Source organism: Mobula hypostoma, chromosome 15 (assembly GCF_963921235.1).
Source record: "Mobula hypostoma chromosome 15, sMobHyp1.1, whole genome shotgun sequence".
In the NCBI taxonomy this organism is placed as follows: Eukaryota; Metazoa; Chordata; class Chondrichthyes; order Myliobatiformes; family Myliobatidae; genus Mobula; species Mobula hypostoma.
In genome coordinates, this window is record NC_086111.1 from 52,684,529 (window position 1) to 52,824,681 (window position 140,153).

Here is a 140,153-nt window from a genome sequence, read left to right on the forward strand (position 1 = left end):
TCTAGCGGAATGTCCTCACTCTAAATAATCTCTCCTTTGGCTCCATATACTTCCTTAAACAAAAGGTTTGAAGAAGTAGCCATGAGCACTCACATGGGTCCCAGCTATGCCTGCCTTTTTGTCAGCTTGGTGGAACAGTCTATGTTCCAAGCCTAAACTGGTGTCCATACCCCACTTTTCCTCCATCACATCGACGACTGCATTGATGCTGCTTCATGCACCCATGTGGTGCTCATCAACTTTTCCTCCAACCTCCACCCTGCCCTCAACTTTATCTGGTCCATTTCCGACACCTCCCTCCCCTTTCTTGATCTGTCTATCTCTGGAGTCAGCTTATCTACTTATGTCAATTATAAACCGATGGACTCTCACAGCTATCTGGACTATAACTCTTCCCACCCTGTTAAAAACTCCATCCCTTTTTCTCAATTCCTCTGTCTCAGCAGTGTCTGCTCTCAGGATGAGGCTTTTCATTTGAGAACAAAGGAGATCCACCATCAATGCTGCCCTCAACTGCAATTCTTCTATTTCACACACATCTACTCTTAGCTCATCATCCCGCCACCCTACCAGGAATAGGGTTCCTTTTGTCCTCACCTACCACTCCACCAGCCTCTGCATCCAGCACATAATTCTCTGGGACCTCCATTATCTCTAATGGGATCCCACCACCAAGCACATCTTTTCCTCCCCTACCACCCCCACTTTCTGCAGGGATCGCTCCTTACACAACTCCCTTGTCCAGTTGTCCCTCCCCACTGATCTCCCTCCTGGCACTTATCCTTACAAGCGGAACAAGCGCTACACCTGCCCCACACCTCCTCCCTCACTATCATCCAGGGCCCCAAACAGTTCTTCCAGGTGAGTCTGTTGGGTCATATACTATGTCCGGTGCTCCCGGTGCAGCCTCCTGTATACTGGTGAGACCTGAAGTAGATTTGCAGACAGTTTCACTGAGCACCTACACTCCATTCCTCCAGAAGAAGTGGGTTCTCCCAGTGACCATCCACTTTAATTTCACTTCCCATTCCGATATGCCAATCCATGGCCTCCTCTACTGTCACAAGGAGAGCACACTCAGGTTGGAGGAACACCACCTTGTATTCTATCTGGGTAGCCTCCAAACTGATGGCATGCAGATTTCACAAAACTCTGGTAAGGTCCCCCCCTCCCCTTCACTATTCCCATCTCCCTTTCCTTCTCCTACCTTCTCCTTGCCTGCTCATTGCCTCCCTCTGGTGCTCTGCCCCCCTTTTTTCTTTCTTCCACAGCCTTCTATTCTTTCCTTTCAGACTCCCCCTTTTCCATCCCTTTCACCAATCAACTTCCCAGCTCTTTACTTCATCCCTCCCCCTCCCAGTTTTACTTATCGCCTTGTGTTTCTCTCTCCATCCTTCCCCCACATTTTATATCTACTCATCTTTTTTTCTCCAATCCTGCTGAAGGTCTGGTCTGGAAATGTTGACTGTACTCTTTTCAATTGACGCTGTCGGCCCACCGAGTTCCTCCAGCATTTTGTGAGAGTTGCTTGGATTTCCAGAATCTGCAGATTTTCTCTTGTTTGTAGTTTGAGCTGTTGATCAGATTTCTGAATGGTCCATGAACACTGAGCTCGATTTCCCTTTTTTGCACTACATTTTTAACTTTGTAATTTAAAGCAACTTTATGCATTTACACTGTACTGCTGCCACAAATGATAACAAATCTGATTCTGATGTTGTCCAAGGTGCCATGTAAATCTGTAGACTTGTACAATTTTTGGGCACTTTGTTAACCACTAAAATGTAATTAAAGAGGAAGTCAGGGAAGGGTCACGTGAAAGTTTGGGGCTGCAGTACAGGCAATGAAATTTCCAAGTTGTGCAAGATCATTTTAGTCTTGTTTAATATCTTAACCCCCTCCCCCACAAGATCTTCTAACCGTAGACTTGCCTCATCCTCATAGCAATCAACCCGTCAAGTCCATTCAAAATCTTATTTTATCGAGATCGCTTTTCACTCATTGTAGCTCCAGGGTGGATTCGCTGTATTAACTTAATCTTTCCCCATTCTGCCTCCGGCAGAAATTAGGCCTCGTCCACTCCTTGGTGTGGACACAAAATATCCCGTTCAGTATTATCGGCCTGTCAGGGATTGCATTTTTTTCCCCGATTCCTCTTTGTGGAAGCTTGCAACGGTGTATATATATTTTTTTTCTTTTTGTTATGCACTGAAATAGCTGCCGTTTTTCCTCCTCCGTTACAATAGCGGCCACCTTTTAACACCCGCTTTATCGAGTGTGAACGTCTACTGCGGCAAGGCAATACGTACAAAGTAGCAAGCACATCAAAGCAACCGTGGCTGTTCAATAATGAGTAGCCTGCGCCCCCGGCGTCTTTTATATGAATGGAGAGGGGTGCGCGCTGATTGGTCGCTGCGCCGCAAGATCCCGCCTCCCCCCCGCGCTGATTGGCCGCTGCGCCGCTCGGCCCCGCCTCCCGCGCGCGGGCGCCGCTCGAGTGGAGGAGGAGAGACATCGGGAGCATGGCGCAGGGACTTTGAGGAACTGGGCCGCGCTCCTCACAGACTCCCAGCTACGTCCTTACGCTCGTTTTGTTTTTTTTTAAAAAAAGAGAATGGCTTTTTACAGCGAAACCGAGGAGAAACGAGTCCCGTTTCTGAAAGAAGGCGTTCGGGAGAGGCGCCCGAGCAATGAGAACGCGGCTGGAGCTGCGGCTGCGGCTGCCGGCAGGGCGAAGTCATCATTTCCCTTCCGAAACGCGTCGAAATCCAAACAACAAAATGGCGAACAAGTCAACGGGCCGCTCGCAGGAAGCGCCCTCGGGCTGCTCCGAGCGGACACGGGTGCGGCTCCTAACCAAGTCGCTGCAGAAAGCGAGGAACGCGGAGCCAGTACCTTTCAGAAAACCACCGAAGATCTTGCTCGGAAGAGTTTTCAGATTCCTAAGAAGAACAAAGAAAAGAAAGGTGCTTTATCACATAGCGCTATTTCTTGCTGCTAGTCATGAATTCCAGTTCTCTTGCCTCTTACTGGAGAGAGGTTGGGAACTGCCTTTTTAATAGGGATCGTTAGCAAATCAGAAAATTAAAAAAACCTCAAATCTTTGTATTAAACACCACAAATTGATGCAGGTAAGTGGACCACAAGGAAAGCATGTGGTCTGTGGTCAGAAATGTGGAATTTCAGTACTTAATATGGTGCCTGACCGGACCTCCTTTATATCTCCAGTCCTGTGGGCACTGTGCTTGCAATCTTGCAAGGTCTTGTGGAGAGACTCCTTCTATTTACTCACCCTTTGGCTTTCTTCTTCATCCACATTGATGCAATGGAAAATGCTAACCCAGTTTCATTCGGTTTTGTTTTGGAGGACATCGGTTTCTTGTTAATCCGATCATAGGAGTTGGGATAGACCATCCCAGCCTTATGTAGGGTTTTGGCCTTGGTGAAAGGCCATTGAAGCATGTGGTTAATAGTTTGAATATTACCAAATGACTAATCGTCAAATTAGATCGTTTTGCATTCCTCAAATACCATCAGAATGACCTGCGTTTGGATGCAACACTTTTGGTGTTATTCAGTAAGTTGTGGCACAGAAAGAGCAAGGTACTACCCTCTAACTTGCTTTTTGAGCTCTATTGTTCTGTAGCATGTGGTGTATAACCTTGAGCTTGGAATTATAATAAAATTTCATGTACTGTTGACACAAGCCGTACTAGTCTTGAAATACAGCTAAGGAGGTCATTCAACCAAATAAGTCTGTATCAGCTGCTTGAAGGGGCCATTCATTTAACTCTGATCCCATTATTCAAATTTTCTACTTGAGAATTATTTTGTTCTCCTTTGTAAGCTGACTTCCTTTCACCTTAATGGACGCAACATTCTAAATCTTCACTTGGAAGTTAGTTTTTAATGCACCCTCTGGTTCCTTTGCTATACCATTGGTCACTAGTTGTAGACTATGACATGTACTGTCAAATTATGGTTTGAGATATTAGCATGGATAAGGTTCATTCCTTAGAAGTAAATAACAAAGTTCCAATGAAGGGATTTGGCCTGGTTTCTCCCCCCTCCATAGATGCTTCCTGACCTGATGAGTTCCACCAGTATTTGTGTGTGTTGGAAAAGTTCAGCTGAAATTTTGACAATTTGTTTCGTGTTGTTACTTTATGTGGAGAACAGTCAGCTCTCTTGGTTTCTTAGTTTTTTGCCATGATAAAATGTATTGAAGGTTTAGCATTTTTATTTTGCACTGTATCGATTACTGCAATTTCCATCACTGTGGAAAGATATCTTGGACTCTTGAATAGGTTGGATTTGAACTAAGAAGTTACCATATTTCCTATTTTCCCAATTACCTGATTAAACTCCTCGGGAGCCATGGATATTTGAAATCCTGGAAAGTCTGGAAATATTCAGTAACCTTTAATGGGAAAGTCTGCAAATATTCAGAATATGCACAGAGGAAAGGAACAGAGGTCATTATTCCAGAGGCCACGGACTTGACTTTATTGCTGGTCAACTACGCATTAGTAAGCTCATGTTCTAATAAAGATAAATTTGCACTAGTATAGGTCCCTTCTTGAACTCGGTGTACAAAAACCTTTCAACAAATTGCATCATTTTTGAGGCAAACTTGGCAGGTGTAAATACATTATTGATGGCCTGAAGGTTGAATAAGCTTGCAGTTTATTTGTATTCCTTTCTTGGGGAAAAGTAATGCCTGATACTGAAGCGATACAAATCATGAAATTGTGAATTACCATGTTCTACATTTCACCATCGGCCTTGCAAAAAAAACGAGCTTGCTGTCAGTCTCCCAGCATAGATAAAAAAGTGATCGATGCATCGATCCTATTGCAAACGTATTAGCTGGCATTCCACTTTTTAAGAACCCAGTTGTAAATGGATTTTGACTCTACCCTGGAAGCTCAAAATGTGCAATTAAAACTTATTATTTCCAGAAGAATTATTCCATTGTTTCTGCTGCATCAGAATTTTTACTTTATTCCATCTAAATGTTACGTCTTTTTTGTCTTTCTATTTCTGTCAAATTGCTTTAGCAGTAAGTAATTGGGCTTGATGAGGAGGAGGACACAAATGTTCCTTTTGAAGGGGCCATGCTATTAGCAATTTGGATCTACAGCAGTTTGTGTAACAAATGTGATGTTAAGTGGATGGGGAGGGGTCATTTAGAATCTATTTCATGATTTTGTAAGGCATGCCATCCCAGATTCTAGCTTATTGAGATGAATGACCATTTAAATTATTTGTGATGCTTTTGTTACTAAGTCAGTAGATACAGTTCTTGCTTGAATCACCAATTATGCTCAATGGGACCTGTCATAGTGATCGCCAGAAGAAGTATGAACGTGTAAAATTGTTCTTTTTAAAGATTAGCCTTTTTGTCATGTGTACATTGGAATATACAGTGTAATGCATTATTCTGCATCAACACAATCCGAGGATTGTGCAAGGGGCAGCCAGCAAGTGTCACCACATTTCCGGCATCAGTGTACCACAGTTACAGGATGGCATCTATGATGTTGTGGGCATCACTGAATCGTGGCTGCAAGAAGATCGTGGCTGGGAGTTTAATGCCCAAGGATGCACATTGTATTGAAAGGACAGGCGGATAGGCTGAAGGGGTGGGATAGCAAAAAACAACTCAAATCATTAGAAAGAGGTGACATAGGATCAGAAAGTGTAGAATCATTGTAGATAGAGCTAAGAAACTGCAAGTGTTTAATGACCCTGATGGGTGTTATATATAGACCTCCGAACAGTAGCAAAGACGTAGTCTACACATTACAGTGGGAGATAGAAAATGCATATCAAAAGAGTAATGTCATGGAAAATTTCAGTATGCAGGGACTCTGGGAAAATCAGGTTTGTGCTGGGTCTAAAGAGGAGGAATGCTTATGAGATGGCTTTTTAGAGCAGCTTGTGCTTGAGTGCACGAGGGGAAAGGCAATCTGGATTGGGTGTCGTGCAATGAACCGGAATTGATTCAAGAGCTTAAGGTAAAAGAACCTCTGGGGTGTAATGATCATAATATTGCATTCACCCTGCGATTTAAGGAGAAGCTAAAGTTGGATGTATTTGTATTACAGTGGAATAAAGGGAATTACAGAGGCATAAGTGAAGAGCAGGTCAAAATTGATTGGAATGGAACATTAACAGCAATGGCTAGAGTTTCTGGGAGCAATTTGGAAGGCGCAGGATAGATACATAGTAAAGAGTAGTTTTCAAAAGGCAGGATGACACAACTAGCTGACGAGAGAAGTCATAGCCAACGTAAAAACCAATGAGAGGGCATATAATAGAACAAAAATTAGTGGGACTTTTGAAGATTTGGTATCTTTTTAAAATAAACAATAGAAGGAAATTTAAATGAGTCATTAAGAAGTAAAAGATGGACTATGAAGGTAAGATAGCTAATATTAAAGAGGATACTAAAAGTTTCTTCAAATACATGAAATGTAAAACAGGTGAGAGAAGATATCGGGCTGCTGGAAAATGATGATGGAGAGGTAGTAATGGGGCCTAGGGAAATGGTGGATGAGCTGAATGAACATTTTGCATCAGACTTCATTGTAGAAGACACTATCAGTATGCCAGAAGTTCAAGAGTGTCAGGGGACAGAAGTGAGTAAAGCTGCCGTTACCAGGGAGGTGGTGCTTGAGAAACTGAAAGGTTTGAAGGTAGATGGGTCACCTGGACCAGGTAGTGTACACACCAGCATTTTGAAAGAGGTGGCTGAAGAGACTGGAGGCATTAGTAATGATCTTTCAAGAATCAATGGATTCTGGAGGACTGGAAAATTGTGTATGTCACCCCACACTTCAAGAAGGGAGAGAGGCAGAAGAAAAGAACTTGTAGGCCAGTTAGTCTGACCTCTGGTTGGGAAGATGTTGGAGTCGATTATTAAGGATGAGATCTCAGAGTACTTGGAGGCACACGATAAAATAGGCCATAGTCAGCATGGTTTCCTCAGGGGTAAATTTTACCTGACAGATCTGCTGGAATTGTTTGAAGAAGTAACAAGCAGGATAGACAAAAGAGAATTGGTGAATGTTGTATACTTGGATTTTCAGAAGGCCTTGACAAGGTGCCGCATATAACGTTGTTTAACAAGTTAAGAGCCCATGGTATTACAGGAAAGATTGCACAGATAGAGCAGTGGCTGATTGGCAGGAGACAGAGTGGGAGTAAAGGAAGCCTTTTGTGGTTTGCTGGCAGTGACTAGTGGTGTTCCACAGGGGTCTGTGTTGGGACTGTTTCTTTTTACATTAATATGTTAATAATTTGGATGATGGAATAGATGGCTTTGTGGCCTAATATGCGGATTATACAAAGATAGGTGGAGGGGCAGGTAGTGTGAGGAAGCAGAGAGGTGACAGAAAGGCTGAGACAGATTAGTAGAATGGGCAGAGAAGTAGCAGATGAAATACAGTGTTGGGAAGTGTATGGTCACACACTTTGGTAGAACGACTTGGATGAGAAGAAAGGGCAAAGAAATGGCAGATGGATACAGTGTCAGGAAGTGTAGGGTCAAGCACTTTGGTTGAAGAAATGAAAGTGTTGACTATTTTCTAGATGGAGAGAAAATACAAAAATCTGAGGTGCAAAGGGATTTGGGAGTCCTTGTGCAGTATTCCCCAAGGGTTAATTTGCAGTTTGAGTCAGCGGTGAGGAAGACAAACATAATGTTAGTATTCTTTTCAAGAGGACTAGAATATAAAAGCAAGGATATAATGTTGAGACTTTTAGAAGGCACTCACTTGGAGTATTTGTGAGCAGTTTTGGGCCATTATCTAAGAAAGGATGTGTTGGCAGAGAGGGCTCAAAGGAGGTTCATGAAAATGTTTTCAGGAATGAGGAGCTTTTGATGGCTTTGGGCCTGTGCTCATTGGAATTCAGAAGGGGGGAGGATGTCATTGAAACCTATTGAACGTTGAAAGGTTTCTAAGAGTGGATGTGGGAAGAATGTTTCCTCTGGTTGGAAAGCCCAAGACCAAAGTACACAGCCTCATAATAGAAGGATGACCATTTGGAATGGAAATGAGGAATTTCTTTAGCCTGAGAGTGGTAAATCTGTGGAATTCATTGCCACAGGCTGCTGTGAAGGCCAAATCATTGAGTATATTTAAGGCAGAGGTTGATAGTTTCTTGATTAGTTAAGGCATGAAGGGATTTTGGGAGAAAGCAGAAGATTGGGCCTGAGAGGGAAATGAGTCAACCAGGATGGACGGAATGGCCAAATTCTGCTCCTATATCTTATGGCACCATGCTCACAACTCGTCTTAAACCATACATCTTGGGAATGTAGGAGGAAAACAGGAGGAATGTAGTTGACAATTACCAGCTTGCTTTATAAGGCCACTGGTTTAATTTATATTGGCTTTGTACATTAATCCTGAGAGACCACAGGTGTGCCTTCAATATTGAGACTAGTCTGAAAAGCAACAGAATTGTCTTAAATGTGGACTTTATCCATGGATAGTCCCAAATGTAAATGACATAGAGACCAAAAGCATTTTTTTTTTCTAGGTCACTTTCACACCAAATTCTAGTTTCATGGTTGTAAAATTAAAGGGAAAAGTATCTCTAACCATGACACACAAACCTGAAAATTTTCAGCAGGATTTAGTGAATCGATTTTGAATACTAAAATGAAGATCTAGACTTCAGTTTTTTCCTTGAAGTTAACACATAGAATTACTGGTGTCAGATGGTATGTTCATGTAACGGTCAGAGGAATATTCATTTTTTTTTCATTTAAAGAAAATCTGAGCAAAGTGGAAGTAACATTTCACTTTGAAAGTAGAAATGGTGAGATTAACATTTTGCTTCCATAGGAATTGATTGAGTTCACTAATCTTTTTGCTTGTCATTTAAAATCTATTATTCACCTATTAAATTTGATATATTTTGACAGCGTAAGGTTCTGATTCAGAGATGTTCAGAAAAGATGGGCTCATAACATGTAGTGAATTCTTGTGGAGTAGATCATTATTTAATAATGCTTTGTCTGTAAATGAGACATTATGTGAGATAGGCACCCAGAATGTAATTTTAGCCAAACTAACATTAGGCCACTAATATAATTTCTTTCCCACCCACCCATACTTGCCTTTGCTAGATTTATGAGCTGATCAACTTTGCTAACAGGAATGCAAAGCATTCCATGTGGGAACAGAGGAATTGAGTACTGATTTTCCTCACCTGGACTCGGTGGCAGAGACTTAATAAGTTTTTTGAAGTTTTCTCAGCTTTAAACAAAGAAAACATAACAATACATGACATGACTGAGTGTTAGTCCATGACAGAATGTAGAAATAAATGTAGAATGTAATAAATTCACAGTCCAGGCATCATATGTGGGGGTGGAAAAATGGCTATTCGCCACGCTTTCTCTTGCATATGTAACTGAACGCATACTCCCGTAGCTCCATTAATGGCACAAGCTTCAATTCTGTTCATGTCTGTTGCACACTACTTTGCTACATTACTAGGAAATTCACCACTGTTTGCAATACCATTAGCAGATCAGTGCTATTGTTAAATTATACGTATTTTTCTCTTGCCACTAAAATGGTGTTTGTTATTTTCAGTTTCTAAAAGCTTTTGTACCTCCATTTTGGCTTGAAACATCTAGCAAGCAATTTATTTGCTTCACACTATGTATTGCATAAGACCATAAGACAGGAGCAGAATTAGACCATGTGGCCCATCGAGTCTGCTCCACTATTCCATCATAGCTGATTTATTATCCCTTTCAGCTCTGTTCTCCTACCTTTTACCTGTAACCTTTGACACCTTGACTAACCAAGAACCTATCAACCTCTGTTTAAATATACTCAGTGACTTGGCCTCTACAGCTGTCCGTGGCAGTGAATGCAACGGATTCACCATCGTCTGGCTCAGGAAGTTCTTTCTTGTCTCTGGTCTAAATGACGTCCCTCTGAGGTTATATCCTCTGGTCCTACACTCGCCCTCCATAGGAAACATCCTCTCCACTCTATCTAGACATCTCAATATTTGATAGGTTTCAATGAGATCCCACTTTGTTCTCCTAAACTCCAGTAAATTGATAGACATACTTTATTGATCCCGAGGGAAATTAGATTTCGTTAGAGTTGCATCAATCAAGAATAGAGTATAAATATAGCAATATAAACCATAATAATAATATATACATTATGCCAGATGGACGTAAGTCCAGGACCAGCCTATTGGCTCAGGGTGTCTGACCCTCCAAGGGAGGAGTTGTAAAGTTTGATGGCCACAGGCAGGAATGACTTCCTATGACACTCAGTGTTGCATCTCAGTGGAATGAGTCTGGCTGAATGTACTCCTGTGCCCAACCAGTACATTATGTAGTGGATAGGAGACATTGGCCAAGATGGCATGCAACTTGGACAGCATCCTCTTTTCAGACACCGTCGTGAGAGAGGGTTCCATCCCCACAACACCACTGGCCTTATGAATGAGTTTGTTGATTCTGTTGGTGTCTGCTACCCTCAGCCTGCTGCCCCAGCACACAACAGCAAACATGATAGCACTGGCCACCACAGACTCGTAGAACATCCTCAGCATCGTCCGACAGATGTTAAAGGACCTCAGTCTCCTCAGGAAATAGAGACGGCTCAGTGCCGTCAAATGCACCTTGTACGTTAACCCTTTCATTCCCGAAACAATTGTCGAGAACCTCCTTTGGACCCTCTTTGATGCCAGCATGTTCTTTCTTGGATAAGAGCCCAAAGCTGCTCACGATATTCCAACTGTAGTTTGACCAAAGTCTTATAAAAGTCACATCCTTGCTTTTATATTCTAGTCCTCTCAAAATGAATACTAACATTGCATTTGCCTTCCTTACTGAACCTGCAAATTAACTTCTAGGGGATCCTGCACAAGAATTCATAAATCCCTTTGAACCTCTAATTTTTAAAATAAAAATTTCTTCCTGTTTAGAAATTAGTCTATGCCTTTATTCCTTTTACCAAAACGCATGATCATACACTTCCCTACACTCTGTGCCATCTGACACTTCTTTGCCCATTCTCCCACACTGTCCAAGTTCTTTTGCGGAATCTCCGCTTCCTCAACTCTACCTGCCCCCTGCCTATCTTTGTATCATCTGCAAACCTGGCCACAATGCCAGCAATTCTGTTATCCAGATCTTTGACATATAACTTGAAAAGAAGCGGTCCCGATACCAACCCCTGCGGAGCAACACTAGTCACTGGCAGCCAAACAGAATATGACCCCCTTTATTCTGAACCTTTGCCTCCTGCCAGTCAGTCAATCTTGTATCCATATTAGTACCTTTCCTGTAATACCATAGTCTCTTATCTTGTTAAGCAGCCTCATGTGTAGCTCCTTGTCAAGGGCCTCCTGAAAATCAAAGTAGACAATATTAACTAAATGAGTGTTACCAGAGCAAAAAGCATACATAGCTACTTTCCTCAAAAATGTTATGTGGTAACTTGTAAATCATTTTCTTTTGTGTATTCCATGGTTGTGAATCATTTATTCTGTAGTGGCACTTAAGTCTGAGAAATGTTATGCAGTTGTATACAAAAAGTGCACAGAATTTAAAGTAGTGGTTTCAGAGCAAAAAAAACCATGCATTTACAGTGTCCTCAAAAACAGAAAGTGGCAACTTGTTTTTAAGTATTCTGTTTTATGTATATTATGCTGTAGAGTGTTTTGGAATCAGTTATTTGAATGTGCAACTTGAGTGTTAGAAGTTAATGCAGTTATACAGTACTGTGCAAAAGTCTTGGGCACATTAATAGCTAGGGTGTCTAAGACTTTTGCACAGCACTGTACTAAATTTATGTATTGTACTGTAATGCTGCCGCCAAATGAAAAAACAAATTTCATGCTGTGCGTGGTGATAAAGCTGGTTCTGATATGGGTTTCTATTGTGGACTGAGGAAAATCATAGTTGGGAAAAGGGGGAGGGAGCAGGAAGCACCAGAGACATTCTGTAATGATCAGTAAACCAATTGTTTGGAATCAAAAGATCTTGCCTGGTGTCTTCACCCATGCCACCCACTGCCCCGGCACTCCTTTGCCACCTGTCCCATACCTCTGCTTTGGCACTCCATCTTTGCCGTTCCCAACATCTTTCTGGTTTAAAAGAGAGTCCTTCCCTCTTTTATTCCCAACTGGCCTCTTAACTCTTCTCACTTCTTTATCATCTCCCCCTGGTGCCCCTCCCTCTTTCTCCCATGGTCCACTCTCCTCTCCTGTCAAACATCTTCAGTCCTTTGTTTCCCTCCCATCTGGCTTTATCTATCATATAGCTTGTCTTCTCTCCCCCCCCCCCCCCCAAACACCACACCGTTTTATTCTGGCATCTTTCCCTTTCTTTCTTTCTGGTCCTGAAGGAGGGTTTCTACCCAAAACATTGGCTGTTTACGTATTTGCAGAGATACTGTCTGTTAAGTGGGAGCTAGTTTAAACAATTCTATTGTATGTATCTCTTGCTGCAGTACTAATACCATGCATTTATTGGTAGTGGTATGCTTGAACCCTGATAGCATCACTCAAAATGATTCATTTTACCAAGGCTTTTGGCAAAAGGTTCAATGTTTTGCTACAGTCACCTGAACTTGGTTGTTTAAATAAAATTAGAATCATGCAAGTCACAGGTAAATGGGAAAAGGAAAAACAGTGAACAAGTACCACAAGCTTACACTTTGAGATGAAATTTCAGGCAGTAAGCATATTGAACCTTTATTCTTGTTGATTAAATTTAAAAAGATCAAATTACACCTGAAAAGGTACTGTTGTATTAATTAAATAAATTTACTTTCAGAACGCTGTCATCTAGTACCAGTGGGCTCCAGAGAATTTAAACAAGACATTTTGAAAGTTCTCAATTCTTCTTGCCTGGAGTCATCATCAAGTGCTAACTTTACCTACATGAAACCTAGATTGGTTCATAATGAAAGACTAGAGAGGGAGGTTGGTGTACTTTATCATTTAGACTTAATTTATCGTAAGTATTCTTTCCAGGATGCATACATTTAATTTTTTTTAATATTTCTAGTATGCAGAGAAAAGGAAAGAAATGAGAAATGAGGGCCGAACTGAAAAGGAGTTGGCAGAGTCTTATGCATTCTTGTTGACTGAACCATCAAAAGTGAGTTTGTTATTATTTGAAAATGTTGAAACAAGCCTGATAAAAGCTGCTTTTATGTTGTGACACATGGTGCGACCAAACACATTTTGAAATTTCTGTTTTCAAGATTACTGGGCTTTAATCAACACATGTAATTGACTGTTGCGTGAGTTGCACAGGAGAGCTGTAACTTAGATTTTCTTTGTTTTAGTTCACTACTTTGACAACTGTATTCAAAACTTGGTCTAGAAATTCATGTCAGACTACTGCTTCCACAAAAGGAAATGTCTACTTTTAAACTTACTGCAGCATCATATTGCTGAAGTGCTTGCTAAATGAATTTGCTTATAAAAATTTGAAAATGCTTATCAATTAATACTCATCTCAGCAACTTTGCATTTATAACAAAGACTGGTTTGATTGCTTCTGCTGAAATCTTTGCATACAAACCCTCAGATATTTTGGTAGGAGCTGTTGTGCAGGTTTACTTACATTGTAATTCTGATCAAGGACAATGATGCCTGCTTCCGTCTCCAGTCAAATTTACTTTCTTCTCTTGGTTGCTACTAACCTCCCTTATACTTTCTAAGAGCAATCTTATTAAAATTATTTTTTTAATGTAAACCCTCTTTTTAAATGAAAAATTCTAGTACTCTGTCCTTTTTCTGAAAGCCTGGAATATGTTTTGCTTTAAATTCATTGCCCCATAATTTGAGACTTTACAAATCAAACTTCTATTTTATCAGATCTATTAACGTATTGCCTTTGTAAACTAGAGTGCTCCTTGTTGCCTTTACTTCATTGTAGTAGATGTTTTTATTCTCCACTCTTTCACAGCTGTTTTTGGTTTCATTTCTACTTTATTATTTTCAACACCTTCTGTAATACCCTCAAACTCATTGTTCCACTAATATTGAAAAATAGCTATGTCGTGTGTCTCAGAAGTATGAAAAACCTGACTGAACATAGTATCATTCCTCTTGCCTTTCTGCTTACTTGTTGACCCTCCGTGGTGAAAACACCAGTAATTTTCTGTTGATCTCCTTAGCCATCACCTTGAAATAAGTATTCTACCTGTGGGTTTCTTTCCCATTTCATTCCCTCAAATGTCTGCCCCTTGGTGGGTTTTATCCTAAGAACTGGTTGCAAGATTTGCTTTTTTTTAAGTTCCTTATAGTCCATTATTATCTCCAATATGTTTGTATCTTTGCACAGCATCTACTGATTCCTGCAGTTTTCCTTTGTTCAGGCTGCTTATTCAAGCACTATCTATTTGTTATCAGAAGTCCACTAAAGAGTTACTGATTTGTCCATTATTATTTAATCCCCTCCTGTCCCTCCTTTTTCTGCATTGCCTTTTCAGCTACCTTGAGGCATCTTTGACAAACACTGCAGAAATGTAGTGGAACTAACATCTAGTGAAGCAAAATACCATCAGCCCCTCAGACTGACAAAGGTAACTGGGCAAAATAATCCCAACAGTACAATCAGTTTTAAGGTACCAGAATCCCTCAGAACAAATAATGAATCTGCATACAAGCATTGCTATGCTTTTTTGAATTTTACTTGAAGCATAATATTCATTTTTTCTGTGCTGAACTATTGTGTCAATAAATACCAATTCACAAATAATTAATATGAAGAATAATAAATTTTGAGTCATCTCTGCCCTTTTTCAGATGGTTCGTAGATTCTAACAAAATCAAAAGAAATTAAGTGCCTCTTAAAATTTGTGAAATGCTTCTTAAGAAAGCATGGTATTTGTTTTCAGCTATGAAGCAAAAGTTAGATCTGGATTAATTGCAGAATGTAATATAGGGCAAATGATAACAAATCACATTGCCCGCCTAGGTTCACCATTCTCTGGTAGTATGTGTTATAGCTGGTAAAGCCACAAATTTTCATGATTTGGGGAAGCCAGCAGATACAAGTATTAGACTGAAGACTTCCAATAAAAGGGTCCCTAAACTGGGATATGTGTTTCTTTTACCTGATTGATTGCATTCTTTTGTGTACTTTTTATTAGTTTGTGTAATTCAATGCAGATGAAGTATGATTTCCTTATTTATTACAGTGTATAAAGTGACTTGTTTTTCATCTTCACCTTAGGCTAAAATCAATTGACGCAGGTTGTAGAGAATTGTGTAGCATTGGAGACCACATGTAATACTGCTGGTTTTTAATGTTATGGTGGTGTTTGTATATGCATACCACTGTGACATTAAAGCAGGTAGTATGACCATAGAATCAGGCTGATAAGCTTTATTTCTACAACCTAATGTAGAATCCAAACCTTAAGTGTTGACGTGCTAATCTGGTTTTACCAATATCATCACTTTTGTGATGTAGGAAATGTGGCAGGCAGCTAGCTTTCACAAACGGCATTGAGATATCATTTTAATAATCTGTTTGAGGGGTAACTTTTTAGTGGGAGGGGTATGGAAATTCCAGAGAACCTGTTGCATTCACCTGAAAGGATATAAAGGGCATTGATTTAAATTGTATCTGTTAGGTTGTTCTTCCAACAATGCAACACTTTTTGTGCTGCTCTGAAAATTTTGTTTTCAAGTTTCTGGAGTTCAAGATTGCTAAATCTTAAGATTGAATCAATGGCTTTTAAATAACTCCTGTTGTTTTCCCCTTGCTAGGTTGCCACTATTTGTGAGAAAGGATTGTCTGTGGGAAGTTCCAAAGTAACTGTTCTAGGAAATCCTGCAATGGGTAAGAAATTTCTTTGTTTAAATTAAAATTGATATTTTTAAATGTGTAAAGATGTACAGCAAGTTTGCTTAAATTCTTACTGGAAGGATTTTGAGCATTTGTACTTTTCAGCTTTTACCTAGTGCAACCTTTCAAAACAGAGCCTATTGATTATCATTTTATCTCCTTCAGGTATCTATCTTTCAAAATACTGTGATGTACTTCAGCCCAATCCAATGGATAATGGAAGAAAGGCAGAGATAATAATTTTCAAAATCATAAAGGTATTTTGTTTTGTTTTTGAGACTTGTATTTTCAGTCTTTGGATTTGTTTTCACATATATCCTGCGATCTCAGTTTCAACTTAATTCCTATGTAGCATAATATACCTTTAAAAATATTTTACTGTTGGCCTGCAGTAGATTAAGAGAGAAGAAAGGATTTCAGTGAATGTGTAGGAGATGATTGTTGTGTAGCAGGATTTTAATTCCTGATGTGTTTGTTGAATCTTTGGTCGTCTAAATATAAGCGGAGAATGCAGAGGTCCCAGTTGGGAAATAAGCATTCATCCTGCTGTAATTATTTCACTGAAAGTATTAACAGGCTGGAAATGGATCCCAATCCAATGGCTCGATTATAAATGGTGTTATTTTGATGTTTTTTAACACAAATATTTAATTTTGACTTCATTAATTTTAATTTTTCAGGGAAGGGTAAAAGCCGTCTTGGATAACACCACCAAGAATTTCACCCCTCCCACACCGAAACATGATTGTCATGTTTTTAGAAACCTTGACCGGGTCCTTTCCCTGTTTACTTACAAAGCATTTGATCTTACTCAGGTACCTTTTGAAAACTATTTTTTATTACAATGCATTGCAATTTCTATTTCGCGAAATAGTAAGCATGCTTGTTCATTTGTATTTTCTGAAAAATGAGAATTAAGTTTACTTATTCATGCCTTGTACAAATTTTTTTTCTTCATTATCATTTTATAATGTTTCAGTTTTATCTTTATGAATTTGGAAATGAAGGCATAAGGCAATACCCAAGACATGTTTGCCCCTATGCTGTCGTATCTTTCATTTACAAGGAAAATAAAGTCCCCAGCATCGCCAAGCCAGTCACACTGAGGTAAGGAAAATATGTGTTCTGATTATAGGTCATTGATCTGAAAAGTTATCTACTTTCTTCCTTCCTAGAAGACTGCCTGAATTACGAAATACTTCCAGAGCATTTTGTTTTAAGGAACAATTGCTCTTAACAGACTGGGAAAAAATTGTTTTGGATAACATGAGCTCATTGAGAACTAATGTGGATTTGAATCTTTAGAACATAGAACAGTACAGCACAGTACGGGCCCTTCAGCCCACAATGTGCGGACCCTCAAATCCTGCCTCCCATATAAGCCTCCACCGTAACTTCCTCCATATACCTGTCCAGTAGTCTCTTAAACTTCACTAGTGTATCTGCCTCCACCACTGACTCAGGCAGTGCATTCCATGCACCAACCACTCTCTTGAGTAAAAAATCTTCCTCTAATATCCCCCTTGAACTTCCCACCCCTTACCTTAAAGCCATGTCCTCTTGTATTGAGCAGTGGTGCCCTGGGGAAGAGGCGCTGGCTATCCACTCTATGTATTCCTCTTATTATCTTGTACACCTCCATCGTGTCTCCTCTCATCCTCCTTCTCTCCAAAGGGTAAAGCCCTAGCTCCCTTAATCTCTGATCATAATGCATACTCTCTAAACCAGGCAGCATCTTGGTAAGTCTCCTCTGTACCCTTTCCAGTGCTTCTACATCCTTCCTTTAGTGAGGCGACCAGAACTGGACACAGTACTCCAAGTGTGGCCTAACCAGAGTTTTATGGAGCTGCATCATTACATCACGACTCTTAAACTCTGTCCCTTGACTTATGAAAGCTAACACCCCATAAGCTTTCTTAACTACCCTATCCACCTGTGAGGCAACTTTCAGGGATCTGTGGACATGTACCCCCAGATCCCTCTGCTCCTCCACACTACCAAGTATCCTGCCATTTACTTTGTACTCTGCCTTGGAGTTTGTCCTTGCAAAGTGTACCACCTCACACCTCTCCGGGTTGAACTCCATCTGCCACTTCTCAGCCCACTTCTGCATCCTATCAATGTCTCTCTGCAATCTTTGACAATCCTCTACACTATCTACAACACCACCAACCTTTGTGTCGTCTGCAAACTTGCCAACCCACCCTTCTACCCCCACATCCAGGTTGTTAATAAAAATCATGAAAAGTAGAGGTACCAGAACAGATCCTTGTGGGACACCACTAGTCACAATCCTCCAATCTGAATGTATTCCCTCCACCACCACCCTCTGCCTTCTGCAGGCAAGCCAATTCTGAATCCATCTGGCCAAGCTTCCCTGGATCCCATGCCTTCTGACTTTCTGAATAAGCCTACAGTGTGGAACCTTGCCAATTGCTTTCTAAAATCCAAATAGATCACATCCACTGCACTACCCTCATCTATATGCCTGGTCACCACCTCAAAGAACTCTATCAGGCTTGTTAGACACGATCTGCCCTTCACAAAGCCATACTGACTGTCCCTGATCAGACCATGATTCTGTAAATGCCCAGAGATCCTACCTCTTAAGAATCTTTTCCAACATCTTTCCCACCACAGACATAAGGCTCACTAGTTTATAATTACCCGACTATCCCTACTACCTTTTTTGAACAGGAGGACAACATTCGCCTCCCTCCAATCCTCCAGTACCATTCCCATGGACAACGAGGACATAAAGATCCTAGCCAGAGGCTCAGCGATCTCTTCCCTCGCCTCGTGGAGCAGCCTGGGGAATATTCCGTCAGGCCCCGGGGACTTATCCATCCTAATGTATTTTAACAACTCCAACACCTCCTCTCCCTTAATATCGACATGCTCCAGAACATCAACCTCACTCATATTGTCCTCACCATCATCAAGTTCCCTCTTATTGCTGAATACCAAAGAGAAGTATTCACTGAGGACCTCGCTCACTTCCACAGCCTCCAGGCACATCTTCCCACCTTTATCGCTAATCGGTCCTACCTTCACTCCTGTCATCCTTTTTTTCTTCACATAATTGAAGAATGCCTTGGGGTTTTCCTTTACCCTACTCGCCAAATCCTTCTCATGCCCCCTTCTTGTTCTTCTCAGCCCCTTCTTAAGCTCCTTTCTTGCTTCTCTGTATTCCTCAATAGACCCATTGATCCTTGCTTCCTAAACCTCATGTATGCTGCCTTCTTCCACGTGACTAGATTTTCCACCTCACTTGTCATCTATGGTTCCTTCACCCTACCATTCTGTATCTTCCTCACCGGGACAAATTTATCCCTAACATCCTTCAAGAGATCTCTAAACATCGACCACATGTCCAAAGTACATTTCCCTGCAAAAACGTCATCCCAATTCACACCCGCAAGTCCTAGCCTTATAGCCTCATAATTTGCCCTTCCCCTATTCAAAATTTTCCTGTCCTCTCTGATTCTATCCTTTTCTATGATGATGCTAAAGGCCAGGGAGTGGTGGTCACTGTCCCCCAGATGCTCACCCACTGAAGATCTGTGACCTGACCTGGTTCATTATCTAGTACTAGATCTAGTATGGCATTCCCCGTAGTCGGCCTGACCACATACTTTCTTCTTGGTATGGCTTAATATTTGTTAACATGCTGACATGGTTTGTGCTTAATGGGTTTTCCCATTCTAAAACTTGCTGTTCTCTCTACTGTGAATGAAATTAATGTCTTTTATCAAAATCTGCCAATGCTGGAAAATTGGAAATACTTCAGAAGCCTGAATTCCTGGGTTAAATGGTTAAGAGATCAATGCAACCCTCTCACTGGGCTTGTATACAAACTTGGATTGTTAGCTAACTCTGCTAACAGCCAAGTGACTCGTACCTTCCGGTAACTCAGTTCCCCAAGTTCAACAGCCTTCAGTTTAAGCAGGTGCTGCTGAACATCTTCAAACTCCACTGGAAGACCTTTCGGATTTGGGGGTGGGGGGGTGGTTAGTTTCCTCAGTAACTCTAGCTACTCTTCCAGGATGTAACATGACAGGTTTTGACTGGGTGCACCACACAGTTCCTTATTTATGCTCATCGTTCTTCTTAGGAGAAACTTGTACCTTCTCAAATGTAGCTCTGAACACCAGGGGAATGGACAAGGTCTTCAAGAAATTCTCTTCATTTCTCTCCTTGCATGCTCCCACGAGCCTTCTCACAATGGCAGCATTTATTCCCGCAAGAATAGAAGCTTCACCTTTTTCATCTGGATCAGGGCAGACCAACACTGGGGTATCAATAGTCTCAGTTACTCCAACATCTGGTTCCGAAAACTTAAGTTTCAACGACAAGTAACCATTGTACGAATACTAAGCCCCCAAATTTCAAAAGCACTGAATGGCATCAATGTTAAATGTGTCAAAACCAGTTGCAATAGGATCTCTAAAGTAAAGTAAAATAACTTGAGAACTTGTGTCAAGTATGGCTCTGGCATAAATACCTTCGTATTGTGGACTAACCAATCAAGAGGGATGGACGACGGGATATAAATACCAACAGTCTAGACATGACTAGTCATTAACCCTGATGACAATGGCAGAGTTTGTCATTGAAATGTTGGTTAAATTCGAAACCTGTACCTGGCTGGAAGCCCGCAAAGAGTCAATTCGTCATATATACCAGGAAAGCACTAGATCCTTTTATTAACTAATATTTGTAATATCTTTTTATCTTGCTTCATAAGTCCCAGAGTAATCTACAGAAATGTTAGTAAATAAATATTGTTCACTTGGTTGTAAAAAGGAGATAGAGGTTTGTTTAAGAAGCCTCTCATACGAGGAAAGAGAAACACATCAGGGGAGGTGCATATGGCACTTTTTCCAGAGCTTTAGACTAAGTCATTTGACGAGGGTCAACCATGGATATTGCTTCCTAGCTGTCTAGGTACACAAGCCAGGGCAGAACAGTAGAGAGAGCTAGTTGTTGCCCGTGTAACAAGCTCCCGCTCCACACATTTGATGAACCCAAAGGAAACAGAAAAGACTGATGCTAGTGCCAAACTGTAATGTCCCAGGAGTTGCTTGTCTGCGTTGAACACAACATAAGACTGCCTTAGGGACTCCAGCTACGGATTTTGCCCTCTGATTTACTCCCATAGCTTTCCTTGTGAGTGGGTATAGCCACAAGGCAGTGGAGATTTGAGATCAGAGTTTTCCTTCTAGAAAAACTGCCAATCATGGCTGACAGGTCTCATCTGTCCAAATCAAATTGTTTTAAGGTCCCAGTAACCCACTTTTGCCCCTTCTCCTGTCAGTAGAAATGGTTCCCCCAGGCTTGGTAGCTAAGCCACACCCATAGGCCAGGAGATGGACTTTGTTGTCAGAGGCTATTTGAGCCGCACACCATTGGAAGCATTTAATTGGTAGTATGAGCTTATCTCCGCTACCACCCCTAGCTATAACAACCTTGAGGAACCCAGGTCAACTAAGGCATGGCTATCAAGAGTAGAGTCAAAAAATTAATTTGAATACTCAAAGCTTTAGGTGGAGGTGGACACATAGATCCTGAGGGTTGCAGGATTGGCAAAGATTATTGAGGGCCAGAGCCCTAAAGGGAATTGAAAATTGGTGAGAATTTAAAATAGACAATATGTAACTGGGAGTCAGTGTAGACCAGTGAAAGCTTATAAATGATTTGATGCATGCTACAGCACATGGACAATAGTTTCTTTATAACCTTAAGTTGGAACAAGGGAGATTGACCAGGAATGTGGTGGAACAATTGGTAGACATGCATTATTAAAGATATTTCATGTCATTCACATATTCCCTTGCTCAGTATTTCCACACTCCCAATTTGTCGTTTGCAGATTGGTTTATGTATAGCTTTTCATACGTTCTATTGTATTTCTTTATTTTCTTGTAACTGCCTGCAAGAAAACAAATCTCAAGGTAATATGGTAACATACTTGCGTTTTGACAATGAATGTACTTTGACATGTTGCAAATCTGGTCATTTGGCAGGATAGAACTAATGATTAGAATGTCTATTCAAGCTGTCCCCAGGTTACAAGTGTCCATTTGATATTGATAGTTTCCATAATTAATTCAACAGACTGACTTGTACATGAATTCATTCCTACTCAACATATTTTCTGCTTGAGCGCTGAAGAATCAGTTGTCATCTGCTATTGTAAATATTGGCTACTTGGTTGAGGTAGTGGAGAGTGACTAACAAGGCAGGAATTTTATGTGGGCTCAAAGGGATATGTTGAAATTCCTTGTTAGGATTATTGGTGAAGTTGTCAACACAGGTTGCATGCTCTGTTTGAATTTTACTTTTTGTGAGACTTGGTTGCTTATATCTAATAATGTACATTTTTTCCCTTGTAGCTCAGAAAAGAATTGTTCAGGTATGTTCCTGCTCATTACGAAAACAAAATATTGTAAATATAACCAGAAAACTATCAAAGTAATCATTAGACAGCTTTGTGAAAAAAGAAAATATGGTAGCATTTCAGACCAGTTATATTTGATTTTTGCAACGCTGTCAGCCTAAAATGTTAACTATTCCTTTCCAGAGACTTCTTGGCTTGCTTTTGATATTTAATTATTTCCTGGTTTTTGTCATGTACTTGAATTTTCAGTAGAAAACATCTGTAAAACTGTAGTACCACAGTAATAATGTTCTTTTTCTGTAATTGACTGATACCAAGGTGAGATCCGTGTTGAAAGCCACAGAAATCTAATAAATCATTGAAGTATTCTCTGCTGTCCAAAGGAAACTTCAGAAATGTGCAAAAAAAGGATCTTTCATTTCTGAAATGTTATATCGTTCTCATCCTGGCTTTTAGTAATTGAATGTATAGCAGCATACAGTGGTATCATAAGGGCCATGCCAAATTTGTTAGGAAAGCAATTGGTTGCATCAGCCTTAGTGTAATCGATAAATTTTTCTGATTCTAACCATCCAATGTGTACAAAGTGAAAGAAAGGAGCACAATAAAAAATTAATTTGATTATTTAATCTTCATTTTAATAGCATCTTAAGTTCCTTGGGCTCTAAGTTTTGACCTTCTCAACCCTAGTTTGAAAATCTAATTTGTTTCGTCATAGTCCACCTGAGCTGCCAGATTAAATCTCAGCAGGTTTGCTCTGATAAGCAATTCAAAACCTCTATTCCATTAAAATAGATTCTAGGAAGAGGATGTTGGTTGAAATTCAAAAGTGAACACACACTTTTAATGAGCATTACATGCATTTTAAAATTGTGGGTCTCAGTTGTTAGAGCATGTTAAAAGCTGTGTGGTGTTCATTTTAATTATACACTGGATTTCGGTTAATTGGGACCAATACATTTTGGTCCGACTGAGCAGCTGCCCCAATTAGCTGAAGTTTCATGGAAATAGTTAAAAAAATTTTTTTAAAAAGGCATCACCACCATTTAACTGAGTAACTAATCATGTATATGAATGAAATACAGAACAAACTAGAACACTAACACTACTATAGCACTGTAAAACAGTAGTTCCTAATTGTTATTGACAGAGGAATTCATCCACGGTGTATGCTACCCTGTTCTTTTGATTGACTGTGAACAGCGAACAACAGTATAGGCACCTAGTGCAGATAATGGACTGGCTTCATACAATGCCTTCGATTGCACGCTCCAGATCCTCATTTGGATTGCATTATTCAAGATGATTGTCGATACCTTCAAATTCTTTGTAGTTCCTAACTTGTTGTAGTAGTGAAATTGTCATTTTCACTCCAAGGCTGAATGCTTGAAACTGCAGAGAACAAAGCAGCTCTATATTGGCTTAGTGCTTACTTCTAGCCAACTATCAGTGCCAAAAATCACTGCCTTTTGAACATAAATACACACAGCTGACATTATTTTAAAAACTGATCGCTCTAAGCATGATGTAGGGGGCACGCAAGTGCTCATGACTGACACTAGTTAGAAACAGGCAACAGTCTCCTGCCATAATTAAGTGACGTAGTGTCCCAAACAAACGAAGGGATTCCTGGATATTTTCTCAGTTAATTTTTGTTCTTTAAGTGTTGTCCTAAATAAGTGGCTACCCTGATTAACCGATTGCTCAATTAACCAGAAACCACTGTTTTGTGTATCTAATTTGTGATCTATAGATAAGCAATCATCCATATTTCCAATGTTTTCCTGGTACATTCATTCTAGACCTATTTTCCATATTTTAGTTTTGAACTACTAAAATCAATTTGCTTCTTGTATGTGCTTTATTATTTAGGATGAGATACTAATTTTATAATCAGGTTTTTACATTTTCATAGTAACATAAGTAGCCAAGAAAAGAGGTTCTGCTTTCAGATATGTGTATCCCTAAATATATAGTTTGATAGTTTCTTTAAGCTTATGAGTGGTCTATTTTTAACCAATCTTTGGGCATTTAGATTAGGTTAGCTTTATTTATCACAAGTACACTGAAAATACAGTGAAATGCGTCCTTCGCATCAAGACCAGCACATTCTGAGGATGTGCTGGGGGTAGCCCATGTGTGTTGCCATGCTTCTAGCACTGACATAGCACGCCCACGCCCACACTTACTAGCCTTAACTTGTACGTCTTTGGAATGTGGGAGCAAACTGGATCAACCAGATGAAACCCACATGGTGATGGGGAGACCATAGAAGTTCCTTACAGACAGTGGTGGAATTGAATTCTCATTGCTGGTATTTCTTCTGAACATTACTATCATCCTGATCTGGGGATACTATAAACTCGGGATATGTGGGTTACCAATTATTCAGTGCAAATGCATTGTCTCTGTGATTAACAAAACTACAGGTATATCATCTATTTAATTTTAGTTTCCTACCTGAACATTTGAATTAAAAGTTGTTTCTCTTTAGAGAAGTCTTACTACACCATCTGGAAAGGACAACTTATGAACAAAGGGAGGTTTCTGTGCTTTGGTTCTTTACAGTCAGCTACCCAACCGTTCCAGCCATTCAAATTGTAAGTACTTATTTATCTATACTTTATGGCTTGATTGATGAACAGGGGAGAACTGTGCAAATTAGTGTTGAGAATGACTGTGGCATAGTGAAGTCTAGCAATTTTCTGTTGCTGGAATGTGATGGTACTTCAATTTGTACTTTTCTGAATCTGAAATCTTTCAAGTAGTGAAAAGCAATTTTAAAAAATGGGTGAAGGCTAAAATATATCCTAATGCTTGAATTCTGAGTGGAAAATTTGGTGCTATAGTTGTCAAATGTTCATTAATTTGACAAAGTATAGTATATCTCGGTAGCATTTGGAGCGTCACAGTAATGTAACATTTAGCATGTCACTATTATAGCTCGGCATTGGAGTTCAATTCCAGCGTCCTCCATAAGAAAGATTGTGCGTTCTTTCCACATACACGTAGGTTTCTTTTGGGTCCTGTGATTAGACTAGGGTTAAATCGGGGGCTGCGGGTAGCTTGGCAGGCCGGAAGGGTCTGTTCCATGCTGTAGCTCTTTAAATAAACAAATCAACCAGCCAGTCAGCCAGAAATAGTACCTGATCATACTGTTGTGCAGGGTATGTAGTTTTGGTTTCTGTGTATAGATCTCCTTCCAACCATTAAGAGTAAAACTAAATATTGCATGAAATGCTCAAATATCAGTCAGACATCTTTAGTAAAATTCAAGATTATTTAATGTAATTTCTAGTATGCACATGTAAAACACAATTGTTACTCTGGATCTGATGGAGCACAAAACCCCCCACTAAGATAAAGAATACAATAAAACATAATATATAAATACTGTATGTACAATAGCTACTTGTACATAAATTGGTTGCATGTACATGCTAGGTACAGGAGTGTTTGTACATTAGATGACTGGCAAGAAATAATAAAGTAATGGTGGTGGGGTGAGTTACTGGATGAAGGTGTTGATCAGCTTATTGCTGGGAGAAAGTAGATGTTTTGGGGTTTAGTGTCCTGGCATGGATGCAACGCAGGCTGGAAGATTGTGGCCCAAATTTTGTACCTTCCATCCTTGGATCAAAGATTAGGAAGAAATGTATTTCATCACATTTAAATGTCACAGTTGATTCATCATCATCTGTTATTGACCATGCTGTGTGTATAAAAAAGCATTTCTTGACTTGCATGAATCAACTTTGGGTGAATCTAGCTCCAACTTTATAATTCGCTTACCAATCCAAGACTCTCTTACAAGTGGAAATTATTCTTTCATTGACTTTAAGTTCCAGGGATACAGCCTGAGTTGAGATCTACCCTAATTAAATCTTTGAACTCACTCCAGATATTATTTTGGCAAAGGGCCTTGGCCCGAAACATCGACTGTACTTTTTTCCATAGATGCGTTCCTTCAGCATTCTGTATGTGTTGCTTGGATTTCCAGCATCTGTAGATTTTCTCTTGTTTGTGTTAAGACTGGTATATCCTCAGGGAAACAGGGTGTAATTAAGAATTTGCATTTGCTAAATATGCCAACTCTTTTTTGGCATTTTCTGCATACCTCAACATTTTTAGCCATGTTTGTGTACTCTTTTTGACTTCAGCTGTTTTGTTGGTAGACATGGATATTCATTCCCTTTTATTAATGGCTGTCAATCTGTTCTTACATTCTCTTTAATCGTTTAAAAAATAAGATTTTAATTCTTACATTCATTATTTTCTGCTCTATTATACATTGTGCACTTGTCATAAGTCTTGCTGGGTCACTGTCAACTAAACCCCTCACACCTGAATTAAAATGGTCTTGCATTTACTCATTTTGGTAACCGCGCTTGGATTTAAATCGAGATAACCTGATCCACTATGCTATTTAAGCAGAGTGAAGTGTAAATGAAATCTTTGTGCCCAGGTGGAAGTTGCACTTAAGGACTGGTCTCCTGCAGCTTCATGTTCCTAGAGTGTATACACTCAGTGGCCACTTCGCTGGGTTCAGAGTGGAACCTGATGTGGTCTTCTGCTGCTATAGCCCATACATTTCAAGGTTCAACATGTGTTCAGAGATGCTCTTCTGCACAACACTGTTGTAATGTGTGGTTATTTGAATTACTGTTACCTTCTGTCAGCTTGGACCATTCTCCTCTGCCCTCCCTCATTAACAAGGAATTTTTATCTACAGAACTGCCAGTCACTGGATATTAATTTTTCATACCATTCTCTGTAAACTTGTATAGAAACTGTTGTGCACAAAAATCCCAGGATATCGGCAATTTCTGAGATACTCAAACCACCTTGTCTGGCACCAGCAATCATTCCACGGTCAAGGTCAATTAGATCACATTTCTTCCCCATTGTGATGTTTGGTCTGAACACCAACTGAACCTCTTGACCATGTCTGCATGCTTTGATAAATTGAGTTGGTGCCACATGATTGGCTGATTAGATATTTGCATCTGTACTTAATAAAGTGGCCACTAAATGTATGCGCTTTGAATGTTTAATATTTCCCTTTCGGGAAGAGTTAAAGTCCTGCATTCATCCTTGGCTCCAGCTTTTCAAAGATGTGAAGCTCTAACTTTACTCTAATTCCCCCTGGAGATGCTTTATTGTTCTTTTGCAGAATTCATAGAATAAGGTTGTCATAATCACAAAATTACTCAAATGCAGTAATCCAAGTATATGTTGCCAATCGTAAAGAAGCCACCTACTTATACTCCTACTAACAACACTCACGTTTTCTGTGAGCAGTGCAAAATATACTTGTGACACTTAAATCGTATGGGTTCCCTGGTACTGATAACAATTTGTTAACCTTCACAAAGGCGGTTTCGTTGGCTAGATGAAATTTGATTGCCCCTTGGTGGCGGTCTGCCTGAGGCACAGACTATTTCATTTTCTGGAATTTCACTGAATTCAGGTGAAGGCTGCATCCATGGCTCTGGAATGCTGTTGATGTCTTTTATAGAATCGAATTGTGTGGTCCTTTGTTTTGTAACCTTGCTCCTTGGCCATGACTCCTTTGCAATTAATATTTAAGAATACATGTCCACAATCCCCTATCCGAAATCCTTGGGGCCAGTTGCATTTTGGAATTCAGAATTTTTCGGATTTCAGAAAATTGATAATTGATAATCAGTGCAGGTGGACTTTAGGACCCTAGGACCCAGGGGAAGCTCCAGACCTGCGTGCTCCCATATACTTTAAATCATTTCTATATTACTTATAATACCTAATACAATGTAAATGCCATGTAAATAGTTGTTATAATGTATTGTTTAGGGAATAATGACAAGAAAAAAAGTCTGTACATGCTCAAACAACGAGTGCTGGGGAGAGAATTTCCGGGTTTCCCGATCCGTGCTCTTTTACAACTACTGTTACAGTTTATTTATAGAGTAATATACTGATAAATGAAATAGTGGGATAATTATAGACCATAAATACACTAATACATTTTATTTCCAACGAAAACATTCAATAAAACAAAAATATACAGCTTCAAACGAACCGAATCAAACACATGGTAAATGACTTATTGGAATAAATGTAGAACGTAAATACTCTAGGACATATACAGGTTCAAGCTAAGCTAAATACGTACAGGTACCTGATGGGACAGGAACAGGATTCTCAAGTTATGAAGCAGCACTACGACAGATGGCATTTTCAAAGACTTAAAGTGTCATCTGTCTCATTAATATAGGTTTATGTCTAAGCAATCTCAGCGAACAGCAAATGCATGTGTAACCAGTACGAGCGCTGAGCCGCAACTGACGGCTGGCGGTCTCTGCTAGTGCTGCCACGTCACACCTGAGTGATGTCAGTTGTTGGCGCGCAAAACAAGCCTTGTTACGACACACTCTACACTCCACGAAAAAGACTTTGATTTTCGGAGCTTTTTGGATAAGGGATTGTGGACCTGTATTATCTTGTTTTACAAGTCAACATTCAATTGTTACAAGAGACAAAAAGTGTAATCATAAGTTTATAATAAATATTTAAACTATTCTCAACTGGAGGCTTCCCAGTTTATTTACAGACCTTGTCTTCTGTTTCATTTCTTTCTTTAGTCACCCATTGCATTGAATGCAGGAAAGATGTGTCCACACTGTATTTAAACTCTTTCTGAAGGGGTTTTATCGTTTACATAGTGTTCTGCCCATCTTTGATTCCAATAAGCCAATCAATCAATTTTAAAAGTGTTGAAGCTGACTCTAAGCAACACACACAAAATACTGGTAGAATGCAGCAGGCCAGACAGCATTCATAGGAAGAAGCACAGTCGACATTTCGGGCAGAGACCCTTCATCAGGACTAACTGAAAGAAGAGATAGTAAGAGATTTGAGAGGGGCAGGGGGAGATCCGAAATGATAGGAGAAAACAGGAGGGGGAGGGATAAAGCTAAGAGCTGGAAAGTTGATTGGTAAAAGGGATACAAGGCTGGAGAAGGGAGAGGATCATGGGACGGGAGGCCTAGGGAGAAAGAAAGGGAGAGGGGAGCACCAGAGGAAGATGGAGAGCAGGTAAGGAGTTATAGTGAGAGGGACAGAGGGGGAAAAAGAGAGAGAGGGGAAAAAAGGGGAAAAATAATAAGGGATGGGGTAAGAAGGGGACGGGGGGCATTAATGGAAATTAGAGAAGTCAATGTTCATGCCATCAGGTTGGAGGCTGCCCAGACAGAATACAAGGTGTTGTCCCTCCAACCTGAGTGTGGCTTCATCTTGACAGTAGAGGAGGCCGTAGATAAACATATCAGAATGGGAATGGGACGTGGAATTAATATGTGTGGCCACTGGAAGATCCTGCTTTCTCTGGCGGACAGAGCGTCTCCAATCTAATTGGATATTTACATGTTTGATTGCACCTTGTCCTTTCCCAAAGTATTCTTGGCTTGATTTTTAAGTCATGTATGTTTTAACAACAATTTTATTTTCAATGGATTGGTGGCAAGCTGGGATATTTGACTGGGATCACAGCAAGTTGTTACAGTACTTCAATCATCTCTTTCAAAGAAAGCTGCAGTTAAAGGAAATGCAGTGCATCCTCTGATGGAAGTTATAGAAAGTTCTCTCAATAAAAGCGGAATATTTTCTCCAGAGAATTGCAGTAAGGCTGCTACAGGATTGATCATGATTGTTGACCTTAGTTATTTTAGTAGTAGTGTGATCACCTGAAGAATTACTGGAGAATTATGTCATCAGTGAACCACAATATTGAATGCAGTATTGTAGTTCATTGTTATTAATGTATGATTAAATACTACCTTTTGATCTCAGTTGTTTAAATGGAATGCATGTCTGTCTTTGGTTGAATTTGCAGATCTTATTTAATCAACCCTTTATCCTTTAGGCCTGAGAAACTTGACATCGATATGATTATGAGTGTTGATTGCTTGAAAAATAAAATTCCAGTGACCGTATTCCAAAAAGCAACTTTCTCTGGGATTCGAGAAGGTGAGAACTTGGTTAAACTTGTGGTGAACTTTTTTGATCGGAGTTCTCCCTCTTGCCTTTTGAAGACAACTGTTATTAAGTAAATAACGTGAGCAATTCAGCTGTGATTCAGCTAATCATCCCCAGATCTGTGATTTTATGTAATTGGAGAGTGAGGAAACTTTTAGTTAATGTCTGGCTTTTACTTTGCCCCTTGTATTAGTTCATTTCCATATGTTAACTAATTTTTGTGACCAGAGTGGAAAATCTGCCAAATTGCCTTTATGTATGCTTTTCCTTTATCACTTCTTTTTGGTAACTACTTGCTTCCTTTGACAATAATTGACTTGTAAAAATTTTTTTACAGCTAGAAATGAGCTTCTTTACTTGCGTCTTAAAATATCAAGCTACCAGATACTGTTAAATAATGATCAGCATCAATTTACTTTTTTCCCCAGTACTGAAGAATGGAATGTATTATAGCTTATATGAACTTGTGGAACAAAGCAAAACGGGAAGGAATTTGGAGCCTCTGCTTAATAAACTAGAAGAGGATAAATTAGTGAGTTAATCCATTCAGTGAATGTATAATATATTGAAAACACATAGTTAAAATCATTTGACTAAGCTCATTTTAATTAGATAATTAATTTCAACCATGACTGCTTTTTGGTATTAAAGCTAAGAAAATTTTTTATTCTGGTGTTGAATTTTAATGCTGAGGCTGTCACAATTGTCCCAATGTTATTTTCTACATCCTATTTGTATTTTTGTGATCATTTTAGACTTAATATCTTTAACCATAGGTTTTTATAAAACCCTTGGATGATCGTGGATTTCTGATTTTATTTTCTCCCTCAGAGATGGCGGATAATGGTAAGCAATTGCTGAGTATTATATGGAACGATGTTATATTTTTTGTATTTAGGAAACTTAGAATTTTAGTACATTCATAACTCCTATTTTGAATGTACTTTTGTTTAAAACAGGACATCAAAACTCGAAGCCCAAATGTCTTCAAGCACTATTTTTATTTCCAGAGTCACGAATGAGTGGTGTTGGTAAGTGAAATCATTAAATTCAAATAAGTCCAGAAGTAATTTGCTGAAAATAAGTCTCAGTAAGTGCAAGAGATGCTTGTAAATCGTGGCATTTAATTAATATCATAGATGATATTTGTCTTTACATTTATTATTTCAATTTATTCTGTACCTTAATATTTAATTTATGTAATCTGTCTGTAGATTTTAACCCTTAAGTTATTATGTGTTATGTATATTAGAGTGCTTTACACCCTGGTTTGGAGAAATGCCTTGTTTGATGGTATACATGTATATAGTTAAATGGCAATAAACTTGATTTGACTTTCAGCATCTTGTTACAGAGTAGCTGGATGATCTAAAAATGGCAATTTTGTCCATTTTGGGCCAGAAGTGGAAATAGTTTTTGTAATAATGAGTATTCAGATCCTTGAAGTGCTCTTGTTTTAATTGAATTAATTCCATCTAACACTGAATGAGAAGCAATATTTCTAATCTTAATCTAGAATCAAAACGACTGCAGATACTGAAAGTCTGAAATAAAAATAGATAATGCTGCTGTACCTTGCAGGATGTGGAACATCTGTTGAGAGAAATGAGAGTTAATGTTCCAGGTCAATCAAAACTATGAAACATTGGGAGTCAAACACATTTTAAATTGCAGAGGACAAGAAAGGTTAGAGTGGATACCAGAGAAAATACATAATAGAATTGGTAGGGATACCTGCTGAAAGAGGGTGAGGAAAGTTTGTTGAAGCTTCTGCCTGGAAGAGATGAATGAAAGCAGACGAAATGTGCTGGGGCTATGACATACAAAGCATTGCAGATGCCAGAAACCTGACCAAGAGTGTTGGAAAACCTCATCTGATCAGGCAGCTCAGTGGGGAGAGGATAACTGGGTTAATGTAGAATTAGATCATTCAACAAAGCTAGTGAGTTCTGATAAAAGTTGATAAAACCTAGTTAACTGAAATTGTCATGTCCTGAGGACTGCTGTGTTGGCAAGTGCATAGCTGCTTTTCAGAACATCTCCATTCACTGTAAAGATGACTCAAATAATCTAGTTGATTTTTTTGCTTTAATTCTTTTCTCTGCTCCAATTTTAACCTTTGGCCTCCTACACTAACACAGCTTGACAATTGCTCCGAGTAGACACTCAACATTGATTTGAACAGTTTCACATTATCATTCTTTAAATTTTGTTTCCAAGAACTAATACTTCAATTCTGTTATTTTCTCTGAATAAATACTGTCTGATCTGGTGAATATTTTCAGCAATTTTTCAGCAATTTCTAGCAACTGTATTGTTTTATAAACATAAGAAAACCTGTAGATGCTGGAAATCCAATGCAGTACACGCAAAATTCTGGAGGAACTTGGCAGGCCAGGCAGCATCTATGGAAAAGGGTAATCAGTCGATGTTTTGAGCTGAGTCCCTTCATCAGGTCTGGAAAGGAAAGGGGAAGGAATCAGAGTACAAAAGTGGGTAGAGGGGAGGAAAAAGTACAGGGTGGTAGGTGATAGGCAGAATGGGGAGGGGTGGTGAAGAGCTGTGAAGTTGATGGTGAAAGAGATCAAGGGTTGGAGAAGGGGGTCTCTGATAGAGAGCAGAAGACCATGGAAGAAAGAAGGGGGAGGAGCACCAGGGAGAGGTAATAGACAGGTAAGGAGAAGAGGTGAGAAGGAAAGAGGAATGGGGAATGGTGAAGGTGGGGGGAAGGAAGTAATTACCGGAAGCTCAAGAAATCGATGTACATTCCATCAGGTTGGAGGCGACCCAGTTGGAATATAAGGTGTTGATCCTCCAACCTAAGTGTGGCCTCATCGTGACAGTAGAAGAGGCCATGGATTGGCATGTCAGCATGGGAAGTGGAATTAAAATGGTTGGCCACTGGGAAATCTCAGTTTGTGTGGCAGAAGGAACAAAGGTCCTTGTGGAATCGGTCTTTCAGTCTGCGTTGGGTCTCACAGGAGGCCACACCGGGAGCATTGGATACAGTAGATGACCCCAACACATTTGTAGGTGAAGTGTCACCTCACCTGGAAGGACTGTTTGAGGACCAATTTGTAGTGAGGGAGGTGGTGTAGGGGCCAGTGTGGCACTTGTTCCACTTGTAAGGATAGGTAACAGGTAGGAAATCAGTGCAGAGGGATGAGTGGATGAGTAGCATAGGAAGTGATCCTTGTGGAGGATGGGGGAAAGATGTGCTTGGTGTGTGGCGCGTGGCCAAATGATTAGGGTGTTGGACTAGCGATCTGAAGGTCGTGGGTTCAAACCTCAGCCGGGGCAGCATGTGTGTCCTTGAGCAAGGCACTTAACCACACAATGCTCCAGTCTACCCAGCTGAGAATGGGTACTGGCAAAAATGCTGGGGATTAACCTTGCGATAGACTGGCATCCTATCTGGTGGGGGAGGGACTCATACTCTCAGTCGCTTCACACCACGGAAACCGGCATAAGCACCAGCCTGATGGGCCACTAGGCTCGTGACAGACTTTAATGTGCTTGGTGGGATCCTGTTGGAGATGGTGGAAGTTGTGGAGAATTATGTACCAGTGGAGTGGTAGGTGAGGACAAGTGGAACCCTATCCCTGGTGTGATGGCAGGAGGATGGGGTGAGGGTAGATGTGTGCAAGATTGAAGAGATCTGGGTGAGGGCAGCATTAATGGAGAAAGGGCAAACCCTTTATTTGAAGGAGGACATCTCAGTTGTTCTGGAATGATGAACCTCATCCTGAGAGCAGATGCGGCGGAAGCTAAGGAACTGAGAGAAGTGTGTTGCTTTTTTTTACAGGGTACAGGGTGGGAAGAGGTATAGTCCAGATAGCTGTGAAAATCAGTGGGTTTATGAAAGATATAAGTAGATAGACTGTCTCCTGAGATGGAGACCGAGAGATTGAGAAAGTGCAGTAAGCATTGTTTTATATCTCACATTACTAGTATTTTTTTTGCTCTGTCTGCTTCTTTCATTTTCTTCTCTTTAAATTTTCAGACAAATAAGCTTGAATATCAAGCTTTTGTCACTCACTGAGTCAGCACCACCACTGCCTTTTATTCTCTCTGGAGATGCTTGTGGTAGGGTGGAAACCATTGATTCCCTCGAGCCTTTATGCCATTTCTGCAACTTAAAACCTACTGGACTTTTGTCTTGAATTTAACCTGAAATGTTCCTCTGTTTCTCTCTCCACTACCTGTTCTGCCGAGTATTTTCGGTATTTCTTGTTTTTATTTCAAGGCTTGATCATAGTACTGAGAATATTCCATCTCTCAGTAGGATTTGAGTATTTGTGTATTGTATTTTTTTTAAAGTACTGTAACAATTTACAAACAAATGCCATAACTCATTCTCAAAAAAATTTGTTCATAAATTAGTTTTCTCAATATCTGACTTGTATTTTATCAACTAAGTCTATGCCTGGTTTACTAAGCTGGTGGTTGTTTGTGTTCTTTTGTAGAAAGCATTAAGGGAAATACTAAGTGTATCCCAACTGTACACAATGATCCAGAGGCAGTACCCCAGCTGTCAAAGATTATACCTGCAATACACTTTGCTCTGGATAAAATTCGGAAGGAACTGCCCTGTAGCTTACAGAAAGCAACCATAGATGCAGCATTTAAAAATAATTTAACTGATTACCTGAAGAATTCACTGCAAAAGGCGGCTTTTGCTGAAAACGGGAAACTTCCTCAATTTACTATTCCTGCTTATGAGGAGAAACGATTCTCTTCGTTCCAGCAGAAGAGATCAAATTTATCAAGAATCTTGCGTTCTTATATTTTTTTCCCTCATCGTTATCAGTTTGATGTTTTTAAAGCTGTGGAGATGTTAAACCAGTATCCTAATCCTAATATGGAAATGCTTGATCCTCCTGTGTTGGCTGAAGAGGAGCAGAAATTTGATCCTGTACCAGAGATTATTGCTCAGGAACTGGGGAGCCCTCAAATAAACATTGCAGTGGACAGTAATGTCCTTTTGCCTTCTGATAATATAGCTGATCATGATCCTGATAAAATCCGAGAGCTTATTGACTTGATTTATAGCAGGAAAAGGCTTGGGCCAGGGGAGGCTGCTGCAATGAATATTGAAAAGCTTGCACACTGTATATCTGACAAAGATGATCTTGGATTGAAAAGAAAGTTGGAATTTGTTTCTGAGAGGAGCCACAAGCAAATGAAGATTACTGAAGGTAATACAATTGCACTGTAAATTAATATAATAAACTTTATGGTATACTGAAAATGGTATGCCTAATGTAATGGTTATTTTAGCTTTTGGCCAAGAACTTTGAATATAACCTAAATAGAAACAAAGAAAAACCTACAGCACAATACAGGCCCTTTGGCCCACAATGCTGTGCTGAACATGTACATACTTCAGAAATTACGTAGGATTACCCATAGCCCTCCTTTTCTAAACTCCATGTACTTATCCAGGAATCTCTTTTTAAAAAAAAAACCCTATTTTATCTCCCTCCACCACTGTCGCTGGCAGCCTATCCACGCACTCACCACTCTGTGTTTTAAGAAAACAACAACTTGCCCTCTGTACCTACTTCCAAGCACCTTAAAACTGCCCTCTCTTGTTAGCCATTTCAGCCAACGGGAAAAAGCCTCTGACAATCCACATGATCAGTCCCTTTCATCATCTTATACACCTCTATCAGGTCACCTCTCATCCTCTGTCGCTCCAAGGAGAAAAGGCCAAGTTCACTCAACCTATTCTCATAAGGCATGCTTCCCAATCCAGGCAACATCCTTGTAAATCTCCTCTGCATCCTTCCTACAGTTTCCACATCCTTCCTGCAGTTAGGTGACCAGAATTGAGCACAGTACTCCAAGTGGGGTCTGACCAGGGTCCGATACAGCGGTAACATTACCTCTCGGCTCTTGAACTCAATCCCATGGTTGTTGAAGGCCAATGCACCGTAAGTCTTCTTAACCACAGAGTCAACCTGTGCAGCTGCTTTGAGTCTCCTATGGACTCGGACCCCAAGATCCCTCTGATCCTCCACACTGCCAAGAGCTTACCATTAATACTATATTTTGCCATCATATTTGACCTACCAAAATGAACCATCTCACACTTAACTGGCTTGAACTCCATCTGCCACTTCTCAGCCCAGTTTTCTTTCTATCAATGTCCTGCTGTAACCTCTGACAGCCCTCCACATTATCCACCACACCACAACCTTTCCGTCATCAGCAAATTTACTAATCCATCCCTTCACTTCCTCCTCCAGGTCACGTATAAAAATCATGAAGAGAAGGGTTCCCAGAACAGATCCCTGAGGTACACCACTGGTCCCCAACCTCCATGCAGAATATGACCTGTCTGCAACCACTGTTTGCCTTTTGTGGACCAGCAAATTCTGAATCCACAAAGCAAGGTCTTCTTGGACCCCATGCCTCCTTACCTTCTCAATAAGCCTCGCATGGGGTACCTTATCAAATGCCTTGCTGAAATCCATATATACTACATCTACTGCTCTACCTTCATCAATGTGTTTAGTCACATCCTCAAAAAAATTCAATCACGCTCGTAAGGCACAACCTGCCTTTGACAAAGCCCTGCCTACTATTCCTCATCATATTATGCCTCTCCAAATGCTCGTAAATCCTGCCTCTCAGGATCTTCTCCATCAACTTACCAACCACTGAAGTAAGACTCACTGGTCTTTAATTTCCTGGGCTATCTCAACTCCCATTCTTGAATAAAGGAACGACATCTGCAATCCTCCGGAACCTTTCCCATCCCCATTGATGATGCAAAGATCATTGCCAGAGGCTCAGCAATTTCCTCCCTTGCCTCCACAGTAGCCTGGGGTATACCTTGTCTGGTCCCAGTGACTTATCCAACATGATGTTTTACAAAAGCTCCAGCACATCCTCTTTCTTAATGTCTATATGCTCAAGCTTTTCAGTCCGCTGTAAGTCATCCCTACAATTGCCAAGGTCCTTTTCTGTAGTGGATACTGTATTCATTAAGTGCCTCTGCTACCACCTCTGGTTCCATACACACTTTTCCACTGTCACACTTGATTGGTCCTATTCTTTCATGTCTTGTTCTCTTACTCTTCACATACTTGTGGAATGCCTTGGGGTTTTCCTTAATCCTGCTCGCCAAGGCCGTTTCATAGCCCCTTCTGGCTCTCATAATTTCATTCTTAAGCTCCTTCCTGCTAGCCTTATAATTTTTTAGATCTCTATCATTACTTAGTTTTTTGAACCTTTCGTAAGCTCTTCTTTCTTGACTAGATTTTCAACAGCCCTTGTTCACCATGGTTCCTGTACCCTACCACCCTTTCCCTGTCTCATTGGAACGTACCTATGCAGAACACCATGCAAATATCCCCTGAGCATTTACCACATTTCTGCTGTATGTTTCCCTGAGAAAATCTGTTCCCAATTTATGCTTTCAAGTTCCTCTCTGATAGCTTCATATTTCCCCTTACTCCAATTAAACACTTTCCTAAGTTGTCTGTTCCTATCCCTCTCCAATGCCATGGTAAAGGAGATAGAATTGTTATCACTATGTCCAAAATGCTCTCCCGCTGAGAGACCTGACACCTGACCAGGTCCATTTCCCAATACCAGATTAAGTACAGCTTCTCCTCTTGAAGGCTTATCTCAATGTTGTGTCAGGAAACATTCCTGAACACACCTAACAAACTCCACTCCATCTAAACCCCTTGCTCTAGGGAGATGCCAATCAACATTGGGGAAATTAAAATCTCCCACCACAGCAACCCTGTTATTATTGCTCCTTTCCAGAATCTATCTTCTCTGTCTGGTCCTCGATGCCCTGTTACTATTGGGTTGTCTGTTTTTAAAAAAAAACACCACCCAGTAAAGTTATTGACCCCTTCCTGTTCCTAACTTCCAACCACAGACTCAGTAGACAATCCCTCCATGATTTCCTCCTTTTCTGCAGCCGTGTCACTATCTCTGATCAGCAGTGTCACACCCCCACCTCTTTTGCCTCCCTCCCTGTCCTTTCTGAAACACCTAAAGCCTGGCGCTGTAATTAGCCAATCCTGCCCCTGAGCCATCCAAGTCTCTGTAATGGCCACAACATCAGAGCTCCAAGTACTGATCCACGATCTAAGCTCATCCACTTTGTTCATGATACTCCTTGCATTAAAATAGATGCCTCTCAAACCATCAGTCTGAGCATATCCCTTCTCTGTCACCTGCCTATCCTCCCTCTCACTGTCTACAAGCTTTATTGATTTGTGAGCCAACTGCCCCTTCCTCCATCTCTTCAGTTTTGTTCCCAACCCCCAGCCATTCTAGTTTAAACTCTCCCCAATAGCCTTAGCAAACTTCCCTGCCAGTATATTGGTCGCCCTCGGATTCAAATGCAACCCGTTCTTTTTGTATAGGTCATGCCTGCTCCAAAAGAGGTCCCGATGATCCGGAAATCTGAAACACCTGCCCCCTGCTCCAATCCCTCAGCCAGGCATTTATCCTCCACCTCACTATTCCTATACTCACTATCGCATGGCACAGGCTGTAATCCCGAGATTACTATCTTTGAGACCCTGCTTCTCAACTTCCTTCTTAACTCCCTGTAGTCTGTTTTCTGGGCTTCCTCTCTTTTCCTACCTATGTCGTTGGTACCAATCTGTACCACAACCTCTGGTTGTTCACCTTCCCACCTCAGGATATCATGGATATAGTCAGAAACATCCCGGAACCTGGCACCTGGGAGGCAAACTACCATCCGTGTTTCTTTCCTGCGTCCACAGAATCGCTTGTCTGACCCCCTAACTGTAGAGTCTCCTATCACTGCTGCCATCCTCTTCCTTTTCCTACCCTTCTGAGCCACAGGGCCAGACTCTGTGCCAGAGGCACGACCACTGTTGCTTCCCCCAGGTAGGTCATTCTCCCCCACCCCCCCCAACAGTACTCAAACAGGAGTACTTATTGTTAAGGGAGACAGTCACAGGGTTACTCTCTAATATCTGACTCTTGCCCTTCCCTGTCCTGACTTTTACCCACTTATCTGTCTCCCAAGGCCCCAGTGTGACTACTTGCCTCTGGCTCCTCTCTTGTCACTTCCTTACTTTCCCTGAATGGGAAAGTCAGCACATATCTATAGAAGTTTGCCAAAGTTTTCAATGAATGGAATGTAAATGATGGTCTTAAAGGATTTTGTGAAATAATGTACCCTGTAGATGAGGAGAAGGTGGTTCTTGGGTCTTCAGTAGTTGTGGGTTAATGGTCCATGTATGTACCAAGGCTACATTTTGAGGACAATGGCAAAGTGAAAAATGACAGAAATGCTGTTGACATTTTGGGTCCATAACCCTTTGTCACACCTGAAATATTCTTTTTTGTTTACTGCCGATGGTATTTGACTTGTGAGTATTTTCATGTTTTCACACTGTTTAGTTTTTTAATTTTATGAGCAAAATTAAAGTGCATTTTGGAAAGGGATGAAGGAGTTCTGTATCTGCTTTGCACTTTTTAACCTGAATGCATTAATGCCTCATGCTGGATCTTTTACAATTTATGTGATTGATAAAACAGTGGTGTGATAAAACTGGAATAAGGAAATGTTCGTTGTATCATTGTGGATGTTGTTCAAAAGGATAGCTTTCAACTTGAGACAAAAGAGACTGCAGGTGCTGGAATCGGAATCTGAAAACAATGTGGGAAGATGACTGTGTAAAGTACCATCTATGGAGGCAGAAGATGAGTTATCATTTTGAGTTGAGATCCCGCACAGGGTCTCAAGGTCTAAGTTCAAAGTAAAATATATTAGCAGAGTACATACATATCACCACATACAGCCCCGAAATTCTTTTTCTGCGGGTATACTTAGCAAATCTATAGAAAAGCAACATCAGGAACTGTTAATTGTAAACAAATGTGCAAATGCAGTTATAAATATATAGCAATAAATAATGAGCATGAAATAATACAACAGTACAACAGTCTTTAAATGAGTGTAGCTATCCTTTTTGTTCAAAAGCCTGATGGTCGAGGGGGAGTAACTTTTCTTACCTGGTGGTGCAAGTCCTGAGGCACCTGTACCTTCTACCTGATGGCAGCAGCGAAAAAAGAACATGCCCTGTGTGGTGAAGATCTTTGATTGAAGCTGCTTTTCTACAGCAACTTTTCATGTAGATGTACTCGATGGTTGTACCTGTGATGTACTGGGCTGAATCCACTACCTTTTGTAGGATTTTCCACTTAAAGGCATTGGTGTTCCCATACATGCCAGAATGTAGCCAGTCAGCACACATCTATCGAAGTTTGCCAAGGTTTTCAATGACATGCCGAACCTCCACAGGCCCCTGAGGAAGTCAAGGCACTGGCATGCTTTCTTCGCAATAATGTTTATATGATTGATCCTTGACAGGTCCTCTGAGAGAGTGACACACAGGAATTTTAAGTTACTGACCCTCTCCACCTCTGATCCTTCAATGAGGACTGACTGGGGGACCTCTGGTTTCCCTCTTCTGAAGTCTGCAATCAGTTCCTTGGGCTTGGGGTGACATTGAGTGAAAGGTAGTTGTTGTTACACCACTCAGCCAAATTTTCAGTCTCCCTCCTGTATGCATCTGTTTGTTCACTGGGAGCTGAGTACCTAGCCTCTAACCAAATAATCTGCTCATAGTTTTTAAGTTGGTATAATTGGTACATAGATATTGTTGCTGTCCGTTTGTGTGGCACAGATGTTAATTGCCACTTTATCAGCTAAAGTCTAAGGAATTGCAAATGAGACTAAAGATGAACCTTAGAAGTAAGAGTAGGCTCATGCATGTTTTGCCAATGTGAATCTGCAGCTAATGCTTTGTCAGTTCCACTTTCCTTCAATATCTCAAAACCCTTTTGTCCTTTAGATGACAAAGGTGTTCGTCATTGTAAAGTGGTAATTGGTATTAACTTTGGGATTTTTGCATAAATCTAGTTTAACATAGAACTCATTGAGAATCGATCACTTTCATTGAATATGATCTTTCTGTGAAACACCATGGAAATGTTGCACAAGGCCGAGATAAATTTTCAGCTGTGCTGTGCTGTAAGTTTATAAAATACTTTTTCAAGTAGCTGTATTGTTATTACATTAAAATGTAATGGAGTTGCAAATAGCTCTTTAAACTTGATATTTTAGTTCATGCTTTAATTTTTTTTTGTTCTTGTCAAATCTTTCAAAAGTTTAATAAAATTATTTTCCTCACTTAATTGTGTAAATCCTTTAATGTGATTGGCTGTTTACGACCAGCAGTTCTGGTAGAAAAGAGCCAATGTTAAGAGTACTCCATACCGCTAGATCTTTTCATGCCATTAGCAAGCATTATTGATTCACTATTGGTCATTGGTGTCATGAGAACCGCTTCGAGGTGAATGGTCCATGCTGGGTTGAGCATCAAACTAGCAACTCGTCTTGTAAAAACCAGGCAGTTGCTAAGGAAACAGTAAAAAATGCCGCCCGATGCGCCACAAGGCATGAAAAGGAACAACAACTGGGTGCAAACTTCAGGCCACTTTATTAAAAACAAATATCCACAGCTTTTGAGTTGGAGAAATCCAAAGATTTGCATCTGTCAGTTATGAAGTTCTTCCTTTTCTCAATACTATTCAATTGTTTTTCTGAGAGCACCCATGTTCTGGACTTTCCAATTGATAAAAACAGCCTCTTGACAACCAGCACGTTAATCCTAAAACCTTGTCCAAGGGGATCACTCCCCCAGAGATTATAGGCCAAAATCATCTCCTCGCCAGGATTCAGTCTAGTAATTTGTATCTTTGCATTTTCTGAATCTTGTTCATTTAATACCTATTTAATGAAGGTATTTTAGTATTTAGTATTTGGATTTAAACAAATAAATTGCATTAAAAACACACATACTTCTCGTGTTTTTGCTTAAACAATTCAATATTTGACTTCAAGTTAGAGGTTGCCAGTGTCATTTAGTTAAATTAGGCTTCAAATACTGTTATTATGAATTGGTTTATATCTCTTTGAAATCTTCAGTGTATGCTGTTAGCATTTTTATTTTTATTGGAAATTAGAACAGATATTTCTGCTTCCAGTGGAAAGTTTGATTTATTATTCACCAAACATAGTTGTTACTCCATTCATTAATTGTTGTGATTGTGTCAGCCAGTCCAAGAATCACCAGGCTGCCTTCCTTTATTAATACCTTTGCAGGGTCATTGGAAGAGGATGCATCCAGGTTATCTGATCCAGTGCCTCAAGTGACAAATGGATTTGGTTTTGGTGATACTTCCTTAAGACAGCATGATCAAACCACAGTATTGGCTCCAGATACTCAAAAACTTGTTGGCTTGCTGCTTGAAGTATTTAAATCTCCCACTTGTCCAAATCCTGGAACAGACTTTCAATCAAACCAGGAAAAAGGGATGTCTGTTTGCCCAAACAGTGATGACCTTCAACAAAGCATTGTGGATTATGATTGGGACCAGAGTAATGTTTCAATTAATGAGGAAACAAAACTGAATCAGCAAAGCATTGATGCTCATACACAACAGAATGAACCAACAAAAGAAGAACACTCAAAAAAAGAAATTATACCTGGACTTGAACAAGAAAGTCCTGGGTTAGTTGACAGTGGCTCTGTTTTACCACATAATGATGATAATTTCAGAATAAAAACAAATGATCATCCTTCTGTGGACCATTCATTGCAATTAGGCTTGAAGGCAGAGTACCCAGAGGTAAGGATTGCTGTCCATGATTTTCCATTTAACCATTGTTGGGGAAAGCATTATTCTATGAATTGCAGAATGACCAGCTTCATTATATAAATGGTTCTGATTCATAAGTTAGAAAATATGGGCGATTTAAAAGTATGCGTTCTTATCTGGGATAATCAGAGGTAGAGATTGAAAGGAAATCTGTTTACATGTCTTAACTTGCATCTCTACTCTCACTCAAAGACCAGTACCTAGCATGTGTACGTGCCTGCTTTTGTACAGCTCACTTAACCTCCCACCATGTTTATGTAACAGTAAACATCAATTCCTTTAAATAATGAGGAACATGATTGAGCCCTGCTGTATGAATTTCTGGTCTTAATTGGAGACAACATTTGTTCCCCAAGTCTAATGTCCCCTCAAATCTCTGCATTGCCCTGCAGTTTTGAACTCTGTACCCCATCATCATCTGGGTTATTAATAAATAGATGATTGCCTTTGCACAATTGGCTGCTTTCAAAGGATAGTCCCTCCCCCAGCCTTTGATAATATAAATGTGTATAAATTAACACCCTCCAGCAGCTTCCCTTTGAATAATTATAATGCATCGTTTTCCATGTTGCATGATTTGACACCATACAGAGTGAGATTGAACTATATAACAGAGACAAAAACTAAGTTGATTATTGGAATTGAAAATATTAATTCATTAACTTGCTGCACATGCTGTGTTCTGCATGCAGTACTTAAGTTTTTTTTGTTTGCATGCGCAGATGATGAGCTTTAAGAGGCAAAAAATAACAATCACACTGATTACTTAAAAAGAGTGGATCATTAAAATTTCTGAAGTGAAGGTGATGCTGATGAACTTGAGACAAAATAGAGGACTAATTATCCACCACATAATTGATCCAGAAGGATTCTATCTGTATTAAGCAGGGGTCCCTGACCTTTTTGGCACCGCGGACCAGTTTAATATTGACAATATTCTTGCGGACCAGCCGACCGGGGGTGGGGGGGGTGTGTTCAAGTAGGGTTAAACTCACCTCAACATGTCTTTTACAGTTAGGGTTGCCAACTTTCTCACTCCCAAATAAGGGACAAAGGTAGCAGTCAAATCCCGGGACACTTCGCTTCACGCCATTTCGGCACGAAAGGTTTCATAGGAACGCTCTACCTTTGCGGGGGAAATACGGGACGGTTGGCAACCGTATGTTCAAGTTCAACGGTGCGTAACGGAATGAGGAAAGGTGCAGCTGATTCATATCGTTTCCTCGTGGCCCGGTAGCACATGCTCTGCGGCCCGGTACCGGTCCACAGCCGGGTGGTTGGGGACCGCTGGTATTGAATGACTAGCAGAGAAGCTTACTGATATACTAGTACACATTTTCTGAAGTTAGTCTGGTTTTCATCAGATGTGGGTTCTTTAGTTATCACTGCAAGTACTAAATTCTATTTTGAAATTAAATTATATTGCCAAATACAAACTAATTTTCCTTTTAAACATTTTAATTCTGCTTGCAGATACCAATCTGATCCATCAATTCCAACATTTGCAAAAGATTGCACTTGCATGCTTGAGGGCCACATTCTTTAAACTTGCAAACCACACGTAACATCATGCTTAGTTTTCCTGTAGTTTTCCATTAGCACATCCTGCTCTCTTGTGCTCTCTCAACTCTCGACAAACTCGATTAACCGTAACCTAATCACGGGACAATTTACAATGACCAGTTCGCCTACCCAGCATGATTTTGGACTGGAAGAAAGCCCATGGATTCTACAAGGAAGACGTACAGAGACTTTTTACAGAATGGCACCAGAATTAAATACCGCATTCCAGATTAGCTGTAATAGTATCACAGTAAGCACTAAGCACCCAATAAGGAACTCGTTCATCATTCCCTAAAGAGAAATGTCAAATCAGGACTTCTGCATACTTGCAGTACTTTATTTAAATTTGTAAATGTAAGTAAGCCATGGAAGATTTTTCCAACCGCCAATCTAATGATGTCTAAAACTGCTTCTGTTATAAAAACATAAAGAAATAGCTAAAGTAGGCTATCTGACCTGTCGAACCTGCTCCGCCATTCAATAAGATCATGGCTGATCTGACCACTCACTTAACCTATCTATATCTCCCTACAGATTCTCCATATCCTCGGCACAATTTGCTTTTCTGCTCAATTTAGTGTCATCATCAAACTCGGGTACCCTACACTTGGTCCCCTCTTCCAGATCATTAATGTGTATCATGAATAGTTGCAGGCCCAGCACTGACTGACCCTGGTGGCACACCGCTCACCACTGATTGCCAACCAGAGAAATACCTATGTATCCCAACTCTGTGCTTTCCATTTGTTAACCAATCCTCTATCCATGCTAATACATCACCCCCAACTCTATTCATCCTTATCTTATGGATAAGTCTTTTATGTGGCACCTTATCGAATGCCTTCTGGAAATCTAAGTAAATAATGTCCATCTGTTCCCCTCTATCCACTGCACTTGTTATATCCTCAAAGAACTCTTAAGCTGGTCAAATAGGACCTTCCTTTGTCGAATCCATGCTGTGTCTGCCTGATGGATCTATTTCTTTCCAGATGCCTTGCTATTTCTTCTTTAATGATAGCTTCAAGCATTTTCCCAACTACAGATGTTAAACTAACTGGCTTATAGTTACCTGCCTTATACTGTTTGAATAAATGTTAATTATTTGTTTTAAAATTTTCTGCAAAGATGATCAAAATTCCACAATCACTGGTCTCTCCTTACATTTACAATTTTACTGATAACATGGTAACTGAATGAGTGTTATTAATGAATGATGTAGAGAAATCTTCTAAAACTGCACTCTGCAGAAGTTGTTCATTCAGGTCCAGCTTGTGAGGCACTCCGTACTTCTGATTTCCAAGTTGCTATTTAATTTCTGTTGTCCACTGATAGATTTTCCTATTTTTAGCTGCTTTTGTTTCCTTTAATTTATGAAGCTATTTTGTACAAGGGGCTGTATGTGATGGGAATATGGGATGGGCTGAATGTCTTCCTATTTTGTATGAAGTGAGGAACAACTTTGTATGGATTGAACAACTGTTCTACTTACCACCTGAGGATTCGTGCCCTGATGATCTGCGGGTTATGTTAACATTACCTGACCAAATTGATTTAGAGTACTTTCAAGATAATAAATATTTATTGCTTTATTCCGGATTTTTTCTTCAAACCTTTATAAGAAAAATGGTTGAAATTTGAGCTTAACAGAGAAAGATTTAACTCCATTGCAGAAGAAGAGCATCATTAAGGAAATTACAGTTTTTAAAAAAGGGGTTATATTTATCTTGTGGATTTTTTTTTTACTGTTAAGGAGCAGAACATAGGAAGTATAAGCAGTCCTGATGGATGTAGTCCTTGTACAAATGTCTCACATGACCAGCTGTTCAGCAAGAAGGTGACCTCTGATTGTACCATTGATAGTGAAATCAATTGGAAGCTTATTCCTATAACAGGTAAGAAATTTGTATTTGAGAAAAAAACGATGGTGATTGCCTTCAACTCTTCAATTGTGCAAAGGAAACAGATATTTTAAGTAAAAAGATGATGGCATACAATTTTATGACCTTTGTTGTGTAAATATTCTCACATTGTGACTGTAAATAATTGTCTTGCAGCCTTTGCAATTAAAATTAGATTTTTGGGTTGTATACTAAAATGGATTACTTGAAGTTAATTTGAAATAGTTTAAAGAAAAATTAACACACTTTGACTTGAACTATTTAACTATTTTATTCATTTGTGTATTTACATGTTCCTTTAAAAACACTGCAAAAAAGATTGTATGTTGGAACTGACTTAATTTTACAGTCAAAACATTGACGTGTCTCCACTACTTAGTGGAGCATTAATTTATTGAAATATTGATTTAAAAATTTACGCTTTGTACTATTAGTGTCCTGATTTAATAAAATGATTAACACCAAATCTTAAAAGTTACTAAAACAGCTTTGTGTAAGGTTCATAATGTGTACAATAATAGTTGTCTCCATTTGTAGATATGAAATCACGGATTGAACAACTGTTCTACTTACCACCAGAGGATTCGTGCCCTGATGATCCACGGGTTATAAATCGGAAGTCAAATATTAATCATTATCAGTCGCCTTCAAATTCTGAAACTGGAGGAGGCAATGTTTTAAAGGAATATTCTAAGGATTTCCATCACCCTGTTGCAGCTTACAGGACCAATGGCCATCCTTTTGATTTAACAGATGATTCGGCTTTAGGAATTGAAAATACTATTAAATTGGAGTACAACAAGTTCTCAGACAAAATGATGCAAATACTTAAGAAGGAAAAAGTTAAATATGGCCCTGACAACGAAGGACTGATTTTTTCTGCACAGAAGGTTTCAATGCTTTCTAAATATTCAAATATTCAAAAGCACCATATCCCTGTCCAAAATTACATAAATCAATTACGCAAAAGAATGAACTCAATCATTTCTGACTCGTGTCCTGATATATCGCATACAAACTTCCATCTTTATCCATCAGCTTCTCCAGAATTAACTCAAAGAAAACAAAAAAAAATTGAAGGCTGTAGTGAAATTGTACAGCCATACACAGACTCACAGCTAAAAGGCTTTGTGTGCTTGAAAGAAGAGTCCAACCAATGTTCCAAATCGGGTTATGTAGAACCAATTCCTTGTCAAAACACTAGAGATCTTGGAAGGGGTCTAGAAAGTGGTGCCTCACTTGCTGAGAATATTGTGCAATCACAACAAAAGTCTGCACTAAGTAGTTTTACCTATAGCTCAGTATCTGATTCAAATTGCACAACTACAGTGAGAGAGGATTCAAGTTTGATTTTGGATCAAACACTGAGTTTCAGGGACCAGCAGGGATCAGCATGTCTGCTGCAAGAATCCAGTGGAATTGGAGGACCTCCTGAAGCACAACCATGTCTGACCAACTTAATTCAAAGATTAAACCCAGAAGTCTTTTGCAGCTTGGTTGAGATTATTAAGGATGTTCACAAGAACACGGTGAAGTTTTACATTTATGAGGTGAAGAAGACTTCTGTGTGTGCAGAAATTAAGGTATGGTGACTCAAGTAATATCAATATTATTTCAGTAAAGCACAAAGTTAACCAAATTTGGGTCTTAAATACTTCAGGCTATCTGTATTTATTTCTGGTAAGAGTATATGAGTATAATAGAGGCTTGGTCTGACCACATCAAGAGCAGTGCCTACAGATTATGCATGCACTTGGTCAAAGGCATGCAGAAATTTCATAAGGAGATGGTTTTGTGATTTGGGCAGACTGTATATATCTTGAATTTTAGCTATGGAGGCTTGATTTAGATTTATGTTTAGGAGTTGGACAAAAGTACAGCCATAAATTTTGGGTGACACAGTAGCATGGTAATTAAGGTAACAGTGTGACAGCGCCAGTGACCCAGGTTCAATTCTGTCGTTCTCTATAAGGTGTTTGGGCATTCTCCCTGTGACTAAGTATTTTCCTCTGGGTGCTCCGGTTTCCTCCCACATTTCAAAGGTATATGGATCAGTAGGTTAATTGTTCAGATTAGAAGGTTAATTGTCAAATTGTTCAGATTGGTGTCATTGGGTGGTGTGGATTAACTGGGCTGGAATGGCCTGTGTCAGAGTCACCCAGAATTGTATGGCAAGGAATTAACCAAGCTCAATCTCAGTTTTATTTTGGAGAATTTTGTTCTGTTTTTAGTAACAACTGAATAGATTTCATACTTGTGATGCTTTATGCATAAAGAGGGAAATTTATAACATATTAAATTGAGACATTTTCAATTTTTGTGTGGATCATTCTGCTTAATTTTGCAATTAACTGGCATTGGTAAGGAGGCATGAGAATTTCAAGACATTAATGACATCATTGGATGTTATTGAGCAATTAGACGTAACATACATCTTTTAGTTGGCTTGAGTAACCACGCAGAAATAGCCAAAAGGAATGGGAGAATAACGGGGAGAGAAAAGATCTCTAAGTTGAGCTTTTTGCAATGATTTTTAATGGTATTTTATGCTATCGGTCGAATTGTGAATGACTTTTTTCCAATTTCTGAATCGTGTAGGGATATTTAACTGGTTTGGGTAATAAGGAATGTCATCCAGAGGAGTTTTTAAAAAGAAAAGCTGGTTCTGTGGATAAATTACTAATTATAATTCAGAATGAAGACATTGCATCTCATATACACAAGGTAAGGAAATCCCCAATAAAAGCAGAAAATGGGTCAGACATAATCTGTGGGGGTGGGGGGAAGCAGTTAATGTCTCAGGTCTGAGACCTTTTGTCTGAGGTGGGAAAGGGAAAAAAAAGTTAAGTTTTTTTTTAGTAGGAGAGATGTTAGGGAAAGGATAGATAAAAGAAGGGCCATGTCCAGTTAGGTTAATGAGGGCAGGCTTTTGAAATGTGTTTAAGGAGAATGCAGAAAATCAGATGGGTGATGAAGGTCAGTAATATGGAAGTGTTGAAGAGAGCGAGGGGAGAAAGGGAGTTGCTGAAGAATGTGCAGAAAAGGAAGCTGGAATATGCCGGGCACTTGTTAAGAGGTGGTGGACTGCAGAAATTGTTATTGGAAGGGATGATAGAGGGAAAGAGGAAGGCAGCAAACCACTTGGTACGATAATGTGAGGCAATGGACGGGGTTGAGTTATGCTGAGGCCAGAAAAAGAGTGCAAGATCGAAGAAGATGGAGGTGCAGAGTCGCCAACCCCGGATTCGGGACGGCACCCACCGACTGACTGACTGATATGGAGAAATTTATACGTGTTACACACAAACACTTAAAATTTAAGTTTCCAGTCACTTCTACAGTTAAAGCAATACATTTTGAAAAGCAGTGTATAGCTTTTGAGATTTTATTGCAGGAGTCACTTCTCTGATACGGATGTATGTTGCAATATGCTGTATATTGATGCAGGCTATTGTAAAGAAAAATAAATTACCGTAAATTCCGGTGTATAAGCTGAGAATTTGGCCCTAAATTTTGGTCCTAAAATTAGGGGGTTGGCTTATACAGAGGGTGCCAACTTTGGAAAAACGAATACAAGGAAGACAGGCCGTATTTATTGGCTGTTTTTGAGTCAAATACAAAAGAAAATACAAACACTTATGAAATTACACAAAAGAAAAGATCTACAAAACACATTGTTTCTCAATTTACATGTACACACTGTCGTCAAACGTTCAGAGCTTGAAACTCAGTCTTCATTATCTGACTCTCTGAAAATCGCGTCCCATTCTTCGGCAGTCACCATATCATCGTAAGGATTGTCAGTTTCTGCCTCGACATCATCATTTGCAGCTTTACTGGCTGCCAAATCTCCATTGTCTTCTTCCCAAACCAAATGATCTTCAGTGCCATCCAAAACATTGCTGATGCTGCACGTGAAGGCCTTCACAATGCACGCGGCCTTCATTTCCTCCCACGATTGTACGACCCACTTGCAAACTGTAGCTAGGGATGCGGCCCTCATATTTCCCGCTGGAGTGAATGACTGATTTCCAGATATCATCCACTCGTTCCACTGTTGACGCATGAATTCTTTTGAATGCTTTGTTTAAACTCACATCTAGTGGCTGGAGCACGGACGTCAAACCACCAGGGATGACTACAATGTCTATATTTTCAGCTTTCAATGCTGCTTTTGTCTCACCTGACAAGTGCGCTTTGAACATGTCCCAGACAAGTAGCAACTTCCTTCTTGAAACCTTTGGGACGTTTACTCCATCCAGCCGCGTTCTTGAATGTAAACAAAAACACCACGCAAGAATTTTTCTTTCTTTGGGAATGTTTTCCTCTTAAAAATCACCATTGGTGGTAGTTTGGTCCCATAAGTCATACATGTTAACACGACAGTAAAATGTTGCTTCTTGTGTCCAGTTGTTTTGACAAGGACTGTTTTCTCCCCCTTCCAATGACAGTGCAGTTGCCAGCAAAATCAAAGCACATTGGTGTCTCATCCATGTTACTAATCAGTGAGAGCAGGTAAGAATGTGCCTTTCGATGTTTGATTGCAAACTATTGGAAGGCCGTAATCTTAATTCTCAAGGTCACTCGGCAACTTCTGAGCAATCTTTGTTTTTTGTCTCAACACAAGATCACGTCTGTCCATAAATCGGGTGCACCAACCTGGCGTAGCTTTGAACTTTTCGCTGACCTCAGTGTTTTTCGACCCATTTCAGCACTTGAACTTGAATCATTTCTCTGGTAACAATGTATCCAGACGATCGCTGGTGATTCACCCACTCTAAAACTTTTTCTTCCAGTTCTGGCCTCTGGCACGTTTTCCCGTGGTTTGCACATTTTGTCTTTGGCATTTCCCTCAGCATGTCCTCTGCCTTTCTCCACTCTCTCACTTGTTTCTCATTTACACAAAACTTCTTAGCAGCTGCAGAATTATTTGTTCCTTTAGCAAAATCAACAACCTTCAGCTTGAAGCCAGCATTATATTGCATTCGCTTTAATCTTTTGTACATGGTGGTCGCAAACTCAATACTGAGTACACGTACTGATCCCACCATCCCGTGTTATGTTTTAACGAGATTATGATGGGCGCTAAATGGTTTCACAGGGTTACACTTCAGAGGATTCTTTACCATTGGGAACCTAATCCAAAACTTCCCTCCCTGATTTATTTATTAAGAATTGGCTTATATCTCTCTACAATGTGTAGGCCTATTTTCTTAGCAGGTACTGGTTCACAAAATTTCCAGGTTCCGGATCCGGCAAAGCTGAGTACCAGCATGTGAGATCTTGTTATCTTTTCTGGTTAAATCAAAAACCTCTACAAAAGGGGTCGGCTTATACAAGGGTAACATGAAGAGTCACTTTTCTAACTTTGAAAATGGGTCGGCTTATACACTGGAATTTACGGTAACTGCCTGCAGTTAGTGAAAGGATAGTTATTAGCCAGAGGGGCTTATTGCTATGTGGTCAGATATGTTTTGAGCATGCTTTTTTTTTGTTGGGGAGTGAAGGGTTGAGCACTGAAATACAGTGGTTAATAACTGAGTGTTAAATATTTCCAATATTGGTCCAAAGTTGAAGCCCAACCTATCCAGTAAACCAAGTTGTATTTTCTAATAGCAGGGAGTTCAAAGTTCAAGTTTAAGTTTGTCATTCAAGCATACATGAATACCCATGATTACAGCCAAGCAGCTGAGTTTCGTTCAGTTCAGACACAGTTTCCACGTGTAGACATTATCACACTATAAGTTTACTTATTTAACTTTATATGGAAATGTTTGTTTTTGAGAAGTTTAATTTAATTACAGGTTCCATTCTTGACCTCATTAAAGAAGTTATCCTGTGTCAGTTTTGCTGGAGTGGATAGTTTGGATGATGTACAGAATCGCACGTATAATGAACTGTTTGTGTCTGGTGGCTTTGTGGTGTCAGATGAAACGGTCTTGAATCCTGAATGTATTTCAGTAGGTAAGTTGTCTACTGCAGCTTGGCTGTGAATTGCCAGCTACAATTACTTGAGTTGTTTTTTCCAAGTATCCTTTGGTGAGCCTTTGGAACAAAACCAAGTGAAATTGATGACAGGAGGCTTTAAAATGTATCAGTAAGTTCTATTTTCTACTCCTGCTTTGCATGCTCAACTCTGTTGAAACTTCATTTGAAATTTTAAATACAGGGTTTGTTTTGCCTGCCCAGATGGGATAAAAATACCTGCTGCTCTATTTTATTGGAGGAGGGGAGAAGAAGAGAATTAATTCACTGCTGTCTTGCTGCTAATATCATATTTCAGAACTGAAGATGGGATAGGTTAAAGGCTTCAGGTTTTCATCTTGTATATTTGTAAATATTAAACATAGCACTGGGTTGTTCCAGATTGAAAGCTAGGGCAGATATTTTCACATCAGTTATTTTTTAAATCTTGAATATCTTTATTGCATTTAAATGCTAGTTACTTATTAACTATATCAAATATTCCATCCAGCAAAACTCAAGATATTCCTGGACTTCCTTAACAGTTTGAGCACAACCGAAAGCAAATGGGTCTGGAAAGTTCACTGTAAAATACACAAGAAGTTAAAGGAGATGGCAAGGTTAGTGGAATATGCCTTACTTTTTATTAATTAAAAACAACTATAATCTGTTCAAATGTCATGAAATATTAATGATATTTGACTCCTGTTAAAATAATTAATATTCTTACACCAGTTGTGCACTGTTGGAAGTTTCCTGCAGTTTAGGTTTCTAAAGTGATTCTTCCACAACTTTGTCCCTGTGTTTGGAGGCGTTTGAAATTGTCTTTGCTGGATTGAAGCCTGATAGATATCATTGCTTTTATCAAGGATAAGTGAACAAAAATCTCCTTTCAGGAAACTCCAGGGTATTGAATATAATCTTCAATAGCTAGGGCTTTGACAAATATTCTGAAGCAGTATGCTGAGTTCATTTGACTTCAAAACTGTTCCTGGTTAAAATTTGAAATCCCCTTTTGAATTGTAAAAGGAAAACTCCTATGAAATTTATTTTATACAAACTGCCATAATCTGCAAGGGGACTCGAGTTCTTGTGCTTCTTCCCATTCCTTTTCCATTTTATATCTCATTTCCTCATAGATGTCGTTCCAGTAGTGCCTTTCAGTACAGCCATGGCATAATGTCTACAGCAAGCAAATTTTCCATTACTATATATGAATGTGTGATAAATTTCTTTTGTATTAAATAAAATATTTATTGTGGTATTTAACCAATTAAATTATTATGGCCAGTTTTTTAGTTCCTCCTTAACTTCCATATCTAACTTTGCTGCTGCCTTCAGGGATTCTTGGTCATGCATACAAACGTTTCTAAGTACTCTCCAAGATGCTGTGACACCTGTTGATATTAATCCACCTAAGACGCATCCTGTCACACTTTGTATTAAATTCCATTTATCCTCTATCTGCTTTACCAACTCATTTATCACTCTGCAGCTAAAGGTTTTGCTTCTTTGTTTTGGCCCTCCCCTGGTCATGGTCAACCATGGATATTGTGTCCTAACTGTCTGTAGGACATGGAGAGCAAGCAGTTGCCCGTGCAGCAAGCTCCCCTTCTCTACGCACCTGATGAATCCAAAGGATCTGTAGAGACCGATACAGTTTGGCATCAGCGGCATTGCAGGAGTTGCCAGTCAGTGTTGAACTCAATGTAGGATGGTCTTGGGAATTCAAGCTCTGGATTTTCCTCAGGGTTTGCTTCAGAAGCCTTTCCCATGAGTGGGTATAGCTGCAAGGCAGTGGAGTTTTTCTTCTAGATGAGCTACCAACCGCAGCTGACGAGTCTCATCTGCCCGAAGTGAATGGTTTTAAGGCACCAGTAGCCTGCCTTTGTCCCACTCCTGTTAGTAGAAACTGTTCTGCCAGGCTTAGCAGTTAAGCCACACATAAAGGACAGTAGTGGAGAGGTCAGTGGCTGCTTGAGATGCATGTCATTGGGAGCATTTAATAAGCACTGGGAGCTTATCCCTACTACCTCCCCCTGGCTATGAGAACCTTTTAGAACTACCCTTTTTGTCTACAACACCAAATTTTTGCTAATCATACACTTGCATCCAGATTATTAACAGGCTTAACAAATAGCTACGGTGCCAGCGCCAATTCCAGTGGTACACTGGACTTGCAATTGCAAAAGGTAACCTACAGCAACTGCTACCCTCTAGCAGCACACATCAAAGTTGCTGGTGAACGCAGCAGGCCAGGCAGCATCTCTAGGAAGAGTACAGTCGACGTTTCGGGCCGAGACCCGTCGTCAGGACTAACTGAAGGAAGAGCTAGTAAGAGATTTGAAAGGGGGAGGGAGAGATCTGAAATGATAGGACAAGACAGGAGGGGGAGGGATGGAGCCAAGAGCTGGACAGGTGATTGGCAAAAGGGATATGAGAGAATCATGGGACAGGAGGCCCAGGGAGAAAGACAAGGTGGGGGGGGACCCAGAGGATGGGCAAGGGGTATAGTCAGAGGGACAGATGGAGAAAAAGGAGAGAGAGAGAGAGAATGAATGTGTGTATATAAATAAATACACTCTCTCTCCTTTTTCTCCCTGTGTCCCTCTGACTATACCCCTTGCCCATCCTCTGGGGGTTCCCCTCCCCCCTTTTCCTTCTCCCCGGGCCTCCTGTCCCATGATCCTCTCATATCCCTTTTGCCAATCACCTGTCCAGCTCTTGGCTCCATCCCTCCCCCTCCTGTCTTGTCCTATCATTTCGGATCTCCCCCTCCCCCTTTCAAATCTCTTACTAGCTCTTCCTTCAGTTAGTCCTGATGAAGGGTCTCGGCCCGAAACGTCGACTGTACCTCTTCCTAGAGATGCTGCCTGGCCTGCTGCGTTCACCAGCAACTTTAATGTGTGTTGCTTGAGTTTCCAGCATCTGCAGAATTCCTTGTGTTTGCTACCCTCTAGGATGTATCAACAAGCTATTTTTTTATGAATGAACCTAATGTTATTTCTTTTAATAATTTTTTTAAAACTTGCCACCTGCTTCAGAATGTCTGTGATCATAATTTTTTGTAAATAGTGAAAAATGTTTTTTGGCTATCCTGAACTGTTAATCATCATTTTATGGGTGGTCTACTTAAGGGCAGTGGTTGTGATATCTCTAGGTTGAGAGCTCTGCCTCCAGAAGAATTTAGTGCTTTTAGCACTGCAAAACATAGGCCTGGATTTGCAGATTCTAGCCCATTGGCTCCAGTTCCCTTTCCACGTTACCTGGAGTATTTATAACATTAGATTTTTATTTCAGATTTTTTATTGTCTGCTGTATTTTGCTTTCATGCACATAAACATGTTTGGGCTATTTAATGTGAGGTATCACAGAATTATTAGAAAAGATAAAAATTGAAATATCAGGAATTTTAAAGTAGCTTTTTGTTTTGTATTGCCCCAGGAAATCAGTGAACACTTCAGTAATTACTTTCTGGGCTCACTGTCAACATAAATGTGAAGTGACTTACAATCCTCAATGTGAATCAATTACACCTTGTTTGGGACAACACAATGGTACAACAATTCCTGCCTCATAGCTGCAGTGACTTGAGTTTGGTGATGTCTCTATGGACTTTGCACATTCTGAGTGTGAACATGTGGGTTTAATCCTGGGTATCTGTTACTTTCCATTTACCAAAGACTTGTTGGTAGGTGGAAACAAATTACCTTCAGAATAAGTGATGATGGACACATGAGAAACCCGTAGGTTACATGGAAATATGTGGGAGATGAAACTGAGGTAATTGCTTTGGGAGCCAACAGATTTATTAAGCAAATATTAGAAAGATACTGCTTTGTTTACTTTGTCATATGTATAATGAAACTGTTCTTGTTTACATGCTCTTATAGGACCAATACAGCAGCCTTCAATATTCTATCCCTTCTGAATAAATATCAGAAACATAACTTAGTAGAAGTTCTCTCCTATCATGATTGTGACTCCAGATCACGAACAACGATTGATTTAGACTGTTTAATCAAACTACAAGCTCAGACCATACAACATAGACATGTTGTTTTTCTGACTGGTAAGTAGTATGTTTTAACTGCAATTCTACTTTTCTTGTTTAACCAAATTATTTCTTGATCTTTTGATTTTTTTTTTCTGCCCCCCCCCAGAGAAATTTATGGAGCCCCTTTCCAATTACGTAGAGTGTGGAGTGGTCGTTGCTTGTATTGATGACTTTGTGAAAAACTTCAATAGCCTTATTGGCTTTCATAGTTCAAACATGGAAGATAAACAGCTACTAAGATTAGGACCTCAAGATAGCTTGCAAAAAAAGTAAAATGTACTGGAAAGCTAGCTGATTTTCTAGATAATTCTGCAGGTAAATGCTGAAAGAAGACCCACGAGTTTTGTATTTGGACCTGTATTCCAATCAACATAACTTATCTGAATATAATTGACGTTTGTTGAAAGAAAAGTAAAGAAAAACAGAGACATGATGCATTCAAAGATTTATGTTGGTTCCGGAATTAAGTACATAAGATTTGTGTATTCACCTGAGTGCAATAATGAGAAAAATCTGAATATTGTGAATAGTATTTTGAATGTCTGGAGTATCTTTTTTTATAAGAAAAATGTATTATGTTTGTCATACTTAGAATCTGATGTTTATTTCTAATCATCGATAAAACATCCATAGGTAAAACAAGACTTATCCTGCATAAAATACAGGAAGTTTTTAAAAAGATGGCATAATTTATTTTAATTCATTGACATTGTAAATCTCTTGTATAAAGTGTATATTACTTTTTTTTTGGAAAAGTGAGGAATTCCAAGGGAATTAAGCTGGTACAGCTTAAAACAAATTTTAAAAAGTGGATATCTTTTGCTGTTTTAAGAGCATAACCTAAATCAGGAATACTTTTTGTTTAAATAGTACATTTCCTACTAATGGAAATTGCCTTGGAGTTGAGCCTGATTGGGCAATGGAGCTAATAAATGAAAATGATTCTGGAACAGTCTCAAGATTGATAATACAGTTCATGATCTGTGGCTTCTACTTTGGGAGCTTAGAATAAGTAAACCTTGGTAAACCTACGATAGACCATGGAATGAGAGTCTGGGGAGAGCCAGTGTTTGGTTATCATATTATGCTGTACTTAGAATGTCTGCTAATGTAAGATTGAACTGTGGAAATGGTACATTATATCATAAAAGTATAAATGTTAGTGACTGGCTCAGTTAAGTTTTAAATTTTATTTTAAAAATTGTCAAGGAATGTTCAGGTTTTTAAGATATCAATGAAAAGATTATCATGTTTAAATTTCCTTCTCAATTATTTGACAAAAATATTTTCATCGGTAATTTCTAATGGCCATGTCCATTTTCTCCCAACTCCATGGAGTTGGGAAAAGTGGAAAATGCTGATGCAGAAAACTTCTGAACAAATGAAGGAAACAATGAAGAAGAGGATATGTCATTAGATTCTGAAGATAGCTTACCACAGACGGAAATCTGTATTGACAAATCTAAGGCTCTGAATAATATTGCTAATATTTCACAAAATGAAGTACAACGGATTAAAGGAAAATGGACTCACTCATTTGAGTCCATAGGTCAAGCATTAGAGGATGCAACTTCAAAACTGATTGAAACCAATATTTCTACAACCTCTTTGCAAATGGTCAAAGCAAATGGCAAAGACTCTATTTCTACAACCTCTTTGCAAATGGTCAAAGCAAATGGCAAAGACTCTATTTCTACAACCTCTTTGCAAATGGTCAAAGCAAATGGCAAAGACTCAGGAGGAGGAACAGGATTTGCATACACCAATAATTCTTTCTACTCACATTCACAAATAGAATTGAACTACAGGAATTTTAATGTAATTACTCAGTTTTCTAGCAAGTGGAATTAAGCCATTATATATTTCATCTCTAAATCAGAATTACCAAGACGGTTATTTTTTACCTGGATGTGATCAAAATTAGGCTTGTAATAACAGCTGGGAAAATTCCTGGTATTCAAAATTACCAAGCCTGTCTTACCAGCAGTGATGGCGAAAGAAACATGAGCAGTATCATTGAATTTAGCATTTTTGGTGGAGTTTTCCATTGAAAGCTTATTCAGGTTGAATGCATCAAGTAATGTCACCACTGTATTCTTATTTGTTCCTTATCCTTTGCTTGATCCTGATAGGATTTTATTCCAAAGGACAACTAAACAGGCATATGAATTAGTGACTTGGTTTGAATATTAAACTGTTGAGTTAGATGTACTTTCTTTTACAGTAACCATGATTCTTCCTCAAAACTCACTGCTTAAAAATGACCGTTTAAGACTAAATTTCCACAAAATCAAGTGTTTTTTTTGTTTGGAACCATGTATCTGCATTTATTTTTGTAAACAAAAATAGTCAATCATTTTCTGGTGTATAGTATAAGAATTCAGGTCTTGCAGTCAGAATTGTAGAGAGCTGGATATTCTTCACAGCTGCTTGGTTGTAACTTACGGCCATGTTACAAGGGGTGATTGATAAGTTTGTGGCCTAAGGTAGAAGGAGTCAATTTTAGAAAACCTAGCGCATTTATTTTTCAACATCATCCCCTCCTACATTTACACACTTAGTCCAGCAGTCGTGGAGCATACGGATCCCTTCTTTGTAGAAGCCGACGTCTTGGACCTCACGGAAGTGGTCCACAGCAGGGGTGATTAGGTAGAAGGAGATGAGTTATTAACTTCAAACTTTCTGCATAATCACTCAGAGTTGAACTGCATGTGCATGTAACGAGAGTTGTAGAACTCATCTCCTTCTACTGTAGGCCATGAACTTATCAATCACCCCTGCTGTGGACCACCCTCTGGAGGTCCAAGATGCTGACTTCTACAAAGAAGTGATCCGTATGCTCCACGACCGCTGGACTATGTATGTAAATGTAGGAGGGGACTGGATTGAAAAATAAATGTGCTAGGTTTTCTAAAATTGACTCCTCCTACTTTGGGCCATGAACTTATCAATCATCCCTCATATGCTTTTTTTAATAAGAAATAACTCAAACTGTACTGTAAGCACTTCTTAAACTTTATAGCATGTTACACTGATGTTTAATCAGTTTGTGAATAAACTAAGTATAATGGTTATTGGCTGTGTTATCCATTTTATGGTGTGGGTCTGTTCTGTATGTAAAAAGTGTAGATTGAGCTATTGGATTAAAGGATATTTTTAATTTTACAGAAAAATGACATACTTTTGACTTGCAGTTAATCTTTTGATACACTTAATTTATTTTGTACAAATATTTCAAACCATTGTTTTTTTTTAAAGTTTTATGTGGTTTTCTCTCTGGCTATAAGTGTTTTATTTAATGTCCTTGCATCAGTACACTGGTTGTTAACTGAACATTCATTTACCTCAATGTATAAAGTCTATTTTACCACTTGTTCAATCTAGCATTAAATAAAACACTTGCATACAGATTAACTTCATTGTTTGTGCACCTGTGTTTATACCTGTAAATAGTAAAATTGTTATTACTGTATATTAAAAGTTTAAAAACAGGCTTCTAAATAAGTGTCATATGTTTTCCTGTGAAAGTTGTATCCAGTGGATTCCAGTTAATTGGGCATCAGGTAATCAGGGCAGCACTTAAAGAACTAAAGCAAATTCAGAAAGTAGTCCCCCAGTGGTGAGTTCATTTCAAATAAGGATCAATAAGGATGTCATTGTGGGTGATAGAAATCCAGAAACTGCATTATACTGGGAATTTGTTCATTTCAATCAGATAAGTTGTGTACAGACATTAATTTACTTCCATTAGATGATATAATGTAGGGACATGATAGATCTATTTTTCTAAGTTATTACAGGTTTTCTTAAAAAAGGTATAATTTCCAGTTGAGCTACTACAGCTATCTGAACTAATTGAAGCTTTCTACATTATAATCTTTTCCCAAGATGTCTTAAATCCATATTTGATATTGTAATACTGATGACCATAATTTGGCACTTGCTGCATTAGTGTTTTATCTTGCCATTACCAAGAATTTAGAAATGCTACATACCAACAGAACAGTATTTTTAATTGCAAACAACAGGAATTCTGCAGATGCTGGAAATTCAAGCAACATACATCAAAGTTGCTGGTGAACGCAGCAGGCCAGGCAGCATCTGTAGGAAGAGGTGCAGTTGACGTTTCAGGCCGAGACCCTTCGTCAGGACTACCTGAAGGAAGAGTGAGTAAGGGATTTGAAAGTTGGAGGGGGAGGGGGAGATGCAAAATGATAGGAGGAGACAGGAGGGGGAGGGATAGAGCCAAGAGCTGGACAGGTGATTGGCAAAAGGGGATACGAGAGGATCATGGGACAGGAGGTCTGGGAAGAAAGACGGGGGGGGGACCCAGAGGATGGGCAAGAGGTATATTCAGAGGGACAGAGGGAGAAAAAGGAGAGTGAGAGAAAGAATGTGTGCATAAAAATGAGTAACAGATGGGGTATGAGGGGGAGGTGGGGCCTTGGCGGAAGTTAGAGAAGTCGATGTTCATGCCATCAGGTTGGAGGCTACCCAGATGGAATATAAGGTGTTGTTCCTCCAACCTGAGTGTGGCTTCATCTTTACAGTAGAGGAGGCCGTGGATAGACATGTCAGAATGGGAATGGGATGTGGAATTAAAATGTGTGGCCACCGGGAGATCCTGCTTTCTCTGACGGACAGAGCGTAGATGTTCAGCAAAGCGGTCTCCCAGTCTGCGTCGGGTCTCGCCAATATATAAAAGGCCACATCGGGAGCACCGGACGCAGTATATCACCCCAGTCGACTCACAGGTGAAGTGTTTCCTCACTTGGAAGGACTGTTTGGGGCCCTGAATGGTGGTAAGGGAGGAAGTGTAAGGGCATGTGTAGCACTTGTTCTGCTTACACGGATAAGTGCCAGGAGGGAGATCAGTGGGGAGGGATGGGGGGGGGGGGGACGAATGGACAAGAGAGTTGTGTAGGGAGTGATCCCTGCGGAATGCGGGGGGGGGTAGGGAAAGATGTGCTTAGTGGTGGGATCCCGTTGGAGGTGGCAGAAGTTACGGAGCATAATATGTTGGACCCGGAGGCTGGTGGGGTGGTAAGTGAGGACCAGGGGAACCCTGTTCCTAGTGGGGTGGCGGGAGGATAGAGTGAGAGCAGATGTACGTGAAATGGAGGAGATGCGTTTAAGGGCAGAGTTGATAGTGGAGGAAGGGAAGCCCCTTTCTTTAAAAAAGGAAGACATTTCCCTCGTCCTAGAATGAAAAGCCTCATCCTGAGAGTAGATGCGGCGGAGACGGAGGAATTGCGAGAAGGGGATGGCGTTTTTGCAAGAGACAGGGTGAGAAGAGGAATAGTCCAGATAGCTGTGAGAGTCAGTAGGCTTATAGTAGACATCAGTGGATAAGCTGTCTCCAGAGACAGAAAGATCTAGAAAGGGGAGGGAGGTGTCGGAAATGGACCAGGTAAACTTGAGGGCAGGGTGAAAGTTGGAGGCAAAGTTAATAAAGTCAACGAGTTCCGCATGCGTGCAGGAAGCAGTGCCAATGCAGTCGTCGATGTAGCGAAGGAAAAGTGGGGGACAGATACCAGAATAGGCACGGAACGTAGATTGTTCCACAAACCCAACAAAAGGGCAGGCATAGCTAGGACCCATACGGGTGCCCATAGCTACACCTTTAGTTTGGAGGAAGTGGGAGGAGCCAAAGGAGAAATTATTAAGAGTAAGGACTAATTCCGCTAGACGGAGCAGAGTGGTGGTAGAGGGGAACTGGGTTAGGTCTGGAATCCAAAAAGAAGCGTAGAGCTTTGAGACCTTCCTGATGGGGGATGGAAGTATATAAGGACTGGACATCATTTTTAATTGAGTTAGTTTCATTTCAGCTTTTGCATTTTTAAATTAATATTATAAACACAACACCACCTTTAGGCTATCATTGGGTGTTAAATTGTGTGAGGGTGCCATGGCAAACAAGGGTCAAAGTACCATGATGTGTCTTCTTTGTGACTACAGCCATGAGATCAAGTAGGTCCTACTGAAGACACTGGCCTTTAGTAGCAGGTATTTTTTCTCCTCCTCCCTCCTCCCTCCTCTCCCCCCCCCCCCAAAGGTAATCAGGCAAAGTCAATGTGAACAGGAAATCATGAATTCATAAAGGTGGAGCTGAGGCAGGTGAGGGTTAGTGAGAGAATGATGGGAACTAAATAAATGTAAAGGAGCTTGAAGATAAATATATAGATGTTTCATTTTGGGATTACTGCTTACAACGTATTGCCATTTAAAACAAAAAAATTCTACCTAATTTGAAGGCAGAAGTATATAAATGCTTTTAAGGCAGTGAACAGCTACTATGGTGCAGTAGAATTTCAAAGTACATACAAATACACTTTGTCATAGGCATTCATAGTAGAACAAAGAAGCATAATAGAATCAACGAAAGATGCAATGAGTGTGCAAATACAAAAAATGCAATAGATATTGAGAACATGAGATGAGTTCTTGAACATGAATCCATAGATTGTGTAAACAGTTCATTTTTGGGGTGAGTGAAGTTATCCCCCTAGTGCAAGAGCCTGATAGTTGTGGGGTAATAATTGTTCCTGAACCTGATGGTGTGAGTTCTGAGGCTCTGGTACCACCACCTTAATGACAGCAGCAAGAAGAGAACTTGAGTTAGGTGGTGGGGGCTCTGATGATAATGGTTGCTGCTTTCCTGTGATATGTAGATGTGCTCAGTGATGGGGAAGGTTTGATACATGACTGGGCTGTATCCACTCACTACTTTGTAGGCTTTTCCACTGAATGGCATTGGTGTTTTCATACCAGGGCATAATGCAACCACTCAATATGCTCTCCACTGCACATGTATAGAAGCTTGTCAAAGTTTTACATGACATACCAAATCTTTCTAAACTTCTAAGAAAGTAAAGGAGATGTTGCCAATCCAAACTGGCTGGTGTCTGCAAATGAGTCAATCCAGGATCTTGTTGCACAGGGAGGTACTGAGGCCTAGGTCTTAAAAGGGTATTGATTAATTTTGCAGTGTTGAATGCTGAGCTATAGTCAATGAAGAGCAACCTGGTGTATGCATCTTCACTGTCTGGATGTTCCAGTTAGTCACAGAGAAGTACAGTACAAACAAGTCCATTGACCTACACCTGGACCATCACCCTCCATACCTCTGACATTCATGTAACTATCCAAATTTTTCTTAAAACGTTGAAATACTGCTCTCATCCACCACTTTCTTGAGCTGGCAGTTCATTCCACACTCTGGGTGAAGGAGTTCCCCCTCATGTTTGTTCCCCTTAAACTTTTCATTTCACCTTTAACCCATGACCACTAGTCATATCACCCAACCTCAGTGGAAAAAGCCAGCTTGTATTTACCCTATCTATACTCCTCATAATTTTGTATACCTCTGTCAAATCTCTCTTCAACTTGCTACATTCCAAGGAATAAAGTCCTGATGTATTCAATCTTGTATTATAACTCAGGTCCCCAGTCTTGACAACATCCTTGTAAAATTTCTCTGTACTCTTTCAATCTCATTTACATCTTTCCTGTAGGTAGTAACAAAAACTGCACACAATACTCCAAATTACAAACGTTTGTAGGTCTCATCAGTGTCTTATACAACTTCAACATATCATCCCATCTCCTGTACTCAATAATTTCACTTATGAAGACCAATATGCCAAAAGCTTTTTTATGACTCTTATTTACCTGTGACACTACTTCCAATGATTATGTACCTGTATTCCCAGATTCCTTTGTTCTATGCTCCTCAGTGCCCCACCATTTATTGCGTGAGACCTACTCTGCTTGGTCCTTCCGAAATGCAACATCTCACACTTGTTTGCATTAAATTTATCTGCTATCTTTCAGCCCATTTTTCCAACTGGTCCAGATTTCACTGTAAGCGCTGATAGTTTTCCTTGCTGTCCACTCCACCACCAGTCTTGGTGCCATCTACAAATTTGCTGATCCAGTTAACCATATTATCATCCAGATCATTGATATACAAATGGTTGTAGATGACAAACAACAATGGACTCAGCACTGATTCCTACAGCACACCACTAGTCACAGGCCTCCAGTCAGAGGTAATTACCTACTTCCACTTTCTGGCTCCTCCCACAAAGCTAACATCTAATCCAATTTACTACCTCATTGTGAATGCCAAATGACTGAATCTTCCTGAACAACCTCCATGCAGGACCATGTCAAATGCATTAATAAAGTCCATGTAGACAACATCCACTACCTTGCCTTCATCAGCTTTCCTGTTAACTTCCTTGAAGATTGGTTAGACATGACCTAGCATGCACAAAACTCAAAACACGAAATATTCTGCAGATGCCGGGGTCAAAGCAACACTCACAACACGCTGGAGGAACTCAGCAGGTCGGGCAGCACCCGTGGAAACGTTGACTGATCGTTTCCACGGATGCTGCCCGACATGCACAAATCTCTGCTGATTATCCTTAATCAGTCCCTGTCTATCTAAATATTCATATATCCGGTACCTTAGAATACCTTCCAATAATTTTCCCATGGCTGATGTTAGGCTCACAGACCTAAAATTTCCTGGTTTATTTTTAGAGCCTTTCTTAAACAGCGGAACAATATTAGCAATCCTCTCATACCTTATCTGTTGCTAAGGATGATTTAAATATCTGCGTTAGGGCCTCCGCAATTTCTGAACTTGCCTCCCATAAGGTCCAAGGAAACACCTTGTCAGGCCCTGGGGATTTATCAACCCTAAGTTGCCTCAAGACAGGAAACACATCCTCCTCTGTAATCTCTCAGGTCCATGACCTTGCTGCTGCTTTGCCTCTCTTTTATAGAGTTTATGTCCATCTGCTAAGTAAATACAGATGCAAATAATCAATTTACGATCTTCCCCCATTTCTTTTGGCTCCACGCATAGACTACCATTCTATCTTCCAGAGGAACAATTTTGTCCCTTGCAACCCTTTAGTTCTTAATATATCTATAGACTCCCTTAGGATTCTCCTTGACCTTGTCTGCTAGGGCAACCTTATGTCTTCGTTTAGCCTTCCTGATTTTTTTCTTAGGTGTTCTCTTGCATTTTTTGTATTCCATAAGTACCTCATTTGTTTTTGCCTGCTCATACCTGCTATGAACCTCCTGTTTGTTTTTCTTAACCAGGACCTCAATATCTCTTGAAAACCAAGGTTCCCTAAACCTGTTATCTTTACCTATTATTTGGACAGGCATATGCAACCTTTGTACTCTCAAAATTTGACTTTTGAAGGCCTGCCATTAACCAATTACACCTTTGTCAGTAAAACAGCTTGTCCCCATCAATACTTGCCAGATCCTTTTTGATACAATCAAAATTGGCCTTTCTCCAATTTAGAACCTCAACCCACGGAACCAGACCTATCCTTTTCCACATTTACTTTGAAACTAATGGCATTATGATCACTAAATGCAAAGTGTTCCCTGACAAAACTTGCTGTCACCTGCCCTTTCTCATTCACTAATAGCAGATCAAGTATCGCACACTCTCCCGTTGGGACTTCTATGTACTGATTAAGGAAACACATTTGACAAACCCTAATCTTTTTACAGTATGGGAGTCCTAGTCAATATGTGGAAAGTTAAACTCTAACAACCTTGTATTTCTTGGAACAGTCTGCGCTCTCTCTACAAATCTTTCTCTAAATCCTGTTTGCGTGGTGCGCAGCAGTGGTCCCCAATCACCGGGCCGCAAAGCATGCGCTACCGCGCCGTGAGGAAACGATATGATTTGGTGATATGAGTCAGCTGCATCTTTCCTCAATCCCTGTCACGCACTGTTGAGCTTGAACACACACGAGGTCACTACGCACGCGTATCCATGTCAGAGCGGGAAGAAGATCAAATCCGAGCTTGCAAATGACGGCGGGCTGAAAAGTATGTTTGACATAACATCTCTGACGGCATTCTGGATCAAAGTCAAGGCTAAATATCCTGAGATAGCCACGAAAGCACTGAAAACGTTGCTTCCATTTCCAACATTTTTCTGCGAAGCGGAGTTTTCTGCAACGAAAACTAAATTGCGGAATAGACTGGACTTAAGGAACCCAGTTCGAGTATCGTTGTCTCCCATCACCCCTCGATGGCACCGTCTTGTTGCGGGGAAACAAGCCCACGGCTCCCACTGATTCAGCGATATTGGTATGTTGCAATTATTTTATATGTTCATACGGGGAAAATATGTGCTGTGTTTAATATCCAAACGTTACTTAAAATGTTATGATGCTATTAACTTACTTATATAACCATATAACAATTACAGCACGGAAACAGGCGATCTCTGCCCTTCTTGTCCGTGCCGAACGCTTACTCTCACCTCGTCCCACCGACCTGCACTCAGCCCATAACCCTCCATTCCTTTCCTGTCCATATACCTATCCAATTTTTCTTTAAATGATAATATCGAACCTGCTTCTGCCGCAAGTTCGTTCAACACTTACTTCAAGCTCTCCTGATAATTGACTTATCACTATATTCATGCGAGGAAAATATGCGCTGTGTGTTTAATATTAAATTCGTTAGATAAACCCTTTTAGAAACGAAATTGAGTGTATGAGCCACTTATCACCGATATTCCGGTCGTGATTAACACCCCCACCCCCCCCGAACAGAATCGTCAAAAACGATTTGCAGGGGAACAATAGCGGCAGGTACACGCATGCACACTGGTGCCCGCGCAGGGCTTCATGGTCATTGTAGTCTTTTCAGGGTAAACAACGTATTTGACTGCTACTCTTGTCCGTTGGCAACCCTACACCCCTCCCACCCCCACCGGGTCGGCCGGTCCGCAGTACAAAAAAGGTTGGGGACCCCTGGTGTATAGTATAACCCCATTAATATGGGCATACCTTTCGTATTCCTCAGTTCGACCATGAAGCCTCCAAACTGTCCTGACTGAGCACTGACGTAACATTTTCTCTGACAGGTAATGTCACCTTCCCTCTTTAATCCCTCCCACTCCATCACAACTAAGCCCAGAATACTGAGCGGCTGGACCTGCCCTTCCTGCAACCTAGTCTCATTAAATGCTACAATATCATAATTCATGCCCTGAGCTAATCTGCCTTTCCTACAATACTACTTGCATTGAAATATACACAGCTCAGAACAATAGTTGTACTGAGAAGATCATCGGGATCTCTCTTCCTGCCATTACAGACATTTACACCACACACTGCATCCGTAATGTAAACAGCATTATGAAGGACCCCATGCACCCCTCATACAAACTCTTCTCCCTCCTGCCGTCTGGCAAAAGGCACTTAAGTATTCATGCTCTCATGACCAGACTATGTAACAGTTTCTTCCTCCAAGCCATCAGACTCCTCAATACCCAGAGCCTGGACTGACACCAATCTACTGCCCTCTACTGTGCATATCGTCTTGTTTATTATTGATTGTAATGCCTGCACTGTTTTGTGCACTTTATGCAGTCCTGGGTAGGTCTGTAGGCTAGTGTGGTTTTGTGTTGTTTTACATAGTTCAGTGTAGTTTTTGTATTGTTTCATGTAGCACCATGGTCCTGAAAAACATTGTCTCATTTTTACTGTGTACTGTACCAGCAGTTATGGTCGAAATGACAATAAAAAGTGACCTAGAACCATAGAACCATAGAAACTACAGCACAGAAACAGGCCCTTTGGCCCTTCTTGGCTGTGCCGAACCATTTTCTGCCTAGTCCCACTGACCTGCACACGGACCATATCCCTCCATACACCTCCCATCCATGTATCTGTCCAATTTATTCTTAAATGTTAAAAAAGAACCCGCATTTACCACCTCGTCTGGCAGCTCATTCCATATTCCCACCACTCTCTGTGTGAAGAAGCCCCCCCTAATGTTCCCTTTAAACTTTTCCCCCCTCACCCTTAACCCATGTCCTCTGGTTTTTTTCTCCCCTTGCTTCAGTGGAAAAAGCCTGCTTGCATTCACTCTATCTATACCCATCATAATTTTATATACCTCTATCAAATCTCCCCTCATTCTTCTACGCTCCAGGGAATAAAGTCCTAACCTATTCAACCTTTCTCTGTAACTGAGTTTCTTAAGTCCCGGCAACATCCTTGTAAACCTTCTCTGCACTCTTTCAACCTTATTTATATCCTTCCTGTAACTTGGTGACCAAAACTGAACACAATACTCCAGATTCGGCCTCACCAATGCCTTCTCCAACCTCATCGTAACATTCCAGCTCTTATACTCAATACTACGATTAATAAAGGCCAATGTACCAAAAGCTCTCTTTACGACCCTATCTACCTGTGACGACACTTTTAGGGAATTTTGTATCTGTATTCCCAGATCCCTCTGTTCCACTGCACTCCTCAGTGCCTTTTACCATTAACCCTGTATGTTCTACGTTGGTTTGTCCTTCCAACGTGCAATACCTCACACTTGTCAGTATTAAACTCCATCTGCCATTTTTCAGCCCATTTTTCCAGCTGGTCCAAGTCCCTCTGCAGGCTCTGAAAACCTTCCTCACTGTCTACTACATCTCCAATCTTTGTATCATCAGCAAACTTGCTGTTCCAATTTACCACATTATCATCCAGATCATTGATATAGATGACAAATAACAATGGACCCAGCACTGATCCCTGTGGCACACCACTAGTCACAGGCCTCCACTCAGAGAAGCAATTTTCTACCACCACTCTCTGGCTTCTTCCATCGAGCCAATGTCCAATCCAATTTAGCACCTCTCCATGTATACCTAGCGACTGAATTTTCCTAACTAACCTCCCATGCGGGACCTTGTCAAAGGCCTTACTGAAGTCCATGTAGACAATATTCACTGCCTTCCCTTCATCCACTTTCCTGGTAACCTCCTCGAAAAACTCCAACAGATTGGTCAAACATGACCTACCATGCACAAAGCCATGTCGACTCTCCCTAATAAGCCCCTGTCTATCCAAATGCTTGTAGATTCTGTCTCTTAGTACTCCCTCCAATAACTTATCTACTACTGATGTTAAACTCACCGGCCTATAATTTCCCGGATTACTTTTCGATCCTTTTTTAAACAATGGAACAACATGAGCCACTCTCCAATCCTCCGGCACTTCACCCGTAGACAGTGACATTTTAAATATTTCTGCCAGGGCCCCCGCAATTTCAACACTAGTCTCCTTCAAGGTCCGAGGGAACACCCTGTCAGGTCCTGGGGATTTATCCACTTTAATTTTCCTCAAGGCAGCAAGCACCTCCTCCTTTTCAATCTGTACAGTTGCCATGGTCTCACTACTTGATTCCCTAAATTCCATAGATTTCATGCCAGCTTCCTTAGTAAATACAGAGGCAAAAAACGTATTTAAGATCTCCCCCATTTCCTTTGGTTCTGTACAAAGCCGACCACTCTGATCTTGACTTGACCATGCTCAACCTTTTGCTTCCTGACTTTGCCTGCGGTCTTAACAATATCTGTCTCCATAACCTCTCCACTATCTGTTCTGGTGCTCTGGTTCCAATCCCCCAGTTCTTCATACCCATGTCAGGTGATTTCAGTCCTTGAGGCTGATGTGAGAGCATCCTTCAGCAGGGTGAAGCCATGGAAAGCATCCAGCCCAGATGGTCTTCAGCTTTTTTTTAACTTATCTTGCTAAAGCCTCAAATAACCACTCTAACATTATCCATTCTAACAATGGCCAATCTGCTCACCCCTGCCTTATTTTTGTTTGTTCTTGCCAATCAATCCTGATCACTGATTGGCTACTGTTCAAAAAATAGATGAGCGAAAAGCCAATAAAATGGCATCTGTTGTCAACCTGTTGTGACAGTAGGCAAATTAGAGCAGATCCAAGACATTTCTCAGGCAGGAGCTGATATGTTTCTTCACCAACCTCAAATCACTTCATCATAGTGGATGTAAGTGCTACTGGACGATAGCTATCAAGACAGGTTACCATGTTCTTCTTGGGCATAAATGAACCCTACTTGAAGCGGGTGGGTACCTCAGCCTACTGAAGTGAGAGATTAGAGACGTTAGTAAACATTCCAGCCAGTTGATAAGCACAGGTATTTAGTACTGGTTCAGGTACGCCATCTCGGTATGATGCTTTCCAGGGGTTCACCCTCCAGAAGGATGCTCTCAGAGACTGAAGTAACAGAGTCATCAGGGACGTGGGGGTTAATGAAGGTGCCTCAAGATTTGATTGTTAAACTGAGCATAAATGGCATTGAGCTCATCTGGCAACAAAGCCATGTTGCCACCATTGTTAGATGGTTTATCTTTGTAGGAGGTGATAGCATTCAAGTTCTGCCACATTTTCAGAGATTCATGTTTGGTCCGGAATTGCCACTTCGCATGCGAGATGGCTTTCTGGAGGTCATACCTAGACCTCTTGTATTTTGGTTGCCAGCCTGAATGCCACCTATCTGGCCCTCAGCAAAGTGAAGATCTCGATTCATCCAGGGTTTCTGTTTGAGGAAGACTGAATGATTTTGTGGGGGTGCTGCACTCATCTATGACTGTGTTTATAAAGTCCATGAGAGCAGCGGCGTAATTTTTCAGAACTCCTGACGAGTCCTTGAACATAATTCATTCCACCTGCTCAAAGCAATTCAGTAGCCGCTCCTCTGCCTCCTGTGGCTAGCTGTTTGTTGTCCTTATCTCTGGAGTCTTGATTTTTAGCCTCTGCCTATATGTGGGTAGAAGGAGGACGTCCAGATTACCTATTTTCCTGAAAGATGGAATGAGAGGCATTCTTATTATTTCTACAATGATGGTAAAATGTGTTAGGACCCATTGTGCTGTAGGTGATATATTGATGATAATTGAGCAGAGGTTTTGTAGGGTAATGTAACTGGTGAAAACATACGTAATTCACAACCACCGACATTGGATTGGAATTCACTTTGAGAGGCTGGTTCGTCGTGATGATGTACTTAAATGAAGTTCAGTTACTACCTTTGTGTTCAGGTTTTGGAGTACAATAAATGAGTTATGGTTTTTCTTAAATATAAAAGGCCTCGTGTCATTATATTTATGAAAACCTACATTGGTGACCCAATGCTCTAGGAAAATGCCAGAGTTATTGGACATATCAGCCAATCCATTCGTCTTGAAACTGCCGGAGTTATGGGAGCAAAGTGCCATTGCTTGGTTTGTACAAGCCGAGGCCCTATTTGCACTGCAAGAAATCTCCTCTGCCAACAGCAAATATTTCTATGTGGTAGCATCCCTCAGCAGCTCTGCAGCTGAAAGAGTGGTGTGCCTACTTGAACCTCCACCTGAACTTCATAAATACCAATTATTGAAAATTTACCCTTTACAGACCTTTGGCCTAAGGTGTTCTACTCTGAGTAATCTGCCTGAGACTGATTTCAGACTAACGACCTTGCAGATGTTCCTGAGAATGTTATGTTTTGTGGGATGAGTTCTGCTTATCTGTCATGCACATCCTGCTGTATGGAGTCGCAAGAATTGAGCTAAGTGCTAGTTCTATAAATTGTAATGCGTAAGTTTGAAGAAATAAACTGAAGCTACTATAAAAGTGATAAATTGTTTATTGTGTGGTTATTGGTCTGGCAAATTTAGGTTCACAAACGGAGTCTGTGTGCGCCAAACAGTTGCTCTCCTTGTACAGCCTCAGCGATGTTAAGTTGTCAGTGCTAATGGACCACATGCTGTCTCTCCTTGTCTTAATTTTAAAGACTCTCTGTGCAATACCTGATCAAGTTTATATAGCCCTCACTAATGCACCCATGAAGGCCTGTAGGGAGCTTGCTAAGATGGTGAGTAGTCTATATTCAGCCAGGCAGAGGTACATAATTCCTCCTCTTTTCCCTGTCTCAATAAACTCAGCCAGTAAGGCCTCTAAACAGACAACGGCGATTCTCTGTTTTTACCATGCTCACTCTGGTACAAATGCTAGCACTGGTTTTCAGAAGAACTGTTCCACTTTTGGGTCTGACACCAGCTAGAGGAGGATTTTGTTTGTTTAGGATTCTGGCAGTGTGGCTAAAATTCCAGTGACTTTTGGTAAATTCTGAGTTTGATCTATGAAAGGATGCCCAAGTCTGGATAGTGTGTAATGTGGCTACCAGCACATTGGGCTGTTAAAATTTAGAAGCAACCATGGACCTTGCATTCTCCAGAGTATATTACTTTTCCTTTGCTATTTCGCTAAATGTTTCAAAGTACAGTACTTAGAGTAGTAAGATACCTTAGTGAGATTGCCTACTAGTGATAGAGGCAGGAAAAGTTCAATAAAGAAGAGAAAGTGGCAGATAAAGATGAAATGAACCTAGAATTTCAGCTGTAATACCTGGGTGTTTTTAAATAATCAATAGCACTTTATTTGAAGAGTTAAAAACAATACTTTCACATAAATAGTATAATAATTACACAATTGAAGTTTTATTTAAATAAAACTATAAAAACAAATTGGCAACAACTAGAAAAAACTCCAGATAGTTTGAAACAAGTCAGTCTCAATTTGTGTTTGAAGGGGAAAATTGTACAAGAGTATTTTAGGCTAACTTAACCTAAACCTTGAGTGTAAGCCTTCAAAATGTAAACTTTTCCTCATTTCAAATCCACTAATTAACACAATCATTGCTGTAAACTTCAGAAACAGACATTCTACCACAAATGGACACATTTACCATACAGTTGATTTGAAATTTAAAAATTCCCTGCAAATATACTTCCACACATCGAATCCCAGCTTCGGTAAAATAGTAGGAGCACTCTAACAATTGTCGATATACTAAAAACAGTGCAGCAGTTCAAGATCATAACCCAATATTGGTATGCTTATTTGTCAGATTTGGCTAGCCTTGCCAGCAGTCCCTGGATATTAAGAACAAATTATTTGAAACTTCAGTTCCTTTCACTAATTGTTATTCATTTGGGCAGGCAGAAGCAGAAATCTTTTAAGTTGTTAATTTTCCCAAAATATCAAACAATTCCAGGAACAAAAAATAAAAAGCACTATGAAGCTGCTTAAATCTTTGTTCATCCTACAACATTCCAACAATGAACACCATTCCTGTAAGAAAAAATTGTACATAAAGAATTTTGTGAAATGCTCAAGGATGCTTTGGGAAGCTCTTGGAGATTGAATTAACAGAACCTACCCATCCTAACAGTTCTCAAGTACCATCCCATACATCAATGGGAGATTTGATTTATTGTCTGAAATTGAGAGCTTGTAGATAAAAAAAAGCAGTCTACAAGTTCCTAGTGCTATATCAAAATCCTTTGACAATTTTATCCATCAGTACAATTTTGTTATATAGTATATAATTTAGCAGCCTGGCAAGTGGAGGGTGGGTGCTAGTTAGGAGGGCATGATAGTGCAGAATTTCCAACTGATCATAAATGCTGTCAAGATCTTGAAGATTGCTCCTCTTGATGCATAGGACTGGTCGTTTCCAACTCTCTTTGTTTCTGCATTAGACCCTAGAAGTGAGAAAAAAAAACACTTAAGAGTTGTAGGTGTTGGTCTATTAATATTTGAAGTACAGATACTTCAGTGAAATGCTTGTTTTTAATCAAAACCATAGAACAATATTAGTGTTAAGGGGAAGTCCAAAAGATGGCGGATGAATTTAAGTATTTTGATCCAGTCTTCACCTTGGAAAGCACTACTAGCATACTAGAAATTTGAGAGCAATGGGGGCTGAAATGAGTGTAGTTTCTATTACTAAGGAGAAAGTACTTGGGAAGTTGAAATGTCTGAAGGTAGAAATAGTTGCATGAAAAAGTTTGTGAACCCTTTGCAATGACCTGGTTTTCTGCATTAATTACTCATAAAATGTGGTCAGATCTTCATTTCAGTCATAATTTCAGTGATAATAACATTATCAGCCTAAACTATTAACACACAAACAATTGGACTTCTTCACCATGTAAACAATCATAATAGCTTCAAAAAAGGTATGTGAACCTCTGGGGTAATGCAGTCTACCAAAGCTATTTGGAGTCTGGTTTTCCAATCAATGAAATGAGATTGGAGGTGTGGGAAGTAGAGGTGCTCTGCCCTGTAAAAAAAGACACACAAAGTCAGGTCGTTGACAGAGCCTGCTCTTCTCAAGAAAAAGCAGTTTATGTGCACCATGCTGCGATCAAAACAACTTTCAGAAGACCTTAGAGGAAGAATTGTAGAGATGCATCAAGCTGGAAAAGGCTACAAAATCATTTCTAAAGACCTGAGTACTCATCAGTCCACAGTAAGAGAAATTATCTACAAATGGAGGAAATCCAGTACTGTTGCTACTCTCCCTAAGAGTGGATGTCCTGCAAAGATCACACCAAGAGCACAACATGGAACGCTGAAGGAGGTGAAAAAGAACCCAAGGGTAATAGAAGACCTGCAGAAATCCCTAGAACTTGCTAAAGTCTCTGTTCATGTGTCCACTGTAAGAAAAAGTGTTTTATAGAAGGACACCATGGAGGAAACCACTGCTCTCCAAAAAAATTGCTGCACATCTCAAGTTTGCAAAAGACCACCTGGATGTTTCTCAGTGCTTCTGGGACAATGTTCTAGGAACAGATGCAACAGAAGCTGAGCTTTTTGGCAGAAATGCACATCATTATATTTGGAGGAAAAAGGGCACTGCACACCAACACCAAAACCTCATCCCAACTGTGACGCATAGTGGAAGGAACATCATGGTTTGGGGCTGCTCTACTGCCTTAGCACCTGGACAGCTTGCAATTGTTGAGGGAACAATGAATTCAAAATTGTATGAAGCCATTTTACAGGAGAATGTCAGGGTAGCGTCCCTGAAATTTAAAAAAAGTTGGATGATGCAACAAGATAATGATCTGAAACACAAGAGCAAAGCAACAACAGAATGGTTTAAAAAGAAGAAAATCTCTGCTTTGGAATGGCTAAGTCAAAGTCCAGACCTTAACCCAATTGAGATGCTGTGGCATGACCTGAAAGAGCTGTTCATGCAAGCTATCCCAGAAATATTGATGAACTGAAACAGTTTTGTATGGAGAAATGATCTCCTCACTGTTCTGCAAGTCTGATCAGCAGCTGCAGAAAATGTTTGGTGGAGGTTATTGCTGCTAAAGGAGGTTCTACCAATTACTAAATACAAGAGTTCACATACTTTTTCCAGCTTGGACTATTTCCTGTGGTGGGTGAGTCTAGGACCAGAGGGTACAGCCTTAGAATTAAAGGGAATCCATTTAGAACTGATTAGAAGGAACTTCTTTAGCCAGAGGGTGGTGAATTTTTGGAATTCATTGCTACGAACGGCTTTGGAGACCAAGTCATTGAGTATATTTAAAGCAGTGGTTGAGATGTTCTTGGTTAATCAGGGTATCAAAGGTTAAGGAGATAAGGCAGGAGAAAGGGGTTGAGAGGGATAATAAATTAACCAAGAAGGAATGGCTGAACAGACTCGATGGGCCGAGTGGCCTAATTCTAATCTTACTCTAGTCTTATGTTATAAAGATTAAATATCATGTAAAACTTCAGACTATTTTGCTCCAATTTGTATTATATTAATAGTTTAAATTCTACCAAAACTATTAATGTACAGTCCTCTAACTCATGTCACATTTTGATCAAGATTGCTGTCCACCTTGACCTATTTATATAGTCAAAATAAATACGTGTTGCATTTTTAAATGCTATATTTCATATTTACTGTTTGACATGTTGGTACTTAGTACATTACATAAATTGTTTCCTAGTCAATTAATAGCATCATGAACCAAAAGAAAGATCAGGTACAATATGAGAAGAAAAAAAAACATTTTTTAAAACTTTTGCTTTTAATGCTAAATTTTACTGAGTTCCCTCACTTGCTTATAGCCAGCAGAGTTTGAGAGTGCACATGACAAGTCTTGGAGCCATCCCTTGGACCAGATTCCTGGTGTAGATAGTTAGAGCATATAGAAGAAACAGGCCTGTAGAAATGATGAAGAGGTGGACCATGGGAGAGGAGAAAGCAGCAGGTATATTTCTGACAAATACAGCAGTTGAATATCACGACTAGACAATAACAATTAATGCATTAGCAACAGTCTGAGCAAGACGGATGAAAGGTGTTGTGCGGAACTAAGCTCTTGAAATAAGTGAATCAGAGGTTATGATTTCTTAATGAGACACTGGGGGAAAATATTGACACTTGGGAATAGTCTTACTTGACGAAGTTCGGAAAGGCCTTTGAGAATAGCTTGCTGCCGTTCCCGGTTTCTCAGCAGATCAGGGTTGAGAAGAGGATCTCTAGGATTGTCAAAACTACAGCTTTGATGCTGCAAATGATCCGTAACTGAAAAGAATAGAATGGGAAAGGAAAATTTGATATAGTTAATCAAAACTGGACCTTGGGAGAAATTGGCTTTGGTTGTTTGTACTCAAAGCATTCCATAGTCTTTATATTCAATTCCATTGAAGCTGATGGAATTGAAGATGCAAGAGGTAAGTACTGCCAGTAGACGGTACTTGTAGTACAAGTAATCAATGACCAGTGTTCTCTCCTTTTCAAATTTAAGATCAACATCTCTCACATTAATAATGTAGTTGGATCTTACTACAAAATCATGCACCTCAAGGTAGAAATTCTTATTTATTATTACTCTCAATGGACTTTGATACCTATAGTAATTCCAATATTCAGTTTCATGAAAAAGAAAATTTCTTACACATGTGGTTTATGTAATCGACAAAATTCACATTGAGGAAATTACAAGTTGGTGCTGAACTATACAATTGTTCCACACTATACAAAGTTCTTGTCAATAACACAATAGGCCCTTGAGACTGCAGCAGGTTGAATCACACAAGGATACAATGAAGGAAAGGAAAAGGGCAATCAATTCTGATACTTAATGAATAGCATAGGAGACTCAACTCCAATTTCCTGCCAGTAACTCCACAAAGCAAATGAGGAAATGGAAGCTCATTTCCTGAGCAACTATATCTACTAAATTGACTACCAGAGCATAATATGTTTATTATTTTTCAAAAAACTAGTTTATAATTAAAAGCTGCATAAATACCACTGCAACGCCTGTACTGTGGGTCATCTGTTGAAGGCCTTGACATTGGAGCATCAGGATCCAAATGATACACTTCATCTGAGCGCACATAAGGAACAAAGTTGAATGATGGTGGTCCATCATGTTCTGATTCATTACCAAGTGGAGCCCATTGGCACCATTCATCTGGATTAACATTTTGAACTGCCAGTAGGTCCCGCTCCAGTTGCAATTGTTTGTTCCTTAGTGCAGGAACTGGTGGAGATCCACAACTGCATAGAAGAAAAATTCATATTTCTAATTGCCATTTATTTTCGTAACTTTCATTCTATAAAATAATAATTCACTTAATGTTGCATTTAAACCACATCTTAATCTATGAACAAGATAGCTATTACTAACAAAGGAAAATCTGCAGATGCTGGAAATCTAAGCAACACATACAAAATGCTGGAGAAACTCAGCAGGCCAAGCCGCATCTCCAGAAAAGAGTGAACAGTTGATGTTTCGGGTCGGGACGTCAACAGCTATTACTGTTAGCCCAGCATTGCAAACTTTAGTTCCTGCATGAATATCTTCCATATCATAATGAAATTCGCGTGCTATTTAAGAGATGGTATATCTTTTTGTTACAATTGCAGGTCAGACTCAGTTATGACAATCACTCAAGAATGGGAGTCAATCTACAGATTTTAACTTGATGCTTTGTAGAAGTCTACAGGATGAAGGAAAGCAAATATGACAAAGTCCCCACCTCCTCCAATGAATTTCAGAATTCTGTTCCTCTCTGCACTTATGCTATCTGACTGATTGAATGTATCCAGAAAAAAAACCAATAACCTACTGCCTGAATGTTCAGAAATCCCAATGGTTTGGCAGCTGGCTCATCTGCACTCACATGACACATCAGGTTTCTGGTTCTTCCTCTCTCTATAAACTCATCTGGTTGTTTCCTGTGCTCCTTAAAAACTTGCTGAGTACACTAGAAATACACTACTAAAGAACTGAATTAAGGAACGGTTGGATTATTATTTGGATGTTTGATTGCATAGTAGGGGAGAGTTTGCAAATGGAGCAAGTGGGGGTAGTTGGGACATTCTGTGTACTGCAGTTATCTTGGAGATGTTGGATTGTGCAAAATTAGGCTCTTGGCAAAGGCCAATAAAAAGAAGTTAGGTTTAAGTGGAGCAGCCATTGTTTGAGTGGGCCAGTGTTAGAGTGACGAATTCAGGCTATGGCTCATTGAGGCTTCTGCAAGGAGAGGTGAAGGCTGTAGCTAGATTTTTTTGTTTAATTTTTTTTTCTTTCTTATTGTAGTTAGAGCAGTGGGAATACCAAGCAGGATAGTGGAATGCTCCTCTTGTGGAATGAGGGGAAAGTAGGGAGACATCCAGTGTCCCTGATTACTACATCTGCAAGAAGTGCATCCAGCTGCAACTTTTTTCAGATAGTGTTAAAGAATTGGAGCTGCAACTGGCTGAACTCCGGATCATTATGGAGGCTGGGGGGTTGATTGACAGGCGATATAGGGAGGTAGTTACACCTAAGATGCAGGACATGCGTAACTGGGTGACCGCCAGGAGGGGAAAGGGAATAGACAGCCACTGCAGAGTAACCCTGTGGCTGTTCCCCTTAAAAATACGTATACCACTTTGAATACTGTGGGTGGGGGGGGGAAGAGGGGAAGTGAGCTAGCAGAGGAAACTCACAGTGTCAGGTCTCTGGCACTGAGTCTGGCTCTGTGGTGCAGGGAAGAGGCGAGCTGTATTGATAAGGGATTCACTAGTTAAGGAAACAGGAAGGAGCGTTTCTGGACAAGAACAAGATTCCTGGATGTTGCCTCCCAGGTGCCAGGGTCAGGGATAGGGATCGAATCACAGCATTCTTAAGGGGGAAAGGGGGAGGATGAACAGCTAGAGGTGTGGTCCAGTCAACACTAATGACATGGGTAAGAAGGGCAACAAAGTCCTGCAAAGTGAGTTCAGGAACCCTCCAGGGTTATGATCTCAGGATTGCTAGCCGTGCCACGTGCTAGTGAGGCCAGAAATAGGAAGATCAGACAATTTAACCTGTGGCTAAGGAGATGGTGCAGGAGGAAGGGCTTCAGATTTTAGGGTAATTGGACGTTCAGGGAGGTGGGATCTGTACAGAAGGGTCACTTTACACCTGCACTGCAGGGAGACTAATGGCCTTGCGGGAAGATTTGCTGGTGCTACACCGGGGGCGGGGGGGGGGGGCAAATTTTAAAGTAGGTGTTAAGCCTACACACAAAGTAACGAATCTAAAGATTGAGCATGGTGGGACTAATGGTCTGAGTTGTGTATATTTCAGTGCGAAGAGCATTGTAGGGCACGTGGAATTATGACATTGTAGCCATTTGTAAGACCTGGTTGCAAGAGGGGCAGGAAAGGCAGCTCAATGTTCCAGGTTTCCATTGTTATAAACGTGAAAGAGCTGGAGAGATTAACAGGGAAGAGGTGGTATTATTAGTCACCGAAAATGTCACGGTAGTGCTCAGACAGAATAGCCTGAGCACTATTCTGTGCTCGCCTAGTGAGATTTTATGGGTAGAGCTGAAGAATAAGAAAGGTATGATCACATTAATGGGATTACATTATAGACCACCCAACAGTCCTCACAATTTAGAGCAGCAAATTCACAGAGAGATTGCAGAGTGTGTAGTGATAGTAGATGATTTTAACTTTCCAGATATTGACTGGGACTCCCATACTGTAAAAGGACTAGATGGGATAGATTTCATCAAGTGTGCTCAGGAAAGTTTCCTTAATCAGTACGTAGAAGTTCCAACAAGAAAGTATGCGATCCTTGATCTGCTGTCAGGGAATGAGACAGGGCTGATAACAGAAGTTTGTGTTGGGGAATGCTTTGCATCTAGTGATCATAATACAATTGGTATCAAAATAATTATGGAGAAGGATAGTTCTGGTTCTTGAGTTGAGATTCTAAATTGGAGAAATCCAATTTTGATGATATCAGAGAGGATATGGCAAGTGTAGAATGGGCTGGTTGTTTTCTGGCAAAGGTGTACTTGGTAAGTAGGAGGCCTTCAAAAGTGCAATTTTGAGAGTACATAGTTTTGTGTGTTCCTGTCAGAATAAAAAGGAATGTATGGGACCCTTGTTTTTCTTGAATTATTGAAATTCTGATAAGAAAAAGGAGGAAGCGCAATGCAGGTATAGGCAGGAAGATGCCAATGAGGTACTTGAGGAGTATAAGAAATGCAAGAAAACACTTGAGAAGGTATTCAGGAAGGCTAAAAGAAGGCATGAGATTGCTCCAGCAGACAAGGCAAAAGATAATCCCAAGGGCTTCTACAAATATATTAAGAGCAAAAGGGCAGCAAGGGTCACAAGTAGTCCTCTGGAAGATCACAGTGGTCATCTATGCATGGAGCTATAAGAGATGGGGAAGATTTTAAATGAAATTTTTGTATCTATATTTACTCAGGAGATGGACAAGAAAGGCGAAGCAGGGGGGAAGACATGGATCGTAAATAGCTTACAGAGGTGTTTGCTGTCTTGAGGCAAATTAAGGTGGATAAATCCTCAGGGCTTGACTTGGACCCTGTGGGCGGCATGTGCAGAAATTGCATGGGCCCTAGCCAGTTGATATTTAAAATGTATTTAACCATGGGTAAGGCGGCAGAGGATTGGAGGACAGCTAATGTTGTTCCATTGTTTAAGGAAGGCTCTAAGAATAAGCCAGGAAATTATAGGCCACAATGTCTAATATTAGCAGTGGCCAAGTTATTGGAAAGTATTCTAAGGGACCGGATATACAAGTATTTAGAGAGACAGTGACTGATTAGGGATGGGTACAATGGCTTTATGCATGGTAGGTCATGTATAGCCAATCTTATAGTGTTTTTCATGGAAGTTCCCTGGAAAGTTGCTGACAGCATGACAGTGGATGTTGGACTTTTGCAAAGCCTTTAACAAGGTCCCACGTGGGAGGTTGGTCAAGAAGGTTCAGTCACCTGGCATTCAAGGTTAGACACTGGCTTCAAGGGTGAAGTCAGAGAGTGGTAGTAGATGGTTGTCTCTCTGACCGGAGGTCTGTGACCACAGAGATCAGTGCCAAGTCCACTGCTGCTTGTCATCTGTGTTAAAGGTCTGGACGATAATGTGATAAACTGGATCAGCAAATTTACGGAGGACACCAAGATTGGGTGTGTGGTGGACAGCAAGGAAAACTATCAAAGTTTGCAGCAGGAATTTAATGCAGCCAAGTGTGAGGTGTGGCACTTTGACAGGGCAAACCAGGGTAGGACTTAGAGTGAATGGTATGGCACTAAGCTGTGCAGCAGAACAAAGGGACCAGGGAATACAGATCTATAATTCCTTCAAAGCATCTTCACAGTTAGAAAGAGTCATAAAGAAAGCTTTTGGCACATAGGCCTTCATAAATCCAAGTACTGAGTATAGGAGTTGGGATGTTATGTTGAACATGAAAAAGATGCTGGTGAAGCTTAATCTGGAGTATTGAGTGCAGTTTTGGCGGCTGATCTACAGGAAAGATGTCAATAAGATTGAAAGATGCAAAGAAAATTACAAGGATATTGCTGGGACTTGAGGACCTGAGTCATGAGGAAAGGTTGAAGATGTAAGGGCTTCATTCCCAAGAACGTAGAAGAATGAGGGGAGTTTTGATGGAAGTTCACAAAATCATGAGGGTATAGATAGAGTAAATACTAGAAGGCTTTTTCCACTGAGCTTGGGTGAGACTTGAACTAGAAATTATGGGTTAAGGGTGAAAGGTGAATCTTTTAACAGGACTATTTGGGGGAACTTTTTCACTCAGAGGGTGGTGAAAGTGTGGAATGAGCTGCCAGTAGAAGTGGTGGATGCATATTCGATTTCAATATTAAGAGAAATTTGATAATGTACTTGGATGGGAAGGGTACTGAGGGCTATGGTCAAAGTGCAGATCGAAGGGACTGGGCAGATTAATAGTCCAGCATGGACTAGATGGGCTGAAGGGACTGTTTTTCTACTGTAATATTTTATGACCATCTCCCAGTCTGGCATGAAAGTCCCAAGCAAGCTGAATGAAGTGTATTAACATAGTTGCACTAGTTTTTTCTTCTTACAAGACATTGTCCTCTAACCTAAAATTGCATAACCTACCTGTAAGCTTTGTCAGTTGGTTTGTTATTGGAGTTGCTCCTTTTGATAGGTTCTTCCTGTAAACAGAGTTATTGCCAAATTAGTTAAGCAATTCCTTAATTTATAAAGATGCAAACAGATGAATAATAGTGCATAGATTTTCATATTTAGTAAATATATTGGAAAAACTTTTATGAACTATTAAAATGTAGAGAAGAACATTTAATACAATTGCAAGTTTACAGATGAAAGTTTAAATAGAACTAGCTTAAAATAATGAAATAAAAACAGAAAATGCTTTAAATATTCAGTGGGTCAGGGAGTAGCATCTGTGGAAGGAGGAACAGATGTCCTATTAATACTTTATGTTTTTATTTCAGATTTCCGTATAGTAGAGAGGTTTTTTTTGTGTCCATTAGTTTAGAAACAAGTTTTATTAGCAGCTGAATAATGTACCAGTTCTCGATATGGAACCTTTCAGCTTAAGATCATTGATTCAATCAATTGTCACCAGATGAAAATAATGCAGGATTAATGCAAAATTAAATCAGCTTTAGAATGTATTAAATCTGGCCTTTTTGCATTTTTAATAAATTATTGTGTACCCCAGAAGACCAAGTGAGTCATGAATCTATGATCTTCCACAGTGCAGGTCCTCAAGTCCTGGAAATATCTTTGCAAGTTTTCTCTCCACTCTTTTAATCTTATTGACATCTTTCCTGTAGTTAGGTGACCATATGTACACACAATACTCCGGATTAGGCCTCAACATCTTATACAACTTCAACACAACATCCCAACTCATGTACGCAATGCTCTGATTTATTAAGGCAATGAGCCAAAAGCTTTCTTTACAATCCTATCTACCTTTGACATTACTTTCGTGGGAAATATGGATCCATATTCCCACATCCCTTTGTTCTGTTGTACACATCAGTAACCTACTATTTACTGTGTAAGTCCTACCCTGGTTTGACCTGCCAAAGTGCAACACCTCACACTGCTCTGCATTAAATTCCATTTGCCATCTTCAGCCCAATTTTCCACCTGGCCCAGATCACACTGCAAGCTTTGATAGCTCTCCTTGCTGTCCACTACAGCCCCAGTTTTGCTGTCACCTGCAAATTTGCTGATTTAGGTTACCACAGGAACACAGGAGTTTAGGGATAACAAAAATATGGGAGAATGGAAAGCAGAACAGTAGGGTACAATGCAAATAGAGTTAAACGAAAACCATGATGGGAAGTGAGCTGAAGTAATAAGTCTGCAAAAACCCATGATAGATGAGGGTTGGGAATGAAGCAATTCATGACAAAACTCACTGCAGAATTGAAATAGGAAATTCAGCAGTCAGGCTACGGGTAGCAGTCAGTATTGAGGGAGGGGTTAAGATGAAGTAGGATTAGGCTATTAAGAGAGATACAGTCAAGGGAAAGGGGAAGAAACCACCAAGTGGCTGGAAGAATAATGTATTGACTATGTTTGCAGGATAGGTGGAGCAGTTGCAATCCATACTTCTTGCGCTAATGAATGGGGCAGAACTGCAAGATTGCTAGCTGGGAACAGAAAGAAACTGGCTAACTTACCCATAGCATGTGCTTTTCATTGGTGTGGTTGGGGGAATGGTAGAAATTATGTGATACATTCTCTAGGATTTTATCTACAGTTAAATTTGATGCTTTGTACCATGTCTTAATGATCTAAAAAATACATTTCAACTCAATGTCACTGAACAATTCACTACAGCATTAGTGCTGTCAACAGAGGCAGGTATCATACCTTTCAATAGTTTTCAATTCATTAGCTGCTGTACTACTGACACCCTTATGACTCCTTAAGAAAGAATGTTATTTTGATTAGATAGAAAAATCTGGATTTTAGCATTTGCTGTCAAATTTAATCAGGGTGGACCAATCTTTAGAAGCAGAACCTTCTTGACACTTCTATAAATAAGCTGACAATCTTGTGTTTTGGGAAAGATGACGCTGCTAAGAAATTTTAAGCAAAACTTTGTTTTCATGAAAAAGCTTGCAGAGAAGTTATTTGTTTGCCAAAAGCCAAAGTGCAATGAATAATTATAATTCTATTTCAATTCAGTCAACATGCTCAGTGGAAACTAAAACTTAGTAACCCACAGTCGCAATAAAAGATTCTATACAAAATTTATGAAGCTGACTAACGCAATTGGAGAAAGTAATTTTTTTTCTAAATTATCCAAAGTACACTGGCTTCAGTCAAGTTTATTCCCTTCTCTGAATAGCCAGGGAACAGGGATAAAGAAAGAAGTCTCACCTGTATTGATTACATTACCAAAAAGGGAATTCTTATTTATGAGCTGAGGCAATGAGTAAAGCTAATCATGTCAATTGAAGAAATCAGAGGTGACATGTCTAATTTCCCCTGCTCCTACTCTCTTCATAAAAACCTTAAGCTTGGTGACAGTGATGTTCCTAGCACCTTCCTGAAAAACACCCCAAGATGGACTGGATTTCACATACAAAGTAAAGGATTCATAAGATCACAAGACATAGGAGCAGAAGTAAGTTATTCAATGCATGGTGTCTTGTCCGCCATTCCATCATGGCTGATTTATTATTCCTAAAAACCCCATTCTCCTGCCTTCTCCCCATAACCTTTGACTCCCTGATTAATCAAAAACCTATCAACTTCCTGCTTAAAAAAAAAATCCAATGACGTAGTCTGCACAGCCATCTGTGGCATTCATCGCCCTCTGGCTAAAGAAAATTTTTCTCATCTCTGTTTTAAATGGACATCTCCTTATTGTGAGGCTGTGCATAGACTCTCCCACTATAGGAAACATCCTCTCCACATCCAGAACTTTGAATATTTGATAAGTTTCAATGATATCCACCCCTCATTCTTCTAAATTCCAGTCAGAGTTATCAAATGCTCCTCTTACGTTAACCCTTTCATTCCTGGGATCATTCTCATGACCCTCCTCAGGACTTTCCCCGATGTTAATACTTCTTTTCTTAGGTAAGGTGCCCAAAACTGCTCACAATATTCTAAGAACAGTCTGAGCAATGCATTATACAGCCTCAATATTACATCCTTGCTCTGGTATACTAGTCCTCTTGAAATGGTTGCTGACAATGAATTTGCCTTCCTTACCACCGACTCAGTCTACAAGTTAACCTTTAGAGAATCTTGCACAAGGATTCCAAAGTCCCACTGCACCTCTGATTTTTGAATTTTCTCCCCATTTAGAAAATAGTCTACACCTTTATTCCTTCTGGCAAAGTGCAAGACCATAGACTTTTCTACATTATTTTCCATCTGCTACTTGTTTCCCTATTCCTCCAATCTGTCCAAGTCCTTCTGCAGACACCCTGCTTCTCAACATTATCTGCCCCTTCATCTATCTTAATATTGTCTGCAAATTTGACCATAAAGCCATCAATTCCTTCATCCAAATTACTGACATACAACATGAAAAGAAGCAATCCCAATACTAACACCTGTAGTGGCATGCAAAAGTTTGGTCACTTCATACAGTGGCATGCAAAAGTTTGGTCACCCCTGGTCAAAACTTCTGTTACCGTGAATAGCTAAGCGAGTAAAAGATGACCTGATTTCCAAAAGGCATAAAGTTAAAGATGACACATTTCTTTAATATTTTAAGATTACTTTTTTATTTCCATCTTTTACAGTTTCAAAATAAAAAAGGGCCCGAAGCAAAAGTTTGGGCACCCTGCATGGCCAGTACTTAGTAACAGCCCTTTGGCAAGTATAACAGCTTGTAAACGCTTTCTGTAGCCAGCTAAGAGTCTTTCAGTTCTTATTTGGGGGATTTTCGCCCATTCTTCCTTGCAAAAGGCTACTAGTTCTGTGAGATTCTTGGGCCATCTTGCATGCACCGCTCTTTTGAGGTCTATCCACAGATTTTCGACGACGTTTAGGTCAGGGGACTGTGAGGGCCATGGCAAAACCTTCAAACTTGCGCCTCTTGAGGTAGTCCATTGTGGATTTTGGGGTGTGTTTAGGATCATTATCCTGTTGTAGAAGCCATCCTCTTTTCATCTTCAGCTTTTTTTTTTACAGACGGTGTGATGTTTGCTTCCAGAATTTGCTGGTATTTAATTGAATTCATTCTTCCCTCTAGCAGTGAAATGTTCCCTGTGCCACTGGCTGCAACACAAGCCCAAAGCATGATTGATCCACCCCCATGCTTAACAGTTGGAGAGGTGTTCTTTTCATGAAATTCTGCACCCTTTTTTCTCCAAACATAGATTTGATCATTGCGGCCGAAGGGTTCTATTTTAACTTCATCAGTCCACAGGACTTGTTTTCAAAATGCATCAGGCTTGTTTAGATGTTCCTTTGCAAACTTCTGACACTGAATTTTGTGGTGAGGACGCAGGAAAGGTGTTCTTCTAATGACTCTTCCATGAAGGTTATATTTGAGCAGATGTCGCTGCACAGTAGAACAGTGAACCACCACTCCAGAGTCTGCTAAATCTTCCTGAAGGTCTTTTGCAGTCAAACGGGGGTTTTGATTTGCCTTTCTAGCAATCCTATGAGCAGTTCTCTCGGGAAGTTTTCTTGGTCTTCCAGACCTCAATTTGACCTCCACCGTTCCTGTTAACTGCTGTTTCTTAATTACATTACGAACTGAGGAAACGGCTACCTGAAAACGCTTTGTTATCTTCTTATAGCCTTCTCCTGCTTTGTGGGCATCATTTATTTTAATTTTCAGAGTGCTAGGCAGCTGCTTAGAGGAGTTCATGGCTGCTGATTGTTGGAACAAGATTTGAGGAGTCAGGGTATTTATAAACCTTAGAAATTTGCATCACCTGGCCTTTCCTAACAATGACTCTGAACAAGCCATAGCCCTAACAAACTAATTAAGGTCTGAGGCCTTGGTAAAAAGTTATCTGAGAGCTCAAATCTCTTAGGGTGTCCAAACTTTTGCATGATGTTCTTTTCCTTTTTTTCACTCTAAAATTGTACAGAACAAAAATAATACACTAATCTTGCTTAAAATGTTGAAAAGAATGTTTCATCTTTAACTTTATGACTTTTGAAGATCAGTTCATCTTCTACTCACTTAACTATTCACAGTAACAGAAATTTTGACCAGGGGTGCCCAAACTTCTGCATGCCACTGTATAGTTACTGGCAGCCAACCAGAAAAGGCCCATTTATTCCCACTCTTTGCTTCCTGCCAAACAGCCAATCTTCTATCCATGCTAGTACCTTTCCTGTAATACCATGGGCTCTTATCTTGTTAAACAGCATCATGTGTGGCATATTGTCAAAGGACTTCTGAAAATCCAAATAAACAACATCCACTAACTTTCCTTCATCTATCCTGCCTTCATTTCCTCAAAAAAAAAATTCCAGCAGATTTGTCAGGCAAGATTTCCCCTTTAGAAAACCATTTTGACTTGGCCTATTTTATCATATGCCTTTAAGTACCCTGAAACCTCATCCTTAATGATAGATTCCAACATCTTTCCAGCCACTGAAGTCAGGCTAACCGAGTTATAATTTCCTTTCTTCTGCCCCTCTCCCTTCTTAAAGAGTGAAATGACATTTGCAATTTTCTAGTCCGCAGGAACCATTCAGAAATCCTGTCTGCCCACTACCCTGGACCCCCATCAATTTGCCTATCGCACCAACTGGTCTACAGAGGACGCCATCCCTACGGCACTTCATTCTGCCCTGACCTATCTGGACAGCCCCAACTCTTGCGTCAGAATGCTGTTCATTGACGTTAGTTCGGCATAGTACTGTGATCCCCTCCAAGCTGATCGCCAAACTTCGCCAGCTTGGTATCAGCTCATCCCTCTGCAATTGGACCTTAGACTTTCTGGCTAACAGACCCCAATCTGTTAAGTTAGACAACCTTTTCTCCTCCATTCTCACCCTGAATACCGGTGTGCCTCAAGACTGTGTGCTGAGCCCTCTTCTGTACTCCCTTTTCACTTATGACTGCGTTCCTGTACGGTTCTAACTCCATAATCAAGTTCGCAGACGACACCATGGTGGTTGGCCCGATCAGAAGGGATGACAAGACGGCCTACAGGGACGAGGTGCAGCACCTGGCTGCGTGGTGTGCCGATAACAACCTGGCCCTTAACACCCAGAAGACCAAGGAGATTATTATGGACTTTAGGCATGCTAGGAGCCACACTCATGTCCCCACCTACATCAACGGAGCTGTAGTGGAGTGTTTATCAAGCTTCAAATTCCTTGGTGTCCACATTTCCAAGGATCTCATCTGGTCCCTAAACTCCTCTGTCCTTATCAAAAAGGCATAACAGTTCCTTTATTTCCTGCAGAGCATCAGGAAAGCTCACCTCTGTCTCAGGATACTGACAGACTTTTACCGCTGTACCATTGAGAGCATAATCACCAACTACATCTCAGTGTGGTACGGCAATTGTCCCGTATCAGACCGCAAAGCACTCCAGCGGGTGGTGAAAACTGCCCAGCGGATTATCGGCACCCAATTGCCCACCATTGAGAACATCTACCATAAACGCTGCCTGGGCAGGGCGAAAAGCATTATCAAGGATGCATATCACCCTAACCATGGAATTTTTACTCTCCTCCCATCTGGTAGGCGCTACAGGAGCCTCCGCTCCCGCACCAGCAGGCTCAGGAAGAGCTTCTTCCCTGAAGCTGTGACTCTGCTGAACCTCACATCATGGCGCTAAGCAGTATTGCACCCATATTGGACTGTCTCAGTACTTTTATATTTGTATGCTGTAGCACTTACTTTTTATTCGCAGTTATTTTGTAAATAATATTATTCTTTTGCACATCTGGTCAGATGCTAATTGCATTTCATTGGCTTTGTACCTGTACTCAGCACAATGACAATAAAGTTGAATCTAATCTAATCTAATTACAGAAAGTATTGATTCTTGAAAGATCATTACTAATGCCTTCACAATCTCTTCAGCCACCTCTTTCAGAACCCTGGAGTGCAGTCTATCTAGTCCAGGTGACTTATCTACCTCAGGCTTTTCAGCTTCCCAAGTACCTTTTGTATCCTCTTTTATATTACTGGCTAGCTTATCTTCAGATTTCATCTTTTCTCCTTTCATGGATTTTGTAGTTGCCTTCTGTTGGTTTTTAAAAGCTTCCTAATTCTCTACCTTTCCAGTAAAGTTTGCTAGATTATATGCCCTCTCTTTTGTTTTCATGCTGTCTTTGACTTCCCTTGTCAGCTACCATTGCCTCATTCTCCCTTTAGCATACTTCTTCATCTTTGGGCTGCAACTTTCCTGTGCCTTCTGAATTTCCACCATAAACACCAGCTATTGTTCTGTCATCATCCCTGCTAGTGTCCCCTTCCAATTAACTTCCAGCATACTGGTAGTATCTTCCACAGTGAAGACAAGTGTAAAATACTTATTCAGTTCATTCCCCATTTCCCTGTTTCGCATTATTACCTCTACAGGAGTCCAATATCTACTCTCACCTCTCTTTTACACTTTATATATCTGAAGAAACTTTTGGTATTCTCTTTAATATTATTGGCTAGTTTTCCTTGATATTCCATCTCTTTCTTCTTTATGACTTTTTTTAAGTTGCCTTGTTTTTTTAAAAAAAAGCTTCCTAATCATCAAACTTCCCACTAATTTTTGCTCTATTATAAGCTCTATCTGCAGCTGCAGTTGTGTCATCCTGACTTTAGAATACTATTTCTTTGGGATCTATCTATCCTGTGCTTTCTGAATTGCTTCCAGAAACTCCAGCCATTCCTGCTCTGCCGCCATCCCTGCTAATGTCCCTTTCCAATCAATTTTGGTCATCTCCTCTCACGTGACTCTATAATTCCCTTTACTCCACTATAATACCAATTTTATCTTCTCCTTCCTAAACTGCATGATGAATTCTATATTATGATTATTGTCTCTTAAGCTTCCTAAACAAATCTGGGTCATTATATAAAACCCAATCTCAATCCAGAATTGCCATTCCCCTAGGGGGCTCAGCCACAAGCTGCCCTAAAACGCCATCTCGTAGACTTTCTACAAATTCCTTCTCTTGCGATCTAGCACCAACTGTATTTTCCCAATCTACCTGCACACTGAAATCCCCCAAAACTATTGTAATATTGCAACACACATATTGCTGGGGGGGGGGGGGCAGAGGATGAAGTACAAGGTGGTAGGTGATAGGTGAAACTGGGAGATGGGGGAAGAGTGAAGGGCTGGGAAACTGATAGGTGAAAGAGATAAAGGGCTAGAGAAGGGGGATCTGATAGGAGAGGGTAGAAGACCATGGAAGAATGGGAAAGAGAGGAGCACCAGAGGGAGCTGATGTGCAAGTAAGGAGATGAGGTGAGAGAGAGAAAATGGGAATGGGAATGGTGAGGTGTGGGGCTTTTACTGGAAGTTTCCAGTGTCTGTAGATTTTCTCACCTTTCTACTATTATTGTAACATTGCCCAATCTCCCATTGGAATTTGCAGTCCATATCCTGGCTACTATTTGGAGGCTTGTATATAACTCCCATCTGGATCTTTTTACCTTTGCAGTTTTTTTTAAACTCTATCCACAAGGACTTTACATCTTCCAATCCTATGTGACCTTTTTCCAAAAGGAATTGGTTTCATTTTCTCTTAACTAATCGAGCCACCCTAACCCCTCTGCCTACCAGCCTGTCTTTCAGTATGTATATTCTTTGATAAGCTCCCAACTATGATCTTCTGTCAGCTACAACTCAGAGATGATGCCCAGAACATCATTCCTGCTAATCTTTAACTGTGCCACAAGATCATCTACTTTATTCTGTATACTGTATGCATTCAAATATAACACCTTCAGTCCTGCATTCATCACCCTTTTAGATTTTGGCCCTGTTACACTTTAACTCATTCCACTGACTGTAATTTTGCCCTATCATCTGCCTATCCTTTCTTACAGCCTCACTATACACTGCATCTAATTGTACATCAACTGCCCCATTCTCAGCCCTATCACTCCAGTTCTTATCACCCTGCCAAGTGAGTTCAAACCCTCCTTAACAGCTCTAGAAAATCTGCCCACAAGGTTTACTCCCCCTCAGGTTCTGGTGTAACCAGTCTTTTTTGCACAGGTCATACCTTCCCCAAAAGAGATCCTAATATCTGGAAATCCGAAACCCAGGCTCCTGCACCTGGGTTTTCATCTTCCAAATGATCCTATTCTCACCCTCACTGGCGCAAGACCCAGGCAAGAATCCAGAGATTACTATCCTGGAGGTGCTGCTTTTCAGCTTTCTACCTAAATCCCTATATTCTCTCTGCAGGACCTCCTTCCTTTTCCTACCTATGTCATTGGTACCAATATGCACCACGACGTTTGGCTATTCACCCTCCTCCTTTAAAATGCTGTGGACCTGAATCAAGGCATCCCTGACCCTGGCACCTGGCAGGCAACATACATCCAGACATCTCTTTCACGTACACAGAATCTGCTTTCTGCTCCTCTAATTATGGAATGCCGTTTCAGCACTACACTCCTCTTCTCCCACCTTCCAAGGCCCAAAGCCATACTGAACGCCAGGGACCTGGTCACTGTGGCTTCACTTGGTAGGTCATTCCCACACCCCTCCCAACAGTATCAAAATAATACTTATTAAGGGCAAAGGCCACAGGGGTGCTCTGCACTGGCTGCCTATTCCCTTTCCCTCTCCTGACAGTCACCCAAGGTAGCTGCCTCCTGCAACTTAGGAATGACTACCTCACCGTAGCTCCTATCTATCACCGCTTCATTTTCCCATATAAGCTGAACGTCATCCAGCTGCATCTCAAACAAGGAATGTACCACTACCACCAGATCTATTATGAGTGCACTAGCCATGTACTAACAGAAAAAAAAAACTTACTGGAAACTTTCTTACTTACTTACATAGAACCTAGTAACTCTGTTGCCCAAGTCTGTAATCCAGCCAATAATTTCATAGTTTTCGTGTTGCATAAAGATCATGCTTAATATTACAAGGCTTTCAAATCACAAATATGGTGTTTTTGTTTTAAAAGAAAAAGATTATTTCAATCTTACACATAATGGATTAACAAAATATCCAACACAATCCCATCTCTGCTTTGGATATATTGGAAAGAGGCTGAAAAGGCAAGTTCATTACCTTCCTCAAAACAGATGGTCCTTGCTTTTCTACAGGTCGGGTAGATAGCGAAATTTTTGCTTGCAGTGCTGGCACCACTGGTGAAGGTAGTCGCTCTGTTGGCAACTCTTTTGAAGTCTGCTTTTTCTTAGGTCTTTGATCAGGGGCATTCTTTTCCAACAATTGCAGCAACTCCATCTGCCTTTTCATTTTTTTCTCTTCCCTCTCCACTTGCAAACCTTTGGGGTATCGTTGTGAAGCAGGGATATACTTTTTAGTTGTTTTGTTTGTATTCCATTCTGGGCGTTTTTCATTTTTTCCCTTCTTTGTTCCTGGAGACTGATTGTATAAATCAGAATGTAAACAATTCTCTTTTCCAGTTACAGTCATCTTTTCAATTGTTTTTGACTTCTTTCCGGTGTGCTTCTTGTTGAATTCATTATGTTCTGTGGCTGCATCTGACGTTGTGATTCCTTGACCTTGGTCTGCAATTCGTATGTTGTGTATATCACACTCAACTTTTCCACTCAACTCAAGCGCCTCTGAAAAACAAATTCTCCAGCTAGCATTTGAACAGAACTTCCTATACACATATATGGAATTATACTGTGAAAAATAGTACAAAGGACATTATTATGATTGATGCTAGGAAAGGCTTTGACCTGAAGGAATGATCAATACTATAATTTAATAGTTAACTAGGCCAGTCTTTTTATATAAGAAATGAAATATATACTTCCTAAATAACTGATGTGCTGGATGAATAATTTGGTGCATCAAGTGACCTGTTATTCTCAAGAAACAGCCATTTTTACAGTCTTGTTCTTTGGTCTGGCATGTGGACAAGCTTTGGCACAGTAATGTAGTTAGCTAGAGACCTGGGCTCCATCTTGACCTTGGGTGCTACCTGAGTGCCGTTTGCACATTTTTCCTTTGATTGCATGGATATCCTCAGTTGGTTCCAGTATCCCCCGCTTATCTTAATGGTGTGTAGATTTGCAGGTCAATTATCCACTGTGACTTGCTATGTATATATATGGCAATTTTGAGGTTGTTATAGAGGTGGAAATTTGTGGTTGTTTATGTTAGTGTGGCTGAAGGGTCTGTTTGTCTGTAAGTGTCCATGACTTTGCTACTTCACAGAGAAATTTCAGAAACATTAGGTAAACAATGTTATTGCTTTGTTTTTTGCTAAACAAAAATACTGACCAGTCTGGATTCCCCTGTCCTTTCGAGAAGACCCCTCAGTTATCAAGGTTTGTCTCAGTTCCACACTAGCAGCTTCAGAAACAAGATTACTAGGTGCTGCACAGGAGCTCACATCACATACAGTGCCTATCAATTAAACATAAGAATGTTAACCAAAAGGAAAATGAAATAATGGAAGCAATATTTAATAAGTTTTAGTAACAGCAGAACCACCATAAATTGCAATCAATCAAATAGCTACTTGCCTTCAACATTCTTCTGCAAATTTGAAATGTCATGTCCTTTGCGCACTAAGTCTTTAATGCGCTGTTCTTGTTTCTGCCTTTTTGCTTCTTCTTGTGCCTTCTGCACACTTTCATACAGTAAATTGGTTTTAAGGTTGTGAAGCTCCTAAAATATTAAAGGCAATTTAGAGACCAGATAATAATTTTTTCTATTAACTAAAGCAAAGTACTACAGATATCAAAAATCTGAAATTAAAATTAGTGGAAGCATTCCAATTTCAGTAGATAAGGGTCGTGGAATAATGGAAGGCCATCAATTTGATATATTAACACAATTGTTTCTTGAAAATATCGCCTAACCTGTTGAGTATTTCTACCATTTCTTCAATTTTAAAGACAATGCAAATAATGAATTATGAAATATTTGCATTTTAATTAGAAACTTATAATTAACCAGGTGTTCAATAAGTAAAATGGGCAAAATTTCACTAAGCTGATATATTTACAAATGGTATCAATTTTACAATCAAATTTACAATGGATAGGACTGAGACTTGGATATAGAAAATATGAACTCAAGCATGGCTGATAATATGAAAAAAATCTCCAGCAATACATCCATGGAATGCATGAACTGACATTTTAACCATGATGCATCACAAATACAGAATCGGGGCGCACCATGGACCATAAGGCTACTGTTGATCTTCATTTATGCATTTGTGCCTAGGTTATTTGTATTTTGAAAGGTCAACTCCTCAGACTCTTTTTTCAGTGCCAATCTGGAAAAGCTCAGGACAGAGTGAAATGTATGTTTTAAGCATCAAGTGGTTGGTCATCGCAATTGTTGAATTGTTTTTAAAGTTCAGTCATCTTTGTTTTATTTTAGAAAAATACTTCAGCCATCCTGGATATGAAAAATTACCCTAAGCCAATAATTCACCAATGCAATCTGTCAATATGCCTCAAGAGAAGATGTTGACAGAATTAGATCTTTCTTTACACAGAAAACCCAAAATAAACTTTAGTTCTGCAACTCATTCAAAATTCAGCACAGCACCCTCTCTGAACATATTCCATTTAGATTACATACCCATGTTATGAAATGGGGTTAGAATACAAGACATCTGACATCAAAGCCAATATTTAAATTCTGTAAGAGCACTAAATTAAGTGATGAGACAACACGTGATATGATATAAAGCCATGATCACTAGAGGCAATTACCAATCATTTTATTTACAGAACACTAAAAAGGTTGTATGTATACAGGCCAGCTGAAATCAATTAAATAATTTTCCAAATGCAAATACCTCAGAAGTATTTAATAATGTGGTGAAAATACCTACTTCTTTTTCCTTTTGTGTTCGAGTTTCTTCTTCATATTGTTGTCTCAACCTCTCTCTCTCCTTTGCCAGACGAAGTTCTTCTTCTTGTTCTTCTTTTCTTTTGTTATCCTCTTCTAGTTGTCTCTGTCTACGCCGCTCCTCCACCTGAATAGCTATGGCTTTCTAGGGTGTACAATTTAAGAAACATCGGCTATTGTGTGAACAACCGCGGTCATTCAAACACTCAAAAATGTTTCCCCTTAATATCACTATAAATATACATTTTAAAAATTATAGGAAACAGTTCACAGAAGACATTTCACTACTTAAATGTCCAATTCCATGGCATATTATTCCTTTATATAATACTGCACAAGAGTAAATAGAAATATATATATTCAGTATTTTGACAATATAAATTAAATGTGCTGATAAACAATAGTTCTGAACATTTTTTCAGTATTAATCCTGATTGATTGATAAATAAATATTGTTTATAGAACAAAAAGGTTACTTGATGTTCTAGTTGTTTTTTTCGCCGTATATCTCTTTCCTCAATCTCAGCTGGGTCCAACAAGGCAGTCATGGTTCGCAAAAAGCTGAAATGCAATAACGATACTCACTTTGTAATATTCTCTGTAGAGCAATAATCTTAAGATGTGAAAAGTAACACAGTTCTATACTGAATAAAATGCATTATTTGATTATTAATTAACCATGTGACTTACCATATTATTGACTAGCTTTATTAAATAGTACAACTCCATAATCTACTATCCTACTGCAAGGAAAACCTGATGGTTCAGTTTTGTTTTCCACGCTCCCTTAAAATCACTGTGGCTGTGTTTCCAGCACATACTCTAAATTCATCATAGTCCTGTTCCCAACCCTCCCTTTCTACTTACTGGGTTTGTTGGGAAGTTTGTAATACTATTAAATGAATTAAAAGTGCTTAAGTATTAATAGGCTCAACATCCAATAGTCTAAAAAATCTATCTGGAACCAAAATCCCAAGGGCACCAGATTATCAGTTCTACTGTAATATAAGCATCATTCGGGACTGATAACCAGCTGGCATGATATCCAAACTACCAAAAAAAAACTGTAATAGCAAGAGACAGTAGCAGCCAGACCAATAGCACTGTGGTTGGCTCTGAACCTCAGAAAGGTAGGGGGAGGCGTCAGGTGGGGCAATAGTCATAGTTAGGGGGACAGATAGGAGATTCTGTGGCGGCAAAAGAGACGCCAGGGTAGTGTGTTGCCTCCTGGGTCAAGGATGTCTCTGAGCAGTTGCAGAACATTCTTGAAGGGGAAGGTGAGCAGCCAGAGGTTGTGGTACATATTGGTACATGTCCTACGCAGTACATTAGGGAGTTAGGAAGGAGGGTGAAGAGCGGAACCTCCAAGGCTCCAGATTACTCCCGGTGCAATGAGCTAGCGAAGGTCAGAACAGGAAAATACTGCAGAGGAATGAGTGGCTGAGGAGATAGTGCAGGGAGCAGGGTTTCAAGTTCTTGGATCATTGGAATCTTTTCTGGGGAAGGGGTGACCTATACAAGTGGAATGGGTTGCATCTGAACTGGAAGGGAACCAATATCCTGGGAGGGAGTTTGCTAATGCTTTTGGGAAGGGTTTACACTAGATTTGCAGGGGATTGGGAATCACAGTGAAGAGGCAGAGGATGTGGCGGTTGCCGCAGAAGTAGAGACAGATTAAGCTCCGGAACCTGGGCCTTAGCACTCAGATCTGCAACTGGATCTTCAATTTCCTCACAGACAGGACCCAGGCTGTAAAAATAGGGGACAAGCTCTCCTCTACAATCACTCTGAGCACCGGTGCCCCACAAGGCTGTGTACTCAGCCCCCTGCTGTACTCACTGTACACCCATGATTGTGTAGCCAAGTTTCCATAGAACTCAATATATAAGTTTGCTGATGACACAACAATTGTAGGCCGTATCTCGGGTAATGATGAGTTTGAGTACAGGGAGGAAATTAAGAATCTGGTGGCATGGTGCGAAGACAATAACCTATCCCTCAACGTCAGCAAGACGAAGGAATTGGTTGTTGACTTCAGAAGGAATAGCGGACCGCACGACCCAACTTACATCGGTGATGTGCAAGTGGAACAGGTCAAAAGCTTTAAGTTCCTCAGGGTCAAAATCACAAATGACCTGACTTGGTCCAACCAAGCAGAGTCTTCTGCCAAGAAGGACCACCAGCGCCTTTACTTCCTGAGAAAACTAAAGAAATTTGGCCTGTGCCCTAAAACCCTCACTAATTTTTATAGATGCACTGTAGAAAGCATTCTTCTAGGGTGCATCACAACCTGGTATGGAAGTTGTGCTGTCCAAGACCGGAAGAAGCTGCAGAAGATCGTGAACATGGCACAGCACATCACACAAACCAAACTTCCGTCCTTGGACTCACTTTACACCGCACGCTGTCGAAGCAGTGCTGCCAGGATAATCAAGGACACGACCCACCCAGCCAACACAATTTTCATCCCTCTTCTCTCCAGGAGAAAGCTCAGGAGCTTGAAGACTCGTACAACCAAATTTGGGAACAGCTTCTTTCCAACTGTGATAAGACTGCTGAATGGATCCTGACCCGGATCTGGGCCGTACCCTCAAACATTCGGACCTGCATCTCGTTTTTTTTGCACTACCTTACTTTCCGTTTTTCTATTTTTCTATTTATGATTTATAAATTAAATTTTTAATATTTACGATTGATTTGTAATCCAGGGAGCGGGAAGTGCAGAATCAAATATCGCTATGATGATTGTATGTTCTAGTATCAATTGTTTGGCGACAATAAAGTATAAAGATTGTAGGGAGCTTGTGAGGAAGGATAAGCAGATGACAGAACAAAGATGCAGTCAGCCAGGTGGTTTGAGATGTGTCTATTTTAATGCAAGGAAGATAAACTTACAGCATGGATAAATAGGTGGAACTATAATGTTGTGGCCATTTCAGAGACTTTGATGTCTCAGGGGTAGGTATGACTGCTGAGTTTGCTGGGCTTTAGATGTTTCAAAAAGGACAGGGAGGGAGGCAAGGAGGTGGGGCATGGCATTGCTAATCAGGGATAGTAGCACGGCATTTTGGAGGTAGTGATCACAACTCTATCTCCTTTACCATAGTACTGGAGAAGGATGGGAACAGACAATTTGGGAAAACATTTAATCGGGGTAGGGGGAAATATGATGCTATTAGGCAGAAACTTCAGCATTAATTGGGAGCAGATATACTCAGGGAAATGCACGGCAGAAATGTGGCAAATATCCAGGCATTCTACATAGGTATGTTCCATTGAAGCAGGGAAAGGATGGTAGGGTACAAGAATCAAGCTGTACAAGGATGAGAAAATCTAGTTAAGAAGAAAAGCTTGCGAAAGGTTCAAGAAACCAGATACTGTTGGAGCTCTAGAAAATTACAAGGTTGCCAGGAAGGAGATTAAAAATGAAATTAGGAGAGCTAGAAGATAGGACCAATCAGGTGTGATAGTGAAAACGTGTGCATGGAGTTGGAGAGGTAGTGGAGCTACTTATTTGCTTCAGTATTCACCAAGTAGGACCATGGCAATTGTGGGGATGACTTACAGCAGACTGAAATGCTTGAGCATATAGACATTAAGGGAGAGGATGTGCTGGAGCTTTTGAAAAGCATTCAGTTAGATAAGTCGGCAGGTCCAGACGAGGTATATCCCAGGCTACTGTGGAAAGCGAGTGAGGAAATTGCTGAGCCTCTGGTGATGATCTTTGCATCATCAATAGGGACGGGAGAAGTACCCAAGGATTGGAGAGTTGTAAACGTTGTTTCCTTATTCAAGAAAGGGAGGAGAGATATCCCAGGAAATTATAGATCAGTGAGTCTTACTTCAGTTGTGGACAAGTTGCTGGAGATGATCCTGAGAAGCAGGAATTACGAACATTTGGACATACATAATCTGATAGTCAGCATGGCTTTGTCAAGGGCAGGTCACGCTCTAGAGCTCGATTGAATTCTTTGAGGATTTAACAAAACACATTGATGAAGATAGGGTAGTGGATGTAGTGTATATGGATTTCAGTAAGGCATTTGATAAGATTCACCATGCAAGGCTTATTCAGAAAGTAAGAAGGCATGGGATCCAAGGAGATCTTGATTTGTGAATTCAGAATTGGCTTGCCTACAGAAGACAAAGGGTGGTGTAGATGGTTCATATTCTGCATGGTTTCGGTGCAGGGATCTGTTCTGGGACCCCCTCCTCTTTCTGATTTTTTAAATAAATGACCTGGATGAGGAAATAGAAGGATGGATTAGTAAGTCTGCTGATGACACAAAAGTTGGGGGGCTTTGTGGATGGTCTGGAGGGTTGTCAGAGGCTACAGCGGGATATCAATAGGATGCAGAACTGGGCTGAGAAGTAGTAGCTGGAGTTCAACCCAGATAAGTGTGAAGTGCTTCATTTTGGTAGGTCAAATTTGAAGACAGAATATAATATTAATGGTAAGACTCTTGGCAGTGTGGAGGATCTGAAAGATCTTGGGGTCCATGTCCATAGGACACTCATAGCTGTTGTGCAGGTTGACAACATTGTTAAAAAGGTGTATGGTGTGTTGACCATCATCAACTGTGGGATTGAGTTCAAGAGCTGTGAGGTAACGTTACAATTATATAAGACCTTAGTTAGACCTCACTTGGATTACTGTGTTAATTTCTGGTCACCTCATGACAGGAAGGATGTGGACACTATAGAGAGAGTGCAGAGGAGATATACAAGGATGTTGACTGGACTTGTAAGTGTGCCTTACGAGAATAGGTTGACTATACTTGGCCTTTTCTCCTTGAAGCGACAGAGGATGAGAGGTGACCTGATAGAGGTGTATAAGATAATGAGAGGCATTGATCGTGTAGATAGTCACAGAGGCTCTTTCCCAACCAGAAATGGCTAACACGAGGGAGCATAATTTTAAGGTGCTTAGAAGTAGGTACAAGGGGGATGACAGAAGTAAGCTTTTCCATACAGAGAGTGGTGGGTGTGTGGAATGCACTACCAGTGAAGGTGGTAGAGGCAAATACAATAGGGTCTTTTAAGAGACTCTTAGATAGGTACATGGAGCTTTGAAAAATAGAGGGCTATGAGGTAGGGAAATTCTAGGTAGTTTCTAGAATAGGTTACATTTTTGAGACAACCTTGTGGGCTGAAGGGCCTGTAATGTGCTGTAGATTTCTATGTTCTATGACAGTTGCAGTAAGCTAAAAGTGTTAAATTTTTAAGCTTTAAATTTTAGTATTGGGTTGGACAAGTTTGAAAATAGTTGAAATCATAATCAAATATATATACACAATATTTCAGTTAAAAGATTAATGTTAAAGGTAGCTTCTGAAATGAAAAGGAAACATTTGTCTGGGCAAATGATCAAAATTAGCTAAATTTAAATTAGTTCTAGTTTGTATTTAACAACAAACAATGAACAATAAGTATTCTCCAAAAGGCTTACAAGAGAACAGTGTGTGCTTTGGCAAACCTCCAAATTAAAGCATTGCATCATTAACAATAATAAATTTAATCTCACAATTGAATTGACTGGAGCAGAAAGAACATTAGACCCACATGAATCAAGGATAACAGTGGACAGCAATTTTTTTTGGAAGTGTTGTTTCATCAGAATTTTTTTTGTGATTATGATAGACCACTTGAAGCTGAACACAAATATAATTTCATTCTACTTGTATCATGTAGGAATTTGGAGAAACAGTTAAGTAACTTGTATTGACTATAATGCATTTGATTGCATAATGGTGCCGACGCTTCCCATTAGTTCAGCTAAGCTAAAATTGTTTTGTTGATGATTTTTGTTTGTACGCAGTGTCTGAGGCTTCTTGCTTAAGTGTCCAACAATAATCAGCTAGCACTGATGGATTCCAGTTACCCTGATACCGTTTCTCCATGACCACAATGTCCTAGTGAAACTTTTCACCACGCTCGTTACTGACAGCGCCAAGATTCACAGGGAAGTCAGCCAAATGCGAATGCAGAAAATGAATCTTCAGTGACACGTTGCACTTCATGGCTTTGTATGCTTGAAGCATGTTGTCAACTAGCTGCACGTAGTTTGGTCCTCTGTAGTTGCCAAGAACATCCTTGAATGCCTTCAATGCAATTTTCTCCAGTCCCACTAGAAGTTCTTCAAATTATCTGTCATTGATGACCTCTTTGATTTGTGGACCAACATAAAATGCCTTCCTTAACCTCGGCATCTGTTATTCTGGGAAACATCTGTCTCAAATATCGAAATCCTTCAGCTTCCTTGTTCATCGCTTTCACAAAATTTTTCAAAAGTACAAGTAGCTTCTGTGCAACATTTTTTATGCTTCGGAATCAACTGCTTATGGAGTGGCCTATCCTTTTTAATGTAATGAGATTCGTTAGCACAGCTATCCCATTCGCAAATGAAACAACAGAACTCAGTATATCTGAGCTGCATTCCTAGGAACAGCATTACTTCTTTCAGATCACCACAGATATTTCAGTTGTAGTTGCTGTACTGTATGTATATCAACAAGACTTCTAAATTTCAGTGGTTTTCTTTCAAGTGTACTGCAAAGCTAATTGGTATAGTTGCTAAGATATAGGAGGAGAATTAGACCATTTGGCCCATCGAGTCTGTTCTGCTATTTCACTATGGTTTGTCCAATTTTCCTCTCACCCCCAGTCTCCTGCCTTCTCCCCATATCCCTTCATGCCCTGATCAATCAAGAATCCATCGACCCCTGCCTTAAATATACATTGAAACTTGGCTTCCACAGCCACCTGTGGCAAAGATTTCCACAGATTCACCACTCTCTGGCTAAAGAAATTCATCCTCATCTCCATTCTAAAAGGATGCCCCTCTAGGGCTGAGTCCTCTGGTCTTAAACTCTCCCACCATACGAAACACCCTCTCCACATCCACTTGATCAAAGCCTTTCACAATTCGATAGGTTTCAATTAGGTCATCCCTCATTCTTCTGAAATTCTAATACAGGCCCAGAGTCACCAAACGTTCTTCATATGACAAGCCATTCAATCCTGGAATCATTTTTGTGAACCTCGTTTGAACCCTCTGATGTTTCAGTACATCCTTTCTAAGGGGCCCAAAATGGCTCACAATACTCCAAGTGCTTAATAAAGTCTCAACATTACATCCTTGCTTTTATATTCTAGTCCCCTTGAAATGAATGCTAACATCACATTTGTCTTCTTCACCACAGAATCAACCTGCAAATTAACCTTCAGGGAATCCTGCACAAGGACTCCCAAGTCCCTCTGCACTCAATTTTTCATATTTTCTCACCATTTAGAAAATAGTGAACCCTTTCATTTCTTCTACTGAAGTACATGACCATACACTTCCCAACATTGTGTTCCATCTGCCACTTCTTTGCCCATTCCCCTAATCTAAGTTCATCTACCTTCCTCTATATACTGCGCACATTCAAATATAACACTTCCAGTCCTGTATTCACTCTTTTCAATTTTGTCTACCTTTTATGTTGCAACTCGTCCTGTTGACTGCAATTTTGCCCTATCAAGTCTTTCTTCACTACACATTGCCTGTTTGTAAATCAACTACCTCATTTTCAGCACTATCACTCTAGTTCCAACCCTCTGCCAAATAAGTTTAAACCCTCTTGAACAACTCTAGCTAACCTGTCAACAAGGATATTGGACTCCCTCTAGTTTGGATGTGACCTGTCCCTTTCGCAGAGGTCGTACCTTCCCCAGAAGTGATCCCAATGATCCACAAATTTGAACTCCTGCTCTCTGCACCAGTTCCTCAGCCATGCATTCACCTGCCAAATCATCCTATTCTTACCCTCACTGGCACATGGCGTAGGCAGCACTCCAGAGATTACTACCCTGGAGGTTCTGTTTCCCAGCTTTCTGCCTAGCTCCCTAAAATCTCTCAGACTTCCTCACTTCATTGGTGTGAATATGTACTAAGATCTCTGGCTGCTTACACTTGCCTTTGAGAATGCCTTGGACACAATCCGAGACAACCCTGATCCTGGCACCAGGGAGGCAAAATACCATCCATGTGTCTCTATTGTGCCTATAGAAGCTTGTCTGTATTCCTCTGACTGTGGAATCTCCTAACAACATGCAGCTCTCTTCACCTCTGCTGTTCTGAGCCACTGCACCACTCAGTGCCTGACGGTCACTGTAACCCCCCCCCCCGGTAAATTGTCCCCCTCAATAGTATCTAAAGTTGTAGAATTATTATTGAGGGGAATGGCCACAAGTGTTCTCTGCACTAGCTGTGGATTTTCTCTCCTTCTCTTGAGTCACCCAGTTACTTGTCTTCTGCAATCTAGGGGTGACTACATCTCTGTAGTTCATATCTATCACCTCCTCATTCTCCTGTATGAGTTGAAGGTCATCGAGATGCAGCTTGGTGCACCTGTGCAGATGTGTTTATCTAAGAAACTGGAGGTCTTCTAGACCTCCCACACAAAGTACAAAACACTGCCCCTGGAGCCATTCTCACTAAACTACGATGGCCTACAGATCAGGATAAATAAGTAACAACAGAAAGAGAAAAGCTTACAAGATACTTTACCTCACCCAAGCCTGATGAGCCAAAGCCACTTTAAACACTGGCACACTCAAAAGAATGGCTGCTCCGCTTTCACCTGTGATATTTTTATTGGCCCTTTCTAATGAGTCCCTCTTGCTCCTCAACTCGGAGAAATTGCCATGAAGCCCTGCCTTTAAAATCTTGATTACCCTCCTCATTGAAAGCTAGCTCTTTTTATGCACCTATGACATTGATTGTTGAACTACCATGGCTGACATGTGAAGTCAGACCCAAAATTACTTTAGTCAAGTGGTAAATCTATGGAATTTGTTGTCATGAGTAGCTGTGGAGGCCAAGTCATTGGGTGCTTTTAAGGCAGAGATAGATAGGTTCTTGATTAGCCAGGGCATCAAAAGGTATAGGGAGAAGGCAGGGGAGTGGGGATGACTGGAAGAATTGGATCAACCCATGACTGGATGGCCAAATGGCCTACTTCTGCTCCTATATCTCATGGTCTTATAGTCTTAACTCAGAGAAAACTGCCACGAAGCTCAGCTTTTTAAATCTTGAACATGGACCTGACTGAAAGGTACTTCTTACACATAGCCTCTTGCAGATTGGTCGGTTCTCAACTTAGAGAAACTGATGTGAAATTCTGCCTTTAAAATCTCAATTGCTATCCTGATTGAAAGCACGAAGTCTAACCCTAGCTGAAGGGTACTGAAGGGTGGACATTACCATTGTGTAGCAGCACAGTTTTCAGGCTTAACACTGAAGGATCAATAAAAAGATGCCATTGTTGTAGGTGTTGCTGGCAACCCAAAGCATGCCCAGGCATGCATGGACAAGATAGAAAACTTTTCAGCTTACATCATGGGCAACATTTTATTTGACTTGAATTATGAATTGGAACTACAAGTAAAGGCGATTGCAATAAAATGGTATGAGCTAGGAAGATTTCCTGGTGGTTTTCATGATCAGTAGCCCAAAGTTCATAAGATATACCCAAAAGTATTCAGGAAGCAAAATCTTTATTGTCCAGTATAATCAATCCTGGCTGGGGTTAGACTTCATGCTTCCAAAATGCAAATGTATATATAATCTACCAGCAACAAGAAGATCATAGTCTTGTGTTAATTAGTATCAGCAGTAATTTTTTTTGGTGACAAGATGTTTTGCAGCAGCTATTGAAAGTGAATTATGTAGGATTGAAGGAACAACAACTCCAAAGAGCAAAGATTCTTAACGCAGATGTACTGTAGATGCTGTAAATAGCAATCAGGAGGCCAAGGTGTTAACGCAAACATGAGGAAATCTGCAGATGCTGGAAATTCAAGCAACACACATAAAAAATTGCTGGTGAACGCAGCAGGCCAGGCAGCATCTATAGGAAGAGGTGCAGTCGACATTTCGGGCCGAGACCCTTCGTCCAGCATTTTTTATGTGTTGGCAAATGTGGTAATTCTATTCTTCACAAAAGGAGAGATCCAGTTCTGAACATGAAGAAAGAATATGATACATTTACCACAGAATACATGCAACCCAAAATATACTAATTTTACATTATATTAAATGGTTATATGAGAGATCTCATGCCACAAGGTATGTCTTACTACTCGGGAATTTCTAACACCAATACTATTTCTTCTGATACATACCTTCCTGGTCACAGGACACAAAATACAACTGGAATTTTTGGTATATAAATATCTTTCAAAACCCTTGAACAAAACATTACTTAATGTTGTCTGAGTACATGTTCTCAGTATATGTGACACTGGGAGAAAAGGATACTGCCACCTGAGCACAAGCATTTCATTGTGGTCATATGGTGATTACCTATAAAATACATTTACAACTACAGAAGGCCACTGAACAAAATTGAAACCTTTGTGCACCATGAAACAGTTTGGACATTTACAATGAAGCACACAGTGATGCAAGTCCTAAACCCAGCTTGTACATCTCAGAAATGTTGAAACTGATTAAAACAGAGTGTCAACATACTGAAGATCAGATTGAGAACCATGGGCAAGCCTACACTACTTCAGACATGTACAAGGACTGTACTGATATAGGACACTTAAAAAACATATTTGTTGATTATCTGTACAACATTTAAGAAAAAATTACACGATGTAGGCATTGTTGATAAAATCTGAATTTATTGCACATCCCCAGATGCCAGTGGTAGTAGTGGGAAATCACTTTGAACTCTTCAGGTCTCAGTGGTGAAATTTCATTGTACGGAATTTGAATATCTGAAGTGACACTGAAGTCAACTGAATTGGGGAAGTTAACTTTTAAGTAGCAACATTTCCATGTTGCTGCTACCCTCAAACTTCCCAGATGTTCTCACTTTCTCCGAACTAGAAAATACCGAGTAGAAAACTTGATAAGTTGGTATAGTACTTTTCGTAGGTAATTTACACTACAATTGTAGTCAATATTGAGAAAATTAGGGCGAACAATTGGGTGCCAAATGTACTGCTACATCAAAGATTAACCATTTCTCAAGTGTAATTATAGTTGCACTAATTCAGAGAATTCACACTCCTGACATGTGCCTTGCAAAAGGTAGAAAGCTTCTGGGGAGTTAGGATAGTCTTTTGCCATTGGATACATAGCATCTGGCATTAAATACAAATTAAAAACATTTCAAGTGAAAACTGACATTGCCATTTCATTACTCCAATTTTGTTCTTAAAAATAAACTGTCTTATTTGTTTTAAATTACATTTTATGGAATACAATTTGGCAAGAAAAAGTTAAACATCCATCCTTTCACAGGAAGAAAACAGCTAAATCTAACCTTGATTTCTGTGTGTTGGACAAAACAGATCCCGTGTCACCCACCATGAACCCCGTATCTTCTCCGGTAGAAGGGATGTGTTGACCAGGTAGAGGAGATGCCACTGCAGGAAACTGCTGAATTTTTAAAATCCCTGGTTGTCCATCCCCTGATGTAGGTGATTTTTCCATTGTTGATCCAAGGACATTTTCAGAAACTGGAATTTGCTGCTGAGCTTTTTTCTGGTAAGAGTCGAAGTGCATGGCCCATCTGCTATGATGATCAGCCTAATTAACAGAATAAATAGAATAGCATGGCAGCAAACAAAGAATAAGTTTTAATCAATTCCTTGATGATCTCTTGGTGATTTAGAGTCAGAGTTATACAGCCTAGGAAGTGCCCCCGAGCTGAACTTTACCATGCTAACCAAGACGCCTACCTGAGCCCATATTCATGTCAGTTTTTCCTTCCAATATACCTGTCTAAATGCCTTTTTAAACACTGTAATTGTACATGCCTCCACCATTTCTCTGGCAGCTCATTCCACGTGGCCACTACCCTCACTGAAAAGCTTACTTCTCAGGTCCCCTTTATACTTACGTATCTCCCCTCACGTCAAATCAGAGTACTCTAGTTTTAGGAGCGAGTACACATAGGAAAAAGACAGCAACCATTCACCATTTCTATATCTCCTGTGAATTCATATACCTCTACAAAATCACCCCTCACAGGGAGAAAGGCCACAATATACTCTGTCTTTCCTTATAATTCATGCCTTCCAAGCCTGGTAACATTCTTGTTAATCTTTTTTGCACCTTATCCAGCTTAATGCATCCTTCTAAGCTTTTGACCACAACTGCATACAATTTTCATTGCTATCAGAGCATTCTACTATTTTGACTGCCTTCAGCTCATTAGCTGCCACACATTTCTTTGCATTAGTACCAACAGTGAGGAGGTACAGGCTCACAGTCAGTGCTTTAAAGAACAGCATTTTCCACTCTGTTGTCAGATTTCTGAACAGTCCATTAACACAACATCATTATATGTCTTTTGCACTATTTATTTATTTTTCTCATGAAAATAGTAATTTTAATGTCTTGCATTGTACTGCTACTGCATAACTACAAATTTCATGACATATATCAATGATAATAAACTTGATTAATTTTGTATGGATCCAAGCAAGGAAGAGGCCCTACCATTGCCAAGCTTTAAGTTAATGTTAGATCCTGTTGCTTACTCAAAGCTGCTAAGGAAATTGGAACAATATGTCTCAAAATGCACTGAACTCTCCAACACCCAACTAAAAACTAAATTTCAAAATGATTATGCATTATAAAAATTTTGCGTGTAAAGGACAAAATCAAGCCAAAACTGATCACATAATATTGGGTTAGAAATATTGGCGATATGGAAACCAGAGTTATTGGAGGGGGAAAACAATATGTAAACTTTCTACATGTTTGCATGCCTAGTAGACAATTTCTATTTAAACAAGTAAAAGCAAATTCTAGTAGTACGCCATGTTCACAATACATCATGTCAGGAAACAACATTCAGAGGCAGTCTGTGCCCAGTTATATTATTCTATTATTAAAAATTACCTCTGCATATTTTAACTTTTCTTTCAGCTTCCTTTCTTTTTCTTCTTCTCTTTGCTTATCAAGCTCTTGGAGCCACTTTTTTTGCTGCTCACGTTTTATTGCACTGAAAAGATGGTCTTGGGGTGAATATTCCTGTTGTGATAACAAAAGCACTTCAAAATGATACTCCGTCTCACAGACTAAATAAATTTATACAAATGGATAATATCATCTTCCTTATGAATTTTTTGATTTAATTATTTTAAAATACTAAACCAAAGTTATTCAGGCAATGAGATAATTGGCATGATCCTATATTATATTTTTTGTACTGATGTCCAACGAAACGTCATTTCACATACATTGCATAAATCTTTAATGTAGCATCTTGTTGCCTGGAAACTAGAACAGAGTAAAGGATGCATATCGGCATCAATCTACATTGCCATTTCAGGAAGTTACATTTCTGATAGATTTAAAAACACACAACAGTACCCTTGTTTAATATATATACATATACACACACACACACATATATACATACACACATACACACACACACACACACACACACAGTAGATTTAGGGTAGTGTCATACACAATGCAAAATACATGATTAAAAATTATTTCACTGCATAATTATGCTTAAGCAGATAAATATAATCAATGTAGATATCAATAAGTAATATACTGTAGCACAAAAGTAACACCTTAAGTACCGTCTTAAAAACATCTTAAGGTCAGTGGGTCTGCCTAGGTGCACCAGTCTGCAAACCCCACTCACCCCCCTCCCAATAATCCTACAATAGTGGCATGGTAGCAAAATGCTATGACAGCACCAGTGACCCATGTTCAATTCAGCCTGTGCCTGATAGGAGTTTGTATGTTCTCCCTGTGACCGCATGGGTCCAAATTTTAAAGACACAAGGGTTAGAGTTAGTAAGATCCAGATATGCTATGTTGGTGGCAGAAGCATGCAACACTTGTGTGCTTCCCCCAGCACATCTTCAGACCATGTTGGTCATTGACATAAATGACACATATCACTGTATGTTTCCACGTACACATGACAAATAAAGCTAATCTTGATTTCTTCTATCTTGTCATTAATTGTAAGGTTTGGAATGATTCCTGACAGATGGAATGCTAGCTACGATTTCCTGATTGGTATTTAGCAGAAAACTTGTATTTGGTGTGTTTTCTTGCAGCCCTTCCCAGTATAGGTTATATTAACCCATTAAAATGTCTTATCAAATTGGACTAACGTGCTGTAAATGCAGTCATAGAATGAGTGATCAACAGTCATAGGATGACTATTGATCAGCCTGTAAATCCTTTATCTATACAATACTATTCCCCAAGAAAAGTATGATTATAAAGAATCAAAGTATTTATTCAAAAACTTAACATCAGCAAAAGTCACCCAGTTTCAAAATGTTGCCCATAATTAACTTAGATTATTAGACCAAATTGACCGCAGTCCATTTCTACTTTAACAGTACGATGTCACTCACGATGAAAATTCTTCTGGATTAGATACCAATTTTACTCGATTGTTATTTTGGTTGAGATGAAGGAGAGAAGTAGAAAAAGTACTCTTACCCCAAGGACAAAGGCTGAACGAATGGCAGCAGGCAAATCTGGAAAACTAAAGCTACAAGCTTTTCCAATCGGACCATCTGAAGGAGCATTTGATTTTGAAGTATTTGTCACAGTTGGAGCAGTGCTGATCACTCGACTATCATTATGGTGGCCAGATGTAACAGATACACTTGCCTGGGATTAAAGTGGGAAAAAAAGCAATAATCCACACTTTATGATCTCCTTATGTAAAGCATTACTTTCTGCACAATATTTGAAAAGGATAATATTACTGTTGTTGGTTGCACAGAAAGAACCATTCTTTTGCGATTTGACAGCAATACTAAATGAGATACAGCATACAGAAACAGGCGATTTGCCCCACTGAGTCCACACTAAATATTTCACACCAATCCTATTGATAATTTCCAACTAAAAAGTTTTGCTCAGTGAAAAAAACTAAGGCAAATGTTCAGCTGCTATTCCAAAGTTTGTACTTATCAGAAGACTATATTTAAGTCATAAAGTATTTCATTACTGCTTCAACTACTTAATCTTGTGCTATTGTGTTAATTTATAAATTCTGCAATTCTCTTGAAACTCATGACATTTTCACAAGTGATTGCACTTTCAAACAGATCTAAAATTGTGAATTTCTTTTTCTCCTGATAATCTAGTCCAAAAGAAATAGCGAGATTTAGCCTTCTTATACTTAGTATGTTGACAAATTTTGCCATTCTCACGTTCATGAGCACATAGACACACACACACACACACACACACACACACACTGAAGAAAAGGGTTGTCCTGGTTACGACTTACTCATCAGCAACTTTTCAAAAAAAATTCCAATAATCTGAGTCATTAACGTTTATGTGTGCAAGATCTGACAGATACAGCTGCCTACATTATATCAAGTTACACCTGAAGTACTCAGTTATCTCTGAAATGTTTTAAGGAAATGCAAGACTGTAAAAGGGTATGTAGATATACAAGTACACAGAATCAGTGTATACATTCAGTGGCCATTTTATTAGGTACCTTCTACTTACTTATACCTATTTATACCTGTGTACTTTTGTGGTCTTTTGCTGCTCTTCATGCACTTCAAAATTTGACATGTTGTGCATTCAGAGATGCTCTTCTGCATACCACTGTTGCCTTCTGGCCATTCCCCTCTGACCTCTCTCAGTTTTGCTCACAGAATATTTTTGTTTTTCCACATTATCCTCTGTAAACTCTAGAGACTGTTCTGTGTGAAAATACCAGGAAATCAACATTTTCTGAGATACTCAAACCACCCCATTGGGCACCAACAATCCTTCCACGGACGAAGTTACTTACATCACATTTCTTTCCCATTCGGATGTTTGGTGTGAACAATAACTGGACCGTTTGACCATATCTACTACTTTTATGCATTGAGTTGCTGCCACATGATTGGCTGATTGGAAATTTGCATTAACAAGGTGTACAGGTGTACCTAATAAAGTGGCCTCTGAGTGTGGACTGCATATATTTGAAGTACTTAAGAGAAAATAACCAAATGATTATCAAAGATACTGGAGCTTGCATTCAATCAATATTAGCATATAAAACATATGCAAATATTGACTTTTTAAACAGGATATTAACATCCATGGATCCAACCTATCTAAATGCTGAGAGATTAATTTAGCTTGACAATTTCCTAAATGAACCCATGTTTTTAAACGATTCATATGTTGTTCTAAGAAATACCATTTAAATAAATAATCTAATATTTTCTAGTCTTTCTATTTATCTATTCTAGATTAGACTATTTACAAAAAATAAGGAAAATACCCAAGGATGAAAGTTAGCAACATACAATTTCTGAATCTGGAAATTTGCAATAACAGCTTGCTCTCCATACGGTACTGCCCTGGCTTGCATAGACAGCGAGGACACAATATCCATGGTCAACCCCAACCAATTGAAAGCCTTAAATATTTGCAAAACATTAACAGTGGCATTATGAGATTGCAGAAATTACTTTTATCCTCTAAAAAGAATAAGAGGAAGCAAATCAGTGAAGCAAAGGAGAGACAATAAGCAGAAAAGCAGGAAAGAAAGAAAACATTTAAGTAAATTTTTTACCCTTACCTCTCCTTTAAAGGTTTCAAGTATGTTCTTTGTGTTGGATTGCATGGATGTCCCTGTACCCTGTCTTCCCCAGGGATTCCATTCCAAATATTTTGCAGCTTCATTATTTTTTTGTTGCTGTTTCTTTAAAGCCACCTGCTCATCTTAAGATATGCAAAACCCCAAAAATATGGTCAATTATTTCAAACGGCTCTATTGACAGTATTATTGATTCCAAAACTCAATTCACGGCAAAGGTTTAATATATATTTTCTAAAATTTATTTCTGATAAAAAGTCATCCCCCTAAAATGAACTACTTCTCATTACTCAAATACTGTCTAACCTAACTACCTTCTATTTTCAAATCCGCTTTCCACTTTGCTTTTTTAATTAAAAGGGAATTTTTTTTTGCTCACCAAAGCAGTGGACTTTGTGCTGGAAATATTTAATATATTTAAAATTATGCTCAATATTTCATTCTTAAAATTTTAAGTATTAATTAAATATCTACAAATTATCCAATTAATATGCCTAATTTACAACCTCTAAACAGAGAAAACAAACATACAAAGCATGATCATTCCTATTTATAGCAGAAAAAAGTTCCTGAGTGCAGTTTCAAGTTCCTGGGTGTCAATGTTTCTCTTCTGTCCTGGGGCCAACATACTGAATTGCAAAGAAGTCATGCCAGATGCTATATTTCATTAGGAGTTTGAGGAAATCTGATTATCATTGAAGACTAGCAAATTTCTACAGATGTACCATGGAGAACATTCTGACTGGGTTGCATCAATGTCTGGTTTGGAGGCGCCAATGCACTGGATTGGAGAAACCTGCAGAGGGCTGTAAACTCAGCATCATTATGGATAATATCCTCAAAGAATATTTCAAAGACAATGCCTCATGAAGGACCCTCATCATTCAGGACACATCTTTTTCTCATTACTACCATCAAGGAGGTCATACAAAAGCCTGAAGACCAAGACTCAACATTCCAGGAAAAGCTTCTTCCCCTCTGCCTTTAAATTTCTGAATGGTCCATGAATCCATGCCACTCCCTCAACATTTTGTTCTATTCTTGGCCCAACATTTATTATTTTATATTCTTATTGAAATTTATAGCAAGTTTTGGTTATTGTACTGTACTGCTGCTTCAAAACAACAAATTTCATGACGTATGTTAGTGATAATAAACCTGATTCTGAAGTTACACAAGATAGCTGAAATTTGAATTTTATTTTAACAGAGGGGACTTTAATTTATTGTAGAGGTAATGTTACACAAAACAAAGACCATAGGCAGGGCAGCTCAGAGTTTCAGAATGCAACTATAAGCGCCTGAGGCATAGAGGAGGGAAAAAAAAGATGCCAAAGGCAACAAGCTCCAAAGCCAAGGTTATGAATTGTGTATAAAGAAGTCTACAGAGAAAAAAATCTGTGAACTCAATGGGTTGGTTGGGGGGGGGGAGATGTTGGATCAAGTAGAACAATACTAGAATGATTCAACAAATATTAATAAAACATCTATCTCAACAACTAGATTGAAAATTCCTCAGACACATTGACAGGAAACTAGGAAATACAAGATAAATTAAATTCAATGTAAAATCATGTAGAGAATGAAACAGATGAGACAGAAAATGCATTGTGGAGGAAACTGGGAAGAGAAATAAAAATTTTATTTCCACTATCAAACTGTCAATTAAAAGTACTGAAAGAAATAAGACCCAGTTATGACTTTATACATGGTTAAATCTTCACTTATATCAAGATATATGACGTTGAATCTTTTATTGATTGTTAAGAGTGGGAAACAAAAGCAACATTTTACCTCTATATGGATTTCAATAGCAATCCCATTGATAAAGTACAATGAAATCTGATAATCCATTTCCATATTGTTCAGAATCACTGAATACCTCAAGTTATTCTTAAAACAGAATATGTACTGCTTCTTCTAAATGAATAAAAATATTCAGTCATAAAACATGTACCCAATTCCTTCTTCCATTGGATTCTCTTGGCTTCCAGCTGATCTTTTGCATTTTCTCTTTCCCCAAGGTTTCCAAAAAGACCATCTTTGGTATGGTTGATTGCACTGCTCAAAGTCTCCCTGTTCACAAATAAAAATAAAATTTTTGACACTCATTTTAATGAAAGATTTTCAGTTCAATTTGAAACTAAGTGAAATTAGCTTTTGTAGGCCAATGTAATTTGACTAATTGTGTGCAATACCAGAAAATAACATCCAAACAAATTCAAGTTCTGGAATTATTACAGAAATAATACTTCAATGTTACAAAATTGAAAGATGGTTATGCTCTGACTATAACCACATATTAAGTAAACCCACGGTACATGAACAATTACTCCACTACCCCAGGTATTCAGTGAACAGAAACGTAGCCATGCATAACAGGGAGGTACTACTGCAGTTGTACAAGGCCTTGGTGAGACCACACCTGGAGTATTGTGTGCAGTTTTGGTCCCCTAATCTGAGGAAAGACATCCTTGCCATAGAGGGAGTACAAAGAAGGTTCACCAGATTGATTCCTGGGATGGCAGGTCTTTCATATGAAGAAAGACTGGATGAACTGGGCTTGTACTCGTTGGAATTTAGAAGATTGAGGGGGGATCTGATTGAAACGTATAAGATCCTAAAGGGATTGGACAGACTAGATGCGGGAAGATTGTTCCCGATGTTGGGGAGGTCTAGAACGAGGGGTCACAGTTTGAGGATAGAGGGGAAGCCTTTTAGGACCGACGTTAGGAAAAACTTCTTCACACAGAGAGTGGTGAATCTGTGGAATTCTCTGCCACAGCAAACTGTTGAGGCCAGTTCATTAGCTATGTTTAAAAGGAAGTTAGATATGGCCCTTGTGGCTACAGGGGTCACGGGGTATGGAGGGAAGGCTGGGTTCTGAGTTGGATGATCAGCCATGATCATAATAAATGGCGGTGCAGGCTCGAAGGGCCGAATGGCCTACTCCTGCACCTATTTTCTATGTTTCTATAACAGTGGTCTCAGATAAATAATTTCATTCACTCAGGATAGGAATGAACCACCGCATCGTCCAAATTTGAAAACTCTTATTACAGTCAAGAACAAAGGCAGCAGGTACATGGGAACACTAGTTGACAAAATCCTCTTTTAGACCTTATAAACCCATATACTGCCGTTCCTTGTTGCTATTTTATAGCTATGTCCTTTGGACTAATATCTTAACACTGAACATGCATTCCAAGGAACAAGAGTGCAAATGGAATTAGTGCTTAAAAAAAAAAGGCTATTAATAGACATTGGCACCGTGAACTACTATATGGTGAGAAACAAAGATGGGGAGACAGCAGCTTCCAATATACCTAACAGGGAGGGCAGGAAAAAAAAACTGTGGGTCCTGGGTGGTTTTCAATATGTGCAGCAGCTGCTGGCAACTTGCAGTAAACTTGCTAGTAGGGCATAGCCCTGACCACCAATCATTAGTGTTGATAAGTCAAAGTTGTGTTTATTATCATATGTAGGAATAAATGTATGCACAGGAGCAATGTAAAACTTAGTTGCAGCAAAATCGTAAACACATAACATCACATATACAACATTCACAAGGAAAACAAACTATACAATATTACACAAAAAATTAGAACAAAAGAAAATGGCCATGATAGAATGATGCACCTTGTGATACATCAGACACATCAGCAGTGATGTAATCCGGGGTCACGGGGTGTATCAGGACTTTCAACATCAGACACCCTCGCCTGGGCGACCCAGTCAGGGTTGATCACAGACTCTGCCACAGATTACTCCTCCTGAACCACAGCCATCTTGAGGCTCGCTCTGCTGCCTCTATGGTGTTCCTGATAGCTTTCCTCTTCCAGGGTCCTGAGATGCCCATCTGGCTGTAAGCTCAGCAGAGGGATTGACCAGCAAACCCTCTGCAGTCCACTGCTTTGGGCATGCAGTGAGCCGCCACCCCTTGCTGCAGCACTCCTCCACCAAGTTTTGGTACTTTGTCTTTTTCCTTTCATGGGCCTCCTCCATCCAGTCTTCCCACAGAATGATCAGCTCCAACATGACCACCTGTCTCGACAACTCCGACAGCAGCACTCTGTCTAGCCTAAGCATTGTTGAGGAGATGTGCCCACGGAACCTGAGCCGTTTCCCTAGGTCGACTTGCAATTGCCATTCCTTTGCTGTTCCTAGGAGGCGGGCATGCTCCTTGGATTGCGGTTCTCCCTTCCCTTGATAAAAACAATTGCTTGCTTTGCTGGGCGACAGAGTTTCACCTGGACAATGGCTGTGTACAAGGTGTCAGCCACTGTCTTCAGCACCTGGTCATGGCGCCAACAATAATGGCCCTCCCCCAGGGCTTTTGGGCAGCAGCTGATGATGATGTGCTCTTATGTCCCCTCAGCACAGGGAGCATGCTGGTGTTATGGCCTTGCTCCAGCAGTAGAGGTTCGCTGGGCTTGGCAAGATGTCATAGACATACTGGATCAGGTCACACAGCAAACGATACAAAATTACACAAAAAATTTAGAAAAAAAAGTGGCGAAAGTGTTGCTATACTGACACAGTGATGCAAGTTGTATAGATTGACCTGCTCATGCAAGCCTGTCCAATACAAACTCGCACAAATAGCCTATTGCTAACCAAAGAGAAATTCACTGCTGCAGAAGCACCAGCAGAGGGCAGGACCGTAATTACAGTTAAATAAAATGCAGGGCTTCACATCACGCTCTGGACTCAACTGCAGGAAGCGCAGAGATTTACCACCAAGTTGCAAGCAATGCAGCACAGCCTGAGCTTACATTTTCTTTTAAAGTATGGGGCTATATTCCCCTGAATGTTTAGAATGTAGGATCAATAACATAACAGCAAATTATCACATTGTGGGGTTTCAACGTATTCTGAGATTCCTCACACAAGCAAGTTTTTCTAGCACCAGCTTTCCGTTACAACAGAATTCCATGTATTTTACTCTAATGGTAATCTTAACTGTACTGGCTATCTAATCTAGATCAATGAAGGATTTAAACCTGAAACAGAATTTTGTTTCTCTATACACAAATGCTGGTTGACCTGTTAAGCGTTTCCAGAACTTTCTACTTTTACCATCATCAACCACTGCATGAGCAGAATGGTGCAACTTACTGTGGTATAGATAAGCTTGGGTTTCTGCTAATATACAAAGGCATTTATTTTTGCTTTGTTTCAGATACTTACTTATTACCTGTATTTTCAGTCTGTACAATGTCTGCTAGGTCGACATATGCTCCAGCTGTCGTAGTTGCTTGTGGTTCTTGACATGAACTATTCTCTGACACTTCAGTATTGTTGGAACCAACTCCATTCAGCAAGGCTGAATTATCCCCCTTTTTAAGCTCCTTATCTGAGGCTTTAGCTTCCTTAATTCCATTACCTATAGAAGAAAAATAAAACTAACTTATTTAACATCATTTATCCATGGAATGCTCTGCCAATGACAGCTGTGGAGGCCAAGACCATGGGTATATATTCCTGATGGTCAGGGCATCAAAGGTTATGGCGAGAAGGCAGGTGTATAGGGCTGAGTGGGGTCCGGGATCAGCCATGATGGAATGGTGGAGCAGACTCGATGGGCTGAATGGCTTAGTTCTGCTCCTATGTCTTATGGTCTATTTAAAGCAAAACATTTATTATCTCTGTTGTGAAAGATACTTTAACTGATCAAATTAGTTGAAAATAAATGTGATCATATTCTATGTGGTCAAAAATTAAATGCTGATATTCACTTTCATAAGAACATAAGAAATAGGAGCAGTAGTAGGCCATCTGGCCCATCAAGCCTGCCCCACTATTCAATAAGATCATGGCTGATCTGTCCGTAAACTCAGCTCCATTTACGTGCCTTTTCCCCATCACCCTTAATTCTCTCACTATGTAAAAATCTATCTAACTGTTTCTTAAATATTTTTAATGAGGAAGCCTCAACTGCTTCCCTGGGCAGAGAATTCCACAGATTCACCACTCTCTGGGAAAAACAGTTTCTCTTCATCTCTGTCCTAAATCTTCTCCCCTGAATCTTGAGGCAATGTCCCCTAGTTCTAGTCTCACCTACCAATGGAAATAACTTTCCTACTTCTAATCTTTTTTTTGTGTGTCATACTCTGTCAGAGCCTCGGCGACCACTTTTTCAAGTGGTTGCCTTGGAGGAAAGATTCTGTGAGTGGTCCCCCACATCCTTCTCACAGCGCAGTTTTTTTTTAAATGAGGCCGAGTTGCGAGCTTGACACTCAACCCGGCACAGGTGGAAAGTGTGCTCGGGAGCAGCCCGACTGGATTCGAACTTGGAAACCTTTGCTCTGGAGTCCGGCGCTGATGTCATTGTGCCACCAGCCGGCTCTATCTTATCTATGCCTTTCAAAATTTTGTACGTTTCTATAAGATCCCCTCTCATTCTTCTGAACTCCAGACAGTATAGTCCCAGGCGACTCAATCTCTCTTCATAGGTTAACCGATTCCAGGGATGAAGGAGTTATAACAGGTTGGGAACCCCTGGTCTAGGGACTGAGCTATTGTTGCCATAGCAGAAATATGGCTAAGAAAGGGTAGGAATGTTCCAGAATACCAAAGCTTTAGGCACAACAGAGGAACAAAAGGTGTTTCCACTCTGATAAGGAAAGACATAACATAGAAATCTACAGCACAGTACCGGCCCTTTGGCCTACAATGTTGTGCTGACTCTGTAACCCACTCTAGAAACCGCCTAGAATTTCCCTACCGCAAAGTCCTCTATTTTTCTAAGCTCCATGTACCTATAAGTATCTTAAAAGACCCTACTGTAGCCGCCTCTACCACCGTCGCTGGCAGTGCATTCTACGCACCTACCACTCTGTGTGAAAAAATTTCTGACAGCCCCCTTGTACCTACTTCCAAGTACCTTAAAACTACACCCCTTCATGTTAGCTATTTCAGCCCTGAGGAAAAAGCCTCTGGCTATCCACACGATCAATGCCTCTCATCATCTTATACATTTCTATCAGGTCATCTCTCATCCTCCACCGCTCCAAGGAGAAAAGACAAAATTCACTCAACTTATTCTCATAAGGCATCCTCTCCAAACTAGATGACATCCTCATAAATCTCTTCTGCACTCTCTCTAAATAGTATAACACAGGATGTTCTTGAGGGATCATCTAATGAGCCCGTTTTGGTAGAACTTAGAAATAAGAAGAGGATGATCACCTTGAGAGGGATATATTATAGACCTCCAATAGTATCACCATCTTGAGGAACAAATGTATCTAGAAATTGCACAAAGTTGAGAGAATGGTAGGGTAGTGCTAGTGGGAGACTTCAATTTTCCTGTTATTGACTGGGTCACCCAGTGTGCAAAGGACCTGGGTGGATGGAATTTGTGTTGGATTATTCAAGGGAATTTCTTCACACAATATATAGAGGCACCTACTGGGGAAGGAGCAATACTGGACCCCCTCTTAGGGAATGATGCAGGATAAGTATCTGAAGGGGCATTGGTGAGAACTTAGGGTCCAGTGACAATTCTAATAGCTTTAAAATAGTAACGGCAAAAGACAAAACAGCTCTACAGGATAAAATCCTGAACAAGGTCAGGGCCAACTTTGAGGGCATCAGGTAGGATCTAGCTGGGGTTGTCAGGACACCTTCATTTAAAGACAAAGGAATAGTTAGCAAGTGGGAGGCTTGTAAAAGGGTCATATCAAGAGTTAAGGAGCAGTATATTCTTGTTCGGGTGAAGGGTAGATATACCAAGTTCAGGGGATGCTGACTGAGGAGAGATATTGAGGTTCTAGTCGGAAAAAGGAGGAAGCGTTTTTAGGCAGCTGGGTACAAATGAATCCTTTGACAAGTATAAAAGTTTAAAAGAAGATTTAAGAGAGAAATCAGGAGAACAACATGAATGTATTGGATGGATTTGGCAGGCAGGGTTAAAGATAATTCCAAAAGGTTCTTCAGTTATATTAACAGTTAAAAAGGTGACCAGGGAGAGACTAGGTCCTCTTGAAGATCATCAGGGCTGTCTATGTGCAGAGTCTATTTCTCCTTGCTGTTTACTGAGGACACCAAAGTAATGATTTATAGTCATGATTACAAAGTAATAAGCAGTACAGGCTTGCAGTATATTCATATTATGAGGAAGGAGGTATCTGCAGCCTTGAATTGTATTAAGTTGGTCAAATCCCTAGCCTGAACAGGTACACCCCTTGACCTTCATGGAAGGCAGGGAAGAAATCAGAGACTCTTGCGGAGATACTTACTTCATTGTTAGCCACTGGTGAAGTTTCAGAAGACTGGACTGGAGGGTTGCTAATGTTATTCTGTTGTTCAAGAGGGACAGGCTAGGAAGCTACAGATCGGTGAGCCTGACTTCATTTATAGTGGGGACGTTACTGGAGGGAATTCAGAGGAACGAGACTTACCATCACTTGGAGAGTCAAGACCTGATGAGGAATAGTTAGCAAGGTTTTGTGCTTGGGAGGTCATGTCTGATAAATCTTTCACAGTTTTTCAAAGAGATAACCAAGATAGAGATAGGGCAGTGGATCTCACCCATATGGACTTTGACGAGATCCCACATGGCAGGCTGATATAGAAGATTAAGTTGCATGGGATTCAGAAGAAGTTAGTGAGGGAGATTTGGAACAGGTACAATGACAGAAAACAATGGATGATAGTTAAAAGCTGATTCTCCAACTGAAGGCCTGTGAAGAAGTGGGTGCTTCAGGGGGTCTGTTATTCATAATTTATGTAAATGATCTGGATGGCACAACCTTTGATGCCTTTACTAATCAACAATCAGATTTAATATTACTGGCATATGTTGTGAATTTGTTGTTTTGTGGCAGCTGTACAATGTCACACATAATAATAAAAATATATGCATTGGAATAAATATATATAAAAATTAGCAGTGCTAAATGAAAGGGGAAAAAAAGTGAGGTCGTGTTCACGGATTCATTGTCCATTCAACAATCTGATGGCAGAGGGGAAGAAGCTATTCCTTAAACATTCAGTGAGTGTCTTCAGGCTCCTGTACAATACCTTGTCCTTGATGGTAGCAGTGAGAAGAAGGCATGTTCTGACTGACTGTGCCCTGAATGATGGATGCCGCCTTTTTGAGGCATCATCTTTTGAAAATGTCCTCAATGCTGGGGAGACTAATGTCTAAGTTTACAATGTTTAGCAGCTTTCTGATTCTGTGCAATGGCCCCTCCATCCCAGACAGTGATGCAACCAGTTGGAATGCTCTCCTCTAAAGCTCCGCGTTAAATATACCCAGTGACTTGGGCTCCACTGCTGTCTCCGGCAATGAATTCCACAGATCCACTATCCTCTGACTAAAGAAATTCCTCCTCATCTGCACTAAAGGGACGTCCCTTTATCCTGAGGCTGTGCCCTCTGGTCATAGACTCACCCACCATAGGAAGCATTCTCTCCACATCCATTCCATCTAGGCCTTTCAATATTCTATAGGATTTAATGAGATCCACCCTAGCTCATTCAGTGAGTACAGGGCCAGAGCCATTAAATGCTCCTCATACATTAAACCCTTTTATTTCCTGAATCATTCTCATGAACCTCCTCTGGACCCTTTGCGATGCCAGCACATCCTTCCTCAGATAAGGGGCCCAAAACTGCTCACAATACTCCAAGTGCGGTCTGATCAATGCCTTATAAAGCCTCAGCATTATATTCTTGCTGTTATATTCTAGTCCTCTCAAAATGAATGCTAACTTTGCATTTGCCTTCCTCACCATTGAAGCAACCTGCAAATTAACCTTTAGCGAAACAGTACAAGGACTCTCAAGTCCCTTTGAACCTCTGATTTTTTAAAATTTTCTCCATTTAGAAAATAGTCTACGCCTTTATTTCTTCTACCAAAGTGCATGACCATTAACCCTCCTATACTACATTCCATCTGCTGCTTGTCTGCCCATTTTCCCAATCTGTCTAAGTTCTTCTGTAAACTCCGCTTCTTCAACACTACCTACTCTTCAATGTATCTTTGAATTATCTGCAAACTAGGCCACAAAGTCATCAATTCCATCATCAAAATCATTGATATATAACATAAAAAGCGGTCCCAAAACAGACAGCTGCAGAACAGCACCAGTCACCGGCAGCTAACCAGAAAAGGTCACCTTTATTCCCATGCTTTACCTTCTGCCAGTCAGCCAATCTTTTATCCATGCTAGTATCTTTCCTGTAATACAACAGGCTCTTATCTTGTTTAGCAGCCTCATGTACAGTACTTTGTCAAAGGCCTTCTTAAAATCCTTTGTCTATCCTGCCTGTTATTTCCTCAAAGAATTCCAACAGGTTTGTCAGACAAGATTTCCGCTTAAGGTAACTATGCTGACTTTGGCCTATTTTAATCATGTACCTCCAAGTACCCCGAAATCTCATCCTTAACAATGGACTCCAACACCTTCCCCACCACTGAAGTCAGGTTAATTGGCCTATAATTTCCTATCTCTGTCCCTTCTTAAAGAGTGGAGTGACGTTTGCAATTTTGAAGTTCCCCAGAACCATTCCAGAATTTTGTGATTCTTGAAAGATCACTACTAATGCCTCCACAATCTCTACACAGTAGTGAAGAAGGCATTTAGTATGCTGGCCTTCATCAGTCAGGGCATGGAGTTTAAGAGTAAGGGTACTACGTTGCAGTTAAACATTTGCAGTATTGTGTAGAGATCGTGTAGTTTCCCTCTTAGAGGAAAGAAATTGCCAAGCTGTAAAGATGCATTAGAGATTTACAAGGATGCCGCTAGGGCTATAGAGCTTGAGCTTGAGAGGTTGACCATGTTGTATCTTTATTCCTTTGGGGCACAAGAGAATGAGAGGTGATCCTATAGAAGTTTATAAAATCATGAGGGGTATGGATAAGGTGAATGAATGGTCATTGTCTTTTCCCCAGGGTTGTGATTCCAAAACTAAAGGGCACAGATACAAGAGGGGAGAGATTTAAACGGGAGCTTGAAGTAACTTCTTTACACAGAAGGTAATGAGTACCTGAAATGAACTGCCTGAGGGAGTGGTCAAACATCTGGCTAGATATGTGGAGGGAAAGACGTAGAGGGTTACAGATTAAACACAGGTAACTGGGACAAGTAGGGAGAATGTTCTCTGGCAAGGATGTGATTGGTAGTGTGGGAGGCTTTCAAAGGAGAAATTTTCAAAGGAGTGCAGAGTTCATATGTTCCTGTCAGGATTAAAGGCAAAGTGAATAAGAATAAGGAACCTTGGTACTCAAGGGATATTGGAACTCTGATGAAGAAGAGAGATGTATGACATATATAGGAAACAGGGAGCAAATAAGGTGCTTGAGGAGTATAAAAAGTGCAAAAAAAACTTAAGAAATCAGTAGGGCTAAAAGAAGACATGAGGTTGCTTTGGCAGTCAAGATGAAGGATAATCCAAAGAGCTTCTACAGGTATATTAAGAGCAAAAGGATAGTAAGGGATAAAATCGGTCCTCTTGAAGATCAGAGTGGTCGGCTATGTATGGAACCAAAAGAAATGGGGGAGATCTTAAATGTTTTTTTTGCGTCTGTATTTACCAAGGAAACTGGCATAGAGTCAATGGGAATAAGGCAAACAAGTAGTGAGGTCATGGAACCTATACAGATTGAAGAGGAGGAGGTGCTTGCTATCTTGAGGCAAATCAGAGTAGATAAATCCCCAGGACCTGACAGGGTATTCCCTCGGACCTTGAAGGAGACTAGTGTTGAAATTGCAGGGGCCCTGGCAGATACATTTAAAGTGTCAGTATCTATGGGTGAGGTGCCGGAGGATTGGAGGATAGCTAATGTTGGTCCGATGTTTAAAAAAGGCTCTAAAAATAATCCGGGAAATTATAGGCTGGTAAATCTGATGTCGGTAGAAGGTAAATTATCGGAAGAAGTACTAAGAGATAGGATCTACAAGTATTTGGATACATAGGGACTTATTAGGGAGAGTCAACATGGCTTTGTGCGTGGTAGGTCATGTTTAACAAATCTATTAGAGTTTTTTGATGAGGTTACCAGGAAAGTGGATGAAGGGAAGGCAGTGGATGTTGTCCACATGGACTTCAGTACGGCCTTTGACAAGGTTCCACACGGGAGGTTAGTTAGGAAGATTCAGTTGCTAGGTATACAGTTGAAGTCAGAAGTTTACATACACCTTAGACAAATACATTTAAACTCAGTTTTTCACAATTCCTGACATTTAATCCTAGAAAACATTCCCTGTCTTAGGTCAGTTAGGATCACTATTTTAAGAATGTGAAATGTCAGAATAATAGTAGAGAGAATGATTTATTTCAGCTTTTATTTCTTTCATCACTTTCCCAGTGGGTCAGAAGTTTACATACACTTTGTTAGTATTTGGTAGCATTGCCTTTAAATTGTTTAACTTGGGTCAAACATTTTGGTTAGCCTTCCACAAGCTTCTCACAGTAAGTTGCTGGAATTTTGTTCCATTCCTCCAGACAGAACTGGTGTAACTGAGTCAGGTTTGTAGGCTTCCTTACTCGCACACGTTTTTTCAGTTCTGCCTATAAATTTTCTATCGGATTGAGATCAGAAAATGATGTCAAGTTTGGTTCATCCTTGGTAGCAATTTCCAAATGCCTGAAGGTACCACGTTCATCTGTACAAACAATTGTACACAAGTATAAACACCATGGGACCACGCAGCCGTCATACCGCTCAGGAAGGAGATGCATTCTGTCTCCTAGAGATGAACGTACTTTGGCATGAAAAGTGCAAATTAATCCCAGAACAACAGCAAAGGACCTTGTGAAGATGCTGGAAGAAACAGGTAAACAGGTATCTATATCCACAGTAAAACGAGTCCTATATCGTCATAACCTGAAAGGCTGCTCAGCAAGGAAGACGCTGCTGCTCCAAAACCGCCATAAAAAAAGCCAGAGTACAGTTTGCAAGTGCACATGGGGACAAAGATCTTACTTTTTGGTGAAACGTCCTCTGGTCTGTTGAAGCAAAAATTGAGCTGTTTGGCCATAATGATCATTATTATGTTTGGAGGAAAAAGGGCGAGGCTTGCAAGCCAAAGAACACCATCCCAACCGTGAAGCATGGGGATGGCAGCATCATGTTGTGCAGGACTGGTGCACTTTACAAAATAGATGGCATCATGAGGAAGGAAAATTATGTGAATATATTGAAGCAACATCTCAAGACATCAGCCAGGAAGTTAAAGCTCGGTCGCAAATGGGTCTTCCAAATGGACGATGACCCCAAGCATACCTCCAAAGTTGTGGCAAAATTGCTTAAGGTCAACAAAGTCAAGGTATTGGGGTGGCCATCACAAAGCCCTGACCTCAATCCGATAGAAAATTTGTGGGCAGAACTGAAAAAGTGTGTGTGAGCAAGGAGGCCTACAAACCTGACTCAGTTACACCAGTTCTGTCTGGAGGAATGAAACAAAATTCCAGCAACTTACTGTGAGAAGCTTATGGAAGGCAACCCAAAACGTTTGACCCAAGTTAAACAATTTAAAGGCAATGCTACCAAATACTAACAAAGTGTATGTAAACTTCTGACCCACTGAGAAAGTGATGAAAGAAATAAAAACTGAAATAAATCATTCTCTCTACTATTATTCTGACATTTCACATTCTTAAAATAGTGATCCTAACTGACCTAAGACAGGCAACACACATCAAAGTTGCTGGTTAACGCAGCAGGCCAGGCAGCATCTCTAGGAAGAGGTACAGTCGACGTTTCAGACCGAGACCCTTTGTCAGGACTAACTGAAGGAAGAGTTAGTAAGAGATTTGAAAGTGGGAGGGGGAGGGGGAGATCCAAAATGATAGGAGAAGACAGGAGGGGGAGGGATGGAGCCAACAGCTGGACAGGTGATTGGCAAAAGGGATATGAGAAGATCATGGGACAGGAGGCCCAGGGAGAATGTTTTCCAGGATTAAATGTCAGGAATTGTGAAAAACTGAGTTTAAATGTATTTGGCTAAGGTGTATGTAAACTTCTGACTTCAACTGTACATGGAGAGGTAGTAAATTGGATTAGACACGGAAATGGAAGAAGCCAGAGAGTGGTAGTGGAGGATTACTTTTCTGAGTGGAGGCCTGTGACTAGTGGTGTGCCACAGGGATCAGTGCTGGGTCCATTGTTATTTGTCATCTATATCAATGATCTGGATGATAATGTGGTAAGTTGGATCAGCAAATTTGCTGATGATACAAAGATTGGAGGTGGTGTGGACAGTGAGGAAGGTTTTCAAAGCTTGCAGAGGGATTTGGACCAGCAGGAAAAATGGGTTGAAAAATGGCAGATGGAGTTTAATGCAGACAAGTGTGAGGTATTGCACTTTGGAAGGACAAACCAAGGTAGAACATACAAGGTAAATGGTAGGGCACTGAGGAGTGCAGTAGAACAGAGGGATCTGGGAATACAGATACAAAATTCCCTAAAAGTGGCGTCACAGGTAGATAGGGTCGTAAAGACAGCTTTTGGTATGTTGGTCTTAATAAATCAAAGTATTGAATGTAAGAGTTGGAATGTTATGGTGAGGTTGTAGAAGGCATTGGTGAGGCCAAATTTGGAGTATTCTGTGCAGTTTTGGTCACCAAATTACAGGAAGGATATTAATAAGGTTGAAAGGGTGCAGAGAAGTTTAACAAGGATGGTGCTGGGACTTGAGAAAGTGAGTTACAGAGAAAGGTTGAATAGGTTAGGACTTTATTCCCTGGAGCGTAGAAGAATGAGGGGAGATTTGACAGAGGTATATAAAATTATGATGGGTATAGATAGAGTGAATGCAAGCAGGCTTTTTCCACTGAGGCTAGGGGAGAAAAAAAACAGAGGACATGGGTTAAGGGTGAAGGGGGAAAAGTTTAAAGGGAACATTTGGGGGGGTGGGGGCTTCTTCATACAGAGAGTGGTGAGAGTGTGGAATGAGCTGCCAGATGAAGTGGTAAATGTGGGCTCACTTTTAACATTTAAGAAAAACTTAAGAAAAACAGATACATGGATGAGAGGTGTATGGAAGGATATGGTCCAGGTACAGTCAGTGGGACTAGGCAGAAAAATGGTTCAGCACAGCCAGGAAAGGCCAAAAGGCCTGTTTCTGTGCTGTAATGTTCTATGGTTCTAATGCTGTGGTCTGCATGGACCAACTGGGCCAAAAGGCATACTTCTGAGCTGAATTACTATGCTTTACAGCTTTCATTGCATAACACTGATGAATATGTAGGCTTTATCCTGTTTCAGCTAATTGGTTAATGTTGGATGCTGCAATTGATTTCAGGATTTCAACAAGGAGAGATAAAACAGAATTGGTCAGGAGTTTATAAAATCAATATTCAGTTACTGCTTTTAAAGAGGGATCAAGTTCATTTGTACATCTTTCTCCATTCACCCACCACCATTTAGCTAAAAAATAAATCACTTTCTGCCAAATTTTGAATGCACGAATTGTACACACATAATAATTAACCTTGTGTAGCCACAATTAAATTATGCTTGTTATAAAGTTGGACCAATTATTCTCTTTCATTGTTCACATCAGGGTGCTGGATATGCATCTACAAGTTTAGCACCATGGATGAAATCAAATTTCTAGATCTTTGATCTCCAAATTCATACATGAATCACAACTGTTGGAGAAAATATCAAAGGGCAGTAAATCAACAAGAAACTTGAGATGCCGAAAATCTGAAATAAACAAAAAAACCTCAAAACACTCAGAAGGTCCAGCATCAGAAACAGAGTTAAAATATCTGGTCAAAAACCTTTGGGCCTCCCATAAGGTGACAATGAGTACCAACACAAGCAGAAGAAGAACACTTCATTTTCTATCTTGGCACCCTGCATCCTTTCAAACTAGGCATTGAATCCTCCAGCTTTAAATAACTTGCTTTCTCTGCCGCAAAACTACCTACCTACTTCCGTTGCAAGTCATCCATGTGTAATATTGTTCCATTCGCACAGCTTTATCTGCTGGGCAGGAACCACAGCCCATCTATTAGAAATATATTATACATTATGCTCTTTTGTCTGTTAACATATTTGACAACATATTCCCAAGACAACTCCTGCCTCACTCATCAGATATCCTCTTTGTCCAACTAGCTCCTCCTACTACTTCCTCTCCAACTTAGCACTACTTTTTAAAAATTTTCTTTCCCAGATCTGATGAAGGGTCTTTGATTGAAAGCATTAATTCTGTTTTACATTTCACAGATGCTGGTTGACCTGTGGAGGACACGGAGCGACCACTCTCCGCTGAACGTCAACGACTCCTCTGTAGAGATAGTTAAGAGCACCAAATTTCTTGGTGTTCACTGGGCGGAGAATCTCACCTGGTCCCTTAACACCAGCTCCATAATAAAGTAAGCCCAGCAGCATCTGTACTTTCTGCGAAGGCTGAGAAAAGTCCATCTCCCACCCCCTATCATCACATTCTACAGATGTTGTATTGAGAGTATCCTAAGCAGCTGCATCACTGCCTGGTTCAGAAATTGCACCATCTCCGATCGCAAGACCCTGCAGCAGATAGTGAGGTCAGCTGAGAAGATCAGCGGGGTCTCTCTTCCCGCCTTTACAGACACTTAAACCACATGCTGCATCCGTAAAGCAAACAGCATTATGAAGGACTCCACACACCCCTCATATGAACTCTTCTCCCTCCTGCCATCTGGCAAAAGGCACTGAAGCATTCGGGCTCTCACGACCAGACTATGTAACAGTTTCTTCCCCCAAGCCATCAGACTCCTCAATATCCAGAGTCTGGACTGACACCAACCTACTGCCCTCTACTGTGCCTATTGTCTTATTTATTATTGATTGTAATGCCTGCACTGTTTTGTGCACTTTACGCAGTCCTGGGTAGGTCTGTAGTCTAGTGTAATTTTTGTGTTGTTTTATGTAGTTCAGTGTAGTTTTTGTATAATTTCATGTAGCACCAAGGTCCTGAAAAACATTGTCTCATTTTTACTGTGTACTGTACCAGCAATTATGGTCGAAATGACAATAAAAAGTGACTTGACTTGAGTATTTCTATCAATTTCTGTTTATATAAAAGGGTTGTTGTTGATGGTGAAGCAAGTGGAGAAAAGCAAATGCTCAAACATTTGATTTAGTCCAAATTCCAAAACTGTGGTATACAAATCAGGTCATGATCATCACACTGCTGAGCTCCTCCAGCATTCTGTGTGTGTTGATCATGACACCTACCTGCTTTTGTACTTTTGTCCCTTTCCTGCTTTTGGTTGGAATTTTTGTTTGCTTGACTTACAGATGATAAAATCTGTTGAAGTTGCTCTTGAGTCAGACATACCAAATTTTCTCTTAACTCTTCAGGTGAAATCTTTTGTTTCTTTGGAGCCTTTTGCTTCGTTATGCAAAGTTGCTTCACAGAAGTCTTTGTTCCAGGCTGTCTATTTAAGGGAGTTGTTTCACAACTGCTTTTACTTTTGTTGTCTGCCTTCCTATCTGTAACCCATTGTTCTGTACTTTCTCCTTTCCCAGGTGTAACAATGGTGTCAGTTACAGTAGGTTTCAGCAAAGGCTTCTCAGTCTTAGAATTATTCTCATGAGACGAAGCAACTTGTAAAATTTGCTTTGACTTCAGTGGATGTATTGTCCTGTTCTTGTACTTTATCTGAAAATATTTAAAACCATCAGCAAATGTTATTCAACCTACTTTCAATATATTTAATAGAGATATATTTAGATGTCGTATTTCAATAACAATGCATGTTATCATATTCAAAACAGCCCACAATGATTCTGCCTAGTCGTTGTTTAGGTATCTGTTATTTATAACATTTCCCTATATTAATTTTGACATCATTCCTTTATTACTCTTCAATTTCAATTAAACTCATCCTGTTTTCCCAAAAGAAAAACAATTCTACTTGCCTACTTTAAAAATGCTGACAGAACTGAAGTCATATCATTTCAGCTATATAAGGCAATGCAAAAAACAACATTCTAAACTTTCCCCATGTAACAAACACAAAATGCTAAAGGAACTCAGCAAGGCATCTATGGAAAGGAATAAAGCAACGAAACGGACTTTTAAGATTGTAAACCAGAGGGTTGTTGTCATGTTTCCCGCTCGCTGTGAAAATAGGGGACACCTCCCTCTCCCTTGCTGGGGGGGCGGGGGGGGAAGAGACAGAGAGAACAAACCAGTGGTTTAGTCGAATTTTGGATGAAATGCGAAGCTTTTGGGGTACCTTTGGTCTTTGTCTTTGCTATTGCTTGGCACACGCTTGGGCTCGGTGATGGTACCGATGCTCGTGTTTTTTTGCTGGTGGGGGGGGATCGTTGCTCATTGCCGCTTATGCATGGGAGGGGGGAGCTGGGGGGTACTTTGGGGTTCTCACATTTAACTGTCGTTCATTCTTTGGGGCACTTCTTGTTTTTGTGGATGTTTGCAATGAAAAAGCATTTCAGGATGCATATTGTATACATTTCTCTGACATTAAATTTGACCTCTGAACCTTTGAATAAATAGTCGAATCTTTGTTCTGAGACCCTTCTTCAGGACTCATGTACTTATTACTTCTTGGAACAACAATGGGAAAAATGAACAAAGGAAGAGAGAGATTTTAGGAGGATGCAGATGGAAGATCAGGGCAGAGGGAGTGAATTCGAGGGAACAAGGAAAGGAAGAGATGGGTTGACATCTGCTTCAGTGGAGGTGCATGATCTCATTGGGTATTCTCCTCTACTTAATGATATGTGGAATTCTGTGAGTGCTTATTACATCATTGATAGGTGTTGAGGTATGTGTGTGAATGTCCATTACCTTTTAAGCTTCATTAAATAGAAAAGACTGGAAAGTAACAGCTTCAGTTGGAGAATCATGCAATTCTCTCATCAGTAAGGGATACAATTTATATTTGCCTTCTAGAGAAATGGGTACCAAAATACAAATGTACAGATTCAATCAGAAAGGACCTACTTTTACCCAAGCTTGGGGATGGGACATGAGCATGGTGAATATGAACATAGCATTAAATATTTTTTTCGCAACTGAAAGACAGAGAAGGCCTGATGAAGGGGAAAGGAGAGAATTGAATGTGGCAATTTCATATCACTTCCAATATAGAAATAACAAAGGAACTTGGATCTCTTACCTTCTTAGTTTCCTTTGATGAAACATCTGTAATAAGATCAATAAAAAAGATTATAGTTTCAGATTAAATATGCATTGCTACAACTCACTGGTCTGTGTGGCTTGGCCCTTTTCCTTAATTTCTCAGTTGCAATAAAAGTATCACTTAATTGCAATATTAATTGTATTTAAGCAAATGATAAACCACATTCAAGGGGGAAAATATGTAAACATAACAAGAGGTGAATTTAACTCAGTGACAAAGAAGAATGGTGGGCAGAGGAGCATGCAAAAATATATTATTCTTCATCACCATACACCTATCCTGTTTTTTCTTGTGTGCGAAGAGGGAAGAGGGGCTAAAGAGATTATTTTTTTTTAATGAAAATCGTAGAACATTTGCTCCCTGTTCCAAAAAATACTAAAACAGTAAAATCCAAGAAAATTAAATTGTTTCAAATACAATGAAACACTGATAATCCACTTTTCCACTATTAATAAATACCAGGGTGATGACTGCCAATGGTTCCTCCAACTCACCTGGAAAACTTGACAATAAAAAAAGTGAATTGGAAGTGTATTGAGGTTGAAGAGAAATGACTGCTAATAATGCATAAAACTTGCCAGTCTGGCATCAAGGCCTGAAGCATGCCAGACTCTTTGAGTATTGGTATAGTTTCCCAACAATCATTTTTAGAAACTTCAACAAAGAAGTCTCTCATTTTCATTAACTAACAAATATGATACCTTGTTGGGAATATTGACATTACTCACAAAGGGAATACATTAAAAATTTCCCGCCAAGTAGCAAAAACTTGACATGCTAAATTTCTGTAGCCTCCTGAGAAAGCAGAGGAATGTACATCACCCTCTTCCTGAAGGTACAGTGAAGTTCCGAAGTAAAAAGTGCAGTAACAAACCCTTCACCTATCGACCACTTACCTAAATTTATTATCCTGTTCCAGCTTTCTCACCATATGCCACAAACTCACTGACTACTAATAATACTTAGATCCTTGATTTAACAAGTTGGCCAAAGTCAAATTATTAAATAAACTTGAAAAAAATTTAGCTATATTGCTGAGTTAATGAGATAAAGAAATATGGGATGAAAGCTATAACTGGGCACTGAATTTGGATGATCATATTGAATGAAGGGTCATGCAGACTCATTTTGCCCGACTTTCAATATTTTTAATTTTCTATTTCTCACTCTATTAGCATCAAGCAAAAATACTAAACCAAGTTCAAGGAGACTGCCAAAAAACATATCAAGACTGACAACTAAGACTTGTTGAAACTGAAGCACCAAACTATTTCACCTGTCCTGATGAAGAACCTCGGTCCAAAATGTTCACTGTTCATTTCCCTCCATAGGTGTTGCCTAACCTGCTGAGTTCCTTCAGCATTTTGAGAGTTGCTCAAACTACTTGCATACTAAACATTCGAAAGCAATGTACAAGGGGTAATTGATAAGTTCATGGCCTAAGGTAGAAGGAGTCAATTTTAGAAAACCTAGCACATTTATTTTTCAACATAGTCCCCTCCTACATTTACACACTTAGTCCAGCGGTCGTGGAGCATTCGGATTCCTTCTTTGTAGAAGTCAGCATCTTGGACCTCCAGAAAGTGGTCCACAGCAGGGGTGATTGACAAATTTGTGGCTTAAGGTAGAAGGAGATGAGTTATAAATACAAAATACTCTGCAGATGCTGGGATCAAAGCAACACTCACAACACGCTGGAGGAACTCAGCAGGTCAGGCAGCATCTGTGGAAACGATGAGTCGACATTTCGGGCTGGAACCCTTCGTCAGGACTGTAGGGGGAAGGGGCAGCGGCCCTATAAAGAAGGTGGGGGGAGGGTGGGAAGGAGAAGGCTGGTCGGTTCCAGGTGAAAAACCAGTAAGGGGAAAGATAAAGGAGTGGGGGAGGGGAAGCAAGGAGGTGATAAGCAGGAAAGGTGAAGGAATAAGGGAAAACACAATGGGTAGTAGAAGGAGGCAGAACCATGACGGAGGTGATAGGCAGCTGGGGGAGGGGGCAGAGTGAAAACCATGAGGGAGGTAGCCACAACAGACAGGATCTCCCAGTAGCCACCCACCTCAACTCTGCTTCCCATTCCCATTCAGATATGTCCATACATGGCCTCCTCTACTGCCATGATGAGGCTAAGCTCAGGTTGGAGGAGCAACACCTCATATACAATCTAAGTAGTCTCCAGCCCCTTGGTATGAACATAGAATTCTCCAACTTCCAGTAATTCCCTCCCCCTCCCTTCCTCTAACTCTATGTCACTCTGCCCCCTCCCCTGGCTGCCTATCACCTCCCTCATGGTTCCGCCTCCTCCTACTACCCATTACGTTTTCCCCTATTCCTTCTTCACCTTTCCTGTCTATCACCTCCTTGCTTCCCCTCCCCCACCCCTTTTATCTTTCCCCGTACTGGTTTTTCACCTGGAACCGACCAGCCTTCTCCTTCCCACCCTTCCCCCACCTTCTTTATAGGGCCTCTGCCCCTTCCCTCTACAGTCCTGACGAAGGGTTCCGGCCTGAACCGTCAACTCATCGTTTCCACAGATGCTGCCCGACTTGCTGAGTTCATCCAGCGTGTTGTGAGGAGACGAGTTATACAGCTTTCGTTACATGCACGTGCAGTTCAACTCTTTGAGTGATTATGCAGAAAGTTTGAAGTTAATAACTCATCTCCTTCTACCTTAGGCCACAAACTTATCAATCACCCCTGCTGTGGACCACTTTCTGGAGGTCCAAGACGCTGACGAAGGGATCCGTATGCTCCATGACCACTGGACTAAGTGTGTAAGTGTAGGAGGGGATGATGTTGAAAAATAAACATCCTAGGTTTTCTAAAATTGACTCCTTCTACCTTAGGCCACAAACTTATCAATCACCCCTCGTATGATAGTTACAGAAAAGCATCAATTGTGCAACAGTTGTGAACACTGGCAGACAACTAAACAATTACATCAAACACTCAATTATCCAGCAATTCACACCCAGCACATTAAAGATATAATCAATTCTGAGCTGGCATCTGTGTAGTATTGAGGGAGCTCAGGACCCTGACCCTGATCACAACTAGCACATACCAGGGAACAAACTTTTTTTTTGTAATAGGACTGGGAAATACCTGTCTGATGCTCAAGCTCCATTCTTGCCATTTGTTACCCTCAGAGATGAGTATTCCACATACAATCCTGTCCACCCATAAATATTTAGCTTTTAAAATGGTTGTCAACCATTTCTTTGCTGGCTAAATCCTAATCTACCTTTACTTCCATTTGCTCAACATGCCTAAATTTACCAATCTAAACTGACAAGTACAGGGACATGCAGCAACGACAATATTTATACTCTGTGGCCACTTTATGAGGTACCTCCAGTACCCTGAGATTCATTTTCTTACGTGCATACACAGCAAATCCAAGAAATAGAATCAATGTAAGACCGCACCCAACAGGAAGGGCAAACAACCAATGTACAAAAGGCAAACAGTGTAAAGCCAAAACAGTAATTATAGTGGATTGGTTAATCAATAAAAGGCAGAGAGTTGAGATAAATGAACTCAACTCAGTTATCTCTGGTTGGCTGTCAGTGTTGAGCAGAGTGCCACAGTGGTCAGTGCTGGGCCTGCAACTGTTCACAATATACCTTAACAACTTGGAAGAGGGGACTGAGTGCAGTGTTTCAAAGTATGCTGATGACACTAAGTTAGGTGGAAATTGTGCAGAAAATGCAGAGGGTCTTATAGATGAGAGAGATATAAATAGGTTAAGTGAGTGGGCAAGAGTTTGGCAGATGGTGAGCAACATTGGTAAATGCGAGGAAGGAAGGAAAAACAGAATATCAGATTATTTTTTAAATGGTGAAAGATTGCAGCATTCTGTTGTGTTGATTTGGAAGTGCTTGTGCATGAATTGCAAAAAGTTGCTTTGCAGATGCAACAGGTTATCAAAAAGGCAAATGGAATGTTGGCCTTCATTGCTAGAGGGATTGAATTTAAGAGAGGGACGTTATGCTGCAGCTTTACTGGTGAGGCCATACCTGGAGTACCATGTGTAGTTGTGGTCGAGGCGATTAATCTATGAGGACAGATTGAGTCGCTTGGGACTATACTCGCTGGAATTTAGAAGAATGAGAGGGGATTTTATAGAAATATATCCAGTAAAATTATGAAAGGGATAGATATAATAGGCAGGAAAGTTGTCTGCAGTGATGTGAGATGGGGGGGGCAGCATAGCCTCAAAATTTGGGGGAATGGATTAAGGAATTCTTTGCCCAGGGAAGCAATAAATACAGTTAGATAGATGTTTTTTTGCACAACAGAAGGAGATTAAGGATTATGGCAAAACGGCAACTAGGTGGAGTTGAGTCCACAGCCAGAGCAGCAATAACAACACAGCAGGCTCAACAAGCCAGGTGGCTTACTCCTGCTTCTATTTCTCACGTTTGTATCAAAGTTGTTGGTTTGTGGTAGCAGTACAGTGCAATATTTATGTACCTGTTACCAACTGGTTGGGATATATATATTCCACGAGTTCATTTTGGGATAGCTATGGGGTGAATATTCAATGAAACAAGAATAATAGTAAGTGTCTACAAAACAAAATTACATGGGTAACTATAGAAAATTAAAGCCTCTGACTTATGGAGAAATCAGATTATGGAATGAATCCTTATCTAACCCATGAAATACCTATACAATTTGATGATGTTGTTAATAAGCAACTCAAATTCTGTACTTTTTTGATGCTACCTACCTACTTAAACTGATTATATTTTAGATGCATGAAATTTGCTTATACAGTTCAACTAATTCATATTTGCAAAACTTTTGCTATGGATTTTCTATGACTTAATCTGACTTTGAATGAAATTGCAATACCAGTACTAAGATAAAACAACTAATTAAACTGGAAATCAAACAATTGAAATTTTATGTTCTAGCAATCTAATAATTACTTATTTTGCTTTCAAGTAGATTTCATAACTGCAGTCACCCAGTAGGCAGGAAGATTTTCTCTCACCTCTCCTTAAATTTTCCATTCCTTTAAATCTATATTCACTGTCTTTTTGTAAGCTTTGTTAAAGGAAATAGGTTTTCCCATATACTCAATTTAGATCCCTTTATTTTATTTAACTCAGTTAAGTCTACCTTCAGTCTCTTCTGACACATAGAAAACATCACTTTATACAAATTCCACAAATAACCCCAATTTTCTAGTTGTAGCCAAATCTCTACATATCATTTCTGCACCCTTTCTAAACAATCACATCTTTCCTATAATGTAGTAACCAGACATACATGGACTAAACAAATTGTAGCCTATTGTTATTGTAATAACCTTCATACTCATATTCTATAGGCTTTATTCATGTATGTTTGATTTGTGAAAGCCAAATTAAAATGAATTGATGGAACTTTTTTGGCTCAGATCAAAACTGAAAATGTACAATGTGAAAGCATTTACTTAAACAGCAGAGAAGCCTCCAATAACGTACAAGTACTTAAAACAAGAAAATATAACCCCAATGCATCCAAAATGATGTCAATGGATGAACAGTAAACACTCAAAATCAACTACTGAAGTTAAGACTTACCATAAGGTGCTAAAATTAACTTAGGTTTTCCATTCAAAAACTGTGTTTCAAGCTTCAAACCATCCCTACAAGCAAGCATAAATTGTTAGATGCATCTTGCAGATCTGCTAGACTAAGGCTGTCTTCTTGTTTAAATACAGTCCTGTTTACTGTATACAATTTTTGTATTTATTTTCATAGAATATGTAGTAGAAATGGCCCAGTTACAACTTGTTAACATTTCTTAGTTAAAATTTGTACGTAATGAAAACAAGATGTGGTTAAAATATGAATCTTATTGTCCCTGTTGAGGTTGTGAATCTATTATTCAACTAGGTAGCCATTGGCTGCATGTGTGAAATTGACACTTTTTATTTGCAGTATAAAATAAAGAACAAAATATTGATTTTGCTCTGCCATTTCCTTCTCATACAAGGTGCATAGATTTCCTCCAGCAAGCCAATCAAGATCAGGGAATACTGATTTTGCAAATCAGATGTTGGTCAAGAAAACAAGTGCCCCAGAATGGACCTTTGAAACTGAATTTTACACTCTCTTGCTCAGTAGTACTCTAACTCAATTACCTTGCAGCAATCTACTCATCGAGGTTCTAAACCAACAGCCAGTCCTTAATTGTTTGTTCAATTGTTATTTATTGCTGCTTAAAACACCAACAAAAACAACAGTATGGGAAAATGCTAATACATTTATTATAACGCAACTCTGATCAACCTAAACTCAGTATTACGACTTTTGTCTGAGTCACAAATTGAGTTCAAACAGACTCTGGAAATCTGAGCATATGGTTTAATACAAGACTGACAGCTGGTGTTGACTTTCAGATGGGACATGAATCCAAGTCCTCAACTGCTTAGAAAGCAAAAGATCCAATGGCACTAGCTGGGGGATCACAGGGACTTATCCTAATAACTGCAAAACCTGTGAAGCCAAGTCATATTATTCCAGAACAATAGCAACCTGCAGAAAACACAGAATGTTAAATATTCTTAATTGGATTCAGACAGAATGCCGCCACTTTGGCCACAAAGCACAAGTGGTGTAATAAGTTCCAAAACCGTGGGAGAAAATGATCTCAAACAGTACATAACATATTGTCCTTTATACGATCTAATGGCAATATTAACAAAGAAGTGATCATGAGCTTGAGATCAAGCAACTGAACCCAAATGCACTAATAATCATTGCTCCAAGCAAAGCATATGAAATAAGACCTTTACTTGATTTTAAGTTGGACATAACTATGCAACAAACAATCCTACATTACAAATCAGTTTCACTAGCCTTGAAATTTACAGTTTGTGTCTCCATAATTTGCAAATGTTCTAAATCTGTTTCTCCACTGAATCTGCCAATTGGATTATTTTAGTTTCATTTAAATTATCCAACAGCTCAGATACAACAAAAAAAAACTTAGATAAACTTTTTGGCAATATACCATTTACCTGAAATTACAGTTCTTATTTTTATTTAATACTCAAAACTAACGACAACTGCCATGATCCGATGCAATACTGAAAGATTGGTGGGGGTGGGGCTCCTGCTTCTATTCCCTGGGTTCTCAAAACAGAAAAAAAACAGTTTTCCAGAATCCAGTATTTTTTCCAATAGGAAATTCATAGCATACTTAAAAGTCAGTCAGAGGAAAACCTGTAAAAAGCATAATCGTGTCCACACGTGTGACAATTTGCCTCAAACAGCGCCTCCAAATCGCAGTGCGGTAATCCCATCTCAGGATGTAAGCACATTCATTGTCTGGAACACAAAAGCGCAACACGGAGGGAATGTTTTGAATTATATTTAAAGGGCTCACTCGCCAGTTTTGCGTTCACACTGATTGAAGAGCAAAGAACTCTTATTATGTATCAAGATAATTTGCCAGTGTATCACGCCAACTATACATTAGTAGGCCCTCCGCTGATCAGAGTCAATCATGGACTGTTACGTCCTGTCTACTCAAGCCAGGGCAGTACGATATGAGGAACAAGCTGTCGCCCATGCAGCAGGCTCCCTCTCCCCACGCTGCACATGAATCCAAAGGAACGTACGGCAGCTCCGACTTTTACCTCGGGGTTTACTCCCGAAGACTTCCCCGTGAGTTGGTATAGCCACAAGGCAGCCGAGGTTTGAGATCAGAGTTTTCCTTCTCCTAGATGAACTACCAATCACGACTGACAAGCCCCCATCTGCCCGAAGAATTGTAAATTTCGCGGGTAAATAAACTAAACCCCACAAAGCAACAACTGTTTTCCGAAGTAATTCATTAGCTCATGATACCTTAAATTTGTCAACAAATCCTTCAATCAGAACAATGCAATCTAAATAAGACGCGTGATTAAATGCAATAATTCTGATTTCTGATCACCAATACACAATAAAACCACTGCCAGAGGACTCGTTTTTTTGGACCGCCCAGTCAGCAGCTCAGCTCAGCTCAGATTCCAAAACCAAAGAAACAATACGTTGCCTACAGCCAACTAAGAATGATTTAATGAAGTAACAAATTACCCTAAATTCATGGCACTGTGGTCACATTAGCTGTTTTGATGAAAAAGATTAAATAACCAGATCGACACCTCCCCAAATGCCCGATCTTGACCACGGCTTCGTCACAAACTGCATCTCGGTTGCCGGACACATAAAAACCTGGCCTCTGATTGGTTCTTTCTGCAGCACGATTCCCACCAACCATTAGCCCAGTTACTTCGATGTTCAGGTGCGCATGTCCCAGGCGGGGTTGTCTTGTAGTTTCTGGTCTGTACTTTGGGCTGAGTATTCCAATAGACCAGATAATCGCTTTGGAGAGGTAAACTGTCTTTTCAAGTCGATGAGCCTGAAAAGGGAGGATGAAAATGTTTCTTAACTTACAAAGAAGGGTGAGAACAGTAGGTACATTTGTGATACCGTGCTGATCAAAGTTGTCAAGATGACGATTAAATACTGACAGAAAAAAATAAATATAGGAACAAGTTAAAGGTGAAACATCTAGGAGCAGTTATTGAGGAAAAAAGATGGTTACTTGAAATTGTTCACTTTAGTATTGGTTAAGCCACCCCCCCACCGCCACCTCCAGTTTAAATTCCATGCAGAATATTTTGGAGGATCAAGAACCAAGAGCCAAGAACTATTATTCTCATACGGACTGAAATACAGTGAAAAGTGTGCCATCCAGACTGATAATTCAGATGGAGGAGTAAAAAAGAAAACAATGCAGAATATAATTCTGACGAAGGGTCCCGGCCTGAAACGTTGACCGTATCTCTTTGTATAGATGCTGCCTGGCCTGCTGCGTTCACCAGCATTTTTTTGTGTGTGTTGCCCGAATATAATTTTATGGCTATTAAGACAGTGTAGTGCAAATAGACAAATAGGTTTATGGGCCATAACAAGGTGCACCCTGTGCACCCTGTAA

General features: G+C 40.1%; 2 protein-coding genes across 5 annotated transcripts; one reads left to right on the top strand and one right to left on the bottom strand.

The window, feature by feature from the left end:
- The first annotated feature begins 2,519 nt into the window (after positions 1–2,519).
- LOC134356857 (protein TASOR-like) lies at positions 2,520–60,003 on the top strand. Of its 2 annotated transcripts, none has more exons than XR_010020450.1 (22): positions 2,520–2,966; positions 12,830–12,978; positions 13,064–13,156; positions 15,784–15,856; positions 16,028–16,119; positions 16,543–16,677; positions 16,842–16,969; positions 22,258–22,277; positions 24,757–24,862; positions 30,166–30,269; positions 30,707–30,810; positions 31,055–31,124; positions 31,238–31,309; positions 34,745–35,476; positions 42,454–42,980; positions 46,324–46,465; positions 47,009–48,054; positions 49,070–49,195; positions 52,276–52,435; positions 52,947–53,055; positions 55,880–56,218; positions 56,329–56,465. XR_010020450.1 is itself a non-coding variant. In XM_063068064.1 (22 exons), the coding sequence occupies exons 1-22, from the start codon at positions 2,615–2,617 to the stop codon at positions 56,763–56,765; spliced, it is 4,686 nt and encodes a 1,561-aa protein (XP_062924134.1). In that variant the 5' UTR covers positions 2,520–2,614; the 3' UTR covers positions 56,766–60,003. The 2 variants fall into 2 exon arrangements, 1 of the variants encoding a protein (XP_062924134.1); XM_063068064.1 differs by lacking the exon at positions 55,880–56,218 and adding an exon at positions 56,599–60,003 and having other exon boundaries at positions 56,329–56,507.
- A 12,781-nt stretch (positions 60,004–72,784) lies between these two features.
- On the bottom strand, positions 72,785–139,375 carry ccdc66 (coiled-coil domain containing 66). 3 transcript variants are annotated; one of them, XM_063068065.1, is made up of 19 exons: positions 139,250–139,375; positions 136,745–136,809; positions 131,148–131,173; positions 129,235–129,661; positions 117,240–117,435; positions 114,007–114,125; positions 112,033–112,175; positions 109,929–110,102; positions 108,348–108,479; positions 106,762–107,027; positions 95,917–96,001; positions 95,424–95,585; positions 94,096–94,240; positions 93,851–93,976; positions 92,663–93,183; positions 82,578–82,633; positions 77,452–77,702; positions 76,594–76,721; positions 72,785–73,890 (listed from the first exon to the last, which is right to left on the bottom strand). In XM_063068065.1, exons 1-19 carry the CDS (start codon positions 139,258–139,260, stop codon positions 73,816–73,818), a joined length of 3,108 nt encoding a protein of 1,035 aa, XP_062924135.1. In that variant the 5' UTR covers positions 139,261–139,375; the 3' UTR covers positions 72,785–73,815. The 3 variants fall into 3 exon arrangements, with proteins under 3 accessions (XP_062924135.1, XP_062924136.1, XP_062924137.1); XM_063068066.1 differs by lacking the exons at positions 129,235–129,661; positions 131,148–131,173; XM_063068067.1 differs by lacking the exons at positions 131,148–131,173; positions 136,745–136,809; positions 139,250–139,375 and having other exon boundaries at positions 129,296–129,472.
- Between the last annotated feature and the right edge of the window lie 778 nt (positions 139,376–140,153).

Excerpts from the sequence above, each read along its gene's own strand:
- LOC134356857 (XM_063068064.1), top strand. The coding sequence starts at position 2,615 with ATGGCTTTTTACAGCGAAACCGAGGAGAAACGAGTCCCGTTTCTGAAA. Across the intron at positions 16,678-16,841 it reads AAGCATTTGATCTTACTCAG|TTTTATCTTTATGAATTTGG; the intron begins GTACCTTTTGAA and ends ATAATGTTTCAG. Across the intron at positions 56,508-56,598 it reads ACATGTTGTTTTTCTGACTG|AGAAATTTATGGAGCCCCTT; the intron begins GTAAGTAGTATG and ends GCCCCCCCCCAG.
- ccdc66 (XM_063068065.1), bottom strand. Across the intron at positions 117,436-129,234 it reads GGACAAAAGTACAAAAGCAG|GTAATGGAATTAAGGAAGCT; the intron begins GTAGGTGTCATG and ends TTTCTTCTATAG. Across the intron at positions 110,103-112,032 it reads TTGAAACCTTTAAAGGAGAG|GCAAGTGTATCTGTTACATC; the intron begins GTAAGGGTAAAA and ends CTTTAATCCCAG.